General features: G+C 36.9%; 14 protein-coding genes across 37 annotated transcripts in view; 6 read left to right on the top strand and 8 right to left on the bottom strand.

Annotated features, from left to right (window-relative positions):
- The first annotated feature begins 5,517 nt into the window (after nt 1-5,517).
- On the top strand, nt 5,518-18,632 carry LOC140768636 (protein ROS1C). 3 transcript variants are annotated; one of them, XM_073108988.1, is made up of 20 exons: nt 5,520-5,769; nt 6,079-6,544; nt 6,652-8,478; nt 9,287-9,377; nt 9,503-10,386; nt 10,483-10,919; nt 11,588-11,667; nt 12,236-12,320; nt 12,400-12,491; nt 12,585-12,653; nt 12,803-12,839; nt 12,921-13,003; nt 13,543-13,980; nt 14,155-14,191; nt 14,273-14,336; nt 14,409-14,548; nt 16,087-16,152; nt 16,275-16,389; nt 16,472-16,510; nt 18,208-18,632. In XM_073108988.1, exons 2-20 carry the CDS (start codon nt 6,100-6,102, stop codon nt 18,336-18,338), a joined length of 5,160 nt encoding a protein of 1,719 aa, XP_072965089.1. In that variant the 5' UTR covers nt 5,520-5,769; nt 6,079-6,099; the 3' UTR covers nt 18,339-18,632. The 3 variants fall into 3 exon arrangements, with proteins under 3 accessions (XP_072965087.1, XP_072965089.1, XP_072965088.1); XM_073108986.1 differs by having other exon boundaries at nt 5,518-5,769; nt 14,155-14,336; XM_073108987.1 differs by lacking the exon at nt 5,520-5,769 and having other exon boundaries at nt 5,966-6,544; nt 14,155-14,336.
- A 1,500-nt stretch (nt 18,633-20,132) lies between these two features.
- Nucleotides 20,133-26,678, top strand: LOC140768009 (nucleobase-ascorbate transporter 12). The gene is made up of 10 exons (XM_073108078.1): nt 20,133-20,788; nt 20,872-20,969; nt 21,045-21,215; nt 21,345-21,445; nt 22,489-22,624; nt 22,774-22,824; nt 22,976-23,263; nt 23,973-24,207; nt 24,360-24,646; nt 25,963-26,678. Exons 1-10 carry the CDS (start codon nt 20,320-20,322, stop codon nt 26,182-26,184), a joined length of 2,058 nt encoding a protein of 685 aa, XP_072964179.1. The 5' UTR covers nt 20,133-20,319; the 3' UTR covers nt 26,185-26,678.
- A 1,069-nt stretch (nt 26,679-27,747) lies between these two features.
- On the bottom strand, nt 27,748-34,524 carry LOC140768204 (polyadenylation and cleavage factor homolog 4). 2 transcript variants are annotated; one of them, XM_073108384.1, is made up of 7 exons: nt 33,941-34,524; nt 33,337-33,438; nt 32,739-32,996; nt 31,639-31,758; nt 30,908-31,471; nt 28,719-30,567; nt 27,748-27,979 (listed from the first exon to the last, which is right to left on the bottom strand). In XM_073108384.1, exons 1-6 carry the CDS (start codon nt 34,301-34,303, stop codon nt 28,726-28,728), a joined length of 3,249 nt encoding a protein of 1,082 aa, XP_072964485.1. In that variant the 5' UTR covers nt 34,304-34,524; the 3' UTR covers nt 27,748-27,979; nt 28,719-28,725. The 2 variants fall into 2 exon arrangements, with proteins under 2 accessions (XP_072964485.1, XP_072964484.1); XM_073108383.1 differs by having other exon boundaries at nt 31,639-31,764; nt 33,941-34,523.
- Nucleotides 34,525-37,447: 2,923 nt separating this feature from the next.
- Nucleotides 37,448-38,819, top strand: LOC140769002 (uncharacterized). Its single transcript, XM_073109507.1, has one exon. It carries the CDS (start codon nt 37,729-37,731, stop codon nt 38,560-38,562), a length of 834 nt encoding a protein of 277 aa, XP_072965608.1. The 5' UTR covers nt 37,448-37,728; the 3' UTR covers nt 38,563-38,819.
- A 2,014-nt stretch (nt 38,820-40,833) lies between these two features.
- Nucleotides 40,834-42,494, bottom strand: LOC140768941 (trihelix transcription factor PTL-like). Its single transcript, XM_073109425.1, has 2 exons — nt 41,888-42,494; nt 40,834-41,712 (listed from the first exon to the last, which is right to left on the bottom strand). The coding sequence occupies exons 1-2, from the start codon at nt 42,253-42,255 to the stop codon at nt 41,073-41,075; spliced, it is 1,008 nt and encodes a 335-aa protein (XP_072965526.1). The 5' UTR covers nt 42,256-42,494; the 3' UTR covers nt 40,834-41,072.
- Nucleotides 42,495-43,803: 1,309 nt separating this feature from the next.
- On the bottom strand, nt 43,804-48,206 carry LOC140768552 (uncharacterized). 4 transcript variants are annotated; one of them, XR_012105774.1, is made up of 7 exons: nt 48,048-48,205; nt 47,868-47,945; nt 47,621-47,765; nt 47,093-47,541; nt 46,750-46,990; nt 44,736-46,185; nt 43,804-44,259 (listed from the first exon to the last, which is right to left on the bottom strand). XR_012105774.1 is itself a non-coding variant. In XM_073108873.1 (5 exons), the coding sequence occupies exons 2-5, from the start codon at nt 47,726-47,728 to the stop codon at nt 45,010-45,012; spliced, it is 1,974 nt and encodes a 657-aa protein (XP_072964974.1). In that variant the 5' UTR covers nt 47,729-47,765; nt 48,048-48,206; the 3' UTR covers nt 43,804-45,009. The 4 variants fall into 4 exon arrangements, 1 of the variants encoding a protein (XP_072964974.1); XR_012105772.1 differs by lacking the exon at nt 47,868-47,945 and having other exon boundaries at nt 48,048-48,206; XR_012105773.1 differs by lacking the exon at nt 47,868-47,945 and having other exon boundaries at nt 43,804-44,241; nt 48,048-48,206.
- A 673-nt stretch (nt 48,207-48,879) lies between these two features.
- Nucleotides 48,880-61,344, top strand: LOC140768176 (protein GLUTELIN PRECURSOR ACCUMULATION 3). 4 transcript variants are annotated; one of them, XR_012105718.1, is made up of 17 exons: nt 48,880-48,993; nt 49,073-49,170; nt 49,652-49,790; nt 49,881-49,909; nt 50,411-50,507; nt 50,594-50,649; nt 50,759-50,866; nt 51,398-51,454; nt 52,808-52,899; nt 52,978-53,062; nt 53,795-53,947; nt 55,179-55,276; nt 55,445-55,624; nt 55,703-55,803; nt 56,529-56,619; nt 57,998-58,130; nt 61,326-61,344. XR_012105718.1 is itself a non-coding variant. In XM_073108340.1 (16 exons), the coding sequence occupies exons 1-16, from the start codon at nt 48,935-48,937 to the stop codon at nt 58,055-58,057; spliced, it is 1,503 nt and encodes a 500-aa protein (XP_072964441.1). In that variant the 5' UTR covers nt 48,880-48,934; the 3' UTR covers nt 58,058-58,623. The 4 variants fall into 4 exon arrangements, 1 of the variants encoding a protein (XP_072964441.1); XR_012105717.1 differs by lacking the exon at nt 61,326-61,344 and adding an exon at nt 60,845-61,063; XR_012105716.1 differs by lacking the exon at nt 61,326-61,344 and adding an exon at nt 58,332-58,623.
- On the bottom strand, nt 59,104-70,228 carry LOC140768175 (pleiotropic drug resistance protein 2-like). The gene is made up of 20 exons (XM_073108339.1): nt 69,985-70,228; nt 69,771-69,891; nt 69,599-69,681; nt 69,221-69,305; nt 68,808-69,098; nt 68,634-68,724; nt 67,210-68,110; nt 66,912-67,072; nt 66,621-66,724; nt 66,171-66,336; nt 66,010-66,087; nt 65,501-65,646; nt 64,350-64,682; nt 63,102-63,392; nt 62,934-63,017; nt 62,054-62,187; nt 61,744-61,971; nt 61,360-61,531; nt 60,380-60,634; nt 59,104-60,294 (listed from the first exon to the last, which is right to left on the bottom strand). The coding sequence occupies exons 1-20, from the start codon at nt 70,077-70,079 to the stop codon at nt 60,022-60,024; spliced, it is 4,092 nt and encodes a 1,363-aa protein (XP_072964440.1). The 5' UTR covers nt 70,080-70,228; the 3' UTR covers nt 59,104-60,021.
- A 2,599-nt stretch (nt 70,229-72,827) lies between these two features.
- Nucleotides 72,828-83,141, bottom strand: LOC140768945 (ABC transporter G family member 48-like). Of its 3 annotated transcripts, none has more exons than XM_073109429.1 (20): nt 82,757-83,141; nt 82,537-82,657; nt 82,352-82,434; nt 81,984-82,068; nt 81,572-81,862; nt 81,399-81,489; nt 79,951-80,851; nt 79,652-79,812; nt 79,357-79,460; nt 78,922-79,087; nt 78,763-78,840; nt 78,345-78,490; nt 77,255-77,587; nt 76,285-76,575; nt 76,116-76,199; nt 75,219-75,352; nt 74,911-75,138; nt 74,527-74,698; nt 73,578-73,832; nt 72,828-73,478 (listed from the first exon to the last, which is right to left on the bottom strand). In XM_073109429.1, the coding sequence occupies exons 1-20, from the start codon at nt 83,095-83,097 to the stop codon at nt 73,209-73,211; spliced, it is 4,335 nt and encodes a 1,444-aa protein (XP_072965530.1). In that variant the 5' UTR covers nt 83,098-83,141; the 3' UTR covers nt 72,828-73,208. The 3 variants fall into 3 exon arrangements, with proteins under 3 accessions (XP_072965530.1, XP_072965531.1, XP_072965532.1); XM_073109430.1 differs by having other exon boundaries at nt 78,345-78,484; XM_073109431.1 differs by lacking the exon at nt 82,757-83,141 and having other exon boundaries at nt 82,378-82,434; nt 82,537-82,611.
- A 5,512-nt stretch (nt 83,142-88,653) lies between these two features.
- On the bottom strand, nt 88,654-92,185 carry LOC140768689 (uncharacterized). Of its 2 annotated transcripts, XM_073109057.1 has the most exons (6): nt 92,030-92,185; nt 91,836-91,948; nt 91,615-91,750; nt 91,455-91,522; nt 89,143-89,229; nt 88,654-88,817 (listed from the first exon to the last, which is right to left on the bottom strand). In XM_073109057.1, exons 1-6 carry the CDS (start codon nt 92,091-92,093, stop codon nt 88,737-88,739), a joined length of 549 nt encoding a protein of 182 aa, XP_072965158.1. In that variant the 5' UTR covers nt 92,094-92,185; the 3' UTR covers nt 88,654-88,736. The 2 variants fall into 2 exon arrangements, with proteins under 2 accessions (XP_072965158.1, XP_072965159.1); XM_073109058.1 differs by lacking the exons at nt 88,654-88,817; nt 89,143-89,229 and adding an exon at nt 90,823-91,030.
- A 2,480-nt stretch (nt 92,186-94,665) lies between these two features.
- LOC140769218 (monodehydroascorbate reductase 3, cytosolic-like) lies at nt 94,666-99,486 on the top strand. The gene is made up of 10 exons (XM_073109852.1): nt 94,666-94,821; nt 95,128-95,199; nt 95,477-95,528; nt 96,056-96,136; nt 96,954-97,072; nt 97,278-97,497; nt 97,734-97,852; nt 97,940-98,065; nt 98,691-98,831; nt 98,901-99,486. The coding sequence occupies exons 1-10, from the start codon at nt 94,771-94,773 to the stop codon at nt 99,222-99,224; spliced, it is 1,305 nt and encodes a 434-aa protein (XP_072965953.1). The 5' UTR covers nt 94,666-94,770; the 3' UTR covers nt 99,225-99,486.
- Nucleotides 99,487-100,007: 521 nt separating this feature from the next.
- Nucleotides 100,008-102,628, bottom strand: LOC140768644 (large ribosomal subunit protein P2B-like). Its single transcript, XM_073108994.1, has 4 exons — nt 102,498-102,628; nt 101,525-101,613; nt 100,912-101,141; nt 100,008-100,245 (listed from the first exon to the last, which is right to left on the bottom strand). Exons 2-4 carry the CDS (start codon nt 101,610-101,612, stop codon nt 100,219-100,221), a joined length of 345 nt encoding a protein of 114 aa, XP_072965095.1. The 5' UTR covers nt 101,613; nt 102,498-102,628; the 3' UTR covers nt 100,008-100,218.
- A 245-nt stretch (nt 102,629-102,873) lies between these two features.
- On the top strand, nt 102,874-107,402 carry LOC140769347 (WD repeat-containing protein ATCSA-1). Its single transcript, XM_073110023.1, has 9 exons — nt 102,874-103,142; nt 103,748-104,005; nt 104,096-104,255; nt 104,832-105,007; nt 106,027-106,279; nt 106,470-106,624; nt 106,709-106,798; nt 106,881-106,952; nt 107,096-107,402. The coding sequence occupies exons 1-9, from the start codon at nt 102,993-102,995 to the stop codon at nt 107,153-107,155; spliced, it is 1,374 nt and encodes a 457-aa protein (XP_072966124.1). The 5' UTR covers nt 102,874-102,992; the 3' UTR covers nt 107,156-107,402.
- Nucleotides 107,403-107,823: 421 nt separating this feature from the next.
- The window catches only part of LOC140768147 (uncharacterized), a 13,099-nt gene continuing 9,443 nt past the window's right edge, over nt 107,824-111,479 (bottom strand). For 4 of the 12 annotated variants that reach the window (XM_073108283.1, XM_073108286.1, XM_073108292.1 and 1 more), the window contains 6 exons: nt 110,424-110,470; nt 110,044-110,284; nt 109,563-109,964; nt 108,987-109,074; nt 108,653-108,736; nt 107,824-108,106 (listed from right to left, as the gene is read on the bottom strand). In XM_073108283.1, coding sequence (XP_072964384.1) covers nt 109,645-109,964; nt 110,044-110,284; nt 110,424-110,470 — 608 coding nt within the window. In that variant the 3' untranslated portion in view covers nt 107,824-108,106; nt 108,653-108,736; nt 108,987-109,074; nt 109,563-109,644. Of the gene's footprint in view, nt 108,186-108,652; nt 108,737-108,986; nt 109,075-109,562; nt 109,965-110,043; nt 110,285-110,423; nt 110,471-111,479 lie in introns of those variants that run through there. The other 8 variants (XM_073108287.1, XM_073108289.1, XM_073108284.1 and 5 more) reach the window with 8 other exon arrangements.

Here is a 111,479-nt window from a genome sequence, read left to right as displayed (position 1 = left end):
CAAGGCCCAGAAAAAAGCAAGTCAACGCAAAGATAGTGGCTTTGATGACACATCTACATATGTTCACTTATTTGGGCCCCTCTCTTTGACCTCCTCCTGGGCCTTCACTTATTCACAATGCTATAAAGAACACAAGAGAAACATTACCGAGCTTTCTTGGTTTCTTAGAACAAAAAGACTACATCTATATTTTTAACTAAAAAAAATTAAAATTTTAGTTAAAATAAGAGAAGAGAGATGAGTCAAATTAAATAATAATACAGTATTTATAAAAATCTCAGACCAAACAGCCTCTCTATATATCCAAATAATGTGGGACTTCATTAGGCTCTTTCTTCCACGAGAATTTCTCATGGACGCCAAAATTATTCTATATATATATGGCGCTCAATATATATAACCATATAATACTATTAGTTTATTATTAAGCACACATTAAGTGGGATCGATCTTTGTGAGTTCCAAGTCTCCGTAGTCATCCGTTGCATGACAACAAAGCCAAGTGGCCTGAATCCATTAAACTATGAATAGATTATTAATCCCATTTGCCCAGCTCCCAAGGCCAAGGGTACAGTCTACTGCCAAAGAGAGAGAGAGAGAGAGAGAGAGAGAGAGAGAGAAAAGAAAAGAAAAGAAGAAGTCCTCCTCGTGATGCTGCTACAAGTAGCTCGAGTCATCGTATAAATTAATAGATTTTATACGGTTGCATAGATAATACGTAGATAAATTACTGGGGTTCGGCTATCCGAGATCTTATTCTTCCTCTCGCGCGCTCTTATCTCCTCTCGCGTGTGGCGATAATTGTTTTTGACGGTCGCTCCGTGCAATTAATTTAGTTCTCCGCATGCATTTAGGTACGTCCAAAATAAGCCAAGTGTTCCCTCATACTGTGGATTCCGATACGGTGAACGCGTGGCGCCGTTTTATTACTTCTATCCCTTTTTATCGCATGTGAAACGAGGAGAGGGGACTCTCGGTCGGTATGCTCTATCTATCTGTCGTATCAGATGTCAGTATTATATATAATTAAAAATTTAATTTAAAATATTAATAAAATATATTATATAGGTCGAGGTTCGCCCACTCTTATTTTTCTCGCCACCATGAACTAAGTGTTTCGCCGGATTGACAAAAGTCTAGATTTGTTGGATCTAGCAAAATGTCATCCTTTTTTCTTTCTTTTTATTGTTGTTGTTTTGTTTTTATTTTTTATTTTATTACTATATACGGATTTATTGCTATTGGTATAAATGAGCAAAGCTTAAGAGCTAAGAGCTAAGAGCTGAGATGGACCTAGCTCAGATAAACTCAACATAATATTTTTCTTAGCTTTGAGCTCGGCTAGAGTTCAAGACGAGCTAAACCAGATTGGCTCTGCTAGGTTGTCTCAAGCTCGAAAAAGTTCGACCCAATCGCATGATCATAGGTTAAAGCCAGAGGGGAGAGTAAGAATTCCAGCTTAGAAGAACTAGAGAAAATTAAACCACATCAATCGATTTTGAAAATTAAGCTCTAGGGGACTTTAAGAAGTTCCACAGGCTTGATTTTGGAAACTAAGTCTCCACTTATTTGGGTAGGGCTTCGCAAGTTCTAAACAGGAAAACCAGACCTCCCTCTCCTTTGTCTCATCCATGTAAGCCAAGTTATCATTAATGTATCTTCTACTTTACCCTATCCATCTATGACCTTGCAATTAAGAATCTTAGCCCCATCCAATTCTTTTCTTAGCATAAACCTAATTAGTTGGCCTAAAAGTTCAAACTATTAGATGCTGAGCCAATGATATATATCATGACTTTAATAAGCTCCCTAGTGTGTGGCTCTTAATGATAGTGAGTTTGAATCCATGACCTCCGAAAAAAGTATCCCTCGGATGATATTAAATAACTATTTTCTTGAAAAAATTATTAGATTGATCTAAAAGCTTAATTTAAATAACAAATGAATAATATATATATTGACTTTAATAAATATAATAATATTATTAATATACTTAATTGATTATATAACATAGTATTAAAACTAATTTTTTTTGTTAATTTGCATATTGATAACATGTACCTGGCTTAGCTTAGTTGAATGTGCTTGCAGGCCTTTGGGCTAAAGAGAAGGCCCAGGTATGATCACGAACATCCTTAGAATGGCCATGATAATGATCTCCATTAATATCGCTGCTCTTCGCCGGATCTTGCCGGCAAACACTCTTCGCTTGGGTGACGGTGACGGCAGCAATGGATATTGTCAGAGAAGAAAGAAAATAAGATGAAATCAGGATATTTTTTTAGGTGATCTATATCTCTAGATGGAAGCTAGTAAATGGAAAGTAATTACATCTGAGCAAGTATCACTAATCCATATTATGGTCTTGGGAGATTATTTGCAAAATTGCAAATAGACCCTCTAAAGTTGCTATATTTACATTGTATGGCTGGGCTACACGGGCCGGAGCGGCAAAAGCCTAGCTTAGCTCATATTGCCTATTACTATATCAGGCTAGGTTTGACCCGAATCTAAGTTAGGCTCGAATTTGACCTGGACGGGTTGAGCAATTTAATAACCGCTATTTTCTCTCCTTTTTCTTCCTTTATCTTGAAAATGAACAGATTCAAACATAATCTATAAAGTAGGCTCAAAATTATTTTCTGACCGAGCTTAATCATGAGCCGGCACGAACAAGCTCTACTCAATAAAGCACAAAATGAATAATATAATATATATTACATGCAACTAATACGAACTTTTAGATTCACTATTAAATCACGTCTTATTTTAAGTTTGATAAGATTCCACTTAAGCTTGAATTGATTAATTTATTATCGATCAATTCCTTTATACTGCTCGAGATCGAAATTAATTAAATTCAAATTTGATTCTATAATAAAGCTTAAAATTAATTTTAATTCATATCTAATCAGAGCTCCGGGCGAGTACAACCCTAGAAGATAGTTATAATAATGATAGTAGAGGACAAGAATTCTCTCCTGACAAGCTGCCATAATCCAGGACGTAACCTATGCGTCATTATAATTAGTGAGAGCCATGAGTATATTTGCACTTTTACTTCAAAATTAGTTTATGATCACCTTATAAAATATATTCTCTAGCTTCCTAAATTTAATATCATAACCATATTTCATTTAAAAATACCTAAAATTTAAGAACAAATAAATAGATGCACAAATTCCGAAGCACCTGAGAGCATTACGGGATTTCCTGTAGATCGTTACGCTACGAAATATATAAATACTGGCAATAATTTGTTAACGGTTAGGTGACAAATATTTAATAGATGAAACCAAATCTAGATCTTTTCCCCAAACTCTATATATATATATATATATATATATATATATATATATATATATATATATCATAAGTGTGTCAAATGGAGGGGCTCCCAAATGGCACCATAAGTTGGTACTTGTCACTTAGGGTTGGTGTGACAAATGATTTAATGTAGTAATATTTGGAGGGTAATTTTATAATTGTATTGGATAAATAAATTTATAATGAAAGTTTATTTGGTCAAAAGCTAGCCGTTTGGTTTTACATATTTATTAGAACTGCATCTACACAGTATAATATAAAATTAGTTTGGAGTTTATAAATTCCATGTGATATTCTTTTCAAGAGCTATAAGTTAGAATCATATAATGCATATTGATATTTATTTTAATTAAGTGGATGTCAAAATACATTAACTCAATCTTTAATATGAAGAAAAGAGGAAGATATAAAACCTTTGCTTACCTTGGCTTCTCATTTAGCACTATAAATATTATATTTTGAAACACATAAAATCAAATGATTCATTATAAATTAAGCTTATCCACTTGGCTTGAAGGGGATAGTGATCTAATGTTGCCCTACTTGTTTACGTCATTTAGATCAATATGTTAGATGAGCACTTGTATATTATAACAATCTTAATAATGCTCGAAATTGAGTGTAAAGAAATCAGAAGGGCGATTAGGTTTGTTAGATATATTAGTGCATGTTCAACGTCGCAACACATACACCGAATCTAAATACCAGTAAAAGTAGTCAATATATTATTTGTTAATTATACAATAGTTTTGTCGTGCCTCATGTCTTATCAACTAGATAATTTTGACAAATTAGTTTACTTAAAATTTATAACTATATTTTATTAATAATCACATGAGTAGAGTAATCCAAAGGTTTCTTTATAGTGTTGTTATAGATACTAACAATAAGTATAATGTCTTAAATGACAAGAGTAATAATCTAATATATAAACAAAAAATAATAATAAATTATTATTATTAATTGAGTAAGGAGTTGCCTATCTTATTATAGTCCTAACTAAACGCTTAACCGTTAAATATTTTGATAAGTAAAATCTCTTTTGAGCTAAGAAAAACAAAGCATTTTGTAAAGTGTTTTAATAAAAACGCTAATAAAATTAACGTTATTTAAAATTAATATTATTTATTAATAAATAATTAAAAAATAGATCTATTTTAAGCAATAACTAATTTATACGGATGGGACGAAAAGATAAATTAGTACAATTCCGTATTGGCTTTTATAAGTACATGAGGCATTATTGTCACATTGTGACTTATTTTATAACCTACGTCATTATCATCAAATAAAATTAAAAAAAAAAGAATGCTCTCATTTTTTTCCTCGATACTTTTCCCTCCCTTTCCTCCACCACCTCGTCTCTTATCTCGTTTTCGGCTTCCTCCTTACTATTACCGTCGTGCATTAGAACTTAATGTTATAAACCCTACTCCATTGCAGCTTATCTCATATCGATGGTCCTTCTTCCTCGTCGTCTTTCTTCTCGTCTTTCTTTTTCAACCATAAACATAAATTTGGCATTAGAATAAGTAGAATTTTGCGGTTGGATCCTTTATTTATTAGTATATCAGAGAAGAGGCTCCTCGAAAGATGAGATGACAGCGTTAACAAGTGGAACAATCAAATAGAAGGGTAAATAGTAAGATTAGAGTAGAGAGAAAGGAAAAGAAAGAAAAGGGTTAAAAAAGACTAAAAAATATAAAAATAAAAGTAAATGTGGGGGTGTAGCAGCAAAATTCCAAGCCCCTGAGTCGGTGTCAGGTATTTTTATGTGCTCTCTCTTTGCTTTAAACCCCGGGAAGGGTCGTACTCGACTCGCGGCGAACGGAAGGACTCCTCCACCACGTGGCGAAGACTACCCAAAACCCCAACTCCCGTGCCTCTCACGTGCTCGGCAGTTGTCATTCTTATTCCAATCCGATATATCGGCCGCCGATAAGAACAGAACACCTATATATATATATATATATATCCCTCTCCCCCGCAACTTCTCGGATACGGCGTTAACTCGTGAACGATTCCAACAACAGAAAAATATAAAAAAATAATCCATCTTTTATCTATCTATACGATTAAACTGTTTATTTGTCTCTCATAAGTAAATCTTTTTTTTTAAAAAAAAAAAATCCGAAAAGTTCGTTTGGCTTTTAGAAAAAAGTCCGGGTATCACCGGGAACTCTTCTTCCCTTTCCCCTCTCTCTCTCTCTCTCTCTCTCTCTCGCACTCATCTTTCTCCGCCATTGCTTTCCTTCTGGCTTCACTTACTTGCTTGGCTTCTGTCTTGGATTTTCCCTTCTTTGGTTTCTTGACGGTTACTTAGCTTTGATCTCGGATAGACATCTCTCTTGAGATTCTTCTTCATCTGAGGAGAGTTTAGAGAGAGAGAGAGAGAGAGAGAGAGAGAGAGAGATTGAGGGTCTCACAAAACCATCCGATAAGGTATGCCATTGTTCTGACTCTGTTTCGTAACAATAAAAGGTACAGGAGTAATCTCTCTTGTACGAGATCCTTATGGGTTCTATTGTTGCCCGAAAAGTTCAATTTTTTTTGTATTTCTTTTTTCTGAAGAGGAATGAAAAAATAGGCTGTTGTTTTATATTTCTAGTGTCAATTTTTAGGCCTTTTGCTTCTGAGGAGATTGTTTATCCTTGCATTGCTATGCTGCAGTCATTCTGAGGTCTTATAAGTACAATGCAGTTCTAACTGGAAGAGATTGCTGTAATCCAAGACTAAATCTTTTGCTTCCAGGTTAGATTGAAGTAAAGAATCATGGAAACAAGAAGGGGAGTTGAGCTTCAGCAGCACAAGGATTTGGAAGAGCAAGAACCTCGGGTTCTTGTTACACCAGCAGTGCCCAACAACGAGAAGAGTGTCCTCGTCTCCGGCATTGGCCATGGCTTCCAGGTCTCCGCTGGCTTTAGCAGCAGCGGGATAGCCCAAGACGGTTCTTTCTCAGGAAACTTGAATTCTTCTCTTAATGGCCTCAGCGGCGGCGGGAGTGTGCAATTTCTCGGCAGCCAGGAGATGGAAACACCATCTTTTGCAAGCCAAACGCACACCTACAGCAATGTCATCTTACAATCCACACCCTTTGGGAACACCACTGCAGGAACTTCACAGATACTCAATGATAACCTGCCGTTAAGTGATGATCCAACTCAAGCGAGAAACATGACCGGGAGTATAGTAGTGCTACCTGCAGGGCTTACAAATGGTAGAAAAGCATTTATACTGTGTTCTTCCATTATCTCACTGCAAAACTTCATTTTATGCGATGTACACCTGAATTGACTGGATTATTGCTTTTATTTCATCTTGCAGTTGGAATTCCCACTTGGCAGCCATCAAGTTTTTGTGAAACAGGACCTTCATTAGCCCCAATAACTCCAGGTAAAGACATGCACGAGTCTGGGCACTACCAGCAGAGTTATTTAGTTCATCAAGTGGGGAATGCGGGGGGCAAGCAGGATACAATCATGCTGGAACACATGGCAGAGGAAACTGTGGAGCATGGTTCCACAAAGGCAGAAGTTCCTATAACTCCAGATAAGTGCGAGAGAATTCAAGATTGCTTCCCTCATGTGGTAATTGATTTGGCTGGCAAAGGGCTCCTTGAGGAGGCAAAGATGCCGCAAACTAGTGGATTGCTCGATCAAACCGAGAAAGTGGCCAATGAGATTTCTGAACCTGGTTCTTCAGCACCAAGACAAGATGAGCTTCACAAGCAAACATCAGCTACTTCTTCTCAGCAGTTGGGAACTGAGAAAGATGAGAAGATAGAAATCCCGGGGGTAAACTTCAGCAGCACACCAAGGCAGAAAAAAAGAAGGCAGAAGCACAGGCCCAAGGTCATTCTCGAAGGGAACATGAGCAGAACTCCAAAGCCTGCAACACCTAAGCCAGTCAGGAAACCTGAGAACCAGACAGGTAAGAGGAGCTATGTGCGGAAGAAGAGAAGCCTTAACTCTTTAGATAGCCCCTCAGATACTGTCGAAGAAATCCATCTCATCTCAAGCTCAGGTGGAATAGGCGAAGTTGCTAATCCACATATGGAAATCAATACTAAATCAGTAAGGAGGAAACTAAATTTTGAATATAAGGATCAAGCAATAGATGGACAACCAGAATCAACAGTAACTAATGCAGAATCTCATATTAAGGAGAGACTGTTATGTACTGAAGATCCTAGCTCCAGAACAACATCGAGTGTTCTGCTCCAGCAAGGACTGCAAGTGGAGGTGGAAAATTCACCAGCAGGAATTGCATTTGATCTCAGTCGCTCACTGAATAAAGTGCTGAATGAGTATATGAATTTGCCAGAAGATTCATCTTCGCCTTCTGGATATTCTAGAAAAGAAACACTAAAAACAACCTTGAATTGTGTTTCTGAAAGTCCGGAGTTTGCACAGATGTTATCTGTCCAAGGTGGAAGAACAAAAAAGAAGAGGTCCCTCCGAGTCCGAAAGTCTTCTTTGATTGCTACTAATCTTTCCTCAAACCTGTTTTTGCCAACACAACACACATCACCTCAGTCCTGCATGGAGGCCTTGTTTGCAACCACATATGTGAAGATAAAGACCAAGAAGCGAACGAGAAAGGGTCAAGCCCATTCTCTCAGTTCCATATTGTCAACTGATGATCTTCATAATAAAATTTTGACTGGAAATTATAGTCACAGAAAATTTGTTGGACCGACTGCAGTTGGAGGGGACTCTCAAGAACAGAGTTTACAAGACACTGATATTAGCAGCAACAGTGGCCGGGAACTACCACATGCTAACTTACCATCTAGAGCAATAGTATCCTATGTGGATCCTATAGAAGATATCGAGCGGAGGCTGAAACAACTTCAAGTAAATCCAGAACATGTACATGCTACGGCTGAATCACAAAATGCTCTTGTTCCGTATGGTAATAGTGTGATGGTTCCATATGAGGGTCCCTTTGACACTGTCAAGAAACAACGCCCTCGAGCGAAAGTAAATCTGGATGATGAGACAAATAGGGTGTGGAAACTTTTGATGGGGAAGGAAGCAAGTGGCCCTACAGAGGGCTCGGATATAAACAAGGAGAAATGGTGGGAGAAAGAAAGGCAAGTTTTTCATGGTCGTGCAAGTTCATTTATTGCACGCATGCGCCTTGTTCAAGGTATTGATGGCACTCCCTCAAAATTCTTTTTTTTGTTGTTGTACTCATTGATATCTAAACCTCATAATGTCTACATCCAACAGTAAAAGGTGATCTGCATTAGCTGGAGGCATCGGATTTCTCTCATTATTGATGAAGTCTCATTTAACATATATCAAGTTACAGTTATTCGTAGTTTAGCAATTGATAATGGTATAATTCCTGTTCCCATCACAGCTTAGCTATGAGAAAAATACCATCTAATTAATCCTGCTTAGTTTACCTGAACTACCTCACATTGATGAAGGTATTTCATACTCAAATTAAGCTGGAATATCAGTTCTTCCTCCGGCAAAGAACTCTCAATGCTTCAATCCCTGTTATGGTTAATGGATTTTGCCACTGTATTCAAGAGAAGACATTTGATTGATCTACTTAGATAGTTAAGCTCACTATGAATTATCCGCTGTTCTTCTAAAATGCAGCAAAAACATCTTTTCTAGCTCAAATTCTCTCTAGCAAATTTGCAATTTCAGGAACCTAATGTAAACAGGGCAAAACATGATTGGAAAGCTATGGAGTTGATTATGAGTAAGAAACCTTCTGCCATTGAATGCAAAGATATAAAAAATAAGCTACAGAATGAGTAATACATTCAAAAGGAATACACATAATATATTGTAGAAATCTTCTTGCATCAACCTAGCACATATTATGAGATACAACTAGAACCTTGTGAAGTTTATCCGTTTTTTCCATATCTACTTCTGCAAAACCAATGAATTAAACAGAAAATCTAATGCATATGCTTGAATTGCTTCTGTATAAGGGGATAGACACTTCTCACCATGGAAAGGATCAGTCCTAGACTCTGTCGTAGGCGTTTTTCTTACTCAGAATGTCTCCGATCATCTTTCAAGGTAAATACTAACTAGTAGACTACTTTTACAAAGACATTTTTCAGAAAGCTGATAAACTTTTCTCAGCTTTAGTAGTTTTTGTTCACTGTTTGTCAAGTCAAAACTTTCTGTGACACATTTCACAGTTCTGCCTTTCTGGCCCTTGCTGCAAAATTTCCTCTATGTTCAAAAGCCGATAGTACCAAACAAGATGCCGCAAACATGAGCACTTTTGATGACACCAGTAGGCAAGAAAACATGCAAGGTACAAAGGGGCAGCACCAGGATCCTCTCATGATCCATGATGAGGAATGTAGGGAGGATATGGGAACTACCATCCCCAATAAGTCACTCAGGAGTGACATTACAGGTCAGAAGGTAGATGAACAAGATGGTAAAGGTTTGGATGTCCACCAACAGAATGATATAGGTCCTCAAGCACAAGAATTTGGTCTGGACACCACAATGGAACTAATAGGAACTATAGAATCTAAAGACATTCAGTTACAGGAGGATGTGGTTTCCTCCCAAGGTTCTGCAAGTTCGCCAGAGAGTACTCTAGACAGGCTGATTGAGATGAATAATCAACTAAAGTCAAGATTAGAATCAAGCTCTGGAGCTGTTCTGGTGCCTGGAACTACCTTCAGCAGTTCTGAAGGTTTTGCACTGCAAGAACTGGGCAACAGTGGCAATGGTAAGATTTCATTAGCAGAAAATCATTGTACAATTGAGAAAACAAGAGGAAACAACAGATTATACCAATCTGAAGATTCTTGCCATTCAACTATTTATGCAACTAACATTAACCTTCATCACTTACAACATGGTATAAGTGAGTCAGAGTTTCCTCCATCTCCTTGCTCTCATAATTCCTCCAGTTCCCTAACTGAGGGCATGGAGAATACTAGTGCATTAAGAGAAAAGAGCACCTGTGATACACCATCTGATTCTTGTACAACCAAGATTAGTAACTTGAAAATTGTGGACTGCAACTGTAGATCTTCATCAGAACTTACAACGAAGACTGCAGGTCAGTCATTATCTGTCATTTGCAGCTGATTCACTCGCATCACTTATAATCAAATCTTCCAACTATTTACTGTCTCATATGTGACTAACCATGCAGCTAACTCTCACCAAGAAGAAAACAAGGCAGATTTCCATGGGAATAATGTTCAACAGGCATTTAAAGCTTCAGATAAGATCCAGGACTTCAAGGTGCATGAATCATCTTCAAAATCTTCTTATAATGGACAGGGAAAGAATTGTAAGGCAGATGAACCTAATTTTGCAAAAGAAGGAAGCAGTTCTCAGAATGGTCCAATAGCAATGGCAACAGACAAATTAAAAGTAAGAAAGGGAAAGACTGCAAGTGAAAAGATGCAGAGTTTTGACTGGGATAACCTTAGGAGGCAGGCATGTATTAAGGGTTACAAGAAAGAAAGAAGCTTTGAAAGAAACGACTCATTAGACTGGGAGGCAGTAAGATGTGCAGAAGTACATGAAATTTCTGAAGCCATTCGAGAACGAGGAATGAATAATGTGCTGGCAGCGAGAATTAAGGTACTGTAACAATAGCTATTGATTGTAGTCAATATATATCTAGATGTTTTACAAATATTAGTGCTCAGTTTCTTGTTACTGAAATGACTTTCAGCTGCTGTCCTCTTTCTTTTATCTCACTCTGGTAAATATGCTGCATTAGGCTCACAAGCATCATGACAGATTAGATAGCAGGTCTTAAGATTGTTAGGCTTGTTGGCTTTTGTTAAACAGATTTTCTTTACTCTCAAGGACAACATCCTGAATACCTATGGGGAGATTGAAAAAAAAAAACTTTATCTATAATGGAAATTTTCCAGCCTGAAAAAGGAACAAATAGAAGAGTTCAAATTCACCTTATCACCTAAAACTTGGTGACCTTGTAAGTTACAATAAGAAGAAAATAATTAGCAACATATCAGCACATAAATAAGCTCTAAGGTCAGAGGTTCCAAGTATACCAGAAGTTAGTGAAAAGCTTGCCTAATTTTTCACTTATACAATTGGATCTGCAAGATCACAGAGATTCCAAGGAGCACAGGTAAGTGATACGCTCCCCGCTTTAGTAAAATTGTAATCCTTTTTGCAGGGTAATCTAGATTAAATTTATCAAGTGCTTATCTTGGGAGGAATCTCTTGATACTTTCTGTTAGTATTGTTTCTGCTCACAGGATATGAATTTCTCACAGGATCTTCTAAATCGTTTAATCAGAGATCATGGAAGCATTGACCTTGAATGGTTACGAGACATCCCACCAGACAAAGCAAAGTACGACCACCTATTACTGCTACTTTTTTACATTAAGCTTATTGATACTCTTGTATATCTTCCTGATAAAACTGAAAAATCAAGATTTCCTATTCTTTTGAATTAGCCAAAGTGGCATCTTGATTACCTTCTTTTCCTATGCATACTTGATTTATCTGATCAACTCTAGAAAGTCTTCGAATGGACTATCATGACTAGGAACCTTTGCCTTATTAGATACACATGGCAGTGAAGAGTCTGTAATGCAGGCTAAATTAGAGGTGCCACTTCTCGAAAATGACTATAGAACAATTCTTTATGAGTTTATGTGTGGCAAGTTGGCAACTATTTTATCAAGTTGAAATTTAGATGTGGAGGCATGAACAAATTCTAATCAACAGTAAGTTTAAGTCTTTGGTGGATGACAAACCCAAAGGAGAGAGGTGGTGGACTGATTATGAGTATTTCTGGGGCTTGTCTTCCTATCATTGACACAATAGACTGGGCATTTACTATAAGGAAGTAATTCATTGTTAATCAGAGAATTATTATGAGAAACATATAAATATGTATGTCATTGAACTTTCAGGGATTACCTACTTAGCATACGGGGATTGGGACTCAAGAGTGTCGAGTGTGTTCGCCTTCTGACATTACACCATCTAGCATTTCCAGTAAGCTACTTGCTTAAGAAAAATTCTATAGGGACCTATATGAAAACCCACTTATAATGGCACTCAAATTTCTGGTCAGGTTGACACTAATGTTGGTCGCATATGTGTAAGGCTGGGATGGGTACCACTTCAACCCCTTCCTGAGTCTCTTCAGTTGCATCTTCTAGAGCTGTAAGTATGATTCCATTTTCTATGAACTATATCAATGTGATAGATATGCCTGTCCACAACAGATCATTCTAATTCATTTTTTCCTCTTCAAAGATATCCTATGTTGGAGAAAATCCAAAAGTACCTTTGGCCTCGACTGTGTAAACTTGATCAACAGACATTGTAAGTTCTAGAAAACTTTTCCAGAGTTTACATGTTCATAGTGCTACCTCTGTCAGGATGATGATCAGATAATAAGTCATCATGACTACCTTTCTTGCTGATAACCATCATATTGAACAACTCACTCTAACATATTCATAATTCCACAGGTATGAGCTACATTATCAGATGATTACTTTTGGAAAGGTATACCAGTTAGCTTATTGATATTTACTTATAAATAACTTTAAATTATAAGTTGAAATGAGCTTTTCAAACATCATGCAGGTATTCTGTACGAAAAGTAAGCCAAATTGTAATGCGTGCCCAATGAGAGGCGAATGCAAGCATTTTGCAAGTGCATTTGCGAGGTATGTTCCTAAAATTCTTAGAGATATTCTCTAGATAGGATTGTCATCAGTTTTAACATAGCTGAGATTAAGACGCATGTTTACTATCTCATGCAAGGTATTGCATGAATGGATGGCATTAAATGCCTCAAGGAATAATGTAATGTTAATAAAGTTGAAGGTCTAAACTTAGGCTAAAGCTGTTAAATCACACTTCAGTTTCATATGAGATTTATTCCTAAGATGCAAAAGCATATCTGGAGAGGTTAAGGAGAAAGCAATCCTTTGTTGCCATAATGGACCAAAAATACAGCTGGTCATGTAAAGGAAGACTTAAAGAATTAAACTAACTAAATTCTGCATAAAAATATTTATTTTGACTAATAGGATACTATTGCAAGGATCAATTATATAGCCAACTCTCATAATACTGCTACTTAATCATATCTAAGTCATCTCAAGTTTAAAAATGAGTTGGCGTTTAACAACATAAACATAATATGGAAAGGATTTGGTATGTGATATGAAGAGAAGATACTAACCTTTCTATTTCAATGCAGTGCGAGACTTGCGCTTCCAGGACCAGAGGAGAAAACCTTAGTGAGCTCAAGAAATCCAATTCGCTCCCAAAATTATAATGTTCCTGTTTTCAATCTGATGCCCCTACCTCAAGTTGAGGGGAGCATTTATCCAACAGGTGCTTACGTTAACAATTCTGAACCAATTATTGAAGAGCCAAGAAGCCCAGAAGTTGAGTGTACAGAAACTTTAGAAAGTGAGATAGAAGATACTTTTGATGAAGATCCTGATGCAATTCCTGTAATAAAGCTTAACTTGGAAGAGTTTGCACAAAACATAGAGAACTGCATTAAAGAAAATAATAAAGAACTTCAAGCTGAGGATATTGTGAGGAGTTTGGTTGTTATCACCTCAGAAGCTGCTTCCATCCCCATGCCGAAGCTAAAGAATGTCAGCCGTCTTCGGACAGAGCATCAAGTGTATGTAATAGAACTTTCTTCACAATATAAATCTTTAACTTTTGGGTTGGGTGCGCAAGCATAGAAGGAAGCAAACATTATTGTCAGTTTTGTTGTTAGATAAGTTTGCCAAATTTATAGGGTTTTGTGTACTGTCCCATATATGGGAATCTAAGCTAACTAATGTTGGTGCAGATACGAGCTTCCAGATTCCCACCTTCTCTTAAAAATGGTGAGCTGTTACTTTACTAGCCTACAACTTTCCTCTAACCCATGTGGTAACTTAATTCCTAATGGACTGAATAATTTACAGCTGGATCTGGATGAAAGAGAACCTGATGATCCATGCCCTTACCTCCTAACAATATGGATGCCAGGCAAGCAAATGTTGTGATGCAATATAATAGGTTATATGTGTGCATTGCATGTGACTTTTGGCAAATGCACAGGTGAAACAGCACAATCAACTGAACCACCAGAAACATGTTGCAATTCTCAAGACACTGGTGAATTGTGTGACAATGAGACATGTTATGCTTGCTGTTCTGTGAGAGAAAGTCAAGATCAAAAAGTCAGAGGAACAATTCTGGTAAGGCATTGCTTTTAGTAACGGTGAATAGTTCTTTTCGCGCATAAACCTTAGCAGTTTGAAGTTACAATTAAAGGAAACATTAGTAAAGACTCAGGATTCTATTTGACTAGGCAGTGTTTTAGAGCATGTCAAAGTACAGTAACAAGAATGCTAATAGCTTAAAAGCTTTCTAAGTCTCCCATTTGATGCAACCTCCAGAGAGCAAGGTTCTTCAAGCTAGATGAACTGATGTAAGCTCAGTTGTTAACTAAGCAATGGAAGTGATGAATGTATATTGGTAGAGTGAATTTGTAGAGATGGCAAAAGAGGAAACCATCATTATATAATTTATATCTAGATTTGCAAAAGGAAATGATAGAATAGATGTTAGAGTGAAGTTGCAGAGATAGCAAAAGAGGAAGTCAGCATTATATAATTTATATCTAGATTTGCAAAAGAAAAGGATAGAACAGAGAATAAGGTTTGATGGGAAAAGACAAGATAGGAAAAGAAAACATTATCGAACAACAAAACTATATTGTCAGTCATTAGAGTCAATGTGAGTTACCTCCTTTGGGCTACTAAGTATTGACTGTAGTTATCAAAACCAGATTAGACCTTGACTCGATTAAAAGTTGTGTTACTGGGTTGACAGTTCAATCGGTGGGTCACTCAGTCGCAGTACTAGTTTATTTAGTAAGAATTAAAAAACAAAACTATAAAAACTAAAAAGCAGTACAATTGTATTTCTTCTATATAGCCATTTCAAAATTAGGTATTATTTATCCATTTTTTAATGATATTTAGGTTTAAGTATATCAAATCATGACATACAAAATCATATTTTAATTTTTTTCTAGAAATATGATTACTTTAAATTTAGGACTAAATTATCCTTAGAATAAACTATAAAGACATTGAACATTAAGGACAACTACATAATTTAAAAAAAAAAATATGAGAGACCCAATCAGCTTGTAGAAAGTAGAAACTCGTCCAAGTTGCATGATTCTCCAGTTGAATCGCTAGGTTGGCTGATTTTTACCGGGTCAATTACATTTCCGGTTCTATAACAAAATTGAACCAGCTTGATGGTCGGTTTATCGGTTTACTGATCCAACCATCTATTTCCGTCCAGTTTTGAACTTTTGATAACTATGCTATTGACATTTATAGATTACATTCCTGCAGCCAACTATTTCCCTTTCTAGTTGACTTCAACTAGGAAATTTGGACTTTGGAGAGGGAAAAAGATCCTCACAAGCAATCTGATGTCTACTACTGTACATACTATAATACCATGAACAGTATGTTTCTCCTTTAATCATTTATTTTCATGGGTTAGATGTTCTAAAATTTGAGTAAATCAAGTCAAATCAGTCTATAGAATCACTCCTACAGGCCGAAAACAATTGGACAGCAGTTACTTTCATTAATTGTTGATTTGTTTCAACCAGCAGCACTACTTTCTCATTCATTCTACTCTTTAAAAAATGGATTCAATTAAGAAGATGAATTCATCTGCTTGCTGATACTTAAAACCTAAATATGAGCAGATACCATGTCGAACAGCAACAAGGGGAAGCTTTCCACTCAATGGCACTTACTTTCAAGTTAATGAGGTAAGTTCAGTTTTGTCTGTCAAAGTTTATTTTATCAAATAATTGACAACGACAACTGAATTGAACAGATGAGTACACAATACTTTAGTTTTAGTTGTCTGTCACATTTGGGTATCATGCAGGTGTTTGCAGATCATTATTCTAGCCACAACCCTATTGATGTTCCTAGGAATTGGATATGGAACTTGCAAAGGCGAACAGTTTACTTTGGGACCTCCATACCAACAATATTTAGAGGTAAGTTGTCACACAAAGTATTCAAGAATCATAAAAGATTACTGATGGAGAGGACACTGACTATGGTATTTTACTTGATCAGGTCTAACAACTGAAAGCATACAGTACTGCTTCTGGAAAGGTATGAAATCACAAATATCTTATTTTGTTTATAATGCTTATCTCATAATCAAATTTTCTAGATGCTCGTAAAAAAAATCCAGGAAACAAAACAAGCAACCGCCTAGAATAGGAGCACAAACTATCAAGCTTTTCTATGAAAGAAAACATACAAGACAATATAGTAGGATTATGACTTGCAATTGACTCATATAATATAGCTAGATAATAAAACAATACAATTTTGTGTTAGTCTTATTGCATATAAATAACTTAACAAAAAGAGCATCTATCAAGTAAATCTCTTACATATGTCATATCAAAATATTGTATCGCAAACTAGATAATTACTTGGGGGGTTTTACCCATTTTATGCAATTCCTCTGGTAGCATTGTTTTTTGTGCTTGCCATCTCATCATCGGCAGTCTCTGGCCCTTCTGTTGAGCATTATGCAATTAGATAGCACGTCTTTAAAGTTCAAATAGATAACATAAACACCAGCATTGCATGAAAAAGTTCAGAAGAACTGCTTTTTACTGTACAAAGTCACAAGAATTATCATTGTGAATCTAAACAAAAGATCTATCTATATCTTGATTGAAAAAGATAGAGATTGCTGCAATCTCAGATGAAGATTCTCCAAGAAATGATAGCCTATTAATTAACATGTTTTTAAATTGAAGCTTGAAAAAATAACACATGTAATACATAGAGATCTACTACTTTAAGGAACTAGAGCATTAGCCTTGTTGAATGGGTTAGGCATAATGAATAAAGATAAAAAGAAACAAGAAAACATAAAAGGTGAGTTGGAAAAAGAAGCAACATATACTAGAAATCTATAGTCAATGTGAACTGTAAAGAAGTAGAACAATTTGATAGGCAAACAATGTACTCATGCTTGGAACAGTTATGCAAAAAGATCACAAAATTTTTTTTTTTTTGATGCCATTGGGTTCTTAGTTCTTAGGCCTATAGCTTGTTTGGCCTTGATCCAAAGAGATACATCCCCATAATGATTAATGAGTACAACTTAAAAATTATGACGAGATCTATCTGCATAGGTGAAGACTTGGCGCATGGCTAGTGCCACTTTTGGATTGGCTATTGATGTCTCTTTCCGACTTAGTAAGGTTTACTGTTTGTTTCATTGTGTATTTTCCTTCTTTCTTGTATTTTCAGAATATTTTTAGGCTATTTCCTATCCTGGGCCAGGCCTATTCTTCTTACTCTTATTTTGTTTAACCTTAAGAGTTTATTGGGACTGCTACAAATAGTGTTAAGGCCTTGTAACTGGGATGTCTTTTGGGTGGATAAAGATTGTTTGGATTCATTCTTCCTCCTACAGTTTCATACCATGCCTCGTATAGAAGTTAGAAGTTAGAACTCCTCTATTCCTTGTTCTGTTTTCTTTAGTTCGCCTCTGCTTCTTCCTCGATCAACTTATTAAGTTTGAAATCTGAATTTCATATCAGATTCTGGATTTCATTCCAGATGAGATACTTCAGAACTGCCCAAATTTCAGATCTGATCAGATTTAATATTTGATTATAAGATCAATTTTCTGATCAAAATCTTCAAAAATACCACTCTAAATAGAATTATCAGATCACCAAATTTTCAGAACAAATTTGCAAGGGTCATTTGTTTTCAGTAAAAGTGGAATGAGTCAGTAACATTATTCTTTATCAATTGTGAAATTCTTTTATCGTCCCCAGGATTTGTCTGCGTGAGAGGGTTTGACCGGTCGATGAGGGCACCAAGGCCTCTGTGTCCCAGATTGCACCTTGCCGCAAGCAAAATGCAGAAAGGCAAGAAGACACCAACAAAAGAAGAGACTAGATCATGAAGAAGAGGTTGAAGGAAACTAGCAGCAACAGGAGGTGAATTTGTTGTCCAATAAACCACTGGCCGACAATTTTTGTATATTATGGCTTCTCGGCATCAAGAAGCCAACCAGTTGCATAAATTTGTAGCTGGCTTTGGATGGTGGTAACCAATTTGCAGCATGTAAGTTATTTCTATTTCATGCTCTGTGTAACAGTAGAAAGAACCATCTTCAAGGAAATGAAGACATGTTGCCATTGTAAAAGAAGCTAATGTACAGTCATGATGCAAGAGAACTAAGTGAGGTGAGAACCATGATGAAGATGATCACTTGCTACTATTATTTGTATACTATTAATGCTATATTTTTAATATTATTAGTACATATAAAAAATATTTTTATAATAAGTTAATTTATAAAAAATATTTATGTCAATTAAATACTATATTATTAAGAATTTTATAATACATATACAAGAAACATAATATTTGTTAATAATACTTTTTACATTTTGCTTATTTCTATCGATATTGATAAGACGGAGAAAGAAAAGTAACAAAGATATTTAAGAGAGATAAGAGATGAGTGATAAATAATATAAATAGTATTTATATTCTACAATATGGCTATCTAAATATTTAACTGACCCGGAGCTTAAGTATAACTATAGAACTGTAACAAATGAGTACTTTTTATTACTAATAGTAAATTGGTCAAAAACTCCCAAACACCACCTCGGCGTTCTTTGAAACAAAATCAAAAAGTGAGATGAAAGACAAAATAATGCTACGAATAAACCAACAAAAAATCGTGGTGCGACATAGAAGAGGCTTTGGGGAGGGCAACATACTCTTCGTGCTCGGGCGACGACGGAGTTGCGTCATGCCATGGCCGGCGTCGAGTAGAAGGGATTTGCAGTTCTAGGGCAAGAAAGAGGGCCCGAGGAAGGCGAACAGGCGATCGGGTATACGAGGGAAGGGAAGAATGCTTTCAGCCGATCGATCTATCGAGATTTCGACCTTTCCCGCCAAAACCACCGCTTTACTTACTGTATCTACCATACTATTCAAGAGAAAGAATAAGTTAAAAGAAGAAGTTTTTATAAAAGCCTGGACGCGGTGGGCCAGGCTGAGGGGGTTATGGGCCCCATCACTCCTCTATAAAACTAGCCTCCTTACTGGCTACCAAGTACTAACCATATGGAAAAAATAAAAGAAAAGAAAAGAAAAGGAAATGGAATTCCATCTCTTGACCAAATTAAAAGAAACCATTTCAATTCCTAACAAAACGAACTATGATGCTGTTCAAACAAAAGTATTTGCCAAATCCACAAGACTTCACAACTCTTCCGCGTTTTACGCGATTCCGGCATAATTTTCTGGGACCACTCTCATTACCTCCACCATCCCTCATCTATTACAAAGGAAAATGTTTCTATTATGCTGCGCTGACATTTTAACTTTATATTTCTCCCTATGTGTTTATCACTTAAAAAGATGGACAATTCACAAAGAAAAGAATCCTTGGCATTAACACCGTTATTGGGTTGGGGGGGGGGGGGGGGGGGGGGGGGGGGGGGGGGTTGTGAGGTATATCTGGCATTTAGTGCATTTACCTCGCATACCAAATGGTTAATGGTCGACAGCGTTAAAGGCATTTAGGTCGTTGATTCCGTTGTGATCGCCCTTTTTAAGTCCCATACGTGACATGCGTCATCGATTTGAACCCCTTTAAACCCGGCTTCCGACCGTGACCTTAGCTCCTAAAAAATAAAAATAAAAAGGTTTTTTTTAAAAAAAAAAAGAAGAAAAAGAAACCGAACCCTCACTCTCTCTATCCAACTTATACTTGTCGCTTTCTTCCCCCCTTTTCTCCATCTCCCCTTCCTCGTTGCTACTACCACAACCCACCACTTCCCTCTTCCTCCTGCTATACTACTCCTCCTCCTCCGCCCTTCCACCAAAAGCCCTAACCCTTGACTTGCCTTAGAGAGATCCCGGCAATGGCGAGCAACGAGCAACCGCCGCGGCGAGCTCGACCCGGCCCGTGGCCGCCGGGGCCAGAGCAGGCGCCACCGGCGCCGCTTTCTTGGGCGAAGCGGACCGGATTTAAGTCCCGCGTCTCCGGAGAGTCCAATGCGAGCAATTCTGGCCAGATTGCGCTCCCCAGGCCGGTGGATCCCCAGCCTACCGTGGATCTGGAGTCGGGACGGGGAAATACCGCGCTTCCTCCGCCTCCGGCTGTCGCGAATGGAGAGAATGGGTCGGCGAATGCGAGGCGGAGGACGGATTCGGACGGAGCCCCCAAGTCCGCGGTGGCCGCGTCGAGGCCGAATGGGCAAGCCCCGGCGGATCCCCCGCCGGCTCCGGCGCATCAGCCGGCGGCGTTGCCACAGTTGCCGGAGGACGACGAAGGATTAGCGCAAAGGCAGGCGCATATAAAGTACGAGCTCAGAGATACTCCTGGCCTAGGTGAGAGCTCAGTCCTTGTAAAAGAAAGTAACTTTTTTTTTTAATGTTTTCGATGTTCTGGTAATTTTGTTTATTATTTGCAGTTCCCATCATGATCTATGGATTCCAGCATTACATTTCTATGCTGGGGTCGTTGATTCTTATCCCACTGGTGATAGTTCCGGCGATGGGCGGCACTTACGTGAGTAGTGTCTCTACATTCTTATTGCTCCTAGAGTGAGGTGATTTTCTGAATGAAAGAAGAATAATCTTGCAGGATGATACAGCGGCAGTGGTGTCAACTGTACTCTTTGTGTCGGGTGTTACCACATTGTTGCATACGTTCTTTGGAACCAGGTTGCCGCTAGTGCAGGGCCCATCGTTTGTGTATCTCGCTCCGGCATTGGCGATAATTAACTCACCGGAGTTCCTGGGTCTAAATGGGAATGTATGTGCTTTTGCGCCTCTTTAACCTCAATCTTTCATTATTATGATGCTAACTTTAAAGATGTATATTGTCTTGCTCTTTCCCGTGGGAACATCTATTTGAGCTCAGCAAGCGAATATTTTGTTGCAGAATTTTAAGCACATAATGAAGGAGCTACAGGGAGCTTTGATTATATCTTCTGCCTTTCAAGCAATAGTTGGATACACTGGGCTTATGTCATTGCTTCTAAGGTGTGCTTATCTTAGCGTTACTCGAATTTCGTATTTTGGCTTTCTTGTTTCTTCTACATCAGAGGTACATTTGAACTTGAATATCCTGATAACCTTCCATGACTTCTGTTTCCTACCTGCTATATTTGGGATTTGTACAAGTTGAAGATTTCAGCTCCCAACTCTTTAGTCAAGCTGCAAATCTCTTTTCATCTCTAGTTGTTCAGTATCTTTCTAGTGGTTCTTTGGCACCTGTTAAACATTGATAAGTGATGACTACCTTATGTGAATCGACATAATATACAAAAATATGTGACGCAATCTGCATAAAATGTGCACATTTAGCATAACACTACTTTATATGCTTCTAGATGTACACAATAAACAATTTATCCGCCATGCTATTACTCCTGAGGATCAGTAGTGAATTGGCAATTATATTCATGCTTCCATTTCTCTGAATGCTCATTTCCTTATCTGAAATTATTTCTCACATGTTATAACTTTTGTTACTCTAGTTATCTCTCAAGATAAACAATTGCTTCAATTCAAGTAGTTTATGTTAAAAGAAGTCCCTTCCTATGTCTAGAAGTTACCCTAAGAAGATATTCCCATGTTAGAAGCTACTTTCACTAGATCAAAGCTCACCCGCGGTATGGGAGATCAGATAAGGGCTTTAATCTAAAAGCTCAAGAGTTTCCTCGAATTATTACGGCAGTTATATTCTGCTGGTGTAGCCAGTTTTTATGCAGTAGCATGTTAAAAGTATTAAGCCTGTGGCTGGTTTGGAATGAATTTTACATTGGAACTTGTTTACCATACAAGTGAACATTGACTCAACCTAGTTTAGAGATCCTGTCCTTGTCAACCAACAGGTATGAGTTATGACATAAGGCAATGTCATGTGCATAGATCCTTGCTTATCTCTTATATCTCATGTTGTACTAATATAAGAGAAGTTGGGTAATTTAAGAGTAATTGCTGAACTGCCATTTTACATTCTCCTAAGCCTTGTCCTACAATGAAATTTGCACATCTGACTCATCCTCATCTTCTTATTGCAGGCTAATAAATCCGGTTGTTGTGTCTCCGACAGTTGCAGCTATTGGACTGTCCTTCTTCAGTTATGGTTTCACTCAAGTAGGAGCCTGTTTGGAGATCGGTATTTTGCAGATACTTTTGGTCATCATCTTTTCACTTGTGAGTATTCTGTAAACTGTAAACTAGAAAGTGCTTATAACCTGTGCACATGCTTATAATCGAATATTATGTAACATTATTCTCAAAACATGCTGCTGCAGCTAATTTTATTCAATGACTAAATTACGTACTTTTACATTCTTATGCAGTATCTTCGGAAAATAAAGCTATTTGGTTATCGAGTATTCTTAATCTATGCGGTAACCTCATAACTTAAGCTCCTCATCGTGTAATTTCTTTTACAATCCACATTTCCCTTTTCACTACTCCATGCATATCATTAAGGATAACTCCTATAATGACCGTAGAATACCGTCATCATGAAGTACTGTTGTTCAATGTGGTCAACAGGTTCCTCTTTCTTTGGGAATTACATGGGCAATTGCTTTCCTTCTTACGGAGTCTGGACTTTATAGCTATAAAGGTTGCGACATGAATGTCCCTGCCTCAAACAGTGTTTCAGCTTACTGCAGGAAGCATGTACGAAGGATGAAGCATTGCCGTGTTGACACCTCTCATGCTTTGAGATCTTCTCCTTGGTTCCGGTTTCCATATCCATTACAATGGGGCACACCATTTTTTAATTGGAAAATGGCCCTTGTGATGTGTGTTGTATCAATAATTGCTTCGGTTGATTCAGTAAGTTTCCCATTTTCTTTTAATATGTTCCTGTTTTTGTATGTCTTGTTTATCTTGTCAATTTGTGGTACCAAAATAGGAGTATTCATACTGGTTCTTCACTTGCTTTTCTTGTGCATTGAACATTCTTTTCTGAAGTCCACAACATGAAAAATTTGTGGTCCAACATTTGTTAAACTCTACTACGCATTTAATGCTGCAAAATATAGAGACAAAACAATGAATCTGCTGGTTGTTACACCACAATGTTGAAATGTATTGGCAATTAATTATTCTCTTGCTTTTCTTGTGGTAAACAGGAGTATTAATACTGGTTCTTCACTTGCTTTTCTTGTGTACTGAACATTCTTTGCTGAAGTCTATAACATGAAAAATTTGTGGTCCAACATTTGCTAAACTCTACTATGCATTTGATGCTGCAAAATATAGAAATGAAACGATGAATCTGCTGGTTGTTACACCACAATTGTTGAAATGTATTGGCAATTAATTGTTCCACACTTACAAATAGGCCCTATTAGTTGGTTACTTTCCATTCATAATGAATATTTCTAGAACATTCCTTTGAAGCTACTTCTATTTGAACATACATTTATCCGCATACGCACATAATTTCTTCATGCCTATTGGAAGCTACCTCCAATTGATGATCTTGTGAGACATCTCGTGTGGTATTTTCTGACAATATCTCTGTGGTTTGCTACTTAAGGTTGGTTCGTACCATGCTTCATCCTTGTTTGTTGCATCAAGGCCACCGACAGCTGGAGTGGTCAGCAGGGGTATTGGTATGGAAGGTATTTCTAGTGTCTTGGCTGGTCTCTGGGGAACAGGAGTTGGATCAACTACGCTTACTGAAAATGTCCATACCATTGCTGTGACCAAAATGGGTAGCCGGAGAGCAGTTGAATTTGGTGCTGTTGTTCTGATACTTCTTTCTTTCGTTGGTAAGTAAGTAGCTTTCACAATCTTATTGATTGTACTTGCACAAGCATACTGAAATGTAGCGCAAAAGTGTGCAGCATCATAATAACACTTGCTTGTAACATCTCTTGGCAGATTTTTTAATCAACCTTCCACTTGTCTGTTATATGTGCAGGTAAAGTTGGAGGTTTCATTGCTTCTATACCTGATGTCATGGTTGCTGCACTCCTTTGCTTTATGTGGGCAATGCTTGCTGCTCTTGGCTTATCCAACCTTCGTTATAGTGTAACAGGAAGCTCTCGAAATAGTATAATCGTTGGGTTGGCATTGTTCTTCTCCTTGTCTGTACCTGCTTATTTTCAGCAATATGGGCTCAACCCCAACGCAAACTCGTCAGTTCCTAGTTATTTCCAACCATATGTTGTTGCTTCTCATGGGCCCTTCCAAACAGGGTATAGTGGGGTATGTCCTCAACTTGTTCGAATATTAGCTCTGGGTTAAACAGATTTTCTGCTTTCTAGTTTTGTTACTTCTCAAGCAAAAGATCTTGCATAACTATTTTTGGAGAGCTATGCATACACACACAAATGCACAGGGCAGGTATGTGGGTTCAAACACAATCATGTATTATGGGTCCTTTCTGAACTTGAAATGCTTCACTTCTTAGTTGGTTATCTGCTATTAATATGGATACCAAGAGCTTCATGGCTTGTTTTTGATATTAGCAAGCAGGAGCTTGATGGAAAGAGGCTCTGAAATGTTAGAATCATCCTCTAGAATGGCCTGTTATTCCACATAGGAATGGGTGGTAATGGTTCCTTGCAGTACAATCAATGCTTGTGACATAGCCCTGTGGGTAAAAAGTCGACTTATTTTGTTCCATCTCATTCTACCCTATTTAATCGATTTAGATTTGTCATAAAACTAAACCCACTGTTTTTCTTTGGTTAACCTAAAGTTAATTCCATAATTCCAAACCATTATGTTTCATTCAGTAATTGGTTTGATCTTTTTTCCCACCTTCGACAGGCTGAAGCAGATGTTTGCCCTATTTAGGATTTAGGTAACATATCTGGAAGATAAGTTGTTCTCTATATGTATAATATTTGTGAATAGATGAGGTGTGGTCCTTTTCAGTAGAACTTTATTGTTTCTAAAATGTTTAAATTTCACAATTTAGTAACCAAAAACTATAAATGTTTTATTTTCGTGAATGTGCTGAAACATCTTTCAAAGGACGTAATCAGACATTAAATCTGAAATTCAGGTGGAGATATCTACCTATCATAGTATAGGTAGGACAAGGTAAGGTTGCTTGCAAATGCCGCCTCCTATTTGCCATTTATCTACCCATCATGTTCCTCTTGCATGACAGGAGAATTTTATTGTTCCTTTGAGTCAAAGCTGAACCGTGAAAGGCAACAGAAGGAGCCTAACCCGGGGACTCCTAGGCTTCTCTGAATCGTGAAATCCATGCTTTAGCATGGATTGTCATGCTTATAAGTTCCAACATATCCTACTGAAGCTGTCCCTGGTTCATATTTTGCATACAATATCACTAGTTCTATTGGCGATATCATGCATTATTTTCTCTTGATCTTTTGTAGCATACAGATTGTTCTAGAGCAGATGTTAGAAAGTGTGTGCATCTCATTGTTAGACTGAATATGTGGTTACTGAAACCTGCAACTATGCTGGCAACATAAATTGAGCATATTGATTCACAAAATGAAACCTTCTGCAATCTAATAGTTTTAAGCATGTAAATATTTTTTCAGGTCAACTATGTCCTCAACACATTGCTGTCGTTCAACATGGTCATTGCATTTCTTGTTGCTGTTATCCTTGATAATACAGTTCCTGGTAGTCATCAAGAACGAGGCGTATATCTTTGGTCAGAACCAGAGGCAGCAAGAAGAGAACCATCTGTCTCAAGAGACTATGAGCTGCCCTTCAAAGTTGGGCGTGTGTTCAGATGGGTGAAATGGGTTGGTCTCTGACGCAAAATTTGGTGCAGAATTCTAGCACCAGAGTATTCCACGGTGTAGGTCATTCAAAACCACAGAATTTTCTACTGCAATTCAGGTGAACGCGAACAGTCGGGCTGAGGCATAAATTTCCACGTATCTATTTATGAGCTTATATCTTGAAGAGTTACCTGTGATTGAGATTGCAACATTCATAGGTGGCATGTGCTCTATAGCTTGTTATCACGATCATGTATCAATGGTTTTCTTTCAAAGTTGAAGTACGAAAGGGCATAGGTAAGCTTTTTCAGGTGTTTTATGATAATATGTAAGCTGTGCAAGCACGGAAGGACCCCGGCCATGTATTAGCTTTAATAGTTCAGGTGCTTGATTTCTGTACAGTATCAGCATTGAGTTTTAACTTTGAGAATATGGCTTCTCTTTTTCTTCCTTTTTCTCTCCTTCGTGTATACTTTTGTGTCATGCTGCGTAAAAGTATCTTCATGTTACCGGTTAACTTGCATAATGTTCAATTTGCGTGACCAGCCGATCATCATTCTGGTCATATTATTTTCTCTCTTTCTTTATATACAGGTCATATTTTCAATGATCATTTGGTGGATCTGATTACCTTAAGTGAAATTGATCAAGAAGAATGCTAGCCACAACAGAGTTTTAACACACAAAAAGGCCACAGCTTAGGGGCTTTTTTTTTTGTGTGGGTGTGATAAGTAGCTTAACATCTTAGTTAAGAATAGCGGAGTGATATTGGCAGTGAACCTTTAAGCTGCTTGCCATCCACAATCCTTTGCCAAGTACGCATAGAATTAAGATATAAAGTGGCAGCGAGATAGAGCACTTCCAGAAGCTCCAATCCTTGAATTAACCGGTTTAAGATATAATTAACGCTAATTGTGGTGTGCAGCGTCGATTTTTGTTAATGTTAACTGTGGCCAAACGAATGCGACGGACCGAGTTAAAAGAAAGATTTTCTTCTGTTGCCTTTAATATGATGATCTTCTTCTAACTGAAGGAATTCACATCCAGACATTTATATGATTTACAAATCTTGTCAGCTTACCGAAAGCTAAATCCTTAATCGTACTAATTCTGCTTCAAATTTTGCTGTCTCCCTCAGCTTTAACTACAACAAACTGCACCACTCTGACACTTCTCAAAAAGGAAAGATGAGTAAAAGGACGAAGAGGAAATAGTACTTGCACCTCTCACAAACATCGAAGAAAGTTAAAAGCAAACATTACAATTCTTACATAAAGTTGCAGTAAAGGAGCTTATATTGCCCACATTGTGATAAATACAAGTTACTTTTTTTTATGAAAGCCTTTTACATGGGATAATAACTTCGTACCGCACAAGTCTGAGATGAGGAACATAGAAGCACAGATAACTCATATGTGGTTATGGCGCACTTACCGTTCAGAGGTGGTTTACCAATCACGATCTCTTAGAAAACAAAATTATCCCACCCTTTATCTGTTAACATCTGATGCTGGATAAGAAAAAATTCAGTTCACTCCATGGAAGTAAATTAGAACATTAGCATGCCACGTTGAAGAATATTTTGACAAAGGAAGGGGCAAAAGGCAATCAAAATGCTTATCTATTTCTTGCAAAATTATATGGAAATGCAGAGAACATATGGTAGCCAAAAGACGTACTAATTTTCATGAACAGTAACAATAGCCCCTGTTAACTCAAACATGTATAAGTAGACCAAACCTCAGGCACATTTGCTTCCATTCCTTGGAACTACCATCATAAGAAGTTCCAAGGGTTTCTCTTTAAAATATCAACTATTTGTCCAGCACTGCAAGAATAAAAAGAAAATAAAAGGGTACAATCAACACAGCAGTCCAAACAATTGCCAATCTGAAAATAATGAACAGGCTAGTCACAAGCATTTGTTCTCCTGTCTCGTTTAAAATCAGTGCTCTATGACTGCAATGCCAAACTCAAATGACCATGAAATCATAAATAACAGATAACGAAGCCCACATTTTATTTAAATGTATAAGAGTAATTATTTGGAAGAAAAGATTGGGGAAAGTGGGGAGTTCGCATGAAATTAAGATTAACAACCAGTATTTACAACCTCATTGAAAACAATCAGCACATGTCAGTTACTACAGTGGCTCTACCAAGTAAAACATGACAACATCGGATCATCTCCAAGTACAATGAGTAATAGATGGTCCTGGTTCAATGTAATTAGGCAGAAATTTTGCAAACCAATCAAAGTTCTTGGAAATGAAAACTGGCGCAATGAGGAAAATAAACAACAACCAGTAGCAAGAATCATATCTCAACAACCTCAGAATCAAGAGCCAGATAAGCAGCACAACAGATTATGCAAATCCATTTTACCCTCGAGAAACATAATCAGGAAAAGATCTAAGCAATGAAAGTACTTCATGCATGAAATCTAACAGAACCAATTAATTAATCAATTAATGGATAAAGAGGTGAAAATAGCAAACCTAAAAATAAAGACAAGAAAAACAAAATTGCGAGATCAGAAGTAGGCCAATCAATATAGAAGGCAGTACCAAATTTTTATGCTCCCACTTCCATGCCATTGGACGAGCTTCTAGACATACACTTGGCATGAACAATGGGAACATGTCCTTCAGTCTCATCCGTGCTCTCCATGCCACCTTGACTACTTGGTATACTTAAATACATTGAACCCTCATACATCCATTCATCCCTTTCTTCAGAATAAAAATCTTTAAATGGTTCGCCGCATAATGCACATATAATCTGGCTTTCATCGGCAGGAACCATTGGTTCACATTTCTCATCAACTGGGTCTAGCTCTGGTAGAGAAGCAGTTGAGTCCAATCCCCCCTCTTGCAATCCTACAGATCTAGCAATCCAGTTGCTCTTGTTTGCATACCATCTTCGAGATACACAATTAGAACCAGCCATCTGGGACTTCTTAGAGGCATGATAATCCAAGTGACTATGAAGCTGCTCTTGGAGAATAAATCTTAGGCCGCATATATCACACTGTTGTTTTAAATTATCAAACAGGTAATTTATTACCAGGGGATGATATTCTCGCATTATTTTTGACTCGAACTCAATTCCAATGAGACTTTTTGATTCTTTTGCAGCCGGTCCCAACAAAGCAGAACCCACTGGAGCAACTGACTCAGGAGGAGAAGAGTCTTTTATTGAAATTGGCTGGATTACCACCGCAGATGAAGTTGAAATCACAGGGTTTGAGGTGCTATTTGGTAAGTCACAGCTCTTACCTGGAACTTTAGGCATTTCTTTTGCGGTCTGGGATATTAATCCCTTTGCAACTAAAGAACCAAGCAGAGTTGAAAGTGGATTTGCCACTGGTTCAGTTATGTTGGTACTCTGAGAGGTGGTATCTACCAAGGATTTTGGTGGTGGAGGCCCTGGTGGTAGGGGAGGAAGCACAGCATCTATCAAGGGGCACACAGGAGATGGTATATTACTATGCACTCCGGGAATCGAGGTTGATGTGGAAATGTCTAAAACAGACGAGGTCAAAGCATGGACAGGAGGAGGCCCACTAGGCAGTGGAGGTTGAATATTCTGGTTCTGGAGACTACTTGCTGAATTCAGTCCACCCTTCACAAGAGCAGCCAGTAAGTTACTTGTGCTCAGTTTCTGTGAGGGTTCAACAGCAGAATTATTTACATCACACGTTTCCGGTACTTCTATCCGATGAGTTCCAGAGTCCACAGGTAGAAGAGCTTTTCCAGTCTGAATTGAAGGTTTCAACTGTGCCTGAGTTTGCTGCACCGAAATATGTTGCTTAGGCTGCACATAGATTGCCGAAGAAGTGGAATCATATGGATTTTGCAGATGATGAGAAGGCTGTGATAATGTTATCTGTGCATTGAGATTGCGTGAATGGTGCACATTATTTTTGGTTGAGATAGGAAAAGAATCTTGAGTGAGTTGTGTCTGTGCTCCTTGATTCAACTTTAGCTGAAGCTGCTCAGAATTTTGACCCATTTGAGGTACAGAATTTGATCTAAGATGAATACGCTCAGAAAATTTCGGTGATTCCTGAAGTGAAGGAGCAGAAGAGGGCGGTGAATGAAGAGATGGAGATACAGGTTGCAAATATTTTTTCCTTTGTTGACCAAAAGTTTCAGTTGGTCTTTCAGTCAACATGTTTAATTTTGACAGCAGAGTATCTGAAGGAGGCATAGATAATGGTAAAGATGAACTGGAAACCCTGGAAGTTATATGATCCAAACCAGTTGCTCCGGATGGCCTTGCACTCAGGCCCCACAAGGAAGAGGTACTAAGTTCTGAGATATCTCCTCCTTCAGACGGCAATTCTGCAGAACCTTCCTTACCTATTCTGGAGTTGTATTCATGCTTAGCATGTGGAAAAGGCTGTTCCAGGTCCTGTATGGAAATAGTATATATCAGCCAGCAGGTTTTAGCAGTCAACAGTACAACACTGAAATGAGGTAGTGAAGTTCTTGTGTGAAGTCCATTTTCTACCAGACCCAACAAGAAGACAAGTAAATATTCCCTTCTCATTCAATCCTTCGTAATTTGCAACATTTACAGCCATTCATCAGATAAACACTCCTACCAGATAGAACAAATTTGAACAGCCTAGCCACAATAACAAGATACGCGTACAAAAGGGAGAACAGATATTTTCCTTTTACATTAAGATACGAGATGAGCATGCAAAACCAAATCTAACTACTCTATTATATAAGGAGAAAATGAATACCTTAAATAGTGGAACTTTTCCATCCCGATCTATCATTTTGCCAAATTGAGGGAAGATTTCGATTTTGTTCAAGTGGGTTTCTGGATGCTCAGCATCCAGACGATTCCACTTGCCCCTTTGTAACCTTGAAAATTCATCTGCATCTTTACCATTCCATTCACCCTTTCTTTTACTATTAATACCTCCATAATCTGTCGCACCAGAATTTATATCATCCCACATATACTCTTCTTCTTCAGAATTCTTCCAGTTCTTCGATGATGGTCTGCTTCTATCTGAACTGTTGAGGTGAATTGAAGATTGTTGACTATCAAACTCCATAGATCCTGATGCTTGGAAATCCTTATTTGGATCAAAACCATTCCTTCTGCCAGCTGTTGTTTCAGAAGCAGCAATACCTGCACCAAAGTGTAGTCTTGGGTCTCGCTCTCTCAGTCTCTCACCTATCCTTCCAACTCCAAGGTTTGACTGCCGTGAGATCTCAGAGGAAAATTCAAGATCTCTGACGTCTCTCAATTCTTTCTTTTCATGTATTGAATTATTTAATAAGTCCCTCGGAGGACGCTGCATTTGCATACCAAACTTGAACTTAGATTAACAGGAAAAAGAACCTTCTGTGTTTAACTGAAACATTTCTAAGAGTAAAGGCCATAATGATAATGTAACTGAAGCATATCTTTTTTTCTGGCAAAATATAAGGTAAGAACCGAATCAAGGAGCTAGATGCATACGGGCCTACTGTTAGGCAAATCAGTCCAGCGTGCTGTAGTTCCTATAGTAGTTGTTCTGTCAGACCTTCCTGTACTGTCACCAGAAGTCACCATGCTACCAATGTCATCAACGGTTACTTCCTGTCCCTTCAAAAATAAAAGAAACAAATGATCAGAAAGCAAAATTATATTTAAATTGAACTAGTTAACATTCTGTTTTTCATCTTAAAGTTAAAAGCCTAATGTTAAAGGACTGTTTTCATGTATCAGCACAAAAAAAAATTTATTACAACCCCAAGTAAATATTTTATCCTACTAATATCAATTTGACCAAATAATGCCATTCTAAACACTGGTGAACCAAACGTGATTATTGCCTCAACTTCTGTATATTTTTAACACAAAAAACAAGCACTTACATGATGCCAAAAGGCCTTGCACGAATCGTAGCTCAAACGTGTTGTAGGGAAAAATGTGGATCATCATTCGACTGAATATTTCCATCATCAATTGTGCAGATCCACAAATCAATGGCCTGTCCTATAATAATTTTGCTTTCTAAGTCCACTTGAGGTGCACCAAATATAGCAAAAGAGTGCTATACCACAACTCAGTTTCTCTTTGTCCCGAAACCATCTAGCAATCAGCTTTTTCGTTCCACTACTTGGACCTTATCCAAACACTTTCCTTTACCTTTTCTCTTAAATTCCTCAATCTGATTAATTCTGGCAACAAATAAGATCAATAATAGAATGCCTACCTCATTCAACATGATGTTTTAATTCCTAAACACCATAAAGCTACTGAAAGCCTCAATTTACCAGTTCTCAAGCACTCAAATTGGTGTATCTAAAAGGACAGATGTAACTCTTCTAGCAACTATCTTTGTAATTTCTTGTCCAAAAACAATCCAACTAATCAGGCAATCAGGTACTTCTTTCCAAAGAATATAATAGCATTGACTAGCAGCAACACTTCTCGCTAGCTAAAGAATGTTGTGAATTGCACAGTCAACTAGAATACAACATAAATAAATCAAAAGATGCAAAAACATCAATCTTTATACATCCTAAGCACTGTAGGAAACAAATGGCAACTTCTATAGTAGGCGTTTTGCTTACCCTAGTAGACTGCTGAAGGCGCTGTCTTGCTTCTAAGTATTTCGGATTCACGTGAATACTATGGGGTGCACGTTGTGACTGAGAATCTGGCCGGGATGTTGCAGCACCAGATGAACCATTTGTGATGGGTTGAAAACCGAGATCTTTTTCAATCGCCTTAAGTGTAGCAGGAGGGAAGACTCCTCCCCATGTTCCAAAAAGATGTCTCATGCTAGGATGTACAGAAGGATCAACTTGTTTATAGGCCTTGCAGAAAACCTGAAATATGCAAGCATCCATGGAGAATCAATGGAGTGTCGAAATGGCCTTGCATGCACACAAGGCAACAAAAGAAAATTTCGAAAAACCCCTAAGCTAAAAAGTGTAAAAGATGTCACTATGGTTTCTTCTATATCTTTTAATTTGATCGTCAAGATAAATACTTCCTCTTTAGTTGAAGGAATGCTATTAGTATACAAGAACAACATGTTTTGCAAGTCAACAAAATATAAGCATATAAAGTGACAGATTGTGAAGAAAATGGCCGGACAGAAGTATTATAACAGGCGCAATGTCCTCGCTACTTTCTCTCAGAGAAAAGAAGTATTGAATAATCTACCTCTGGCAGTCTAGCAGCAAAATATCTGATATAATCTCTTCCAATATTCTTCACAATGCTATCAAGGAGATAAAGTGATGGCAGCTTTTGCTCAGAGGGAACCTGTGAATCAACATTATCATCAGATAAACAACATCAGAAGTACACAATAGAACAGGATTCAAAAAATGGTCCAATAATATTTTAATTCAATAAAGGTAGATGAACCATAATATTGTTTTAAGTCATCCAAAGAAAAGCTACTGTTTGCATCAGATAGTGAGAAAGAATAGATACTATGCCAGATAGAATAAGACGCTTTTACTTTGATTTTAGCTACAATGTCATGATGGAAAGATCAATACAACCTCCTCCAAGGATAACGAATCGACTTTTGGTCTAGGTGCAGGTACAAGTGTCCTATTGTTTAGGAGTACAAGATAAACAATGCGCAAATAAAACTTTTTGAGTTTTAGAAGTACAAGCTGCACAAAATTTCCGGACAAAGGCAGAAATTAACTTGTAAATCAATTCCCTAAGTTTTGTTTTTCAACCTTCCTTCGAAAAGATTAAATATTGGTGCTACTCCGAGATGCAATTCACAATAATTCAAGTATCAGCTCACCTCGAGAATATTGACGCAGATAGCAGTGGTGATTCCCTTGGCGGCGTGGAGATTTTCTCCGGCGATGATGGTGAGATTCGTTATAATGGGCTTCGAATTGAAGGTGAGCTCAGCAAGTGCCATCTTGTACTGCGCCACCAATTCTTGCTGTGATCCACCTCTCGCGGGGTCTTCCCTCTCGTCTCTCTCCCTCTCCTTCTCGCCGGGCCTCGGCTTCTGCGCCGGCGGTAAGAGGCGTGGATCCCGGCCGCCTCCTCCGCCGGTGGAATCGGCCGCCAACCTAGGTTTCTTGAGACCAGGTTCGCTGGAGCGGGACATGGCAGCGGCGGCGGCGGCGGATCTGCGCGAGCTCTCCATCTCCATCGTCCGCAAAGGATACCCTAATCCCTAGCAAGAGCATGCTAGGGCTCGGATCCGGAGAGCAGAAATTACGCAAACGAATAGTTCTTTCTTCTTGATGGAAGACAAACGTAATAATTGGAAGAATAGAAAACCCTAATTTGATCGTTTCGAAGGAGGGAGAGTCCGAGACACTGAGACAGAGGAGCGGGATCGAGAGATGAGAAAGAACTAAAGGGCAACATTTGTAATTCGTCGGATTAGTAGGGCTATATAAACGGCGGAGATGAGAAGTAGCAAAAGGTTCCGAAATTAACTGTTTGGATGAGGATTCCTCATTTTGAATAGAAAAAGAAAATAAAAGAAGAGATGAATAGTTTTGCAAATTAGTTCTACTTTATATTCACCTCTTCGCAGAAAGTTTATTTCAAATTATCCATTAGGTTATTGCCAGGACAAGCAACATTGTCTTTCTAATTTTATTTTGCTCTCAAAGCCTACGGTCACTCGTAGAATAAAAATATTATTATTATTTTAGAATAAATTTTTTTATTCTAGTATAGTAACTAAATAAATTTTGCTTATTCTGGTATATTTCTTCATCATTCCTTCATATCTTATTTTATACAACTTTTAAAAATAATTTAATAATAGCAATTCATAATTATTATATTACTTTTAGATTAAACATCACTTAATTACACGTCATGTTAGCTACGGTTGAGATTTCTTGTATACTTTTCTCCTCTCTCCTCTTTTAGTAAGTAGTTATGCACATAAATATATTATAATATATGTACTCAATTGCAATATCAATGACATAAGTTTACACGGTCATCTATTGTCACTCACTATCAATCACTATCATACACTACTGTTGCACTGCGATACACTAACTATATGTCTGCACCGTAACACACTATATGACTATATATCACACTGCGATATATTATATGGCTATTATTCTCTATGAAGAAACTACATACCAAACTCCCTTGTAACCGTTCATCCACTATGACCATGGGTACCTTATTTGCTCTCTTCAAGTTCGACCGAATTCACAACTACCTTAAGGCTTGATTGTTCAGGCCAAACGCTTGAAGACACCATCAAATTCAACTGTGATGGTACCTATGCAACTATTTTTGTAGGGCCAAGATGAATTTCCTTGCGCAGTCTAGTGCGAGCAAGCCTCTTCTTGTTGGTTTTGCTACGAATTCCATGGGCGATCTTATACTTGTAAAAGTCGAGACGAGTCTGTTTGCTTTTACTCAAGCTCATGCCGCCATCTCGATTCACTTGTATGGATTGGAATCCGACTCTCAACTCCTCATAAATATTATTAAACACAAGATTGCAACCCCTTGAAAATGCTACCATATTTGTCTTGACATCCAAATTTGTATTTTCTCATTCATATTTTCTTTCTCATACTGTGTCCTAGGGCTAACAACCTTGTCGTTGACTAGTAAGCTAAGTTAGAGCAATCAATCTCGAGAGTTTTGTCTTTATAAACTCGGTGTGGTCCTAAATACTTGATATATTTTTTTGTCGTTTCTCATGGCTTCATTGGGCTAAATTTAATTTGGCCCATTAAAACCTTAAATTTCTACGTAGGTCCTCTAATTAGATTCCCTAATAAAGATCAGGGCCAGCCCTTCTAGGAACTGGGGCCTCAAAATATTAGCTCAAGGTAGAAGGGGCCCAATTAAATCATTTTATTTCTGTTAATAAAATATATTCGGAGAGAGTTCAGAATGGTTTATCAATACAAAATAAAAGAATCTAATAATTATTAATTAAAAGTATAATAAGATATAATGATATAAAACAAAGTTCATAATAATATATGGGTACCTTACGAACCCTACTATTTTTTATCATATTCCATTATATATATACCCAACGTTTAATATTATGTAGTGATTTAGTAAGTAGTTCCATACTTCCATATGTTAAAAGGTGGTAGGGTGAAAAGGATCGATATAAACTATTATGTGGAATTGTTCCGAATTGTTAAATAATAATATGGTTGACATTATGCCTTATTTTTGATATATTGTTTGCATACTCTATTGGATGGGATAATTTAACCTTCTAATCTAATGCTATATTTTTGTGGCCAACCATATTTTATATGTGACAAATAACAGATGGTCAATGGTTAAATAAAAAAGATAATAATGAAGATGGTAGTCCTTGGCAATTATCCAAGCCGAGGGTAGCTAAAACTGGCTTTGGACCCCATGAATTGGTCTGACCCACAACATTAGTAATATCTACTATGGTGATTAACTTGCATGATATACGCACATCAAATAATGAAATTTTTTTATAATTAATATTATGTTTTTCGAGTGAATTGAAATTCAACACCTCCATTTATTTTTTAATCATCGTCAAATATTTCCATGAAGAATGCTTAATATGAGGTGTATACGTGGATTACATTATTATCGGATAAAGTAATTATACGTGGATTACATTCTCAATATATTACTTTAATTATACAGGGATTATGGATTAAACTTATGCCAAACACTCTCATAAATATATGAGTGTCGATATAATTGTGTTAGTATATTTACCTACGGATTTATAATATATTTTATAAAAAATAATTATATAATAAGTGAAATTGTATTAATGTATGAAGTCAAATATATAACTCCTAGTAATACTTATCGAATACATATTTGAGTGTCAAGATAATGTACTTAATCTCATACTAAGCACTCTTTATATAAATGATTAGAGAAAATATACTGATTTTTACTTTGGAAAAATAAAATAAAGTAACAATAAATGCAGAACAAACCTTTCTCTATCTCTGCGTGAAAATAAAGCAAAAGCAAATTGATTAGAAAACAATACAATTCATAGCATTTATGGCGGATTATGACATTTAACAATGAATTATACATATATATTTTTTGAAAGAGAAGGCAGCATAGACAACATACTTGACCTCATTTCAGGTATTCTTCACACAAATATTTAACTGCCAAAATGTAGTAAAGAAAATTACGTAAAATGTAATTTAGTAGCATATCTCCTGATATATTTACCTACAAATTAATAGTATTTATCAGAGAATTATATTAAATAGTGACCAATGTACCATTCTATATTTCTAAATATGACCGTAAGTTAAGCAGTCTTTAAATACGGCATTCTAAACACGACCATAAGTTAACCATCCTTTAATACTGCACATTAAGGAATCAAACAAAGTTTAACTCCTCCTCTTAGCTGACTTAATTATCCTTCCTTTTGCCAAACAAGGCGTTACCAATTAGCAAACACCACCACGTTAGTTAGTTCTACCAAGAGGCAAAGTCTACGTTTAGGAAGACGAAAAGACTAAACTTAATTAGACCTTCTCTTCTCCTTGCTCTTCTCCAAACCAAAATCTTCTTCTTCTCCTTCTTCTTCTTCTACAGCTAGACATGAGAGATTTCGTCTCTTGCTTCGGCGACAGCTCCGTCAACTTGTCGTCGGAGAGCCACGGCACCGCCACCTGCGTCTACAAGTCAACTCTCTCAACACGGAAGGAGATCCTCACCAAGATCACTTGGTCAAAGAACAACTCGGGCGTCTCTCTCTCCGTCTCCATCGAAGACAACGTCGAGTCCCGCCCCAAGGGTCAGCTGCTCACCAAGAAGAAGGGGAGCAGATCGTTCGTCACCGATAACTTAGTCATCAGCCTCTACTGGGACATCTCGATCGCCAAATACGGCGCGGGATCCGAACCGGTCGACGACTACTACTTCGTTGTCGTGGCCGACGCCGAGTTCAGCCTCTTGCTAGGCGACATGAGCAGGGACTTCGTCAAGAGGTTCGAGGGCACGATCCCGACCGCCGACTTCTGCATCCTTAGCCGCCAGGAGCAAGTCCATGGCACGACGGTTTACTCCACCAGGTCTCGATTCCGCGGCGACGGAAAGGATCACGAGATCTCGATCCGGTGCAAGGGAGACGAGGGGGATTCCAAGGACGCGGAGCTGGTGGTTTCGATCGACAAGAAGAAGGTGGTCCAAGTGAGGCGGCTGAGGTGGAACTTTAGAGGGAATCAGACGATCTTCGTGGATGGATCCGTGGTGGATTTGATGTGGGACATCCACGACTGGTGGTTTTGTGATCGATCTGGGTGTGCTCTGTTCATGTTCAAGACCCGGAGCTCGTCGGAGAGCAGGCACTTGTGGTTGGATGAGGAGTTGACTCGGAGTGGCCAGGATGCAGCTGGCTTCTTTCTTTTGATCGAGGCGTTCAAGAAGATTTGATCCTTTTTTTCTTTTCTTTTTCTTTCCTTTTTTCGTGGAGTAATATTGGTTGATCCGCCGAATTGTAGTAAAAAAATTTGGATGGAAAGTAGGTATATATAGATGATCAGGAAAATACCACTTAAAAGTGTTCTTCTTGTATTGTATACTTCTGACATTGCTGGACTTCTACTATTCATCTCTTTTAGCTATGTTCATGTTTTTAATATATTTGATAGCCTACTCAATAGTTAGACAAATGGGCTAACTTTTTCCGATATATGTAAATTAGTTAATTCAAGAAAGGCCTAGCTATGTTCTTATTTATGTGCATCATTATTGTTATATTTTTAATCTTTTCTTCTAAGTAGTTAGAAAACCCAATAGCTTAAGTAAATGTTAGAGGAAAATATAACGTTTCTATGTGCTTCCTTCCTTCATTTAATGGTTATCCACCATTTCCTTGAATAAAAAAAGAAGTTATCCACCTCTGTGTGTTTGACTGGCTCTCTGTTATTATGTTACACAATAAACGTTGACATAATTGGTTCACTAAATAATTGCCCCAAACATGCCAAGTTGATGTAGAACAGTAGCATTATTTAATGCAACGCCTTAGATAATTATTAGAAAATAAAAATAGTCTTATTTATTTATATGACTATCTAAAATTGATATTTGCATTTATACTCTTAAAATACATAATTTTCGCATGAATTTTAAGTAATTTAAATATAAAAAAATAACAATATTGTTATCCAAGTATCTCTCTTAGTTAAGAGTATTTTAATCATTTTATTAAATTATTAGAATTAATGTGAAAAATAATCGAAAGAGCATATGTTATGATTGGTATACGTGCTACTATTAATTTTAAATAAGTATATAAATAAATAATATATTTTTAAGTGTATACATGCAAAACAAAAAACTAAAAAAAGGGTACCGTTGACATTATCTTGTCTGCAGGGCACTAAATTGAAAAAGAACGCATGATACATTGAGATGGTTGAGAATTAGATCTTAAATAACTATATATAATAATTGCTTTAGTAGAAACAATCAAATGAAAGACATTAAATCTTTGGGTTTATTTGTTGTATTTGTGCTTGCAATTTACTCTCACAATGTTCGCCATACAGTCATATTGTTTAATTTACATCCTTTGTTACAAGAACGTGGTTATATTATGGATTGCTGCCCATTGTTTCAAACATTCTGTATGGATTAATTATATCAGTCTTACGTCTTATGTGCTAGGTGTCATGCACATAATATGTTAATAGGCTAGACCCCTTAAAAAACTATTTTTGTTTTCACGGCACATTGACTCTCGTAACCATAGAGTTAACATTTGAAATATCCTTATTGTTATTTATATTTTAAATGAGAGTATCGAATGATCTATATTAGATCCTCTTGCAACTATTTTACTTATATTTTTGAGAAAAGTTGATGGTTAAATGATCATCTCATATTTTTCAAAGACGTCGTGGTTCCGAGAGGTTTTTTCTTATAATTTAGAGTGTCACTATGTAAACAAAACATCTATTAAAAACATCACATATATTATTATTATTATTATTATTATTTATACCTTATCATATGAATATTTATCTATATTTTGCCTAAAATTCCTCAAAAACATCCAAGATTAATTTCATCTTATTTTAAAAATAAAAATTTTAAATACCTAAAATATTCGTCATTTGACGTTAATAATCCTCCATTTGATTTTATCTCTAACCTAAAAAATTATTTAAAGATATTACGGCCATTTTGCATCTATATTTATCTTACCTTATCTATATGGTAACTTAATAGTTAACAAAACTAACAACATAGTGTTTTTGAGTTAATTTAAAGGCAATATATGAGTTGAACCATAGATATTTATGTGATAGAATGTAAATCATATAAAAAGAAAATGCAAGATGTTTTTAATAGATTTTTTTTTAAAAAAAATGGAGAGGATGCATGTGAAAATGAACAACGGTAGTTCAATGGGTTTTTATGTTTTATCTTGTTTTTTCTTCTCTAAACCTAATAAGAAAAAAGAGAGAGATGAAGGAAATAATTTTCTGAGAAGCCCATGAAAAGCTTAAGTATCAAAGTAACAGGCCAATACTCAATACGTATGTTACGTATATGTGTATTATAAGCATTTAACGGACTCCTAATTTCTTTAAAATGTATATCATATGTATATATCCTTCCACACTGCACTAGAATATGTAATATAGAGTAAAGATTAAATGAGCTTGACGAGGTCTAGATTTGGGACCTATTAAAAAAGACTTACTCTAATATTAATACTACGTTAGATAATCAATTAATCACAAGTTTAACTCTAACGATTAAGTATATCTTACCCTTAACAGGCCTCCTCTGGGGGGTTAATTTTCGAATAATGGTGAGCGTCTACATCTCCTCACTGTCTGGATGTATACTGTCTCATCTCAACATGGAAATTTTCAGTATTAAAATATATACGTCACCTCCCATTTCATGGAAATTTTTGATGCTAAAACTCATCCTCTGTTAGGGGATTCGATACTAGTCTTATGCCCACTGCTGATCCTTTCTAATGTTTCCAATATTGCAGTATCCCTGGCTTCCACCCAAGCCCGTTCACTAGCCCATTGCCTTTGCTCGACCTCAAATCGCTCAGTTTCTTGCCTTCTCCAAGCTTCCTCCTTGGATACCCTCTCCTGCTCCATTTGCTCCAAACTTGTCAGCATCTTGCCTAACCAAGCCTCTTGCACTTCCAAGAACCTCTTAATCTGGACGTCAATTAGTTCCTTTATCTTTAACTTCCAGCTCTTCCTGCTCCTCTTCCTGTCTCCTTCCTCCTCGTATTCAGTGGAGGTGTCGGACTCTGTCGAGTTGGACAAGCTGATGCTTTCTTTGATTATTGGAGGCTGGGAGGCTTCTTGGGTTGCTTGTGGACTGGAAGTTTTGGTGGTATTAGAACTTGGCTTTGTGTCTACTGTGAGGGTATTGGTATTGCTACCGTAGAGAGCATCCAATTGCTTGAAGAATCTATAGTGCTTGCCGTCGTGTCTCCCTGCCTTGCCTTCCTTTGTCTTCTTGTAGTACTTGTACAAGTTGTCAAGCTTCTCTCTGCACTTTTTCCCACTCCTTTGATATCCATGCTCTTCTGCCATGATCCTGTTTTTTTAGTTAAGGGAAAAAAAAGAGGTTATCTCTACTGTACTAATCTCCAGATAGAACTGGCAATTTAGTGCACTTGTTAGTAGAGATTTGAATAAAACCATATTAACTCACCGCATCTTAGAACCCAAAAGGAAAAAAAAATGCTAGACTTGAGAGTAGAAATACATACCTAGAGACTTCATCCCAAAGAGGAGCCTTTTGAGCAGCCTCCCTAAACTTGGAGTCTAACCTGGATCTAACCTCCAAAAGGGTCAATGTCTCTTGCCTTGGCCATCTTCCCTGACAATTACCACTGTACCCTCCACCACCACCATCTCCATAGAGATCACCAAGAGGACGAGTAGGAGGAGGAGGAGGAGGAGGTAAGGGAGGCAAAGATGAAGATAACTCCACGTCAGCAGCAACAGCGTCTTGGCTGGTGTTGGGCAGAACTAGCACTCCGTAGTGGTCGGAGGCGTCAAAGATCGATGCGTACTGCTGCTTTCCGGCCATGAGATGTTGCAGCTCGGGTAAGGTGTAGTGTTCTCCGATCTCCATAGTTGAAGACCATGTGAGAGTAAAGCGAGAGAGGGGTGAAAGATATTGAGATGAAGACGAGACTAGAGACGAAGGGAGGAGAGAGAGAGAGAGAGAGAGAGAGACAGAGAGGGAGAGAGCGAGAGACTCGGATCGTGTCGTTCACGAAAGAGTCGTTGTCCCTCTCTCTCTCTCTTTGTGGGTCTCGGTGGGCGTGGAAGGATGGGACGCGGGCGTTGAGATGGGAACATTACGTGAAGCATGATCCAATCGAAAGTCGGCACGTACGCAGAGGGTGGTGACGAGGGATGGAAATCCGAGGTAATGGGCAGTACGAATGATGACGCATCTACAGCGTCTCTCTCCTGGGCCTCCATCTGCGAGTTTTTTTTTTACTATTTTAGGCCTGCTTAACTGTAATCAACTAATTAAGTTCTAAAATTATTTACGAGATTAAGAGAATTCTAGTTCACGTGCATACTATGTCTAATTAGCGATTTTATTTAATATAAATTATTTTTCACATAAGTGATCTACCTAGCGATTTTTGTTAAATAAACTCGCTATCCTCACAATCGAATTTTTTTTTTAATGATTTTATTTCATCTAAATAGACTAGAAGAAGTCTAATCTCGTCCATCTGCCATGTATATATATCTCTATTTTTTTTAATACGATACGTTGGCACTATTGTGTTAGAGATGAAATCCAAATATTATTATTTATATACGCTGACATCATCTGAATTCTGAAGTGTTATATATAAAAATAAATAAATTTAACCCTGTACTGCAAATTCAAGACTATGCATGACGCTAATAATTCTAAGAAAAAAAACAAAATTCCCTATTCGGTAACATTTGGACTTATGTCATCGGGTCTTCCGGGTTATCAGACAGAGACGATGGCTTCGAATCTCCCGTCGACATTAGAGATAATATCTCAGTGGTTTTTTTTACACGGAAAGCACTGCATGCCTACATGTGCATAATAAATCCCTTCGTCTAGTCATTCTATTGGGATAATTCCCATCTTTCTCAGGAAAAAAATTAATAAAAAAAATCCCTTTGTCTAGTCGACTACTCCATGAGTGACCTTAGCAACAGTTAGGCTAATTGTCTAGAGAGGTAGTAGGGATCAGAGTGCCTCATCCACAGCCACAGGACGGCCGGATTTGGTGCTGCCTGCCTTTTTAGCTTTTAAGCTTTCACTTGCTTCTCTTCTCTTCGTCTTATCCCATGCATCCAATCCGTACGCCCATGCAAAAAAAAAAAAAAATAAAATAAAAGATAAAAAGAAAAGCCTATCTGATGAGCCAAAAGCTTTGACAGCTAACCCGGCATTACTACAACAACAACAACCAACGACAACTACTACTACTACTCGCTTATTCGTCACGACGTGCTTCGTCACACCTCCACAGTGTTTGTTCATCGTACAAGTGTACAATAGACATTTAACTCGTTCATCGTGTACTACAGACCCTGCACGTTTCTTAGCTGCCATACACCGTAGGAGAAAACAGTACGTCCTAACTTTTATGGAACTATTGGGAATTGAAGACAGATCAACCAAACAAACACTATATATATATATACGGATTTGACGAGATTGACTGCAGAAGAACGACAATTGTAAGACCGTCTTATGCATCAAGATGTTCGATGACTACTACACCAAAGACATCAACAGCTAGCTGATAAACTATGCCAGAATTAAAACCTTTCCGCAATTTTAGGGCAGACAGATATATAGATTAGAATTGGGCCTATCCTCGCGACTGTCTTTAGTTACATATCCAACCCAGATGCGATGCATAAGGTTTTGGGCATGGTGGCCATGATGAATTCCTCCGTGGCGTATGATGACAGACATAACACACAGCAGGGCAAAGAGAGCCGTGCGCAGCACTGGTTGTGATGATAAATGCCGGACTGTGAAGTGATGATGTGGCAAGCAGCAGGGCAGAGTTTAATGATGTTTGGCATAGTAATTTAATTGCTAATTCTGTTGCAGTTGAAAACTCTGCAGTGGTTAGACGGAGAAAAGTTGGAGCAGAGAGCAAGAATATTAAAGCGTATAAATGAGATAAACAGGCAGGTGGTAAATTTTGTAATAATGTCGCTGAAACATTAGTTATGGTAATAATGGCAGTAGATGATGACAAAATGGATACAGATGTCGATGGTGTTAGGTCTCTCTGGAAACCACTTTTTCTCTAGACGATGATTAATTTTTTTTTTAATCTATCATAGAAGTGAAAGTAATTTGCATTATAACAACATTACTAGAGATTTCTACTTGACCAGATAGTTATAAATCATTGACACTGAGGTAGCTTTAAGTTTAGTACATGAATGAAAGTTGTTATTTATCCCTATTCAGCAGAATATAGACATGAAACAGAAGAGCATCGAATTTTCTTATGTTGAGAGAATGCAAGAGTAAATGTAAACCTACAATGCATCTTGATCAGGGCAAAATAGTAGTAGTGTTTGTACCTGGTTTCTATGGAACCACAGCTTAGATGATCTTGTATTCCAAGAAACATAGAGCACAAGCAGAATAGACATCTTGAATTTCTGATCTTTAAGGAAGCACCGACAGAGTGAGGATTCATTTATATATGTTGTAGAAGAGCAGAAAACTTCACATATACACCATTGTATAAACTTGTACAAACCCAGCTTCTAGAATTGATATAGACCGACACTGTCAAATAAATCTGTGAAAATGACATAATAACAAAAGAGTAAGGCATCCTGAATGCTTTCGCTATAACATCCGCTTATCAGATAGAGTGCTATCGCGACCATAGAAGGAGAACAGATCTCCATCAGGCATTCCATTTCTTAAATCTGCATAACTTTTCGAAATTCCACTAGGTATGTGAGCTCTGTCCATCGCCATCATATCTGAGGAAGTTGGGTTATACCTGCTTGAAGGAGGCATTTGCATAACAGAAACTTGGGGATCAAAATTCTGCCTCCCTATGTATAATCCATTTCCAGCTTCAACAGGCAAAGAAGTTGTCCGGCGGTGATTAATGGAATCATTGGCAAATTTAATATGACCCAAATTTAGTCCTGAATCATGGATCGCACCAACTGAGAATTGGGCCTTGGGAAATGAGTCTGTTGGTAATCTAAACAAGGCAGAAGAACCAACAGGAGTATTCAAGGTATCAGTAGATTTCGCCAAAGCATGAGATTCCCTTTGTGCTGCTATAGCCAGAGTATCTTGACATGGTGACGGTGACTTATCGAGTTTCTCTCTTAATGATATCTTAGCACGTTGCAGTGCTTCCAAGACACCTCCCAAGCTGCTACTCGGTGTTTGATACAGTTGCATCTGGAGGTGTCTTTCTGCATTATTCTGAAAACCCGATGAGCCCCATGTAGAGGCTTTGCTGGCAGATGTATCAGTCAAAGTTCTCCCCATTGATGCTGTATGCAGAATACCATGTCTACTTGGGTGTAGATCTAAATTATTGCTAGAACCACTTTCAGAGTTTTCATACAATGGGAATCGATTATGCTTCTGTGGGCTAGTATCATTGCTTCCTTTTGTCGAAGGATTTGATTTGCCAAGATTAGAAGCATTTTGTTTAATGGCTATTTCGCTGTACTTTTGATCCAACAAGCCATCCCTCATAACGTGGTAATTATTTCCGGTTGGAGTCATTATTGCATCCGTAGGAGCAAGACCATCAGAAAGCACTACAAGGGCTCCTTCATGACTTCCATTAGTATTCTCTTGACTTGTACGTCGTGGTGTTTCAACTGAATTAAGAGGACCTTCAGTTGCTGGATCCTTGGTAATGGACAGATTTTCAGTGCTTGATTTTGCCTCCTCTTCAGAACATGACTTTTCACACAAAAGCTCAACAGCTTCCTTGGATTCAAAACCATTTTCAGCAAGATAAGGCTGGTTTCCTATCTGAAAATAACCCTGGAGATTGGGATCAAAAGTATATCCAAGCTCATTAGTAAATCAAAATAAAGCTTGCAAAAACGTGTAGAGTGAAGGGAAGTTCTATTTTAGATGCATGGTTAAATGACATCTAATGTAGAGTATGTTTGTAAAGCAGTCCCAAGAGAACAAAGAAGTAATTTTGCTGTTCTTTCTGTTCATTGTATCTTATGAGAAGACTTGCTCCTCAAAGATCATACTGAAAGGATAATATACAGTTTAAAATTATCCAGATGTTCAAAACTCAATTTCAGAAGAGCAGGTTATCCAATTAGTATCTAGTAGTTCTATTTAACTAGACAAACGATGACCTGCTAATGCAACAAATATTGGCAAAACAGAAAAGTACAGCTATAGACCTCTTCTAAGAGACCGTCAAATCTGTGTATGACATTCAATCAGTATCGGTTTCATATGCATCAAGTAGTAAGTTTCATAGAACATCGCTTGTCATATATATAGCTTACTATGGTCTTACAACATCTTTCCAAGATTAAAGAAGAAAGATCAATATCCTGGTTGTAACAAAAGATGCATGCATACCGTGGTTGAGCTATTAGTCTCATTGTATTTCTTTTCCCACTCTTTCTGAGCATTTTCTTCCGCTTCATACTGGCCAATGAGCTGAGCCTGCTGCTCCAGGACTCTCTTCATCTCTTCATCCTTCTCATCTCCAGTTGTGTTATAACATGCATCAGCTTCTGCGTTCTGATCATCAATAGAACATGACTCGTCTTTGGAAACTTCTAATTCGCGCTTGTTTCCCTCAACATTGGCTGTTGATCTGTCAACACAAAAAAGCAAAAGAAAAAGGAAAGGTTATAAATGAAGCCACACCAACAAGATACATGTAACTGCACATAAAGAGGATCTTGAAGAGCAATACTGCAAATCTTTGCGTTTTATTTTGCGGCATGACTTTCCCAACTGGTACTTTGGAGAAGATTCAGATGTGAACAAGAAACTGCTTCTTCTCTGTCTTTGCCTGTAATGCTTTGACTTTTGCTTTCTATGAGAATCAGGACTGCCAATGTGGCTTTTCCATGATAAGCTCCCTGCTTGAGCCGACGAGGCTCCAATCTCCGACCCTGATAAAGCATCCTCAACTTCACTCCTCTCTACCTTTGAGACGGTCGAAATTTCATCTCCTTTAGAAGTGATCTCACACCCTTCCACAACACCCGGGCCTTCGTCTTGATCATAAGTCGAATCGGTTGCATCAGAAAGATCCCCAATACCTTGTGATTCGAGAATATCAAGAACCTCAACTGTTGCCTTCTCTGCTTTCTTCCTTTGGATAGTCACAATCCTGAGCTGTTCCTCCAACTCCACAACCTAAACCAACAATATTCATACAAATCAATACAATACCCACATTAAACAAACTAAATCGACAATTGAATTGACTGCTGACCCTTTTAGCCAATTGATCAGCTCTCTCCCTGGCTGCCCTTGAAACTGATCTTTCCGAAAGTAACCTAGCTCGCAAGAAATCGATGGTCATTGCAGTTGAATCACCCATACTGATCTCTATCCCCGTCTCCCTCTAATTCAAGATCCTAAGCAACAAGTGAAACGAGTAAGTGAAATAAGAAACTTTCGACCCTAAGTTGTGCCGCAAAAGATCGTATTTTCCCTGAGATTTTCCCATGCCCAACTACCTTGAATTCGGCGAAAGCAACATCAAAAGCAAATCTTTTAGTTCAATAGCTGCATAGTTATTTACTACCTCGCCAACTCTAACAACAAATAAAAGAAGGAAATAAAAAAGAAAAGAAAAAGAACACTGCAACCCAGCAGAAACAAAACCAAACCAAGATCTGATGACAGAACCAACTCACCGAGATCCTAATTTCGACCAAGAATTAGTAGGCGACGCGCATAAGGTATGGAATTTGAAGCTAAGAGATCCACCTCCGACCACTCTGGATCTGAGTGAAAAAATCGAGAGAGGCGAAGAGTCTCCGCGGTTTATGGCGTAAGGATTAAGCCGAATACTTTCTCACTCTAATAATAATAAAAAAAGATCTTTTTTTACCCATCCTGCAACGGTCACGTGATATGTTGCCGTGTGAGTTGTGAGGAAGGTGGAACGTGCTACAAAACAGCGTCAGTAGTCAAGTACGCCAAGTCAACGGCGATGTGTCCTACTCCGACCAAACCCACCGCTTGGAAAATGATCAAATGAAGCGAGTTTAGACTAATCTATTGTAGCCTATGCTTGGTCACGGCCAAGTGCCAAACTTGGAATGCATGCAGGAAGAAAACGGTCAACGCACAACGCTTGTGCATATAGCTTCAACATCAACTTTTAACCTTTTAGGTGTCACGGGATAGTGGGATACATTAATTCGAAGGTTGAATATATATTTGACCCTTAAGAAAATTATCTTATTACTTTGTTTTTATATTATTATGTCTCCCTTACATTTAATTAGGTTACCATTGTTAGGTTTCTTCAAATATAATAGGGTTATTTAAATTATTTCAGTATATCTGACGATGATGATTATAGTTATACAATAAAGCTCAAAAGTTTTAATAGAGGATGTAGTTTTAAGTGATACATTTATATTTCTCTTTTGTAATTTAGTAAAGCTAAGGTAACTGCTGGCTTTCATGCGTTGGGCCTTCTTCCCACCGGCCCAACTCGTCGTCAACTACCAAAACAAAACAAGAGTTGAGAATCCTAAAGAGAGAGGGGAGAGAGAGAGAGAGAGAGAGAGAGATGCATTGGGTGAAAGCCGAATCCTCCGATTTTGGAGGAAATCTTCCCCTCCCTCGAAGGTATGATTCCTCTCATCCGTCTTCTTCTTCTTCTTCTTCTCTTCTCTTCCCTTCTCCTCCTTACCTACTTCGATCGCAGTGGACACACGGCCGTAAACGTCGGCAAATCGAAGCTGGTCTTCTTCGGAGGCTTCGCTGACAAGAGATTCCTCGACGATGTCGCCGTCTATGACATCGGTACTCACCCTTCTCTTGTGAATTCCGGAACGTTTCCCGTTGATCTCAGGCTAACTACTTCTGTCAATTTCTTACGTTCTTGTTCTGCATCGGAAACTGATATTGTCTTAGAAATTTTGAGGGTCGATTTGGTCATGTGGGCTTCTCCACCGCCTCGCTCTAAATATTTCCTATTAATTCTTGGTTCGACTGGGGTCAGGTCATAAAGATTGGTTCGCCTTGATTGCTTTTGAATGTACGACATGCACCTGGAAATACCTATACGTGTATGATAGATAACTAAATGCGGCTATTTTGTTGAATTGTTCGATGTATAGCTACAAATTCGATAGTTCAGTTACATGTCAAACCCGTAAAGATGTCATCTATTATGGAATACTTAAACCATGTAAAGACTAAATCGATATCTGTGTCATTTTATTATGGGCTGTTGTCTTTGATAGGTGTTTGTCTGAGTGATTAACTGTTGTTCATGTTGCAGAAAATAAGCTGTGGTATACTCCTGAGTGCACTGGTAATGGTTCCGATGGACAAGTGGGTCCAAGTCCAAGAGCATTTCATGTTGCTGTTGCAATTGACTGTCACATGTTCATTTTTGGTGGCCGTTCTGGAAATAAGAGGTGTGTTTATATTCTCTAAATTTTGGGAATTGCATACCTTAGAAGAAAATTTTACTTTACTATTTCACAAAGTAATATTTAATTTTTCAGATTGGGTGACTTCTGGATGCTGGATACAGGTGAGCCATATTTCTGTTCTTTAGTTTTATTGGTTTAGATCTTTTCTTGTCTATCTGTTTTGGAAGTACAAGTTTTTGGCAGCATACCATGATTCTGTTAAGAGCTTTCTTTTGTTCTTGTTCTATGGTTGCAAAAAACACTATGTCCGATTGTACATTCTGCACAGTATCAGTTGGCTGACAATATGCTATTGTTCTTTATGTCAGTAACTAGTTCTACTGTTGATCTTCTGTTCTTGTTCCTTACTTTAATACTTGTCTCTATCATGCATTTATTCTGAGTTGTCAGTCACAAATTTGATTCTTTTTTATGTTCTCACATGCTTGATTATGTGAATTTACATATGCTTGCTTGTTGAAGCAACCCAATTCTTTTTGTTCATTTAGTAATCTGCATGTTCATATGCTCCCTTCCATCAACATCAGATCTATACATAAAGTATGTTTGTGACTATGGTGGTTCTTTTAACTGTCACCGTGATGGTGATGTTCTCCTTCCAGATATATGGCAATGGTCAGAGCTAACCAGCTTTGGTGATTTACCATCACCACGGGAGTTTTCTGCTGCTTCGGCTATTGGAAACAGAAGAATCATTATGTAGGAACCTGCTTAATTAAATTGAATCGGTTGTCATTAGGTGTCTGTGCAAAACTATTAATTTAATGTTTATGTATTTTATGCAGGTATGGTGGTTGGGATGGTAAAAAGTGGCTTTCGGATGTTTATATCTTGGATACAAGTGAGTTCATGTTCTTTTTTCTTCCTTATGCTAAAATACTATTTTGTGTAAGGTTCAGAATTTACTAAAACAATTTGATCTTTGTTTGTTGGCTGACTGTTTTAAACAGTATCACTTGAGTGGACAGAATTATCAGTTTCCGGAACAGTGCCATCTCCAAGATGTGGACATTCAGCAACCATGGTTGAGAAACGATTGCTCATATTTGGTGGTAGAGGTATAGTAATAATATCACGCCTTAGTTGTCATGTTTCTCTCAAGTAGTCTCAACTTCATGTATAACATAGGAACCTTTTTTTTTTCCTTAGATCTGCTTTTGGTTTTATGTCTCCTCACTAGTATGACTTTTGTTCTAAACTCAATGCCAGAGCACTTAGGAACAAACATTTGCATGAAAAACTACTGACTAATCATTTCAGTTGTTTTTCCATTAAGTTCAAGTAGCCATTTAGCATGGCTCTGCTTTGGCTAGTTCTTCTCTAGTCATTTTTTGTCTACTGTTGTTCATGCAGCAAAACAGTGTTTCATTTTCGTTTTCCATTTTCACTAGAAGTTGCACAATTGTAATTGTTAATGAATATAGATTTATGTGGTTTCACTAGTTGATTTTCTGCATTTCCAGACTCAATGATCTGCATAAGAAAAGCAGCTTAGTTTATATATATATGGCATGCAAATTAATGGCTTCAATTACACAATGATGCTGTTTGTATGCAGTTATGTACTTACACATTTAAATTTCTGATAGGAGGAGGTGGACCCATAATGGGTGATTTATGGGCTTTAAAGGGTCTCATAGAAGAAGGTAACTATTCCTAGTTGTTAGTGTACATACTCCGTAATTTGACAAATTTGCAGTGAACCATGCTTCCGTATGAAATATGAAAAAAAGAGGACATGTTAGACCTGCCATCTGCGAAATCTGATTTTGGTAGGCCTTATACGAGAAATGTGCTAGTAACGATTACGCTTTATATAGTGCTTCTGTTTGATTACTTGATCACATGAATCATGATTACAACTCGGAATATTGTCAATTAGAAATGAGATAAAGCTATTTGCTGCTTGTACCTCCTCATCTGTATATAGGGTTGAAAATGGGTCGGATTAATTTGACTCGACCCGCTATTTGACTTGATACAGATCGGATTTGAATAAAAAATTCCTACTCGATCTAGATACGGATTCAAATAGGGGTATGATTTAAAAAAAAAAAACCCGAATACAGATTCGAATACGGGTCAAATATAATTTCCATATACAGATACGGACATCGGATATCCGCTTATCCATATTTTTTTAAATGAATTATAGTTTTTAGTTTGTTTATTTAAATGTCAAATATTAATATTATTACTAATGATGTGTTCTATATTGTTTGTAGATATTAATTTTACTAATTTTATATGTAGTGGCATGCAATAACTTTTTTTTTTTGAAACTCTTAATATTTTGTGTCAATTATCTCTAAATGAAAGGTTATAATTCATTTAAAATTCGATCTATATCCATTTAACATTCAATTCTCTATTTGAAAATTATCCGTATATGTTTAGTTAGGATATGATTTTAAATTTTACTATCCTTCCAATAGTTGTATCTGAATTCGTTCCGGATAAAAAATATCGATTCAAATATGGGTTAAGCGCTATCCGATTCGTATCCGATCCATTTTCACCCCTATCTGTATGACATTTAGGTCGCCAGATATGTATGTTATATTGTTATATACTTGTTTGCACCTACTTTCTTTTGCTCTTCAAAAGAAGACGGAAAAGTTTCTACATATTTATGATACAATGTTTTGAATTTATTGGAAGGAGAACTTTAATTACAATTAATAAAGGATGATCAGGAATCTTCAGTTCAGATCATACAGTTTAGACTATGTTATTACTGATTCACTAGTGATATATTGTAAATACTAAATAGACTACCTATGTTTAGCAGTTTATCAATCTATCATGTTTTTTCCTTCTCAAGGGTTTATGTATTAATGTTCAGTATTCTGCATATCTCATGGATGAAAATGTCAGATGTAATAGAGATTTTTACCTATATTAGCTACAATAATTCATTAAATAATCACTTTTGTATTGGCTAATTTTTTTATTACTTGGTATTTAACTGGGTCCGCATTTCATCTTAATTGTCAAAGAGAATGAGACACCAGGGTGGACTCAGTTGAGGCTTCCAGGTCAACCTCCTTCTGCAAGGTGTGGTCATACAATAACTTCTGGAGGGCATAATGTATGTCAATTTGAATATCCGCTCACATAATTCCTTCATCTTGTTGTTCATATGCTCATTTAACATTGTTCCTGTCAGCTATTGCTATTTGGTGGGCATGGAACTGGAGGTTGGCTGAGTAGATATGACATATACCACAATGACTGCATTATTTTGGACAGGGGTGAGATTTGACTGTACAATGCATATTTGAAATAAATCAATGGTATTGATGGTAAAGGGACCTTCCACATGCTCTGTTGTATACACTGAATATACTCTTTTGTTACCTGGTTATTTGTAAAGATGTTCTGCACTTTTTTCTTATTTTAACTGTCACAAATATCACAGCCTCATTGTTCCAGTTATCATGGCTAGACTGATATAGTGAAATAATCATGGGACTGAGGATTGTGCAATAGTGGCTGTTTTTCACTTTTCTGAAATGTGCTACATTGAACTTGTCATATGTTGCATCTTAGCCAGGAATTATTCATGTAATATTTATTTTCCTTTTTATTAAAAATGTGTCTGTAATTAGGTGAATTTTTTTCGCCATCCAGGTGTTTAACTTTTTATTGTACATACTTCCTTTTTAACCTTTTCCAGCTCATTGATCTTCTGTCTTATTTGGTAAATACAATTTTGCATTCATCTCTTGGTGCCATCCTTGCTATTTATTTGCTTTTGAAGTGATATTTCGTGAGCTTGACGGTAATGTTAATTTTAGTCTGAATAGCTTGTGAAAGCCTTGGTGCCATCCTTGTTATTTATTTGCTTCTGAAGTGATATTTCATTTATCTTGATGGTAGTTAGTAATATTACTTTAGTGTGAATAGCTTGTGAAGTTCTTAATTGTCTAAGGTTACAGTTTTTTTTATACTTGTACACTGTTCACTCATTTCGTGCATTTCAGTCTCTGTTCAGTGGAAGCGGCTTCCTACAAACAATGAACCTCCTTCTCCTCGTGCATATCACTCCATGAATTGCATTGGTGCTCGCTATCTTCTATTTGGTGGTTTCGATGGGAAATCCACCTTTGGTGATTTGTGGTGGCTAGTTCCAGAAGGTATTTACAATGTTACAGTGCAGTAGAGTGATATTTACTCCATTGCTACCACATAGTTATGCCGTCTCTGTTACAGAAACCATTTTGAAATGTAGGGAAGAGAAATGAATACTTTCTGAAAGATTTTTTGTCCTATGAGCCATTTCTGCTTGATAATAACAATAATAAAAATCTAATACAAATCACTAAGCAAGTTGAGTAGTCCGGACTCTAGAATTAAATATTCAAGCTGAACAGTGATTTCTTTGAACAATGAGAATGGTGTATTTGACTTGTCTACGACAAGGTTAGCACTGTAGTGGATATTTTTGTATGGCTTCTTCTAATTAAGGATAATAAGATTTCACTGCTTTGTGATTTTTCAGTGATGAAGTGAATGCTTATCTATTTCTTACTATCATGTAAGTGAAAAGCAACCCTATAAGCATGGTAACTCAATACTCTAGTTGTTCATACTAGGTGATGCTCATCGGATACTCTAGTATGCTCTGGATACTTCCTTTAGACATATGGACGTATAAAAGTAGAATATGATACTTTGTTGAGCCCTACAAAAACTAGTCAAGTTAAAGGAGACCGCGGCCTTTCAATTCCAGTTAGACTAGGAATGTTCTATCTGGGATGAGTGTTAATAGAATTTTCATGGAGCACACTAGTATATAGGGTGCGCTAAATGGATTTCATTCTATAATGTTCTATAGAGTGTGCTTGTTTTTGCTTCTTAATAATTTTAGTCATATTAGGACTTAGGAGTAGTTTGTTATCAACTTTTAATTTTCCATAACAAATAAATTGAACATGTGCTTGATTATATATATGTTAGAACAACAATTTATTAAGTATGTAAAGTAGAAGTGCATGCTCACACATGCAGGTATTTAGCATATCTATATATCTATATATATATATCCTTGTCTTGCAAAGTTTGCCTGCAGTACCAACAGATATCATTCCTGCTATTCTAGCGTAGCTATGACTCTGTATTCTGTTGAGATTTAGAACTTTACATGTTAAAATGCTACCTTTGGATGATTGAACTGACAGGCTTTTTTTTAATTTGTTCTTTCCAATTTCGCTTCATTTTTCATTTTAGACCTAGATCACTATTTTCGACATCAAGCTGTTTCGGTTTTTCATCTTGGTGAAACGAAGATAGTTTTTCTAAAAGAAAGTTAGAAACCTGGTGATAATTCTGTTTGTTTCATTAATTTTCACATCATTGCTTGTGCAGATGATCCTATTGCAAAGCGATTACAGTTGACATCTAATATTCCTCTGGAAAGTGAACCTGTTATGAGTTCAGGTGGTTCACCACAGTCTGTGCTAAAGGTAGGGAAGGATACTGCAAAATGCAATCTGGAATTAGTTAGAAATATACACTATGCACGTCTGAGCTATTGTTGGTTTAGTGTGGATCCTACCAAAAAGAAAGATGAAAGCAACATATGCAGACTGCATAATATAATATGGTCTAACAAAAGTTTGCCTCTCTTGCAGGAAGATCAACCTGAGGAGTCTTCAATTATAGAGTTACAAAAGAGATTGGGGATTTCAATTTCTTATACTAAATCTCAAGTAAATCTTGTCGATGAAATGGATGACAAGGAACTTCTGGAGTTGTCATCGAGGTTTGCTGGAGAATCTTTACCTACTGGGGACCAAATCACATGCATTCAGGTATTTCTTGGTCCTCTACAATTCAACATTCTTGTATTACTCATAATTTGCAATTTCTATATTTTTGTTGAAGCACAGGCACTTCGTGACCACTGGAAAAAATCTCCAGCAAGTTCAGTACAGCTCCAAGAGCTAGGCCCATTGTTCCGAGATTATCAGCGTCTAATAATTCATCGCCTGTAAGCTCTACTTCTGCTGTATTTTCATAACCATGGTGTGTTCTCTTCTTTTTAAAATACTGTCACAAATGTTAGTTGTGGAAACTTTAGTATGAAACAGAGAGATTGACTGCTTCCAACTTTATGCAGTTTCCTTGTTCTGTAGCTTGATTGTTAACTCAGTACGTAATTTAGCATTAACTTGAAGGTTCTTTTAAAACTGGACTGGCTTTCATCATGATAGCGAAGCCTTCCATAGGGATTATATTTTTTGTTTTTGAAATCAGAACAATGATTGTAGTACATTAGCAAATTCTTTTTTTTTTTTTTTGGCATAATGGTTTGAGTTCACAAACTAAATCTGCTGGACTTACATTGTTACATGAAATGATTGCATAGGCTTATCATTTTTTTAGATTTGGAAATTAGATGTTCTCCTAAAGTCATACCAATCTGATAATTTGGAAATTATATGTTCTACCTAAAGTCATATTGATCTGATACTTTCATATTTTTCTCCACTGGGATTGTACGACTGTTGGATTGCATTCATTTCAAAAGGAAATTGGTCTAATATTATCTTACTTGTTCATGATCTCTTCTCTAGCCTGAAAGCTGAATTTTTTTTCTCCTACTATTTGTCCTGATGTATGTTAAAAAAAAGTTGCCTCTTTACTCATATGAAATAGTTTTCTTCTCATAGATCTTGGTCATGATATTTTTTCAGATTTTTTTTTTTCCAACAGAGGAAGTTCTATCTCTAATTCACCATCTACACCACCCATTCACCTTGAACAGGAGGTTCACCGTTTTTTCCATTTGAAAAGTGCTTCCCAGGTATGTATACTATTAAGCTGGTACTACCATTTTCTTTCACTTCTCAAGCCAGTTGCATTTGCTAAGTGATATTAACATTTACAAGACAGGTAAAAAGCATGTTGTCACCATATATTCAGACCATGACCTCTTTGCTCATTAGTAGCAATATCACTTATATGACGATATGATCTTCAAGTTTTTTTTAGATAATACAGGAGGCTGTAGACCACTTGCACTTCTACATTCATCTTTCCAGTTAACTCGATTGACTACCATACTTTTATGCCCTTATAATTTGTAGTAGTCAGATGCTACTTTTTTCTGGTACTAGTAAGTAATCTTATTCAAGCTTAGACCACTCTTCAAAGGTTTGATTTAACGTAACGGTAGATTTCACACAACTAGGAATGAAAACGGATCGAATAGTGCTCAACCTACATCTGGATCCATATTTTTACTTCGGATATGGATTCAGATAGCAAAATTTTAAAACCATATCTTAACTAAACAGATACAGATAATTTTTTGGATAGAAGATCGGATCTTAAACGGATATTGATCAAATTTTAAATAAATTATAATTTTTTATTTAGACATAATTAACACAAAAATATTAAGAGTTTCACAAAAAATTAATCTTTTGTATGTCAAATATATATAAAATTAGAAAAATTAATCTCTAAAAATAATATATAACACATCATTAGTAATAATATCAATATTCACTATTTAAATAAACAAACTAAAAACTATAAATCATTCAAAAATATATGTGAGTAAACGGATATTAGATATCCGATATCTGCATCCGAATCCGAATCCGAAAATTATATCTGACTCGTATCTGAATCCGTATCCGAATCTGATCCGAGTCTGGTTGGATAGCGGGTCGGGTCGGAGTTAATCCAACCCGTTTTCACCCCTACACAACCAATCTAAGTGGTATTATTCTATCTAGTTAGGTCAACAGTACATATCAAATTATCAATAGACACTGAGGGTGTATTCTTTTAAATATTTTCTACTAGTCTGTCTTATACAACATCTGGTTACTTATACTTCTGTTATATCTTGTGCTGGATTATTACATTTATTTTCGTTTTGCTTTTATATAGAGATGAATAGTTGAAATTTGTTCCTGTATCCATTCCCAAATAGTTGTCAAGAAGGTGGTATTATTTGATATTTCTGCTACTGCAATTCCGTAAAACTTTTTTTTCCATTGATGTCTGGTTTTATGTAGGAAATGACATGCCTCTCATGTAAACTTGCCTCATGTGCTCTGCACAGGCCCTTGTTATATTCCAGTGACTTTAATTGAATGAAGTAACATATTATATGACTGATAGCCAGAGGGTAATGTTTGTTCCCTTTGCTCTGTGATGAACTTTCTCAGTTACGTATGGATGACATTCCAAACTTGCTGAATGAGTACAAAAAGCTAATCTCAAATTGAGGAGAGGACCACATGATTTTTGATTCTGAGGTTCACCGCAAGGTTGGTTTACCTTGGCTGAATGATTTTTCAGGTAAAGAATTTAATTCATCTTCATATTGTTCAATGATAATTTATCCTCTGTATGTAAATTGAACACGTATCGGTTAAAAAAACCTTCTGTGGACTCCATGGGGAACTCTGCGCTGTGCGGTGGAAATATCAATATCACTTCCACGTAATACCACTTCTGTATTTTGTTAGATTCATTCTAACGATACTTCTGTATTGACAGTTGGTTCAAGAAAAGTCCAAAAGCTACTAGCATGTAAAATTAGCACAAAGAGAAGTAATTGGAGGTGCATAGGTAGATTGTAGATTAACCTTGGTGCTTTCCAAGTTGTAATCTGTTGGGCCTATTAAAGAATCCGTTGTATTTACTTCAACAAGAGCATATGGCCCACAACAATGTATGCACAATGGCTGAAAAGTCTGGACCAATGAAGCTATAGACATTACCCCAGGTGTCTGTATAACAATATGGTGTTTTCCGATTGACTAAAGTTTGGCAGTTAGTTCAACGGTAATGTTGACTATAAATGTTTATGTTAGCTTATTTGAAGCTTGGATGGCTGTCAGCACTTGCCGTGCCGAGCGCTGACGTCGTGCCATGCGAGGTGTCGACAGCACCCTCGAAAACCAACTGGGACAGGCTCTAAAATGGCTGCAAGGACGTTGGATGACTGCGACAGTCGAAGAAAGGTAGGGCGTCGATTGGCCCCTTCACTTGAAGAAGAAAATCTATTTCGAACGGATTGTGAGTAAATTACTCATGATCCGCTTTGAGCATATCGCTATAAGTGGGATCTACTTAGGTGGATTTAACTAATTTAAGTTCGATCCAGCGGATCTATAAAACCACTGAAGCGGGTTTTAGTAGACAATCCTTTTTCAGCATCTTTCTTCTCGGATAGAAGAGCAGCTTTTAGGGTACGTTGTACACGAAGAGGCAGAAAATCTCGACAGTGGCGATGCCGCGGAACTATTAAGGTGTGTAATAAGCTTCTTCCTCCCTTTTTTTTTATTATTATTATTTTTTTAATATTTATCCTTTCTCATCGTCGTCGTCTGCGGTGTCAGCCTGCGTGCTTACATCACGTCCATCTTTGATTTGAGGTTATCATTTGCTAGTTTTGTGGTCTACACTTAGAGTGGAGTATCGATCACTCTCTTTTTATTTATTTATTTATTCTCTCTTGATACGGGTTTGACTTGATGTTGCAGCATTTTCTTCTTACCCAGAAAAGCCCGTAGATATAAATTTCATTCAATTCTTAAAAATGGCCTGATACATTAATGTAAGTGGATAGAAATACATGAGGAAGTTTAAATACATAGACGCGAAGACCTAAGATTTAGGAAAAGATCCCGATCAAAACATACCACGAAAATAAACAAAAACACTGAATAATAAGAGGTCTAACATCCTCTGTCGTCGGCGATGGGGAAGGGAAGAGGCCGCGTGCACATGGAGTAGCTGCAGTAGGCGGCAAAATGGAAGCAGTTGCGTCGGCGGCGACGCTGGCGCGACTGCGGTCATCGCCTAGGAGGGAGCGGCGAGGAGTGACTGCAGTCAACAGCGAGGGAACCCCGGCGGGCGGACAATGGCAACGAGGGAGGCGGCAGACAACGGGGGACGGTCTACATTAACGGCGAAGAAAAGAAATAAAAAAACATGACAGACATAGAGAGATGGAAGATACAGGCCAGGCGGATGATGACAGACGAGGGAAAGGACGGCGGCGGCGAACGAGGGGACTGCGGCTGCAGGCGGCAAGGGAGGGGACGACGACGGCGACAGCGAGAGAGAGAGACGGATGAAGCCGAAAAGGGCAAAGAAAAAAGAGAAGCGAGTGAAGTTTAGAAGGAAGAGAGGAGGAGGGGAAAGGGAAGAGTAAAGGAGAGGGAGAAGGTCTCTCCTCTTCCTATCGCTTCTGGAAGTTCAAATACTTGATAGCATAGGCAAAGGTAAAGAAGAAGACGAGGACGAAGGCTAGGTGAACTAGAACCACGTAATTGACTAAGCCACAATCAAAACCTAGGTTTTGACTAAGGAACTCATTTACTGTTAAAGTAGGTGGTGCACCAGGAATAGTGACAAGGTTCTCCAAGTCCGCTAGTTGTGATACTACAATCCCATATATACTCCAAGCAGCAGGATCTAACCAATAGTACCACCTCCACCATATTGGAATATCCTGGAATTAAAAAAAAAATGATTGTGTTAGCCCTCAAAAGTTAGAAAGAAGGGTAAACCCACGTACTTATGTGTTAATTGCATACTGGTCTTGTGATGAGGAATCCTGAGAACAAGTTCCAGATTGAGTAGAAAAAGGAGGACACCACGCCAGCAATCTGATAGTTGGGAGTCAATGCTACTGCCATCATACCATACATAGTGAAGTAGGTAAAGCACATGAACATGAAGTAGAGGAAATAGAGGAACTTGCCAACTCGCCAACTGAAGCCGATCAGAGAGAAAAGGAGCAGGCTATAAGCCAATGTCTGAATAGCAATGTAGATGATCTCAACGCTGACCTGCAAATACAAGAATCTATTTTGTTACCTGGCTCTGGCAAAGAGATTGAAAAACTTTCATATCAAATGGGATATGTCTAAGTGAAATATAAATCTTAAACCGTGTCCATTGGGTCCTTTTCTAGACAACGATCTCAATATTGTTTTGAATTAGATTACTTTTGATAGCAGGTTGCAACTAGAGATGTTTTTAACCGGCTGTTACTGCAGGATCTACAGAGTATACTGAATACCAAACATGAGCACCTGCAGATGTACTCACTTTTACCAAGAACATCTCTCTCCAGCCGCTTAAAACATTGGAAAGCTATCAGAATATACATAAATTGTTGTGCTATTTCTTTTTTATTTTGCTTTCTCGTATTTCCTCTAACTCTATAAAACTAGGTAGTTGTTGCATCAAATTATCTTCCAATAAAATAATTACACTTAAGTGAAGAACAATGACGCAGTGGATATACATATAACCATACTTAGCACTCGATCTTGTACTATTGCTAGCATATTTTATGCAATGAGAACTTCCAACTAAGACATGACAATATAGAAACTCTTGATCAGTCAAGGTTGAACAGTTAAAGTACAATAAATCATATACTTTGCAGATTCACAAAGGTCCTGTGAAACATCTATAATAGACTAAGAAACTAGCCAAACTAACTACGACCAGTTCGTGTATATATATATGCAGCTCACTTGTATAAATGAAAGAGTTGCGGATTTACTTGAGCAAACGCATAGGCTAATGGAGAGTACATCCCAGCTGCTTTTTCACGGTAGAAGACTGTCCTCTCAAAATCCACAACAGGCTGGACTGTGAGGGCATTGGAGCATCCCAGGAAGAAAACAGAAGAATAAATTGCTCCAAGTAGGTTAAGCAGGTCCTGTTGCGTGCTTCTGTTTATGAAGCAAAGAAAATTTAAGCATTACTAGATAAGCATTCTGGTGTTCTGCAACTCTCTTCATTTGGAGATTTAACTTTATTTGCTACTTATTCTCTTTCAGACTACGGTGGTGTTGCATCATATAAAGTTGTTTGTTCAATTGTTTCTATATAATACTTTTGGCTAGCAATACTGATGAAGATGAAATAGACCGTCACAACGTACGTCTTTTCTGCCTTCCTCCAAAACATGGTCCCAAACAGAATACCGATGACGATGGTCATGCAGAACCGGACAGCATTATATTGTGGGTTCCTCCAATAAGACCAGCGTTGTTTCCAGAAGTTAGCAATATACTGAGTAGTGAAGCTCTGGGAATATTTGGTTGGAAATGAAAGATCCTTGGAGCCTGGGGCAGGAATGCTGAACGCCTTAATGAGGTCCTGATTTGTTCTGAGCCGCATTTGAGAAAAAAACAGAAGTTTAAATGACGCCAGTACAAATTTGTTTCTGAAAATTTAGCCTATTCACTTACTGGTAAAGTGGAGAGTGAGCATAAACTTCAGAAAAATCCAGGTTCAGGCTAGCCTCAACTGAAGAGGAAGTTATCTCCAGCATCCATGTTGCAGGGTTATAACCTTCAGTTATTTTTGGAACGCGAGGAATTTCCTATTGAACAAGTGTCTTGGTGAGTTGCAAATAGATCAACTTAAGCTTTCGTATTAGGAAAATATTAACTAATCAACTGAGGCAACTGCCAGATGCTGCTGCGGCTGCTGCTGCTGCTCTCTCTCTCTCTCTCTGCTAGGATGCTGCTGTAAGCTGTGAAAGGAGTTCGCAGAAATGCTTAAAGTCTTAAACTGGAATGTGACAGATGTGTCACTACCAGAGCAGGGAAGCAAGCATAACAATAGGAGACAAAAGTAGGAGAGAAAATGTGAGGCCTACTGCTGATACAAAGATGCTTCTAAAAACCTACTTTACAAGTAGGTTGAGAGAAGCAAAGAAGTAACTTCTCTACCTTAAACCCAGCATAGACAGGCGAGGAAGTGACTCCCAATTAGTCTTGAATGTTAAGTTATTAGGTGATGTTTTAGTTAGGATAAAACCCAAACCCAGTTTGTGGCTTTGTGCTACCCTTGTAGATGGAGCCACTTACTTTCCATAGATTCAGGTATAACTTATTTAAAAAACGGTATAATTAAGTAATATGAAAATAAATCTATAATTAAATTCATTAGGTCCTGCTTTTCCTCTCCACAAACTTCCACAGTAACAAAACTTAAAAGCAATGCCATATGTGGAGAAAACAAGGAATTCTGATTACCAGAACTGCACTACGTGTTTTGACACAGAATAAGGTTAAATTCCTCGATTGTCATTGTCATTAATGCGTGTAGGGATATAAAACTCACCTCAAAATATTCTATAAGTTTGTGTGATTGGCGACCAAGGGCTCCAGCATATATGACTTGTCCCCCCTTCTTCATCAAGAGAAGCTGGATGCAGGATGGTGTTATGCTATAGAAGAACAGTATCTAGTCGAATATGATTGTACTAGAAATCAAGTTTAGGAGCAAGACCTCATCAAAAGATTCAAATATATCAATACTTGGTTGATGGATAGTGCACACTACAGTCCGTCCGGTATTCACAGTATTTCTCACTGTCCGCATAACAATAGCTGCAGATCTAGCATCAAGGCCAGATGTTGGCTCATCCATGAAGATAATTGATGGATTTGCTACCAGTTCTACAGCAATTGTAAGCCTCTTTCTCCGCTCGGATGATAAACCATCAACGCCCGGACGACCAACCAGAGCATCTCTCAGTGCATTGAGCTCAACCAACTCCATAACCTCCTTAACAAACATCTGTAGCATGCGAAAGAAACTTCACTTTGATCAGATAAAGGATAAGGGTGATAGATAGATTCCAAGTGCTTTTAGCATTCCTTGACATAGCAACAAATATCCAAATTTAAACATTTTCTCAAAAAAACCATCCAAATTTAAGCATCATTAGAACCTAGGATTAATTACTGGATTCAATATGAATAGAGAGAGGACTCAAGTAAAAACATTAAGAAAGCAAAGGTAAGATGTCTACAAAAAGAAAGTTGCATGCCTCATACTAAAACAGAAAGATATTATTCTCTCTATAAACTGCTTGAGAATGAAAATATATCTACAATGGGGCTGACGCTAGTACCTAATGAAGGAACGAAGTGAGCAAGAGCTACATCACGGATCTAGCCGATGTGATAGGCAAAAATAAAAACCTTCTAATAGGCACCTAGTTCATGGTGTACCAAATCAATTCACTAAACAAGATCGCCAGCAATTTTACAGTATCATTTACAAGGTGAAGCACGGATTGCCGAATCCAGAGATCATACACAAACAGTCAAGGAAGAAGTAGTCAAGTACTATCACAGAAAAAGGGTGACTCAGCAAGGCATTGCATGACCTTACTAGTCTTTAGACTGGTGAAGCTTTTATACCACTTATCAGGATCTAGTCATAATGATGATGATATTTGTAAACAATAATTTAGTTAGTCCTACCTATGGATCATGTAGAGAATTGTAACGCACACCTTGAAAGTTTAAGTTGACACAATTAGAAAGACAATCTTAGGGAGAAAACTAGAATTAACATGGTCCAGAAAATAACCGAAGATGACAATTTTTTCCACATTGAGGTTATGGACTGAATCATGTGATAAGAACAGAAAAGAAATAGTGCTTCAGTGATCTGTTCTCAATCCGTTGTTCTAGATAATTTGTAAGTTTAATAGCACAAGGGAAGAAATCAAGGATTAATCACAACCTTTCTTGTTTTCTCGTCTATCTCTGTGGCGAGACGCAACCAGGCTGAATACACAAGAGATTCATGAACAGTAAGATTTGGAGAATGAATATCATTCTGTTCACAGTAACCACTAACACGAGCAAATGTTTCCTGCCTTTTAGGATAACCAGAAATCCAAATATCTCCTTCAATATATCCACCGGTCTTCCTTCCAGCCAGTACATCCATTAATGTAGTTTTTCCAGCTCCAGTGACACCAACTAATGCTGTAAGAACACCTGGTCTGAAAGCACCACTGACTTCAGAGAGTAGTTGCAGACGATTTTGCTCTATTCCTTGGCTCTTCATTTCCTGAAAAAAGAATAGGATAGTATTATTCAGCATAAACATTTTTCTTCATGATGAAAACCTGGATAGGTGAAAAATTGAGCATCTAAGCAGAAAAAACTTCCTTGTTTTCGTTCATATAGTTAAAGCATATTACTTTTAATTGAAGGGCTTCATCTTGAAAAGGAAGGAAGGGTTAAATAAGAATGAGAATCAACATGACATTGATCTTACTAAACTCGCATTCTACTTTTGGAAAACCAAATATTAAATGTGAAGATAAACTGGTCATATGAGGTTATTTAGAATTTCTGAAGAAAGAATAGATATGCATAATACTGAACATAGACAGCTAGAAAGCAAGAAACGGAGATTAGTCAAAGGACTTTAATGATCTAATGCTTTAGGTAAATTATTTCTCTTCATTCTTTTGGAATACTGGAAGTGTGGAAAAGAGAGTTTTTCCTATTAAAAAGGGTTGATCTGTTAAAATGTTAATCAGGTCTATTTAACAAAATGAATAATCTATAGCCACATCAAACCTAGACATTTCAAGAACCAAGTAATAGCTGACAGAACTCTTGAACCTATTTATTAGCATTGAGCCACACTAAACTGCAGATTTAAAGTTACAATCCTCAATCACATGGTAGCCTATTTTATGATACAGGTAAGAAGTGTATCAGAATATAAGACGAGAAATTCCAGATCAAAATGTACACCAATTGGCACTTTAATTTTCTTATGCAAATTCAGAAACTTCTCACTTTTCCACACTTTATTTCCACTAGCTATAGAAAGTTGAAAACACTGCATTATATTTCCCGAATGACATAACTAACCACAGGCATATCGACATAGTAATTCACATGATTGAAAGCAAGAGAAAGTGGCTGGAATGGCAAAACCATTCCTCTTCTAGCTGCACCATTTTTGCCCATATCTACATCAGTATTGTTTCTTCCCACAGCCCCAGCTACACCTGCAACTGAGAAAATAAGTAGTAGTTGAATGTAGTATTCACAATTGGGAATAACAATGATAGAAATGATTGGTTTGAAACCCTAAATATCCTGCAAAGATTGACAGCTAAAGAAAAAAATGACTCTTCAATGGAACAGCCAGGTCAGCGACCGATCTAGTTAGATATTTAGCTCCAGAGACATATCGATCAAATACTGATACTAGCTCCAGCAACCAATCTAGTAATAAAAACTTCTTTCACTGAAATCATTAAACATTTTATTTGAAGTGAAAATTTGTAATATTGTGGTTGAATGCTAATAGGTACGAAATATGATACAAGCTAATTTTGACACAGAAAAGGAATTAAGTAAATACATAATCCAACCTGAAATAACCGGTGTACTAGATGCTGTACTTTTCTTTTTGTCTTCCTCGGCTATGGTAGTTTGTGCACTTTCAATAGCTATGAATGTAGAAAAATAGTTAATATCAGCACCTTACTCAGGCATCTGAAATATGGAATGAGATAGAAAAGTTGTGACCTACGATTCAAGTATGTTAGTGCCATTATAAAAAGCACATTGAACAGAATCGAGAACCCCACAAGAGCTCCTATAGCAATCCAGTACCAGTATCCATCGACGAACAAGCCTCTAGATCTAAGAATTGCCTTTCCTACTGTTGGCGCATCAATGTTTTTGTCATAATTTGGCTGCAGGGATATTAATAAAGAGCACGTCAATATAAGCATGTAGGTTATGATTGAGGATGCAAGATTGCAGATCAAACTGCCAAACTACCAATGTTTAGCATGGTAGAAGATAGAGAAAGTTCATTTGGAATGAAAAATGTAGATTTTATCATTCTTCAATAGGGGAATATTTTACTATATAAAAATTAAAAATGTGTTGCAATTTTGCATAGGTTAAGCTTGTGAAATAACCTTTTATTTTAATTCAAGTTTAAATAGAAGTAGGTAATAAGAAAAGAAATTACCGCGCCCCATCTTGGATCAAGGAACTCATTTATTGCTATAGCATTCTGGCCATACATCATAGGAGAAATCCAGTATGCCCATATCCACCATGGTTGAATGTCATCTGCTTGCACAAAGTAATAATGAAGCAGATAATAATCCATCAATGAGTTACTATTTAGTGCTAAGGATATAACAGAAATTTAATTCAAAAAATGAGAAACTCAAAATAAAATGATCCTTAAGTACACAATAGAAAAGAGCATCATGTGGAGGAACTTAAATGAGGATTTCACAAAATATAGTATTACCTTTGGAGATAACAAATCCACTAAGGCAAAACACAACAAGTAGAAGAAACATTCCAATTGTATTGGATATAACCATTGTTCTTCCAACTGAACCAATTAAGCGAAACAGAGAAAGAGACATTTGATGAACAAAGAAGTATGCCAGTAACTGACGAAAGAACCTACAAAGTTAGAAAAAATATCAGCATTTAAGCTAACAAAATATAGCTTAATATCATCACAAACTGCTGTAGATTGTGGAAATTCATCTGATACATTGGCCAGTGAAAGACCATAATGACAAAATATGGGAACTTACCGGCCTGCAGAAGGTGCAAAACCTATCACATAATAAGTAAGAATTGTCCATATTCCAGATTCCAGGAGTGAAAGAGGAATCTTAAGGATCCAATATGACAATCCATACGCCCAAGGAGGGAAAAACAATAAATCTCTTTGTTTGTAGAATACTGGGAGTTTCATCACTGTCAATGAGAGCTCTGCAAGTCCGTTAAACATGACATTGAGTAAACTGAAAAATAATGCACCAACGAACTTATTGCCATCAGGAATAATTCCACAGTGCATCTCTGTTCTAAAAAAAACAGTCATGCATATAAGTGACAGGATAGTTATTTGACTAGTCTTAAATATGTAGACAAATGAGTTGCGTTTCATCAGCAACCACTCCCTTGATGTTGTTGCCTTGAGGAGCTCCCAGTTAGAAAGGTCATATTTCTCTGTTATCAATGCAGCAGGATGGGCTTTGGATTTATCATATGGAATTTTAAGATCTTCCATTAGCTGGCACCCTATGCGAAATGACTTGAAATATTGTGCAAACTCTCCGACTGAGATATACCGGTAAGGTTGGGTCATATTGACCCAGTATTGCCCTTGATCCTTTTTTGAAATTACCTCTTGAAGAAAGTCCGCAACTCCTTTCCTTTCAGGACATCTGAAACCAACAGACTCGAAGAACTCAAGGATGTTCTCACGAGGACCATGGTAAACTACTTGTCCCTCAGAAAATAATATGACATCATCAAAAAGATTAAACGTCTCTGGGGCGGGCTGAAGAAGAGAGATCATAACTGTTCCATCCATGACATGAACCATCTGCCATATGAACTTAACAATCTGAAAGGTGGTAGAACTGTCTAGTCCAGTTGATATTTCATCCATGAATAGTGCCCTTGCAGGTCCAGCCAACATTTCTCCTGCAACAGCAAATTTCAGGGCTTACAATTAATATGATCGACAAGGATCATAAAGAAATAAGACTCTATAAGTTTAGAGACAAGCTATGCCAAACATCACCAAAATAAACCTGAAATGGAGTTACAAACTTGAAGTGCAGGTTAAAGCGCCATGCTTATTCATAGGTCAAACTCATTCTTCTTGGATCATTTAACTTTGGCATTTTAGAAGAGCAATGACTTTACCAAGATAAAATAGGAAGTGAAATGACAATAGTTCAAAGTAAGGTTACTTTGCACTGACAAATATATCAGCGTCGCGTATCTGCAGAAACAAGAAACACCATGGAACAGTGGGCATTGAAATTGTGCTTCATGAATCAAGAAATTTTCACAAAAACAATGAACACATCCCTATCTTCCATAGAGAGATAGGACTTTATGGTCAGCCTAAATGCCTAGCATATTTTTCTACTAACTTCCTGAAGTTAATAATGTATTCTCTCCTACAATATGCGGACTCCACACTACACAAATATCATACCAGTTGTCACACGCTTCTTTTCTCCCCCAGAGATTCCCCTCCTCATCACATCACCCACTTGAATGTCTGCACAGATATCCAGACCAAGCATCTGTCCAATTTTTCAACTAATGAGAATTGCTAATCACCATAAAGAAAGAAAAAACTTCTATATGCTCAGTGTCAAATCTGAACCTTGAGAATATAATCTGTCCCGATATTGGTTTTCTGCCCTTCCATTGCTGTTGCTTTCATGAAAGCATCAATTTCAGGATCTGGTTTAATGCCCGCATATCTCTCTCGTCTCGACAGTTCAGACAGCATCTCATATCTGTTACCCACTCCTAGACACCTTCCAGAGAAATCCAGGGTTTCTCGAACCGTCATCTCACCATTGAGGAGATCATACTGACTAATGTATGCACTAGTTCTCTGGGGGTAAAACTCTGATAATTCATGACCACAGTATGTGATTCTACCAGAAACCTGATAACAAGTTATGTGATCATCATGTAACATGCATAGGCATGCAATATTTTTCACTTATATACATCATAATCAGAAAGACTTGTGTTCAGGTACGGCTGACAAAGGCACAGTGCACGCACCCTTAGATTTTTGTCAAACTTTCCTGCCAAGGCCATCATCAGTGTCGACTTCCCTGATGCTTGAGGTCCAAGAAGCAGGGTCATCCTGAAATGAGTTGAATGTAAAACTTTTACTAACGCAATTCACGAATAATGTCTGAAAATCCATTCTTCTACAATCATATAAAAACCATCCTCTATACCTCATCTTAAGAACAGACAAAATTGGGAAAAATACTGACAACTTACACCCATCAGATTAACTAACGGTTAACGTGCAACATATTAGCAGAGTATCAGTAAGTCGTGTTTCTATCATGCTATGAAATTTTAACGGTTCCTCCTTGAGATTTATTTTCACATGCAATATAAGAAATAAAAATAGGATGTCAAAAACACCTTGATGGCCTCAGGATCCCACTCACATCATCAACTATCTTGATAGTTTTTTTCTTGGAAGAAAGCAAACTGCCAATAATACCCTGAAATATATCATCGGCAAGAGTCACAAATACAAAAGAAGAAGGAACGAAAACATTTCTGGAACAACAATATAACAAAAAAGATTCACCTCTGCAAAATTAATTGAGGCATTCCACAGAGTAGGAAGCGCGCGGCTTCCAACGTAAGCATCCGCCTCGATCGACAAATTCTCATACCGTACCTCAACGGTAGGGAGTTCAAGTCCAACCCTATTCCCGTCAACGCATCCAATTCACGTCCCAAGAAAAAAAACAAAGGCAAATAGTAAAGGAAATTTTCGAATAACATTGCTATACTAGTACCGATCTATGCGTTGTCTGAGGCGTTTGAGGAACTTCTCGTTGTCCTTCTCGACCACCTTAAAGATCTTATCGAGCAACACCTTGCGTTCTTTCATCCCAAGCTTGTCTAGAACGATCCCGCTGTTCGTTAATTTCCCGGCGTCTTCATTGCCTTCGGCGTCGCCGGTCACTTGGCGGATGATGCCTGCCCGTCTGAGGTTCTCCTCCTCATCGCTCTCCTCGGTGGACTCTCGGAAGCTCGACGTCACCCAGATCGGGCGGCTGCTGCCGGAGCCGATGATGAGGTCGTCCGCCATGGATGGAGTTGATAGTCTTGAAATAAGAGGAGGCGGGAGAGTTAAATACAGAGACGGAGAGCATCCGAAGAGAGGGAAATTATTGAGAGAGAATGATTCAATTCAACCAATTAGTTATTAAAAAGAATTTTTATCTATTACTAAATAAAATGGTATATAAGATATGTTATATATGTGACTAAAATTTAACTATTTTTTATTCTTTATTCTTCTAAATTATAACTGCTAAGAGAGAAATGAAACATAACTAATCTATCCTTATATTATTTAATATTATTAAATTAAAAGAGGTACCAAAAAAATTAATAGTTCTTTACATTCTTTTTTTAAGTAAACTCCCACGTTTATGTAGTTAGACAAAGCCTATGAAAGCTGTTTGGCGGAGAGTATATATATATACTTAATTTAATAGAAATGGGTCACGTTTTAGTTTTCGAGTGGGAATTAGCCGAAAAAGACCGAACAAAGGACATGCGCAACGAATAGAAATAATAGAGATCGTAACGCAGAATCACGGTATATATAACCTTATATAACCTGTGACATGTGAAATGGTTTCAAAAATTTATGTGTCATGAAATTGAGAGATCTAAATATAATAATTGTTGGAAAGAATATGAAAAAAAGAATATAAAAAACACGAGTTTCCATCTTAATAAGGTCACTAAACAGATCTCAGCGGCCATGCTCTTTCTTGCACGCAACGTTAATGACCATATAGTACAACTTCAACAGCAACTTCAATAGTAACAAGAACAGTCTATAATCTGTATGCACACTCAGTACGTAGGTCCCCAAACCACCGGCGAGAATCTCCAACAGAGAGATACATATATATAGAGGGGTAAAAACAGATCGGATACTTATTAGATAGTGCACAGTTCATATTAGGATCCGTATTTATAATTTTTGGATAAAATATCGGATCTTAAACGGATATTGATTAAATTTAAAATAATTATCATATTTTATTTAAATATAATTAATAGAAAATTATTAAGAGTTTTACGATAAATAATTTTTTTATATGTCAAATATATAAAATTAAAGAAATTAATCTCTATAAATAATATATAATGTATTATTATTATTAATAATATTAATACTCACTATTTAAATAAGCAAACTAAAAACTGTAAATCATTTTAAAAAAATATGCCGGTAAACGAATATCCGATATTCGTATCCGAATCCAAAAAATATATTCGATCCGTATCCGAATATTTTTCAAAAATTCTATCCATATTTGAATCCGAATCCGATCCGAGTTTTTCGACCCGTTTTCACCCGGATGTATATGTATGAATATCTAAGTATTTTCTCATCGGTTTAATTAGTTGTCACGAAAAAACATTAACGTGACATGTTGCTTCGTTTTTTGTCCACACGAGAGAAAGGAGGAAGACAAAGAAAAACCCCACTAATTTAGCTGTATGCACCACTGTACATCCCCAAATTTAGAGATCTCCGGATATTGTGCGTTTTTTTGTTAGGTACATACTAAAAATTATTTTCTCTTGCATATTTTGAAAAGTTTTATATTAATCGTTTTATTTATGATTAAAAAAAGACCGCTAATTTTTTAATCCAAATTAACGGATTGAATTTCCTCTATTTTTAACATATTAGATATAAAAAGTATTGCTATTAGACAACTTAAGTATTGAGCGAGTTAATCATTAGAAATAGGGTAAAGCTATTTACTGCTTGTACCCCCTCATCTGTGCCGACATTTTAAAGTTGCCGAATATGTAAGATATATTGTTGTATACTAGTTTTCTCCTACTTCTTTTGACCCTCCAAAAGAAGACATGAAAAGTTTGTACAAATTTATAAGACAATGTTTTGAATTATACTTGAAGGAGGACTTTTACTTACAATTAGTAAAGGATGATCAGGAATCTTCACTTCAGATCATACAGTTTCGGCTACGTTATTACTGATTCCCCAGTGATATACTTACTCTAAATAGACTTCTTATGTTTAGCATTTTGTCAATCTATGGTGTTTTTTTTTTTAATGTTCTCAAGGGGCTTATGTATATCTTATGAATGAAAATGTCGGATGTAGTAGAGACTTTGACCTTTATTGGCTACAATAATTAATTAAATAGCCACTTTGGTATTGGCTAAAGTTTATTACTACTTGGTATCTAATTGGGATCACGTTTCATCTTAATTGTCGAAGAGAATGGAACACCAGGGAGGACTCTGTTAAGGCTTCCGGGTCAACCTCCTCCTGGGAGTACAATGACTTCTGGAGGGCATTATCTTTCAGCTTGTAGTTCATATGCACACATAACATTGTTTCTGCCAGCTTTTGTTATCTGGTGGGCATGGAACTGGTGGTTGGCTGAGTAGATATGACATAAACCACGATGACTGCAATCCTTAATTTGGACAGGGCTATCGATCACTTCAGTTTATCAGAATACTGTTATTAGCATTGGAGTTTAAAAGAACTACACAGCTTATATGGAATGGTATTAATTAGTAACAATGCGAAATTTCTGTAAGATGTTCTCTGCACTAGTTCTGACGCAGAAAAGTGATGGATATAGTTCCAGGAATATTATTAACAGAATCATCAAAGATATAAAGACACAACCATGCAACAGCTGTTTGAGGAGATAACATGCACTAGCTTAGTATCAATACAAGTAACAGGGACTAGAGGTTTCAGAATCAGAAAGAGTGAACCAACTATAATCTCAACCTACTCCTCTCCAGTTCCATATACTCTATAAAATGTTAAACAAGTATAAATAGACTCGACAAGATCTGGTTTTGCATGAAAAGGCCAAAAGGATCAAGGAGGCAATGCCGTTCCTCTTCAAATCCAGGAGGGCATCGTCCCCTTGATTCAACGACCTGAAAAATGACAAAAGATATACTTGGGCGTGCAGTACATCTGTACCACAAACTTCTCCTATCGCTTCTGGAAGTTGAAATACTTGATAGCATAGACAAAGGTAAAGAAGAAGACAAGGACGAAAGCTAGGTGAACTAGAACCACGTAATTGAGTAAGCCACGATCAAAACCTAGGTTTTGACTCAGGAACTCTTTTACTGTTAAACTAGGTGCACCAGGAATGGTCACAAGGTTCTCCAAGTCCGCTACTTGTGATGCTATAATCCCATATATACTCCAAGCAACAGGATCTAGCCAATAGTACCACCTCCACCATATTGGAATATCCTGGAAAAGGACAAAAAATGAAGAAAAAAAGATGATTGTGTTAGCCCTCAAGAGTTAGAAATAAGGGTAAACCCAGGTACTTATGTGTTAATTTCATACCGGTCTTGTGATGAGGAATCCTGAGAACAAATTCCAGAATGTGTAGAAAAATGAGGACACGACGCCAGCAATCTGATAGTTGGGAGTTACTGATACCGCCATCATGCCATACAGAGTGAAGTAGTTAAAGCACATGAACATGAAGTAGAAGAAATAGAAGAACTTGTCAACTCGCCAAGTGAAGCCGATCAGAGAGAAAAGGAGCAGGGTGTAAACTAATGTCTGAACGGCAATGTAGATGATCTCGACGCTGACCTGCAAATACAAGCAAAAATTTTGTTATCTGGCTCTGGCTAAGAGCTCGAAGAACTTTCATATCAAATGGGATATGTCTAAGTAAATCGTGTCCATTGGGTCCTTTTTCTTCGACAATGATCTCAATATTGTTACGTTATTTTTGATAGCAGATTGCAAGTAGACATCTGCAGAGTTTAAAAAGTACCAAATATGAGCACCTATAGATCTATTAACTTTTACCACTCTCTCCAACCTCCTAAAATCTTGGAGAGCCATCAGAAAATCCATAAATTGTTGTTCTACATCTTTTTTATTTATTTTTCTTCTCGTGTTTCCTCTAAGTCTATAACACTCGGGAGTTGTTGCACCAGATTATCTTCCAAGAAAATGATTACACTTAACCGAAGAACTACATCACTGGATATAGATATAATTATGTTTAGCAATCGATATTGAACTATCGCTAGCATACTATATGCGGTGAGGATCTCTAAGAATGGCAATATAGAAAGTAAGAAACTCTTGATCAATCAAAAGTGAACAGTTGAAGTACAATAAATCATATACTTTGCAGATTCACCAAGGTCCTGAAAAACATCTAAAAAAGACTAACATAAATGAGAAACTAGTTAAGCTAATTACGACCAGTTTGTATGTATCCTGGTAGATATATGCAGCTCACTTATATAAATGAAAGAGTTGCGTATTTTACTTGAGCAAATGCATAGGCTAATGGAGAGTACATCCCAGCTGCCTTTTCACGGTAGAAGACTGTCCTTTCAACTTCCACAACAGGCTGGACTGTGAGGGCGTTGAAGCATCCCAGGAAGAAAACAGAAGAATAAATTGCTCCAAGTAGGTTAATCAGGTCCTGTTGCGTGCTTCTGTTTATGAAGCAAGGAAAATTTAAGCATTACTAGATAAGCATTCTGGTGTTCTGCAAATCTTTGTATTTGGAGATTTAACTTTATTTGTTACTTATTTTCTTCCAGATTACGGTGGTGTTGCATCATATAAAGTTGTTTGTTCAATTGTTTCAATAGAATACTTTTGGCTAGCTATACTGATGAAGATAAAATAGACCGTCACAACGTACGTCTTTTCGGCCCTCCTCCAAAACATGGTCCCAAACAGAATACCGGCGACGATGGTCATGCAGAACCGTACAGCATTATATTGTGGGTTCCTCCAATAAGACCAGTGCTGTTTCCAGAAGTTAGCAATACACTGAGTAGTGAAGCTCTGGGAATATTTGGTAGGAAATGAAAGATCCTTGGAGCCTGGCGCAGGAATGCTGAACGCCTTAATGAGGTCCTGATTTGTCCTGAGCAACATTGAGAGAAAGCAGAAGTTTAAATGACGCCAGTACAAATTTGTTTCTGAAAATTTAGCATATTCACTTACTGGTAAAGAGGAGAATGGGCATAAACTTCAGCAAAATCCAGGTTCAGGCTAGCCTCAACTGAGGAGGAAGTTATCTCCAGCATCCATGTTGCAGGGTTATAACCTTCAGTTATTTTTGGAATGCCAGGAATTTCCTATTGAATAAATGTCTTGGTGAGTTGCAAATAGGTCAACTTAAGCTTTCGTATTAGGCAACAATTGACCAACCAACTGAGGCAACTGCTAAGATGCTGGGATGCTGATGTAAGTTGTGAAAGGAGTTCTCGGAAATGCTTAAAGCCTTAAACTGGAACATGACAGATATGTCACTACCGGAGCAGGGAAGCAACCATAACAATAGGAGACTGAAGTCAGAGAGAATGTGAGGCCCACTGCAGATATAAAGATGCTTCTGAAATCCTACTTCACAAGTTGGTTAAGAAAAGCAATGAAGTAACTTATCTACCTTAAACCAGCATATACAGGCGAGGAAGTGACTCCTAAATACTAACTAATCTTGAATATTAATTTATTACGTGATGTTTTAGTTTTAGGATAAAATCTAAACTTTGTGCTACACTTAAATATGGAGCCATTTAGCTTCCTCAGATTTAGGTATAACTTACTTTAAAAATGGTACAGTGAAGTAAAATGGAAAATAATCTATACTTAAATCCATTAGCATTGCTATAAGCAATAAGGAACAAAATCATAATTAAGGAAAATAGGTTCTGCTTTTCCTCTCCAAGAACTTCAACAATGATAAAAGCAATGCCTTATCTGGAGAGAACAAGGAATTCTGATTTACCAAAAGTGCACTTGATGATCTGAACAAGATGTGCAAGTGTTTTGACACAGAATAAGGTTAAATTTCTCATTTTTCATTGTCATTAATGCATGTAGGGATACAAAACTCACCTCAAAATATTCTATAAGTTTGTGAGATTGACGACCAAGGGCTCCAGCATATATGACTTGTCCCCCCCTTTTCATCAAGAGAAGCTGGATGCAGGATGGTGTTATTGCTACAGAAGAACAGTATCTAGTCGAATATGACAATACTAGAAGTCAAGTTTAGGAGCAAGACCTCATCAAAAGATTCAAAAATATCAATACTTGGTTGATGGATAGTGCACACTACAGTCCGTCCGGTATTCACAGTATTCCTCACTGTCCGCATAACAATAGCTGCAGATCTAGCATCGAGGCCAGATGTTGGCTCATCCATGAAGATAATAGATGGATTTGCTACCAGCTCTACAGCAATTGTAAGCCTCTTTCTCTGCTCAGTTGATAAACCATCAATGCCCGGAAGACCAACCAGAGCATCTCGTAGCGCATTGAGCTCAACCAACTCCGTAACCTCCTCCACAAACATCTGTAGCATGCCAAAGAAACTTCACCTTGATCAGATAAAGAATAAGGGTGACAGATGATTCCTAATGCTTTAGCATTCCTTGACATAGCAAATATCCAAATTTAAGCATAATTAGAACCTTGAATTAGTTACCGGGCTCAATATGAATAGAGAGGGGACTTAAGTTAAAACATTAAAAAAGAATGTTATTAGATTAAGTATAGAACAAGGTAAGATGTTTAGAAAAGTTGCATGCTTCATACTAAAGCAGAAAGAAGATATTCTCTCTATAAACTGCTTGAGAATGAGGATACATCTACTATGGGGCTGACATTATAGTACATGATGGAGGAACGAAGTGGCCAAGAGCTACATCATGGATCTAGTCGATGTGATACGCAAAAAGGAAAGCCTTCTAATAGGCACCTAGTTCATAGCTAGTTTTACCTATGGATAATGTAGAGAATTGTGATACACACTTTGAAAGTTTAAGTTGACACAGTTAGAAAGACAATCTTAGCGAGAAAACTTGAATTAACATGGTCCAAAAAATTACCAAATAGATGAAGTGTTTTCAACATTGAAGTTAAGGGCTGAATCATGTGATAAGATCAGAAAAGAAAGTAATGGTTCAGTGATCTAAATAATTTGTAAGTTTGGTCGCACAAGGGGGGTAAAAAATCAAGGATTAAGTTGCAACCTTTCTTGTTTTCTCCTCTATCTCTGGGGCGAGACGCAACCAGGCTGAGTACACAAGAGATTCATGAACAGTAAGATTTGGAGAATGAATATCATTCTGTTCACAGTAACCACTAACACGAGCAAATATTTCCTGCCTTTTAGGATAACCAGAAATCCAAATATCTCCTTCAATATATCCACCGGTCTTCCTTCCAGCCAGTACATCCATTAATGTAGTTTTTCCAGCTCCAGTGACACCAACTAATGCTGTAAGAACACCTGGTCTGAAAGCACCGCTGACATCAGAGAGTAGCTGCAGTCGATTTTGCTCTATACCTTGGCTCTTCATTTCCTGAGAAAAGAAGCGGCATAGTATTATTCAGCATGAACATTCTTCTTCATGTTTAAAACCTGGATAAGTGAAAAATTGAGCATCTAAGCAGAAAGAACATCCTTGTTTTCATTCATATTGTAAAGAATATGACATTGAGTTGAAGGGCTTCATCTTGAAAAGGACATGGGAGTTAAATAAGAATGAAAACAACATGACATTTAGAATTTCTGAAGAAAGATATGCATAAGATTGAACATAGACAGCTAGCAAGCAAGAAATGGTGATTAGTCATAGGACTTTATTGATCTAATGTTTTAGGTAAAACTATTTCTCTTCATTACTTTGTAATTCTGAAATTGTGGAAAAGAGAGTTTTCTATGAAAAGGGTTGATCTGTTAAAATGTGTAATTAGGTCTATTTGATAAAATAAATAATCTATAGCCACATCAAACCTAGACAGTCCTAGAACCAAGTTATAGCTGACAAAGAATTGTTGAACACATTTATTAGCATTGAGCCATGCTAAACTGCAGATCTAAATTACAATCCTCAAGCACATGGTAGGCTATTTTGTGATACAGGTACGAAGTGTATCAGAAAATAAGATAAGAAATTCCAGATTTAAATGTCCAACAATTGGCACTTTCATTTTCTTATGCAAATTAAGAAGCAGCAGAAACTTCTCTCTTCCTTAGAAAAATTCACATTTTATTTCCACTAATTATTAAAAAAAATTGAAAAAACTGCATTGTGTTCCCTGAATGACATAACTAACCCCAGGCATGTCGACATAGTAATTCACATGGTTGAAAGCAAGGGAAAGTGGCTGAAATGGCAAAACCATTCCTCTTCTAACTGCAGCATTTTTACTCGCAGCTACATCAGTATTGTTTCTTCCCACAGCCCCAGTTACATCTGCAGCTGAGAAAATAAGTAGTAGTTGAACGTAATATTCAGAATTGAGAATAAAAATGATAGAATGATCCATTTGAAGCAGTAAAATAGCCTGCAAAGATTGATAGCTAAAGGAAAAGCGACTCTTTAATGGAACAGCCAAGTCCACAGCCGATCTAGTAAGATATTAGCTCCAGGCTTGTAGGGATCAAATACTGATACTAGCTCCAGCAACCAATCTAGTAATGATGCAAGATTATTTTAACACATAAGAGGAATAAGTAAATACATAGTCCAACCTGAAATAACTGGTGCAGTAGATGTTGCACTTTTCCTTGTGTCTTCCTTCATTATGATAGTTTGTGCACTTCCAATAGCTAAGAAGGACACAAACAGTTAATTTCAGCACCTTACTCAGGCATCTGAATATGGAATGAAAAAGAAAAGTAGTGACTTACGATTCAAGTATGTCAGTGCCAGTATAAAAAGCAAATTGAACAGAATCGAGAACCCCACAAGAGCTCCTATAGCAACCCAGTACCAGTATCCATCAACGAACAAGCCTCTAGATTTAAGAATTGCCTTTCCTACTGTTGGTGCATCAATTCTTTTGTCATAATTTGGCTGCAGGAATATTAATAAAATGCACGTCAATTTAAGTATGTAAGTTATAATTGAGGGTGCAAATCTAACTGTCAAACTACCAATGTGTAAAATGGTAGAAGATAGAGAAAGTTCATTAGGAATGAAAAATATAGATCACTTCATTCTTCAATAGGGGGATATTTTACTATGGAAAAAATACGTTTCAACTTTCCGTAGGTTAAGCTTATGAAATAATTTTTTATTGTACTTCACGTAAAATAGAAGTAGGAAATAAGAAAAGAAATTACAGCGCCCCATCTTGGATCAAGGAACTCATTGATTGCTATGGCATTCTGGCCATACATCATAGGAGAAATCCAGTACGCCCATATCCACCATGGTTGAATGTCATCTGCTTGCAAGAAGAAGAAATGATGAAGCAGATAATAATCCATCAAGGAGTTACTATTTTGCTAGGGATACAACAGAATTTCAAGTCAAAAAAAAATGAGAAACTCAAAATCAGACGATCCTAAAGTACACAATAGAAAATAGCATCATGTGTATGAACTTAAACAAAGATTTCACAAAATACATTATTACCTTTGGAGATAACAAATCCACCAAGGCAAAAAATAACTAGTAGAAGAAATAGTCCAATTGTATTGGATATAACCATTGTTCTTCCAACTGAACCAATTAAGCGAAACAGAGAAAGAGACATTTGATGAATGAAGAAGTATGCCAGTAACTGACAAAAGAACCTACAAAATTAGAAAACATCAGCATTTAAGCTAACAAAACAGAGCCTAATATCATCACAAAATGCTGTACATTGTGAAAATCCATCGGATACATTGACCTGTGGTAGACCATAATGACAAATAAAAATGAGAACTTACCGGCCTGCAGAAGGTGCAAAACCTATCACATAATAAGTAAGAACTATCCATATTCCAGATTCTAGGAGTGAGAGAGGAATCTTAAGGATCCAATATGACAATCCATATGCCCAAGGAGGGAAAAACAAGAAATCTCTTTGTTTGTAGAATACCGGGAGTTTCATCACTGTCAATTGGAGCTCTGCAAATCCGTTAAACATGATATTGAACAAACTGAAAAATAATGCGCCAAAAAACTTATTGCCATCAGGAATATTTCCATGGGGCATCTCTGTTCTGAGAAACACAGTCATGCATACAATTGACAGGATAGTTATTTGACTGGTCTTAAATATGTAGACAAATGAGTTGCGTTTCATCAGCAACCACTCCCTTGATGTTGTTGCCTTGAGGAGTTCCCAGCTAGAAATGCCATATTTCTCTGTTGTCAATGCAGCAGGATGGACTTTGGATTTATCATATGGAATTTTAAGATCTTCCATTAGCTGGCACCCTATGCGAAATGACTTGAAATACTGTGCAAACTCTCCGACTGAGATATACCGGTAAGGTTGGTTCATATTGACCCAGTATTTCTCTTGATCCTTTTTTGAAATTACCTCTTGAAGAAAGTCTGCAACTCCTTTCCTTTCAGGACATCTGAAACCAACAGACTCGAAGAACTCAAGGATGTTCTCACGAGGACCATGGTAAACTACTTGTCCCTCAGAAAATAGAATGACATCATCAAAAAGATTAAACGTCTCTGGGGCGGGCTGAAGAAGAGAGATCATCACTGTTCCATCCATGACATGAACCATCTGTCGTATGAACTTAACAATCTGAAAGGAGGTAGAACTGTCAAGTCCAGTTGATATTTCATCCATGAATAGTGCCCTTGCAGGTCCAGCCAACATTTCTCCTGCAACGACAAATTTCAGGACTTACAATTAATATGATCGACAAGTCATAAAGAAATAAGACTCTATAAGTTTAGAGACAAGCTATGCCAAACATCATCAAAATAAACCTGAAATGGAGTTACAAACTTGAAGTGCAGGTTAAAGCGCCACGCTTATTCATAGGTCAAACTCAATCTTCTTTGACATTTTAGAAGAGCAATGACTTGATCAAGACACACAATAGGAAGTGAGATGAGAAGAGTTCAAATTAAGAGTATTTTGCACTGAAAAATATATCAGTCTTGCAAATTTGCAGAAACAAGATACACGATGGAACAGCTGGCTTCGAATTTGTGCTTCAAAAATCAAGAAATTCTTCAGGAAATCAAATTTGCACTGCATGAATCAAGAAATTCTAAAGAATCAACGCACACATTAATACCTACCATAGAAAAGTGGATCTTATGGTCAGCCTAAATGCCTAGCAGATTTTTCTAGTCACTACCTGAAGTTATAAATGTATTCTCTCCTACAATTTGCAGACTCCAGACTACACATATATCATACCAGTTGTCACACGCTTCTTTTGTCCCCCAGAGATTCCTCTCCTCATCTCATCACCCACTAGAATGTCAGCACAGATATCCAGACCAAGCACCTGCCCAAGTTTTGAACTAATAAGAATTGCTAATTACCATAAAGAAAGAAAAAGTTTTATAAGCTCAGTGCCAAATCTGAACCTTGATAATATAATCTGTCACAACATTGGTTTTCTGCCCTTCAATTGCAGTTGCTTTCATGAAAGCATCAATTTCAGGATCCGGTTTAATGCCTGCATCCCTTTCTCGTCTTGATAATTCAGACAGCATCTCATATCTGCTACCTACTCCTAGACATCGTCCAGAGAAATCCAGGGTTTCTCGAACCGTCATCTCGCCATTGAGGAGATCATACTGACTAATGTACGCACTAGTTCTCTTGGGGTAAAACTCTGATAGTTCATGACCACAGTATGTGACTCTGCCAGAAACCTGATAACACGTTATGTGATCATCAAGTATCATGCATAGACATGCAATAATTTACACTTATATACATCATAATCAGAAAATTTTGTGTTCAGGTATGCTGACGAAGGCACAGTGCACGCACCCTGAGATTTTTATCAAACTTTCCTGCCAGGGCCATCATCAATGTCGATTTCCCTGAGGCTGGAGGTCCAAGTAGCAGGGTCATCCTGAAATAAGTTGAATATAGAACTTTTATTAACGTAATTCACGAAGAATGTAAAAAGAAAAACCATCCTCTATACTTGCTCTTAAGAACAGACAAAATTGAAAAAAACAGAAAAAAGGACCGATTACACACATCAAATTAACAAACGATTACTGTGCATACCAGAGTGTATCAGCACACATTCTTTCTATCCTGTGCTATGAAATTTTAATGGTTTCTCCTTGAGATTTATTTTCACATGCAATACAAGAAATAAATTACGCTACATAGGATGTCAAAAACACCTTGATGGCTTCAGGATCCCACTCACATCATCAAGTATCTTGATAGTTTTTTTCTTGGAAGGAAGCAACTTGCCAATAATACCCTGGAATATAACATCGACTAGCGTCACAAAGACCCAAAAAACCAAAGGAACCAAAAAAAAAAAAAAAAACTTTTGGAATAACAATATCAAAAAATTATTCACCTCTGCAAAATTAATTGAGGCATTCCACAGAGTAGGAAGCGCGCGGCTTCCAACGTAACCATCCGCTTCGATCGACAAATTCTCATAACGTACCTCGATGGTAGGGAGTTCAAGTCCAACCCTATTCCCATCAACACATCCAATTTACGTCCCAAGGGAAAAAAAAGGCAAAAAAGAAAAAAATTTTGAAAACTTTCGAATGGCATTGTTTTACTAGTACCGATCTATGCGTTGTCTGAGGCGGTTGAGGAACCTCTCGTTGTCCTCCTCGACCACCTTAAAGATCTTCTCGAGCAACACCTTGCGTTCTTTCATCTCAAGCATGTCTAGAACAATCTCGCTGCTCGTTAATCTACCTGCGTCATCATCGCCGGTCACTTGGCGGATGATGCCTGTGTGCATGCGGTCGTTGGTAGGGAGCTTCTCGAGCGCCGCCCATCTGAGGTTCTCCTCGTCGTCCTCCTCGGTTGTCCGCCGGAACACGCTGGTGGGGTCTCGGAAGCTCGACGTCACCCAGCTCTGGCGGCTACTGCCGGAGCCGATGATGAGGTCGTCCGCCATGGATAGAGTTGATAGTCTTGGAATAAGAGGAGGCGGGAGACTTAAATAGAGAGAGGTGGAGGAGAGTGGTAGAGTGGGAAAGTATTAGTAAGGTATGAGGACGTTAACTTGGGGGTATGGATTCTGACTCTGCTCTGCTTCTAGAAGATTGCAATTATTTCTATTTTTCTTTTTTCTTTTTTCTTTTTTCTTTTTTCTTTTTTCTTTTTGGTCTTCTATGATGCTCCTCTTGGAGTTATACTCTCTACTTTAGTCGTACGGTTATAGTCGCATACCAGACAAGCCCCAGTTGAATCAAAATAAGTAGTTTCCTTCATTAGATTTCATTCTATTATTATTGATTACTTCCAGACTTAAACCAAAGCTAAATTTTGAATTACTAAACTTAGTTAATTTTTGCATATTTAGTTTCACCACCCTTTTAACTATTGAAAACTTTTAATATCCTCTTTCTGTTAATTATCCATTAGATTTGTTATTAAAATTTAAATTGATTGATATCCTGTGATCAATAATATGAAGCTCTCTGGGATCATTTTGCTATTATTTTATAAGGCAGAAAATTCTATTATATCTAAGACTACTATAATAATTGCAGTCTATTCGAGTGGTAAAACATCATCTAAACCTACATCACAACACATAAACACAATTAAATTCTGCCCTTGTCATTACTTAATTCTTCCGTACCCGCTAACATTTTAGCACGAGGTGAAAAAGAAATGATAGAAGATAAGACAATTAGGTCGAATATAGTGACGGCAATTATGGGGACGAAAGAGCTGCAACAATAACAACATAACAAAGTGAAATTGTTATTTTATTTTCATATTGATACTATTAGGAGGTGAGAAATTTTTTATAATTTATATATACGTAGACATGTAAAAATAGACAATCATTTAGAAATCTTAGTGTAATTAATTATCTATTGTTCATTTAGGCCAATTATAGTAACCCTAAAATTTATGTACTCACACACTATTTGGATGGATAAAATATGATATAAAAGAAGAGAAAATATTTTTCTCTTGTTTAGATTGAGTTTTTAGGAGAGAAAAGGAGAAAAAAAAATAGCCCCTAAGCATTACTCTTTCTTCTCTCCAAAAGTTGATGGAATGAAAACGAACCAAAGAGTTTCTTTTTTTTTTTTTTTTTACTTTAATATTTTAAATATGCTCCCATTTAATTATACTATTTACCTAAATCTTTTAGAATCTATTAACAAATTTAAAGGAGAATAATTAAATATTATATATCATAGATCGTATATGTTACTTTTATTTTTATTTATTTATCAAAACTTTATTTATTTAAAAGAATAATCTTATCAATCTTATAGCTTATGCTAATTTATTTCAATAATTAAATACTAGATGAAATGTATAATAATAATAATAATAAAATATGTTATTCTTTTTTCTTTTCTCTCCTCAAATCAAACGAAGCATTGGCCCGTTTTGAGAGTATATTTATTTTTGTATTCACTTATCTTCTCTTATCTTCTCTCAGTTATATCTAAACAAGATAAGAGTAAATTACTTTCTCTTCTCTTTCACTTCTCTGAAGAAACTGTGAACAAGAAATATAGATACTCTCCATTATTTCTTTGGATAAGTAGCTATCAAGTACGTGAAGAAAATTGATATTTTGAGTATGACAAAAGTACTTTATATCATTACTTTTAAATAAAAAAATTTAACAAACCACAATGTAATAAATGACTAACCTTAAAATACACGAGGTATCTAATAAATTTAAATCAAACCAAACCTCCCATTAAATGCTTGCTGATCACCAGTCATTGAATCTTTATCTTCTCACTGTCAGATAAAGATGGAAAACTGCCAGGAGCTTGTGACCATTTTAACTCAGATCACCAAATATTATGCTATATAATAAATTTCAAACTTATTTACAAGTCTACGCGACGTGTAACATAATTTATACATGTATATAAAATATATTGTCTGAGTTAGTTTAAAGCATTAGCAAAGGATTAATATATTAAAATTATTATCTTTAAAAGTGATTTTCCTGCACTTTGTTAGGAGTTTGGAACACACACAAACACACATACTTGGTTATAGTGTTCGGATGAGCAAACTTAGAATGATTAGAAAGCTAAAAATAAAAGAGAGGGAGAGAATATATGGCATGGTATATAGATCGAAACAGAAACACACCCTGGTTGGCAAGAATAATGGCAGCAAGTAATGCCCGAGAGAGACATAACTTCTTGTACGCCAAAGTGCTCGGTTTCCTCGTTTGCATGGCTCTCGAACAGTGATCGCATGGGCAAATCGATAAGAATAAAATGTGCACACGAACAAGCTCGGATCAATGGCTTTGATGATGGAATAGCTGTGCATGCATGTCACGAGGTGTATACTACAGTTGGGACTTGGGAGTGTAATTCAAGTGGTCCATCTATGATCTATCCTTTGCATGCATGTATGAATGCACGGCTGCTAATTCTCCATGAGTCATGGCATGGCAGCTTCTAACTCACACCTAATTCTTGTTGCAATTTTTAATTTCTTATTTTTTATTAATCATCTTGCATATTAGTTTTAATGGTTTGACTCGACAATTTGATAGAAGACTCGACGGTACAATGATTTAAAGCGATGATAACGGTATTTAGTTGAGGTGATAATTTAGCTTTACATGATTTGAAAATTACATTGGATATTTAGTTCGGTGAGCAGTTGTTCTTAATGTGATAATTAATTAGATTTCGTTCGCAATCTTGCTAAGTTGACAGAAGATATCAGCACGGTGTCACATCTTAGGAATTAAGGTGCCATCTTGTCAGACACTGATGTCTCCCGTATCAACGCCTTCGGATGTGGATTGCAACCATCCATCATTGAATCATGATGTGATCTCATGAGCTGAAAATTTGATTGCATAATAGATAGATAGATAGATAGATAGGTAGATAGATAGTATTTAATTTCCTACGAGAATGTAGTACAGTGTAAGAGTAAGAATGTAATGTACAAAGTTATGATGATTAAGATGCCAATGCATCTTAGTCCTCAAAAGTGGTTCAGACGATATATTAAACAGCTCGAAATATTTTCCTTACTTAAATCTAGGAAATAATTGGTGAAATAAAGTAGGAATCTGCATTATTTATTTCTTTTCTACTCCTTATTTTAAATTTAGAACAGTATTTAATATAAATGAAATCAAATAAGCCTATTCCAGCACACCACTGATAATGCGTCAATAAATCAACCATGCACATTCAATGATCTTAATTGTGCCGTGCTACTCCAATCTTTTACATGATACATCTTTATATTCATTTTTGGATGAGATGATAACAGTCAGATATGCATGATCAATAAACTAATATGTATTTAACGATGTACTTGAATAGCTTTGAATCCTTCCTCGAGTTTACTTTTATTCAACTGTACCAGTGGCCTTCTGAAGGCAATCGATCTAATGCAATGAACAAAGCCAGAATCAAACTTCCAGGATTAGTGCTTATAAAAGGAATTAAAAAAAAAGAGAGGAATCTACCAAGAATTAAATTAAAATCTCAAAATTTAGCCTGCTTAAACTGCAATATTTAGTCAATCATTCAACAATAACGGCATCCATATGCAGCAACGCTCATCCACAAGCAATTAAAGTTAAATTTAATTTAACTATCCACTAGTAGGAATACGTCACCATTTAATTTCCAAGTGGCAAATATGAACAGAGACCGGCAAAGGGCATGTACACCGTATATATAATATATATATATATATATATATTTGAGATAGTAATGCAGATCAAACATATCACATGCGTGTGGATGGTGGAGAGAACGCGACGTTAATGAGAGTTTAACTGTTTTCTGTTAGTAGCTGTTTGAATCGTTATATTCCATTTAATTATTCGTGGTTAGAAAAGAGCAGGATTTGCTTCTTTTTCTTTCTTTCTTTCTTTCTTTTTTCTTTTGATAATCTGAGGTGATTAGATTGAACAATTGAGTCAATCCTCTAATTCTCAGTGTAATTCGTTATTGTAAGAATTTAAATTCTAAATCTCTTAGTTAGAGAGGTGAGAGAATCCTAGAGTGATCTCAAGAGAGGATTCTCTCATTTAATCCATCTATCGTCATTAAGACTCTCACGGATATTAGAAGGTCGGCATGCTGTTAACTAGTTGAGGCTACTTTTAAGTAGGGGTGTAAATGAGTCAAGCCTGAATGAGCCGGCTCTGGCTCAGGTTCGGCTCAAAATTACTTTCGAGCCTCATAATTCTGCTCAAGCTCGGCTCAGCTCAACTCGAGCTGAGCCTAACCAAGCCCGAACCGAGCCCAAGCAAAACTCGGGCTTGATTAAAGGATGCGGCAGTGGCGATGTGGACGACGGCTTGCCGAAGGAGTCAGAGATGGATGGAGGAGAAGACAACGAGGAGGAGGAGGAAGTCAACGGAGTGGGCGAAGAAGAGGAGGCCAACGGAGAGGAGGCCAACGGAGAGGAGGAGGTGGCACCGTGGTGGTGGCTTACCGATGGAGGCCGACGGAGAGGGAGGTGGCAACGCGTAGGGTGAGGCTATAGGTGATGATCAAGTGAATAAGGGTGAGGGTGAGAGTGAAAATGCGGGTGGGTGAGGGAAGGTGAGGGTAAGAGTGAGAGTGTGCGGGTGGGTGAGGGAACTGAAGGTGATGGGTGAGGATGGGGAGGGTAACATAATGGGTGAGAAGGGTAGGTGAGGATAGGTGAGGGTGATGGATGGGTTACGGGTGAGCGTAGGGTAGTGGTAATATTTGCCGGCTCCAGCTCGGACTCGGCTCGATATTAATTTCGAGTTTATTACAACGGCTTGGGCTCAGCTCAGTTCTGACCGAGCCGAGCCCAAGCCACTCGTCAAGCTTGACAGCCCTACTTTTAAGGGGATTTTTTTTAAAGAGAGCGTGAATTTCATGTACTAGTATTATTTTATATCGCTAAGTTTACAAAATAGAGTATTATAAAATAATAGTATTTATTATTTACATCATATCTTATTGGTATTCATTATGAATTTAATACTCAAAAACGATTTAACTAGAATATTCCTTTATTTTTAAAATTAAAAGTTTTAAATACCTAAAAACACCATGCCCCATTTCTTTTACTTTGTACTGAAGACATTTTGGTCATTTTATATTATGATTAAGTTAATTAATATATAAAATTACTTTTAGTTTAAAAAAAAACTAATATTGAGGTGTTTTTTATGATAAACCTAAAATATAGAGATCGAATGATAAGTACTCATGGAGTGTAAATGATAATAAAAAAAACAAAATGTGTAGAGTGTTTGGTCAATTTCCTTATTATTATATACTATTGTTTCATAATGGCATTTATTCGTGAGAACTTCAAGTCAAATACTAATATCCTGTTTCAGAAAAGCAATAGCTAAGGATGTTTCAACCATTATCTTTTTCTTAATTACAAAGAAAGAAATGCTATTTATTTTGTCAATATCAATAACTCGCTTTAATTCCTAATAAATGTCGTGTTGAGTCAATATTGCAGCTCATTAGTTGCAACAGTAATGTGGAAGTGCAATAAAATGATAGTATAACCTCTTCTGAGTTCACAACAAATGTATGTTTTAGTATCAGTATTCTTCTTGAAAAGCTAGGAAATAGCAATATGACTATTCTCTCTCAGGATGAAGTCAAGTAGAGACTCGCAAGCATCTTCCAGTATATCTAAGACCTGAAACAATGCGAATCAGCAAGTTGAGAATAAGAGCGGCAAATAGAAGGTTGCAGCTCTTAAGAGTACACTAATACACAATAAAAAAAGTTGTAAAATATCAGGATTATTCTGCGGTACTCTTTTCTTCAAACTCATGAGGATCAAGCAAAATGATAAACTAGATCATGGAATAGTCTACTCCTACAATCATAGAAAAGGATCTATGCAGCTTACTTAACTGAATGAAACATGTTTTCTGTTGGTGACTGCACCAACGGGATAAAACTATTGCCTTGCATGAGGTAAGCTTGAAGGGATTCTGGCTGATTGTTTAAACACTTACCTTCTCAAAACCCTGTGGGCCGCCATAATAAGGATCTGGAACTTCAGATTCTTTATGTCTCTTACAATAGGAGCACATCATCTTAACCTGTATTGAAAAGCAAAAGAGAAGGTCAGAAAATCTAAGGCAATCCATACAAAGTTTTCTTCAACACCAGCACTTGGAAATCATATTAGCAATCCCTGGAGGCAAAATTACTTTTCCTTGGAGAAATGGAAATGAAGTCCAGGGAAACATATATGAGAATACACTAATGCTATGTGGTCCAAATTGTAGACGGCCAGTTCAATTTTCAATTAGAGTCTACTGTGACGCCCCATCAAAGTTTTGATCGAAACCATAGTGCCAAAGACATTAGCAATACAAATAACTAAGCTGAACCCGAGGGATACCACAATAATTTGACAATTTGATTTTATCTACTACTGAATAGGCCTCAAGCTTATCCACTGTTAGATGGATAAGGACAAAGAATAACACCTCGTCGATTCTATCACTTTCGTTCTAAATATCTAGGATAGATATTTGTTATGGTAACTTAGTAGCTAAGCTTCCTTATCTATATAAAGGGTTTGAATTTACTACTTGTATTTTATCAAAAGTTTGAGTAAATAAAAAAGAAATGAGACTTTATTAAGATTGATTCTCTTTAAGTGTTAGTGAAAATTTTCTCCCTTTCTTACTTCTATACTGAATTTATTTCAAGACTTACTTCATCTTGCAAAGAAGTTAAAGCACCGCACGGACTTGCCAAAAACGTTCAAAAAGGTTAAGTCCGTGACACTACGGACCCTTGCAAGTTCCTATATAAATAGAGGCTTGAATTAAAGGCCTATTATTTATTGGCAAATACTTTAATATCCTATGTAATTTCTTATGTTAATCCAATGTATAATATTAGTCGGTTTCTCTCTTTTTTTGATCCCGCATTAGTTTCCTAGTACCCCTTTAATTACGGAATTAAATATGTTCATATCTCTCAAAATTCAAAATAATAGCCAAAATAACAATATTTCTTTAGTCATTCTCTCAACCGGTTTAGGAGGTAATTGGTACAAAATTATTTTATACCATTAATTCCATCAACAACTAGATTTGTATTTCATACTTAATGCTCGTATGGAAAAAAAGGGTATGGTAGAAGAGATCCGATATTAGATATCAATATGAAAAAGTGATAGCTTAAGTATTCAAGATTTGTGCATATCTGCTACATATGCTTGAAAACAATTCATGAAAAATAGTGCTAGTAACATATTATGCTTATGCTTCACGTTAGAGGAGCCACTACATGAGAAGGAAATGAAGAATTGCATGCATAAACTTTAGTCAATATAAGTTGCTTTAAAATTACACTATATCCACAAATAATCACCTCCAAGGAAATCATCATTGGATCAATTTCAACTATCAATATGTATAAATAATTCATTTCCAAAGGAACCATTATAAAAACTAACTCACAATTATCAGAAGTGTTTTATACTTTATCTATCCCATCAATCTACTTTATATCAAATTAAAAGATATTTTGATAGTTTTTTGTTTACTTTTACTTTATATCATATCAAAGATAATTATTATACATTTATTTTAGAATGAAAATAAGTATAGTAATAATTATTCCTAGAATAAATCTCTTATTTTAAGGAACTAATTGAATTTTATTTGAATTTTATTCCACGTGTGAACAAAACCAAGAGGACTATCAAAGATAATGTGGATAACCATGGGGTTGCACCACTAGTCGGTTCTTGGATGACTCAATGAGTTGTCATAACATGTTCCATGTGGCTATCTTGTCTAATTATTAAACCAGATACATCCCTCCCAAGCAATTATGCCGTTGGTATGGCCACTTTAAGCGCCCTGATAGGCTGATACCCATCTGGAATTTGGAAACAAAATTGCCCCATTAATGTTAATTCCACATAGCATATCTTCTAGATCTGCTTACGCTCCAAGAAAAAAACTAAACGGAAAATAGATAGAACTTAGAACAAATTTATTATTACAGTAATGTATGAGCAATTTACCTAATCAGAAGAATCATATCTTTTATAAGATTTTTGAATTCCACAGAAAAAAAATTTTGCTTCCATGATTGTACTTTCATCTATTGAGAGCATACTATATCTTTTACTTGCTATAGAGATGAAGTAATGAAATAAGTTCTAATTTAACAAACACGACAGTAAGTTACTCTAAATTTCTGCTCCTACCAATGGTTATACCAAGACTAACTTCCAGGAGATAGGCTAAACAATCAATCTCTTTAATCCCATCAGAACACTGTAAGAAAGGAAAATTACCTTTCTTGGGCCATCTTCTGGAAGGGGCTCCTTGGTTCTCCATCTCTCGTAAGCACTCAATATGTCATCTAAACATATCAACCACTATGAACTTTCGATCAAAAAAGTAAAATAAAAGAGGATAGACAACAACAACAACAACATAGTTATGCAAGTGCACCTCTATTTTGCAAGTCCATGGCCAGAATGAGATCGAACTCTCTAAAATCCGAAGGCCGTATCGGCCTCGAGATCGACGTCACCTCAATCCCCCTCCTCTTCGATGCGGCCCTCATTCGAGAATCCGCAGGATTACCCTACATCCCACCCTCTCGATTAACCATAATTAAACGAAAATTTAGAAGAAGAAGAAGAAGAAGAAGAAGAAAGGGGGAAAAAAACCTCGTGGTAACCGATGGTGCCGGCCGAATCGATCCTAAATTTGGATTCGAAACCTCCTCTGCGGACGAAGTGTGTGAACACGGCCTCCGCGGCCGGGCTTCGGCAAATGTTACCTTATTAATTAGAAAGAAGAATTCATACTACAACAGTGAGGAGAGAGGAAGACAACTGCTCGCTAGGGTTTGGAGGATTACCGAGGCAGACAAAGAGAACGGAAAAGGGTTTGGATTCCTCGGTGGTCGGAGTTTGAGTCGCCATGGATCACTCCGCGAAGTAGAGTGCAGACGATGGAGGTGAGATGCGGAAAGAGGGCAATTGCAGTAATTTTGACCCGGGTTTAGCATAAATTCATATCTTAGAAAAAACTTATAAATTACACCAATCTTTTCTTATTATTATTTATGATTAAATATATTATACTTATGCCTAATTATTTTAAGCTTTGATACTTAAATTTTTTTTAAACCGATCCATATTTTATAATTAAAGTATGATAATTAATTTTTTAATTAAACTTAACTGAATATCACTAAAATACCTAAATTATATCTCTTATTATGTAAAATACTCAAGGTTTAAAGATAATGCTGCTAAATGATTAAATTTTAAGTGTTAGTTGAGTGGGCTGGACTTAAGCCCAATTCTAATCCTGATTGTTAGCCAAATCGGACCGGCTTAGGATTGAAAAAAGAGACATGCTTCTCTAATTTTTTATCTAATGCCTTATTCCAAAACTAAGAATATCACTCTCAACCTATCAAATAAATTGCCAAAACATTGACTTCATTTGTACTAGGAGGTCTTGTTAGAACTAGGATTACCGGTCCATATTAGTAGCTTATGGTTGGTCATCTTCTAGCATAAGCGTTGTTGGCGGTAACAATCTGATTCCAAAAAGTCACAATAAATTCGATCAAAATAATATAAATAACTTACAGATTATAGAATATAAAATTCTGAATAGTCGAGTCTAGTGTTGGGCACTATCTCCTTAAGACCAATTCGCCCTCCACTGATAGCTTCTGGAATAGTGGACGTCGGTCTCCCAGGATACAACGACTGTCTTGCACTGGAAAGGAAGCAGCTTTCTAATGCCTTGATGAACTGTGCTGTATTCTCTTTCGGATGCAGACTCGACTCTAGAAGAAATGAACCAAGTTTTCTTCTCTGATGTTATATTAAATTATGCAGACTGACAGCCTATTTATAGAGGTAAACAGGCTTGACGAAATAATTTGAACCCACAAAATAGTTACATTGATTAACTGCTTATCGAAGGGATACACCACTTCGACCCCGAACCAAACCAGATTTGAACCCGTATCAGGTAAAAAATTAAAATTGGACTTGACCCGTGTGTGTGAACCGAACCGAGCCAGGCCGGTCGATGCGCGTGTGTGTGAGTTAAGTGGCATAGTAACATTTACCCACAAAATAGGTACCCCTTTTGGGGCCCAAAGCCCATAAGAAGTTTGTTACTTATATACCATACTAATATTTTTCAAATATCCAATATGGTACTAAATTTCATTTTCTTTATTTTCTATTGCCATGATACCCACTTTAGAGCCAATTTTCATTCACTTCTTCTCTTCATGGATTTGACTAAGTGAATATTTGACAATAAAATACACTTTGAGCTAAATTAATTCCACCATTAAACCATCATTAATAATGTATGGGCCCCATTTAAAACTTGACTCAAAATTAATAAAAATTCATGTCAAAAATATGAAATTACTAACAAGCGTTACCTGTACACTAGAATATGTATAGATCCAGTACTGGGAGCCTCGTAAATCTTTAAAAAGTTTCCTCTGTGCCAAGTACTTGTTAAGCTCTGACTGTAGAAGATAAGCTGTGGACTAAGAAGTTCTCTCTATGCTAAGGACTTGCTATAAGCTTTTAATCTGACCCAACGTGGCTTTAAATTAGAACTAGGGATTCAAAATTCGTGCAGCACATGCCTGCCGCAATACAATACTATGAAAATTTAAGGTTGGAACTTCTAGATCTTACTAGATTGTTCTAGAAACGTGTGCTGCACACACCCAAGTCCCACCTTCTGGAATATCCATTCATCCAAGTATTTTTTTTTTCCCCATATTTTATAATAACAAAAGAGTCTACTACTCATTTTTTTCGTCAGACCAACCAAGTCCCAGCTCTAATCTAATCAACAACCTTCTGTTGACTCGTACAACTCGATCCAACCCGTATTAACATAGACAAGCCAGTAGTCAATAGGCACTTGAGAGTGCCAAGGACACCGTTTTGAATCACCCTTAAAAAGCCCAAGATAAATTGCAATCTGGAAGCAAAAATTAGCCTCCTACTTTAAGCACAGTTTTTAATCTTCAAGATCTTATTTGCTTTGAGTTTAAGAACTTTCTTTAAATTAATTTAGAAACTTTTAAATTAGTTCAGTAATTAAATTATTTTTTATTTTTTTATATTTAACTAAAATAGAAACTAACTAATAGAGTTAGAGCTCAGGCTCAAACCAAAAGAGAGCCCAAAGACCTCGAGCGATGAAGGCTGCGGTATAAACTTTTCTCCTTTCACATTTTTGAGAAACTTTCCACTTATTGTCAGAATAATTATACAATCAAAGCAAAGTCAAAAGTCTCAATAGGGCAGGTATGTGTTCGAAATCAGGCTACAAGGTTCCAACATCGCTGATGGATGTGATGTACCCTGATTAGCCACGTGCCGCGCGTACAGCATAAATTCCGGCCATTTGGTGTCTCTCGTCCATACCAGATCGCAGCCAATAGCGTTCACCCTCCCAATAAATTTTTAAAAAGGGAAAGCAAATAAATATAAAAATTATAAATAGCTCCCTTGGGCTAACGGTGCAGTTACTCACTCTCCCCTCCTTTCCTCTCTGTCTTAGTTCTCTTATATCTTTCTGCTAGTCGCTGTTCGATCGATCATGGCGGAGAAGCACTTCAAGTACGTAATCCTCGGCGGTGGCGTTGCGGCGGTGAGTTTTTGATCTGGATCGGATGCTTCGACTTCTCTCACCTTGGATATCTTTATCGGATCAATTGAATCCGGTGCGATCGCACTATTTTATTTTATTTTTTTTCATTTTGGCAACGTTTTTGCTTAACTATGATCCTTATATTTCCCTTCTCTTTACTATAGCGAAAAAGTTTGAGATGTTCTTGATATTTACTTTCGATCTGAACGATTTGTTAACGACTGAATGGGAATTTGTCGTTGAATTGTTATTCTTCGTCGCTTTATCTATTTGTGCATCTCAGGGTTTGTGGATTTGAATTTTCAGGGATATGCAGCGAGGGAGTTTGCGAAGCATGGGCTGAACCCAGGAGAGCTGGCAATTATATCGAAGGAGGCGGTAAGCGGTTCAGATATGCTCAAATTGTTGTAGGTTATAACAACGATGGTCCTTTTGTTAGCTTTGCACTTCTGAAAGGGATCAATCTGATGATGATGCTTATCTTCTTTTTAAGTACCTGACAGAAAATAAATATGATTGTTCTAAAGGGTATTATAGCGTTCACAAGTGATCAGTTCTAAAACTCCTCGAAGTCAGAATCACCAAATTGTGCAATATCCAGTGATTATGTTTTTCCCATGCATAATTTGAAGTGGGTTTCTGTTTCACCTTACAGGTGGCTCCTTATGAACGTCCAGCACTTAGCAAAGGATACCTTTTTCCACAGGGTAAGTCCTCCATCTACGATGGAAATGTTAATTTATCCTTTAAGAGTTATAACCATGCTGTACTGCATACACTAAGGCTTGTACATATGAGCATCCATCATTTGTGAAGTAAAAGACTCCACGCAGAGGAGTTTCAAATCTTACTGCAACTCAAAACAAGAAAAAAAAAGTAATTCATGATATATTTTTATTCTAAGAATATCAAACCAGGTTATTTATAATGTTATTGGTTATATTCAAGCTTTTATTAAATCAGATCTCATCTTAGCTTTGTTTGGAGTAATTAATAAACTCCTTGGTATCATATGTGGTGTAAGTATGGATCTCTGTCTGTTCAGTCTGACATTCCGCATTGGTATAAATTGTATGATCTCTGGGTTATACTTTTCCTGTTCTCTTTTTTCCAGTTTACATTGTTTAATTAATTCTACATTCAAAGACAGTGCTCTTGTTCCTTTACACAGAATCTTTACTGCCTAGATGTTTATCTTAGTGCTATCTTTAAAATCATTTCTTCTGGGTAACAGGTGCTGCAAGACTTCCAGGTTTCCATGTGTGTGTTGGAAGTGGGGGAGAAAGATTATTGCCTGAATGGTATACAGAAAAAGGTAGATTCTGTTTCTTTATTTTTACTGTTGATTGTACTAAAACAGAATTCTGTAAGGTGTGTACCATATATCTTAACAATAATCATCATTGGCTAGAGTTGCTCATCTACCTTACCCTTCTATCTAAGTCTACATTTTTGTGTCCAGTAATGTGTCTAAATGATGTACTTTCAAGTTCATTGCATCACTGATCACTCTATTCTATGTCCGCAACCAGATGAATGGATGATCACTCTTGAGTTTAAACCCTTTAGGTGGAAGTTCCTCTTAACTTAGTAGATTGGGTTCAGTTAGACATGAAACTCATCTCATTAACCTATGTTGGAGTGGTTGGTCTTAAATACACAAACAAATCCATTGATGCTTCTTTTATGCCATAGGGTGCCATGTATAGTTTTTTATTGTTTGTGAGAGAAGTGAGAAATTGATGATGTCCCAGTTAAATCGGTGCTATTGGGATCTAAATCTGGATCCACTTATTCAACATGAGCCCCTTTAACTATTTGAACACCATCTTATTAGCGTTATGTATAGTTACTATGTAAGTCCTGTAATTTCGAACGTAGAGTCTTGGCAAGGAGTGCCTCCAGATTTTGTGGTCTAGGAAGTTTAGTATACTAGCTATTTGTCACTTTGCCAATTGTGGTATCACTCACAAGTAATAACCCTACTTGAACCTCTTTGCTTTTCCTTGGATCCCATGCATAAGATAATTGCCCTTGTTTTTCACCATTTAAATGAGGAATAGGATTATCAGTTCTTCTACATTTTAGACTAGCTTCTGGAAGAATTTACTTGGCGTTTCTAATTGTTGCAGGTATAGAGCTGCTACTTAGCACTGAAATTGTGAAAGCAGATCTTGCATCCAAGACTCTGACTAGTGCAGCTGGAGCAACCTTTACATATGACATTTTGATCATTGCAACTGGTTCCACTGTATGTCAAATACTTTTCAATCATATCTAACATGAAGTTTGAAGTTTTCTGATATTTTTCTTATAGTAAGTCTTAATACAGATTGCTTACAGAATAAGATTCTATTGCAGTCTAATTGAAGAGCTGAAATATCTCTTTCCAAGAAAAAAAATTCGTTAGCTATTGCTTAGCTTCAATCTGACAGCCATATTGTTTCTGCTTTCAGGTTATAAAGCTATCTGATTTTGGTGTTCAAGGAGCAGATGCGAACAATATATTTTATCTTAGAGAAATTGATGATGCTGATAAGCTTGTTGCAACCATACAGGCAAAGAAGGATGGAAAAGCAGTAATTGTTGGAGGTGGATACATAGGTCTTGAACTTGGTGCGGCATTGTCAATTAACAACTTAGATGTCACTATGGTGTACCCAGAACCTTGGTGCAGTAAGTTCCAATTTACTCCCCTTACTAAAGCTTAATTTTATTATGCTTCATCAATATTTCTATAATGAGATATTTCTGGTATTGGATGTAGAAGGTCTTTATCTCTGATTGTGTTTAACGAGGCAACATAAAAATCATATGGTTGTAGAAAGAAACCACTTCTTTTCCATCAAAATAAGAGCTATTTATTGGGAATTGACACTTGTAACTGTTCTTAACATCCTTGTTTCTTGTAGTGCCTCGGCTTTTCACATCTGGTATTGCTGCTTTTTATGAGGGTTATTATGCTAATAAGGGGATCAAAATTGTCAAGGGCACAGTAGCTGTTGGATTTGATTCAGATACCAAAGGGGATGTAAGCACATGGAGACATTAAAATCTCTAGCTCTTCCTCGTGCGCTCCCATCTTTTGCATTGTATGACACATTGTTTCATTGATCAGGTGACGGCAGTTAAATTAAAGGATGGAAGAGTGCTTGATGCTGATATTGTTGTTGTTGGTGTTGGTGGAAGACCTCTAACAACTTTGTTTAAAGGCCAAGTTGCAGAGGAGAAAGGTGGGATCAAGGTGAGACCATGAAACTATGTATTTTCCTCAGTCTACCTTAAGATAATCTATGTTTCACCTGTTCCTTCCGAATCTAGTTTAAAAATTAATTCCTACAAAGAAGCTCACAGATTTATGACTTGTTCTAGGGAAAGCTCATATGGTGTTCAATGGTGGTTCATTACTAAAAAGGAGCATGAATGGATCATGACTGCAACTTATTATAGTCTTAATGGTAGAGCTTTTGTCATGAAAATGAACAAAGAATTATCATTGCTAGCAATGGGACTCAATGGGAAATGAGAAGAGCTTTAACTAGCTAGTAGTAGCCAATAGAAATCTGATGACGGTATTATGCAATAAGAAAAGATACAGGCTATAATTGTTTATTCTATCAACTTTCTTTATTTACTAGAAAACAGATTGACATGTGAGTACAATCTTTGCAGGACCTTAAATATGTTTATTATATGGCTGTGGTCTATTGAACCTACGCGCTTTACATATTAATAGTCTTAAAGTTGATGTCAGTTGTTCCTAGAATTCGCTGTTTCTTAACTTGCTAAACTTCTCTCCTCCGTCCTGAGTAGACATATTAATCGCCATTTGTACAAATTTTGCATAACATTTGCTACATGTGTGCCAGACTGATGGATTTTTTGCGACAAGTGTGCACGGGGTGTATGCTGTTGGTGATGTAGCCACCTTCCCTATGAAGTTGTACAATGACATGAGGAGAGTTGAACATGTTGATCATGCCAGAAAGTCCGCAGAACAGGCTGTTAAGGTAATATCTTACTGCTTCCTTATTGGCCATAGCAAGTCGAGTGCACCTAACATTTGTAGTTCTACCCAGGCAATTAAGGCAAGTGAAGAGGGCAAATCAATTGAGGAGTATGACTACCTTCCATATTTCTATTCACGCGCTTTTGATTTATCATGGCAATTCTATGGAGACAATGCGGGTGACACAGTTCTATTTGGTGACAACGACCCTGCATCAGCTAAGCCTAAGTTTGGCTCTTACTGGATTAAGGACGGCAAGGTACTAGGAGTTTTCCTTGAAGGTGGATCTCCAGACGAAAACAAGGCTATTGCCAAGGTGGCACGGCTGCAGCCAGCAGTGGGAGACACACAAGAACTGGCAAAGGACGGTCTTACATTTGCATGCAAAATCTGATTCAATTTGGTGGGAAAATTGTGCGACTTGCAATACTAGTAGCTTTGGTATCTTTGTCTGTCAAACATTGATATAGATTGCCATATAGTTTCTTGTGGTGTTTCCAGTGTCACGACCATTAAATTTGATAGATCTTCTTCTCTTGGCATCTGCTGGTGGATTTTAGATTCAACAGATTTTGTATGTCAGAAGTGAATATTATGGCTGTGGTCTCTATCGACTTCTTAAATTTATAAAAGGCAGTGATGTTTAACTATTGGAATTGGTTTTTAGGAACGATTTCACACCCGGTTTTCTTATTTTATATATAACATAGTCAGAAGTGAATATTATATGGCTGTGGCCTATTGAACCTACGCGCTACAGGATCAGCTCGTTCTATTGCATAGTGCTTATCTTTTGTTCCATGTACAAGGATATAGAATCCATCCCGAAAATTACCTATCTTCCAAGTAATATATTTATAATCAAGCAAATGGAACAGTATTTAAATGATTAGGACTCATATTGTAGAGTATACCTGACCACCAGTTCAACTCGGAACCAAGTCATCACTTTCTCAAGAGAAATTTGTCATTACAATAGATCATGAAGCATAATGCTACATTATATTCCTCTACGATCATTTCCAAGTTTCTTGTCAGAGTTCTAAGCTTTTTAATTTACTTGAATTATTTGTTTTTCACGTTACTTAGGGCCTACTATTACGGCCACATAAATGGTGGAGGTGGTTGTATTGTCCTAATCACTTAAAAGAGATTGTCTCAATCACTTGCATAAATAGATACAAGTACTACTGACTAGATATATCTTAATTCTTGCATTTCAAAACAAACTTAGATTACCAGAACAAAAAGAACACCTACTCTCTTGTCCACAAAATACAAATAAAATTGTCTGATCTACAAATCTTTAAATTCTAGCAGGTCTAACTAATAAGCAGACTCCAGGAAGCCACATGATGCGAATGGAGTTGGAGTTGGAGTTGCGGCGCTCAATCAAACAAGCTAAAGCCCATATCCTGCATCAAATTATAAAGAGAACATGTATCAGACTACACTACTGAACCAAAAGGAAGCACCACATTTCAAAACAGAAGAGATAAATTCACATCAGCTGAGAAACCTGGGAACAGTTAGCCATCTTTCAAGAATGTAAAGATAATCTTCAGTTATAGCTTATTGTCTGGCTTGATTGTAAAGGTTTTATGCCAAAAAGAAGCACCACACGATTACTCATTTCAATTAAGTTTTATTGCAATCATTATTTAAAATGTTAAGTGAAAAGGATTTGATGGGCTAAACAGCTAAGTTGAGCTAAAATCTTTGCTGAACTTGTAAAGGCGCTCAAGTATCCAGTTTATGCCATAGCTACTGATTCAGATAAAGGCCATCTAGTGACTGATGGAGAAATCTACTGCAAATAGATTCAACCATCACGATCTGTCACTTGCCGTAACTTCCCAAGTTATTTGCATAGATTATGTCATTTACATGGAATACAACTGAATTGTTAAAAACTAAAGATGATCTTGAAAGATCCCTACAGTGTAAAAGTTGCAAAGCCATGATGATAAGAAGTGCCACATCAAGTTTGAAGACACATAATGAGTGGAGCAAGCAATACTCTTGAATAGATAAAATGAAATGATGGCATGATACGTCAAATTATATAGAGCAAATCTTACATCATCAGATTCTTCCTTCTCTTCAACTTTCTCCTCTTTCTTTGGCTCAGGAGCTGCAGCTGCTGCCGCACCACCACCACCACTGGCAGGTGCCGCCACTGCAATGGCACCGCCGCCAGAGGGTACAGAGGCAAATTTTTCCCTCCCAGCTGCAATGAGTTCTGTTATGTCCTTACCTTTAACTTCAGCTAAGAGGAACTCAATCCTATTATCATCAGCTTCAGCCCCAACTGTCAATCAGAAAAGAAATATTATCACCATAGCTGGAAAATCATAATACTGAATTCATTTTTTTTCTTTTGTCACTACTCTATTACATGAACCAAGAACCACTAGCAAATGACTGGGAAGGAAAAAAGGTAAAATTCCTACGTAATATAGCTTTAAAAAACTACAAAAAGAGCAAGTGAAAAACTTCGTATTAAGTATAAAATGATACGATCCTCAATTCAACGAAGTGATGACAATAGTCTAGAGATCTATTGTCATCATTTCATCCTTATAAATATAAGACTAACAACAAATAAACGGATTTTGCCATAGTAATCCCAAACTATCCAAATTAGTAGATGTCAATCAAAAGTAACCAAAGCGACTGAGAAACAAAGGATACCTGACTCTAGGATATCCTTGAGATCATTGGAGGATGGATTAGTGTTCCCACCCAGAACAGCAAGAAGATAAGCAGCGATCAGCTTCATTCTGAACAAAATCGAAGGTCATGAGAGTTAGAACATTCATAAGTCCTTATGATGATGCTGAAAATAATTGAAAGTTTTATCTACAGGATAAAGTTCATCTGTACAGCACACTAATAATAAGAATAACCAATCCTTACTAGGGAAACAAGAACACGGAAGGTACAAACTGGTACAACAATTTGCGCCAGAATGCCGTCCTGAATGATGGCATATAGAGAAGAACCTAAGCATGTCATGCATCCATTTTTTTACTTATTTCCTTTCAACATATTTCCCTATATTTGCTCGTGAGGAATGGAAGAATAGCTAAGAGGATGCAATTCTATGAGAACTTTTTCTCTCTTCTGCAAAATTTTGTGCAACCAACTATGCCGTTGGATTGTTTCTTATACTATATCAGAAATACATGCTACTTTGATTATAACAAGAAAAACAACGAGCAAGTAACCTTGTTCACTTCTCAGTCCCTTCACCTCCAATACAAAAAAGCGACTACAAATTATAACTGATATTTTAATAACAATGTCAGGATGATTACATAACCCAATGTTAACATAATTAATATGATAAGTAAATCCAGTAATCTAATCAGGTAATCTTAATATATAACTCGATGTTCACACATTAACTACCAGTATGATTATAACAGTCAAAGTTTTCTTCAACCTTTATGATTACTTATGTATTTAGAACCCAACTTATATTTGCTATTCATCTTAAAACCTAAATATGACTAGAAAACCGAGATCCTATATCCCAGGGATCAAAGAAGACATTACAAGAAATAACTCAAAAGAATAACAAACGAACTATAAGCAAATGCAAGTCATGAATATCCAATGGAAGCCAAGAAAAAGAAAAGTAGGCGAGAGTTCGTAGGAGTACCTCGACGGCGGGTTTGCAACGAGTTCTCGAAGCCGGAGAGAATGAAGGCTATTTAGATCTCTAGGGTTTCCAGAGTAAAACCCCCAAGCCGTCTGCGATGAATTTATAGATGATAGGCCAGCACAATTACATTTCGCACCTTACATATTGACGTATTTACGATGAGAACCATACATTTTCAATACATACGATTCTCTCCAGTGATTAGTTATTGGGCTTGGGCCAGGCCCAAATCCAGGAAGCCCAAAGTGAGATGCTTGCAACCATGCTATACATGTTCTTCGTATCAGCTCCGACCGTCAGATAAAGATCAGACGGCTACAGAAAACTGGGTTCTCTCTCTCTTATCGCTTATCACCGTCATCGGATGTTCAATGATCGCAGACTAGTAGAGGAAGAGGGAAGAAGAAGAGGAAGAGAAAAGGAAGAGGTCAGTCAGCTCAACTCGATCCTGGTCGCAGGCTTGAGAAGTAGTAGCGGGATGCGAGGGAGGAGATGTGGAAGGAAGTCAGGGACAGGGAAGACGGCTCTCTACTCCCCGTTTCTTTCGCCGCCCGAGTCCAATCCCGTCGCCTTTCCTCTCTCGATCTCTCCAATCGCAAGGAGATCCTTAGCCCACATCACGGCGCCGTCAACTCTCTTCAGGTCAACATCTCTCTCTCTCTAATTACCAAAAAAGTTGGAGCAATCACTGAAATGTCGTTGGGTTGATCTTTTGAAACTTTGGTGCAAAACTTTGATTTCTGCCCCAAATCGGGTCGTTTCTCTTGCTCATGGCGCCAAATTGGAAGGATTTGGTGATCTTTACGGTCTACAATGAACCAGCGTCCATATCTTTATCCACTTTTCTTTTGATATATAGGGATTTGGATATCAACACTAAATAAATAAAGACAGATCGTCGTAATGATCTTTCACCTGTCCTTTCCCCTCGTGAATGTTGGAATGAAGATAAAAGGACCGATATAAAAGCTTGTTCTTTTTGTGATGATGCTCGAGTCAATAGAGTTTGGCAAGTATATAGTCACTAAAAGATTAGAATTGGGATGTAATCTGTCATTGTAATCTATATCTAATGAACATGCACGGTGAACATTTTCATTTGAAATGTGCCATTTCTCTTAATCATACATGTCCTTCTTTTAGACCCTGATAATTGCGCTACCTCTAGGCATTACAGAAGTGTTGTATTGCTAACTAAGTTTAATTTTCAGACATTTCCTTTTCCCTTAATTTGACATCATAGTCAGGTTGATTTGACAGAAGGCCGATATCTGCTATCTGGAGCATCAGATGGATCCGCTGCCATTTATGATATCCAACATGCAACTGAGTATGACAGCGGTCTGATAGCAAAACACAAGAGCCTCCTTGTTGTTGACAAGCAGCACAGTCATGGTCATAAATTTGCTATATCAACTGCTATTTGGTATCCTGTGGATACAGGGCTGTTCATTACAGGGTCTTTCGACCATTATATCAAAGTCTGGGATACGAATACGACTCAAGTATGTCTTACATTGTTAGTTTATTGTGCAGTTGTGTTCCCTGTGTAAAACTGAATACAGATAGTCTTGTATGTTCTTCTATTTTCATAGGTTGCCATGGATTTTAAAATGCCTGGAAAGGTTTATGGCACATCAATGTCTTCTATAGCAACTGCACATATGCTAATTGCTGCGGGAAGTGCAGATGTTCAAGTCCGTCTCTGTGACATTGCCTCAGGAGCATTTACTCACACTTTGTCTGGTCATCGTGGTTAGTTTCCATTAAAACAAATTGAATAATTAAGTGCTTGCTCCATGTCAAGGACTCAGGATTTCTCTGCCTGTTATTCAATTTTACAGTTCGTTCACATCAAGCATTTAGAGGCATACTAACTAGAAATAAAAAAAAAAAAACCATGTATTAAAAGAGAAAAGAAGGATAACCTCAGGTGTAAACGTTAGAAAAGGCTCGAGGTCATATTTGGAATCAACCATAAAGTTGACCTTACTACCTCTTTATTGAGGATTGATAGGAAATAACAGAATAATGAATCTTCATTTTAACTGCGGCCGTAGAAAATCATTGCATAACTGCAACATTATACTGATATCATTGTTGTCAATTTAATCTTTGTTGGTAATTCCATTGTAGAGTATCAAGCAAATTTTCACTCTCTCATTCTGCTTTTGTCTATCATTTTTTTCCCTGAACCAAAAGAAGAAACATGTTCTACTTCTACATATCAATATTTAAGATTTTTTTCTCATTCTCCATTCCTATTGTAAAGTGTCATTAATTTGCTCATGTAAAGTGATCTTTACATGCTTTGTATGTCTACCATGGCAGATGGTGTTATGACTTTAGAATGGTCTACCTCTAGTGAGTGGATTTTGATGACTGGGGGATGCGACGGTGCAATACGTTTCTGGGACATTAGACGTGCAGGATGCTTCCTTGTTCTAGATCAATCACGGTCGCAGCTTGGAAGGCGGCCCCCTTTCTCTGAAAGTACACCCAAAAAAGTATGCTTGTTCTCCTTGCTCAGTCTCTTTTCCTCTCTGTTTGGATGGCTCTATTTATGTTATTTTCTTTTGATTTTCTTATGCAACTCACTGAGTTCACAATACACATACATGGAGGTCTTTACACAGAACAGTGTCTATTAGACTAGGTGCTTCTCACTAGACTTGGCAGAAGTACCTAAGAATTAACATATTTGGATATCATTTATAGTTGGTCCAGATTCTGCTTCGCTTAGCTATGTCAGCAGAAATTCAGCTATGCTTATGTCCATCCAGGAAACCTTTCTTATTGCTTTTTGTACTCATGACAATAGTATGAATGTTTGTAATTTCAAATCCTCTTCAATGCACTAAATTTCAGGAACTCTTAGTTTGTTACAATGAGAAACATGTAGTGACCATCACCTTTTAGGCTTTATTGACAAATTTTCCACGCTTTTTCCAGGAGGCATCTAGAAAGAACTCCCTCAATGTTACAATTATTCCCTCATTTATATTGCTATCCTTATATGCAGTACAGGAAGTGAAGAGTGAAGATAAATGGTTTTTTTTTTTGTTTTTGTTTTTTTGTTTTGGAGACATAGGAACTCTTTCCCTGAAATTCATCGTTCTTAGTGATAATCAAAGTAACTCATTCAAGTAAACATAATTAGATATACTTGTTGGTCTGCTTCTCTCTATTGCCTGGTTAAATTGATGGGAGGAAAGGTCTGTAGGGATCAGTTAACCTTTTTATCATCCTTTGTCTTGAAATAAAACCAACTTTACTGGCAGCTCATTTAATCTGCACAATCCATCGAAGGGGGAATTCTCTATTATTGTCTTGAATTCACCTGTTGTGAGATATAGTTTCCCTTGTATCTACTCTGGCAGAAAAGGTTGTATCTTATGGAAATATTTTAATGTTATAAAAGCTTTGCATTATAAGTTGGAACATTTTGGTAGCAAGATTATTCACAGAGTGCCTACATGCAGCAATTTGTCTTTCTAAATATCTGCATCTTTTTTCTTCTTAATAGGGTTCTGCAACGTGGACAACTTCAGCAGCGCAATCTTCTTTAGCAAGGAGCTCTAAACTGCAGAACAGCACAGCTCTTGGCAATGGGAAGAAGCAGTTGCATACTTCTCGCAAAAGCCAAATTCTATCAAGAGGACATGCAGCACAGAGATCACATCCTGGGATGTCATCCAGTCACAACCGTGCAACAGCTCATTATGGAGCTGTTACTGGACTTAAAGCAACTGGAGATGGCATGTATCTTCTGAGCTCAGGTTAGGTGTCTCTGATTTATCCTTGGGTCTATTTTGCAACTGGAAGGGTAGCAAAAAATCTGGCTGTCGTTGTATTTATGCAGTAATCAACAGAAGTTGGCTAATATCATAAAACTGGTAATATATATCTCTCATTCCGAATGTCTGGATTCTGGGACTTGCTGATAAGAATAGCTATATGTTCCTTCAGGTTCAGATTCCCGTTTAAGACTGTGGGATATTGAATCAGGCTGCAACACATTAGTCAATTTTGAAGGTATGCGATTACAGACTAGCAAATCATTACAGCTAGCTGTCACTCAGAGTTCATCTCTTGTGTTTGTTCCATGCATGGCGAGTGTAAAGGTGCCTTCTCTTTCTAACTGCTGCTTTTCTTTCTAGTTGGTTTAGCACTGATTATCTATACATATTTTCTCTCTCAATATTTAGGCATATAATTTATGGTCTGGAGTGGCAGTTCATACATTCCGAGGTCACTATGACTTAGTGAACTCTTGCTTCTTTAGCTTGCAGGATCAGGTAATTTTCATAGCTTTATCTTTTACATCAAAATGTATTACTTGCTAAATACTGAATACAGCTTAAGCTTGATGAAATGTAGGAACTGTATACTGGGAGCAACGATAGACAAATACTTGTGTGGTCTCCGACTACTCCGGCTATTGATGAAATGGTACAGCCGCATCTTCCCCTCGTGATTCTTATAACAGTACCAATATAAAAAGCATTTGTTTAGTTATTCATTCTTTTATCCATTATGTTACATCCATCAAAGAACTAAATGTATTGAAGCTGCTGCCCTTCTATATATTGCAGGAAGAGAATGACAGCAAACGGACGGTTCCATCAACTGATCAGGATAATTGGAGCGACTAACAAAAAGTTTTGTTTCCACATCAATAAGCACTGGCGCTTATTCTTCTGTGTGTAAAATATTTGTGCATTTCTCCATGCTGGTTTGTAACTAATGCATGCTGCTAGCTTACTAACCATGTTGGTTTGCTAAGTTTCAAACTGTCTCTAAGAGTTGTCTTCCTGTTCACATGGCAACTGTGGTATGATGAGACGATGTCACTAATTTTTTCATCTTCTATAATGCGTTTTGGACCTAGAATAAGCATAACTTAACTTTTGTATACTTTAGTAATACTTATTTCTCTCTCTCATTATTTTAGACTACAAGTTGAAGTTATTAAATAACAAAGTATTATTTTGTCCTTGAAAACTGAAATAAAAAAGAACGTCATTTCAATCATTATTATTTAATTCTTATCCTCTCTTTTCTCATATGCTTTTTAATGAAATAGTTTCTAAACTCATTTCTTGTTCTAGTTTAAGAGAGTGTTTTTACCAAACTATTATATGTCAAAACCAGATTAGAAGGCCTATATTGTGTGATATTTTAAGGGATATGACAATTTTTATTATCATCTAAAGATGGCGAACTTTTATCCTCAGAGCACTCCCTTTACCATGCACTGCACCTTCTAATAATTCTTCTGCAATAATCGCTGCACCCACTATGTGGTATAGAATCCATCAGAGACATTCAATACTTGACTAGATAAATAACCTTTGCAAACAAATACAATATTTTAGGGTGAGTAGAAAAATTACATAAAGAACAGAAAATTACATCCGTTAAGAAGCCATCCAAAGGTGCAACTTTGGATACAAATACAATATTTTAAGATGAGTAGAAAAATTACATAAAGAGCTGAATTACATCCGTTAAGAAGTTGCCATTCGAAGGTGCATGGAGTACTGCGACAATCTCGCATCAACTTAGCATCAAATCCCAAATATAGTTGACCAGCCTTCCTTCTGCTGTACATGATAACCTTATGGTCACGGATAGCTTGCGTCGGGTCAACTTTACTCTAACACAAACCGGGTCAACTTTACTCTAACACAAACAGATTGTAATTAATAGACACGATCACGACCCATTTATTAAATGAGTAGTGCAATACGACCCATCTAACTCAGTTAATAAATCGTGTTAAACATAACATGATAACATGTTTTAACACAATAGGATAACATGTTTTAACACGATAAGATAACACGACACAAGGCTAGTTATTTCCGGATCTATGTCATACTAAATTTGAAAGCATACACTTAAAAAATGGCACATCAGAAACTAGTATTTACATTAGGCTGCATGATTTTCTTCTATTTTCAACAAGAAAAACCTGACTATTTCTTATCCTAGCCACTATATTACTATGCTGATTGTTATATGTATATATCAACTCTAAGCAATTCAGTTAGAACATTCACGGAAGCAATTCAGTTAGCAAATTAGCACATGACAGAAAATACATAAAATATAAGATAATGACAAGAAAAGTTTCTTGAACCACTTACATCTTCCTTCTCCTCACGAAGTTGTCGCAACCTCTCCACTAATGCTTCTTTTGCTTTATCCATAAGCACCTCAATGTATTTTGACTGAAATTAAGAATAAAATGATGGTGTCAAAGATCACCTAAGATCCTCACAAATTAAATGCATGAGAACAGAAGCACTAAATATGAAAACTCAGGATACAAAAAGGATGAAATGACTAGATAGAATACAAATTAAAGATTAAAATACAAGTCTAAGAGACATGCTACAAAAGTCTGTGTTTGCTATAAAACTGATCAGCATGATTTAAAATCTAGCGTAAATAAAGTTATAAACCACTCTTAAAACTTACATCAACCAACTCTATTGTCCGCTTTATTTCACAAAATACATCTGTATGGCTATGATGCTTCTGAGTTATCAAAATTCTCCACAGTTATCTGCATTCCAATAAGTTCACCAAACCAATAAGAACATTCAACACAAATCTAATTAGCAAGATGCATAAGAAATTTGACGACAAAAACAAAGAAAAGAACTAACTTGTTATACTGGATATATTTTATATATGCATCACCTATAGATCTACCACAAAAGCATTCAATATAAAACTAATTAGATGGATGTTTGGCAGTCAAGATAGGCATGCTTGTGAGTTCAGAAATTCTGAACATTGGACAAAAATGTTCCACAAGACAGGGATATTAAGTGTCAACATAAAATTGGAAGTTATACTTCACAGTTAAGACCAAACCTCATTCTGTAATATACAAAAGAGTTTAAAAGCTATAGCTAAACCAGTAAAGCTATTTTCCACTAAACTAGCGAACACAAAGCATTCGCTAAAGCACCCAAAGATCGGGTTCTAAGCTCCAAAACTGAAACACTACAAATAATTGCAAATAAAAGATAATTTAGAATCTTAGACCTCGCGTGAGAAGATCCGACGGGCGACAACAGTGTGAGGAGATCTGACGAACGACGACAGTGTGAGGAGATTGTGCTGTGGGTCAACAGGTTTCTGATGAGATTTTCTGGCATCGGATGATCCCTGCAGAGCCTCCATAACACAGCCATCTATCACGACCTTTGTTCATGTTCCATCTTACACGGTGCATAGCCACAACTTTTGGAGGGAAAACATCTTGTGCTGATCCTTCATCTCTACTATCGCTGCTCCGTGTTATCTCTCGATCCACACCACATTGTTGGACAGGTGCTCGACTCAAATTAAGTTTATCTTCCTTGCTGTCTCGTGGTTTTGGTTCTGTTTTCTTTAGTGGAGGAGCATGAGCGTTATCGGATACCAAAATGAGAGAGCGATCATCTCCTAACATTTGTTTCAAGGAGGTTACATGGTAGCAAATGTAAAAAGAATAATTGGCTGCATTATATGGAATACACTTTACCAGGATCTGTAGGATTTGCTACTTTAGACTCGTCAATATATAAAGACTGACCATGCATGGGTTGAAATACATCGCCACAGTGATTGGGAACTTTCTTCAGCTGGACAGGAACATTCTGTAATGGAGTCTTGGGCAATGGTGTGTTGATCTTAAGAGATTGTCCCTCATCAATAAGTGAGCCACAAAGAATATGTGGCACCCGGTTCCTGCTTGATCCTTTGTCCACAAATTTTGCAGTAAGCTAAAAACATTAAATTGAATAGATTTTCAGAAACTAAACCAATATTTTGACATCTTTATGCGGACATTCAAAAGGAAGTCATCAGACGCATTATAATAGGTATGGGGAAGATAAAGAACAACTTTATAAGGTTGTTTACCTGAAAGCGGATGGCCAAACCATCTGCACTGCAATAAGCAACAAGACCTGAGCAAACAAAAAGTTGACAACCAAGCTATCAGCATTAACTATCTTTCATATGGATGTTATAAAGGTCAGGTGCATATAATGCAGGAATAATAAGTTAGTCCCAACTTGATTCTGTTAGTTCATTCCCTTATAAAGGTATGCAAAAGCAAAGCAATTGAACTGAAAGGGCTAAGCTATAGATGATGAACACTACTACACTAGAAGATGACCATGAAATATGTGGTAGTTAATTGAATCAAGAAAGGACAACAGTTGGATTACTGATTATATTCTAACTCTCCAACAAACCTTTTAAAAGATGGGAATTTTACTATTTTACACAATTGCCAATGAAAGCTTTCAAAACATCCTAATTGCCACTACATTTTCTGAAATATCATAACTGCCACCAATTTCATTGAGCTCTTTTGGAAATACCATTTTGTCAATTAAATCCAATTAATCACTATTAAAACTAAATTTGGATTAAGAAAAGCTAGTATATAAATTGTTTAAAATGATTCTAAAGAAATCTAGTATTAACTGAGTCATAGTAAAAGAAAAGAAAATCTTTTTTTACAAGAGAAAATAAGTGATAAATATTTTATGATCTAAAGATTCTAGAAAGGGTATTTTAGTTATTTATATATATTTGATAACTTTAATAACTATTTGTTAGGATATTCTATGCATGTTCCATTAAAAACTAATTATAATGGCAATTCTAAAAGAGTCAAGATTTAGTGACAATTATGATTGTTATTGCAATTTTATGTAATGACAAGTTCGTAGACATAAGACACTTTGAAATATATTGAACAATCTATTTTTGATATAAGATTAAGGCACATGACTTAAGAGTACACATGCAAAGAAAATTGAAGAGCGAACAAGAAATCATCAGTGTTGCAAGATAGGTGAGGTGCACACCCTAGCACGAGTTTAACATACAATTTCATATGTTAGCAGGCTTGGGTGCAATAAGTCAACAACACACCCCAACAACAAGGCGGAAATAGGAAAATCT

Source organism: Typha angustifolia, chromosome 10 (genome assembly GCF_048772165.1).
Source record: "Typha angustifolia cultivar Huaian chromosome 10, ASM4877216v1, whole genome shotgun sequence".
In the NCBI taxonomy this organism is placed as follows: domain Eukaryota; kingdom Viridiplantae; phylum Streptophyta; class Magnoliopsida; order Poales; family Typhaceae; genus Typha; species Typha angustifolia.
This window is presented reverse-complemented; position numbering and strand designations above follow the sequence as displayed.

Excerpts from the sequence above, each read along its gene's own strand:
- LOC140768636 (XM_073108986.1), top strand. The coding sequence starts at position 6,100 with ATGGAAACAAGAAGGGGAGTTGAGCTTCAGCAGCACAAGGATTTGGAA. Across the intron at positions 12,654-12,802 it reads AAACTTGATCAACAGACATT|GTATGAGCTACATTATCAGA; the intron begins GTAAGTTCTAGA and ends ATAATTCCACAG. Across the intron at positions 13,004-13,542 it reads TTTGCAAGTGCATTTGCGAG|TGCGAGACTTGCGCTTCCAG; the intron begins GTATGTTCCTAA and ends ATTTCAATGCAG.
- LOC140768941 (XM_073109425.1), bottom strand. The coding sequence starts at position 42,255 with ATGGAGATCGGAGAACACTACACCTTACCCGAGCTGCAACATCTCATG. Across the intron at positions 41,713-41,887 it reads CTTTGGGATGAAGTCTCTAG|GATCATGGCAGAAGAGCATG; the intron begins GTATGTATTTCT and ends CTAAAAAAACAG.
- LOC140769002 (XM_073109507.1), top strand. The coding sequence starts at position 37,729 with ATGAGAGATTTCGTCTCTTGCTTCGGCGACAGCTCCGTCAACTTGTCG.
- LOC140768689 (XM_073109057.1), bottom strand. The coding sequence starts at position 92,093 with ATGGCGACTCAAACTCCGACCACCGAGGAATCCAAACCCTTTTCCGTT. Across the intron at positions 91,523-91,614 it reads CATGGACTTGCAAAATAGAG|ATGACATATTGAGTGCTTAC; the intron begins GTGCACTTGCAT and ends TGATATGTTTAG. Across the intron at positions 89,230-91,454 it reads CAGAAGATGGCCCAAGAAAG|GTTAAGATGATGTGCTCCTA; the intron begins GTAATTTTCCTT and ends TTTTCAATACAG.
- LOC140768009 (XM_073108078.1), top strand. The coding sequence starts at position 20,320 with ATGGCGAGCAACGAGCAACCGCCGCGGCGAGCTCGACCCGGCCCGTGG. Across the intron at positions 21,446-22,488 it reads CTTATGTCATTGCTTCTAAG|GCTAATAAATCCGGTTGTTG; the intron begins GTGTGCTTATCT and ends TTCTTATTGCAG. Across the intron at positions 22,625-22,773 it reads TGGTCATCATCTTTTCACTT|TATCTTCGGAAAATAAAGCT; the intron begins GTGAGTATTCTG and ends ATTCTTATGCAG.
- LOC140769218 (XM_073109852.1), top strand. The coding sequence starts at position 94,771 with ATGGCGGAGAAGCACTTCAAGTACGTAATCCTCGGCGGTGGCGTTGCG. Across the intron at positions 95,529-96,055 it reads AGGATACCTTTTTCCACAGG|GTGCTGCAAGACTTCCAGGT; the intron begins GTAAGTCCTCCA and ends TCTGGGTAACAG. Across the intron at positions 98,832-98,900 it reads CCGCAGAACAGGCTGTTAAG|GCAATTAAGGCAAGTGAAGA; the intron begins GTAATATCTTAC and ends AGTTCTACCCAG.
- LOC140768204 (XM_073108383.1), bottom strand. The coding sequence starts at position 34,303 with ATGGAGATGGAGAGCTCGCGCAGATCCGCCGCCGCCGCCGCTGCCATG. Across the intron at positions 33,439-33,940 it reads TCTGCGTCAATATTCTCGAG|GTTCCCTCTGAGCAAAAGCT; the intron begins GTGAGCTGATAC and ends GTTGATTCACAG. Across the intron at positions 30,568-30,907 it reads GAAAAGTTCCACTATTTAAG|GACCTGGAACAGCCTTTTCC; the intron begins GTATTCATTTTC and ends ATTTCCATACAG.
- LOC140768644 (XM_073108994.1), bottom strand. The coding sequence starts at position 101,612 with ATGAAGCTGATCGCTGCTTATCTTCTTGCTGTTCTGGGTGGGAACACT. Across the intron at positions 101,142-101,524 it reads CAAGGATATCCTAGAGTCAG|TTGGGGCTGAAGCTGATGAT; the intron begins GTATCCTTTGTT and ends TCTGATTGACAG. Across the intron at positions 100,246-100,911 it reads AGAAGGAAGAATCTGATGAT|GATATGGGCTTTAGCTTGTT; the intron begins GTAAGATTTGCT and ends AATTTGATGCAG.
- LOC140768176 (XM_073108340.1), top strand. The coding sequence starts at position 48,935 with ATGCATTGGGTGAAAGCCGAATCCTCCGATTTTGGAGGAAATCTTCCC. Across the intron at positions 50,650-50,758 it reads TGTTTATATCTTGGATACAA|TATCACTTGAGTGGACAGAA; the intron begins GTGAGTTCATGT and ends TGTTTTAAACAG. Across the intron at positions 55,277-55,444 it reads CACCACAGTCTGTGCTAAAG|GAAGATCAACCTGAGGAGTC; the intron begins GTAGGGAAGGAT and ends CCTCTCTTGCAG.
- LOC140768552 (XM_073108873.1), bottom strand. The coding sequence starts at position 47,728 with ATGGGTGATTCAACTGCAATGACCATCGATTTCTTGCGAGCTAGGTTA. Across the intron at positions 47,542-47,620 it reads CTGATCAATTGGCTAAAAGG|GTTGTGGAGTTGGAGGAACA; the intron begins GTCAGCAGTCAA and ends TTGTTGGTTTAG. Across the intron at positions 46,186-46,749 it reads AGACTAATAGCTCAACCACG|GGTTATTTTCAGATAGGAAA; the intron begins GTATGCATGCAT and ends CCCAATCTCCAG.
- LOC140769347 (XM_073110023.1), top strand. The coding sequence starts at position 102,993 with ATGTGGAAGGAAGTCAGGGACAGGGAAGACGGCTCTCTACTCCCCGTT. Across the intron at positions 104,006-104,095 it reads GGGATACGAATACGACTCAA|GTTGCCATGGATTTTAAAAT; the intron begins GTATGTCTTACA and ends CTATTTTCATAG. Across the intron at positions 106,625-106,708 it reads CATGCATGGCGAGTGTAAAG|GCATATAATTTATGGTCTGG; the intron begins GTGCCTTCTCTT and ends CTCAATATTTAG.
- LOC140768175 (XM_073108339.1), bottom strand. The coding sequence starts at position 70,079 with ATGAAAGAACGCAAGGTGTTGCTCGATAAGATCTTTAAGGTGGTCGAG. Across the intron at positions 68,725-68,807 it reads GGACAGATTATATTCTCAAG|ATGCTTGGTCTGGATATCTG; the intron begins GTTCAGATTTGA and ends AAAATTGGACAG. Across the intron at positions 64,683-65,500 it reads ACTATGTCGATATGCCTGTG|GAAATGAAGAGCCAAGGAAT; the intron begins GTTAGTTATGTC and ends TTCTTTTTTCAG.
- LOC140768945 (XM_073109429.1), bottom strand. The coding sequence starts at position 83,097 with ATGGCGGACGACCTCATCATCGGCTCCGGCAGTAGCCGCCAGAGCTGG. Across the intron at positions 76,576-77,254 it reads TAGAGGAGAAAACAAGAAAG|ATGTTTGTGGAGGAGGTTAC; the intron begins GTTGCAACTTAA and ends GGCATGCTACAG. Across the intron at positions 73,479-73,577 it reads GATTCCTCATCACAAGACCG|GATATTCCAATATGGTGGAG; the intron begins GTATGAAATTAA and ends GTCCTTTTCCAG.